This window comes from Vombatus ursinus, unplaced genomic scaffold, assembly GCF_900497805.2.
Source record: "Vombatus ursinus unplaced genomic scaffold, bare-nosed wombat genome assembly UNPS02014786.1, whole genome shotgun sequence".
NCBI lineage: Eukaryota > Metazoa > Chordata > Mammalia > Diprotodontia > Vombatidae > Vombatus > Vombatus ursinus.
In genome coordinates, this window is record NW_020954564.1 from 42,268,639 (window position 1) to 42,412,817 (window position 144,179).

General features: G+C 37.0%; 2 protein-coding genes across 8 annotated transcripts; one reads left to right on the plus strand and one right to left on the minus strand.

The window, feature by feature from the left end:
- The first annotated feature begins 9,173 nt into the window (after nt 1-9,173).
- On the plus strand, nt 9,174-103,385 carry LOC114046953 (centriolin-like). 7 transcript variants are annotated; one of them, XM_027867601.1, is made up of 43 exons: nt 9,174-9,273; nt 16,190-16,437; nt 19,653-19,777; nt 20,853-20,983; nt 22,226-22,367; nt 22,682-22,868; nt 23,751-23,944; nt 28,685-28,804; nt 29,328-29,553; nt 34,106-34,215; nt 35,613-35,807; nt 40,588-40,741; nt 42,905-43,125; nt 44,910-45,086; nt 45,700-45,834; nt 48,886-49,031; nt 49,753-49,960; nt 50,773-50,952; nt 51,770-51,949; nt 54,039-54,155; nt 54,982-55,126; nt 56,180-56,328; nt 57,524-57,704; nt 59,682-59,995; nt 65,605-65,804; nt 68,471-68,663; nt 72,579-72,709; nt 72,963-73,103; nt 73,311-73,434; nt 74,448-74,612; nt 76,155-76,314; nt 76,649-76,764; nt 76,851-77,068; nt 78,254-78,411; nt 81,550-81,623; nt 82,628-82,816; nt 83,501-83,726; nt 85,511-85,716; nt 87,345-87,485; nt 88,161-88,436; nt 89,060-89,122; nt 90,520-90,729; nt 91,741-92,178. In XM_027867601.1, the coding sequence occupies exons 2-43, from the start codon at nt 16,221-16,223 to the stop codon at nt 91,759-91,761; spliced, it is 6,966 nt and encodes a 2,321-aa protein (XP_027723402.1). In that variant the 5' UTR covers nt 9,174-9,273; nt 16,190-16,220; the 3' UTR covers nt 91,762-92,178. The 7 variants fall into 7 exon arrangements, with proteins under 7 accessions (XP_027723402.1, XP_027723401.1, XP_027723397.1 ...); XM_027867596.1 differs by lacking the exon at nt 91,741-92,178 and adding an exon at nt 103,044-103,385 and having other exon boundaries at nt 9,226-9,320; XM_027867595.1 differs by having other exon boundaries at nt 9,226-9,320.
- On the minus strand, nt 94,078-120,853 carry LOC114046954 (ras-related protein Rab-14). Its single transcript, XM_027867603.1, has 8 exons — nt 120,566-120,853; nt 108,561-108,619; nt 107,186-107,239; nt 105,095-105,272; nt 99,608-99,674; nt 97,997-98,084; nt 97,600-97,630; nt 94,078-96,420 (listed from the first exon to the last, which is right to left on the minus strand). Exons 2-8 carry the CDS (start codon nt 108,610-108,612, stop codon nt 96,243-96,245), a joined length of 648 nt encoding a protein of 215 aa, XP_027723404.1. The 5' UTR covers nt 108,613-108,619; nt 120,566-120,853; the 3' UTR covers nt 94,078-96,242.
- Between the last annotated feature and the right edge of the window lie 23,326 nt (nt 120,854-144,179).

Below are 144,179 nucleotides of genomic sequence, written 5' to 3' on the forward strand. Positions count from 1 at the left end.
AGAGTAACTTTTGAATCAGAGAATGTGGATTCAGATTCCACCTCAGATACTTACTACTTGGGGGACTGATGACCTTTGGAAAGTCACTTAATCTCTGTGGGCCTCAGTGTCCTTATCTATAAAATAAGGAGGGATTGGGCTAGATGACCTCTGAGATTCCTCCCAGTCCAGAACCACAATCTGATGACCTTCTCACCCCTTGCGATTCTTGCCTATGTCCTTCTATAAATCCTGCAAAAAGGATCCACCCAATACACTGAACATCTTCCCCTAAGTTTATTAATATTTCAAGGACAATGCAATACTTGAACTATCTATCTGTTACCCTTTGTTCTCAATTAGTGACAGGCCCATACCCTATTCTGGTCATACATGTCCTTGATGATGTCATTTCTTAGGACTTCTATATGGTATCTAAATGATCTTTCATTCATCCAAGTGATAAAGAACAAATAGAGGTCATTACTTTCTGAATCTAGAATTGTTAAAGCAACATAAAGGAACTTGTTATTTAACTCTTCTTTGATAGGCTCATTTGTTGATCGGTTTTTAAACTGCTAAATGTAACTTGTATGCTACTGTTTACCATTTGTTTTAAAATTAGAGCCAAAAGGTAGAAAGTTTAAAACATGTAAGGATTTATAAAGCAAAACAAAATCAGTTTTAAGCATCTACAAACTACTCACCAATCTTACCCAGAATTAGTAATATCACAGTGATGCAGCCTGGAAATGTAAGCACCGAGCTCTGAAGGGATTTAGTCCCATTTCTTTGGGGGAGAATATTTTAAGTCTTGATTAATATTTTGTTTTTTCCCCATTCTTGATTGACCCAGGCTAACATGTAGAGTTGGCTTGGAAAGAACTCTAACTGGAACTATGTAACTCTTTCAGCGTCCTGTGGCTTTGGACTGAAAGCATGAAGCTCTAATTCCAGTTCTCATTCACCTGGTGGCAGAATACCAAATGCATGGGCATGTGACCCTCTGAAGGTCCAGTCTTGCACATCCAAGAAGCCTCAAAATTGGGACAAAAGTCACCAGAAGTTGTCTACCTTAGAAAAGTGATGTGGAGAAAGGAATATATAATCAAGCCAAAAGCTTTATTTTTCCTAAATGATATTCATGTGACAGTACCTTTATGTATGCAACTATGTAAATAGTTGCCTCAATTCTTCATTTTGCTTACACCAAATTATGGAGCATTAAAAATTGAAAACAAATCTAGATGAGGAAATCACATCCAGAGAAAAGAAGTGTCTGTTAGTACAAAATATAACAAGTGGAACTGATGACATAAGAAAATGAATGTTACTCATTTTGGAGAGCAACTTGGAACTATGCCCAAAGGGCTATAAAAATGTGCATACTCTTTGACCTAGCAATAGCACTTCTAGGGCTGTATCCCATAGAGATTGTAAAAATGGGAAAAGGACCCATATGTACAAAAATATTTGTAGCAGCTCTTTTTGTGGTGGCAAAGAATTAGAAATTGAAGGAATGCCCATCAATTGGGGAATTGCTGAACAAGTTGTGGTATATGAATGTAATGGAATACTATTGTGCTATAAGAAATGATGAGCAGGCAGACTTCAGAAAAACCTGGAAAGACTTATAAGGACTGATGCTGAGTGAAGTGAGCAGAACCAGGAGAACATTGTACACAGTAACAGTCATGTTGTGTGATGACTAACATTGATAGACTTAGCCCTTCTCAGCAATGCAAGGATCTAAGACATCTCCAAAGTTCTCATGATGGAAAATGCTATCCACATCCAAAGAAAGAACTATGGCATTTGAATGTAGATGGAAGCATACTATTTGCTATTTTTCTTTCTTCTGTTGAGTTTTGTTTCCTCTTTCTGGTAGTTCCTCTTATTGGTTCTAATTCTTCCTCACAACATCACTAATGCAAAAATAAGTTTAATAGGAATGTATATGTATAGCCTATATCAGATTGCGTGAAGTTTGAGGAGGAGGAGGGAAGGGAGGGGGAGAATAATTTTAAAACTCAAAAGGAAGTGATTAATTGATAAATCAAAATAAATTAATTTTAAAAAGAAAAGAAAATGAAGGTTATTGAGAGACAGCATGATTTACTACAGACTCCTGGACTTGAGGGAGAAGTGTCCTGGTACTGGGATACAAAGCAAATTAGTGGTTGAAGATGAATAGGTGTCCAGTCAGGTTTGCTGACTCCTAGGACAGAATTATTTCCTCTACTCCATGTTGCTAATTGTCTCTAGTCAAGACCTCTATCACTTATGTTCTGTTTAAGTGTATTCCCATGTCATACATGTAGCACTTCATCTCCTTTACTCCCTTAATCATATACTCGTCTTTCCAAGGTCCTGTATCTTTGTTAATCCAACTATATGTGCATTTTTTTGCCTATACTTGTGATTTGTATAGGGAACTCCAGGCATAGTCATTTTTCTGCAATTTTTGGAGTCCCAAAGAGTTGCCTGGAGCATTCAGGTTAAGTTACTTGACCACAGTCTTCTTCACGACCTCTGACAGCTAGTATATGTCAGTCAGAACTTGAACCTAGGGCTTTCACACTCCAAGGCCATGTCTCTATATACTATACCATATGTAAATGCACATAAGCCACAGCCATGCTCACATAATAATAACAAAAACAATAAAAATAACTCACTAGATATATGTGCATATATCTAGTGAGTTATTATTATTATCTATATCATCTGATATATACAAATACCAGTCATCCCACAATAACCCTTTGAAGTACGAAGTGCAAGTATTATTATCCCCAGTTTATAGACGAGGAAACTGAAACAGTATCCAAGAGGTTCAATGGTTTTCTGAGGACCACACAGCTAGTAAGTGTCTGAGGTGGGACTCAAACCCAGGCCTCCCAACACTGTAAGCAGTCTTGCTCTCAAAACAGTGAAAAGCAGTTGAGGGAAAATTCAAGCAAGTGTTATATAATAGGAATTCACGGTTTCATGTACAGTTCTCTCCTGTTCTACAATGTATGTGGAAATACTTATTTTATTTGGTGTTTTCTAAGATTAGAATTTGTTGGGCTGCTAGGTGGTGCAGTGGATAGAGCTCTGGCCTTGGAGTCAAGAGGACCTGAGTTTAAATCTGGTCTCAGACACATGATACTAGCTGTGTGACCCTGGGCAAGTTACTTAATCATGATTGCCTCACTAAAAAGCAAAAAAAAAAAAAAAAAAAAAAAAAGATTAGAATTTGTTTTTAATTGAGCTTGCAGGTTACATGAATTAACATCTACTCTAATCTGATCTAATATGCATTTATTAAGCACCTAGTATGTGCTTTGGGGACACAAAGGTCTTAGGCCTTGGGGATACAAAGACAAAATGAAAAACAGCCCCTGCCTTTCAAAGCTTACAAGCTAATGGGGTATAGAACACAAAAATACATAGGTACATACATGTTAATTTAGAGAGGAAGGAGAGAACACTGATAACTAAGGGGATCAATAAAATTTTCTACAGGGAACTTGAAGGAAGCTACAGACTTTAAGAGACAGAACTGAGGAGAGAGTAAAGGGCAGAGTCTATGCAAAGGCATGAAGACAGGAGATGGAGTTCTGAGTTTGGGAAACAGCAAATAGGCCAGATTTGCTGGAATGTATGATTTGTAAAATGAAGTTAAATGCAATAAATCTGGAAAGGTAGTCTGGAGCCAGTGATAGACTTTAAATGGAAAGGTAAGGAGTTTGTTTACCCTAGAGTAAATAGAAGTCATCAAGGTTTCTTGAATAGGTAAATGATAGGACCAGACTTGTGTTTTGGTATTTGCACAGACTTCGATGATTCAGGAAGAATAAGACTGATGACTTTGTGTAACTCTGCCACACTTAAATCCAATTCATTCTCAAGTCAAGACATCATCCATGAGGTCATTGGTCTTCCAAAGAAGGACAAAGGAGAAGGAATGTCTGCTCACCTCTCTGAACCTGTTTCCTCAGGGTAAAAATGGAGATATAGAGATTTGTACTATTTCTCTCACAGGATTGTTGTAATGATCAAAGTAGACAATGAATATGTATAACCATAAAGCATTATATAAATTAGAATTATTCCTATGATTCCTATGATTAGCCAGGATGCTAAGGAAACAAAAAATGCATTACACATACATACACACACATATTGGACAAGACAAGTCAGAAGTATGCGGAGACTTTTACAGCATTTTTAGTCCTGGAAATTTGAAAAACTGTGAAATACAAATCATGCACATGTTATATTTTGTTTACCTATATTATAATTTATGTAAATATATATTACATTTTAGAAGAGGCAGCATAGCGTTGTGGAAGGAGAGCCAGCCTCAAAGTCTAGAAGGCCTAGATTCAAGTTCTGCCTCTGACACAGATACTGTTTCTAGGCAAGTCACCTAACTTCTTAGTGCCCCAGCAACTTTCTAAAATCTAAAGGCACAAAGCAGTTGCTAATCTGCATTGGTAGAGGGAATTAATTTACCAGAAGAACCCTACACCAGTGAAATTGCAGATCCTCAATACATATAAATATATATTTGTATGTATATATATGCATATATTATATGTATCACATGTGTGTTACATATACTATGTACTATAAACATATATGCATATAAATACATATATAAACACAAGAGTAATTACTACCTTACAGACTAACCATACTTTTATCAAACTTCCCTGACAGGTCTTCAATTCTAAACATTTGAGGCATCTTTTAAAATAATCTCTTAGACTTATTCTAATTGACACTGATCAATTTTTTTTTTAATGTCAGCTTCATAGGGCGTAAGATGGTTTTTATACATACATTGATCCCACACTTGTCAGTGTTTCAGGATGACTAATTTTCTGCAGCAGCAGTGGGATGTACAAGAATCACATGACACAAGGGCTAGAAAAGAATTTTGAGATCATCTAGTACCACATCCTCATTTTTCAGATGAGGAACTAGAAACCCAGAGCGGTGACAAAGCTAAAACATGCAGCTAGTAAGTGGCTGATACTCTACTCCAAGTCTTCTGACACCAGGTTTGAGGCTCTTAAATTTTTTTACTCTTTCTAATAACAATAATAGCCACCATTTGTATAAGTGCTTTAATGTTTGCAAATAATGTTGCAAGTCCTTTTTGATGTTCACAACCACCCTCCAAGAATGTGTTACATGTATTGGCATATGCTTATTAATGTTACTATAGTTTACTATAGTATTACTATACTATAATATGCTTTCACATTCATGATCTCATCTGAGAGAGAATGGCCCTGGAAAATAGATAAGGAAGCTATTATTATGCCCAGACTACAGATGAGGAAACAGAGATTTAGAGAAGGAAAATGATGACATGGTTAATGGTCACATGGTGGTGTTTCAGCATCAAATGCAGTTTTTCTGAAGCTAAGTCAAAATCTCTTTCAACTTTACCATGACCACAGGAGCAAATGGCTTTATTAGCAAACATCTTTTAAAAACTTAGTGTTAGATGGAATCTTAAAACTAGGAAAAGATTTTTTTTAAATAGTATAATTATTTTCTTCTCAGATTTCGATTTCTGGATCCCTTGTATTAGAAAAGAAAGAAAATTCTAGCTACTGTTGTTCACAAGAACAAACCCTAAAATCTGAAATGGTTTTAGAAAGAAATTTATTAGGTAATTTGGTAGAACAGTGGGCTAGAAAGGAGGTATGGCTCCCTTTTGTCTAGGGTCTGGAAGGTTTATATTATATAAGATTTAGACAAGGAAACCTGCACACTGTCCTGGAGACTTCTTGTCATGTTGACAGGGAACCATTTAACTCACGTCATTCATCCATTTCTGAATCTGCCTAATTGTATTATCATTTAATCCAATTTTCCATCTCCTTCAATCAGAACAGTATGAAATATTTTCTCAAAAGCTTTGTTCAAATCTAGGTAAACTATATCCATATAGCATTTCCTTTATTTGCTAGTTTAGTAATTCTGTCAAAAAAAGGAAATGTGGTTAGTCTGGTTTAACCTGTTCTTGACGAAATTATGCTGGCTTTTTGGAATCACTAGTTCCCTTTCTAGATGTTTACCAATTATCTTTTTATTGATCCATTTTGGAATTTTACCAGGAATCAAAGTCAAGCTCCTGACCTATTGCTTGTGATTTTTTTCCCTTTAAAAATCCTTTACCAGTCTTGTGGTCTCTTTCCTATTTGCCAAACTCTTTCAAACATCACTGACAGTGGCTCAGTAATCACATCTGCTAGTTCTGTCAGTACTCAAAGATATTGTTTATCTGGGCCAGATGACTTGAATTCATCAAGGGCAACAGGTGTTTTCTTACTATCTTCTATCTCATCTTGGGTTATCGACTCCTTACTCATTTTTGTTGCCATTTCCAGTGTAAAGGTCATCTTTCTTGATAGAGAAAATGGAAGCTAAATAAAAACTGATCAATTCAAAATAATTTAAAATTTTTTTTTAAAAAACTGATCAGTTCTGTCTTCTCTGAAGGAAGAATCCCCTCTTTGATGCTTTTTACCTCCCAAAAGAGCTTTAAAAACAAGAAAACTGCAACAAAACCCTATCACCCTTTTTTGTCATCTCCTATATGCTTTTGCACAGTCTCTTTCCCATGCCTGTAATGTACTTTTTCCTCACATCTACCTCATAGACTTCACCACCTTCAAGGTTCTGATCAATTTCCATCTCCTACAGGAAGTCTATCCTGATACTCTATTAGTGCCCTCTGGAAATTACTTTGTATTTATCTCTGTTCATGCTGTTTTATCCCAACAGGATGTAAGCTCCTTGAAGGAAAGGAGTATTTTTGGCCTTTAAATCCCTTGCACCTAGAAAAATGACTGGCACAAAGTAGACACTTAATAAATGTATGTTGAATGAATTATGTGGGACAGAGACCACTACTCAAATTCCAAACAAAGACTTAGATACCTTGAAAGCAGAAAGGAGTTTATTACTTTCTCATGAGAAAGGGCACCGCCCCTCATTGACCTAATGGGCTTGCCAGGGAGGACAAGTACCTACAGAAAGCAAGGCTCATTTATACCCTAACTTGATTTCCTCCTCCCTAATCCCCTTCCCCTTATCCCACTGACTGGGCTTCAGGGGGCACAATCTATTCATGGAAATCTTCCCCAGCAACAGAGAACAAAGGCGGGTTACACAAGTTTGCCCGGAGACAAGAAAAGGCAGGAAGTCTATGTCCTTGAAAACAGGGTGGGGGGGGTTGACAAGGTCAGAAGGGAGTGTGTTTCAACAATACAATTAGAAGGCCACCTACAACAGGTGCCTCCAATTTCTCTCCTCCCACTCTCTTACTATCTGGCTTCTCACCTTATCTCTCTCCAAATGACCAGTGATCTCCTAATTGCTGCCCTTTGTGAGAACTATTAACAAGAACTATTAACCCTTTGAGGAGGCTTCACTTCTAAGAGATCATCTCTCACAGAATGAATTAAAAAAAGGGACAGATGTGAAAAATGTTAAGGAAGTGAATTTGATAAAACTGGGAAACTGGATATTGGTGGGGAGAGGGACAGCAAAGAGTCAAAGATAATTCTTAAATTGTGAACCTTGAATCATCTTTGTTTCTTCACTTTTCCTAACTCCCATTTTCCAATCAGGTACCAAATTTTATTAAGGCATGTTAGAAGAACGGATGGATTTAAGGGAAAAGATGAGTTTCATTCTGATTGTATTGAGTTTGAGAGCCCTATCACATATCCTGATAAAAACTGTCCAGCAGGCAGTTAATAATATAAGACTAGATATCAGGGTAGTTTTGGGTAGGATACATAGACATGGGAGTCATTAGCATAGAGATGATCGTTGAACCTATGGGAGCTAAGATCACCAAAAGCATGTGGAAAAGAGAACAGAGATCTGAGTGTACTCATGCATAGGGCACAGAATAGCATGTACATCTTCCTACAGACTGAAAAGGATCAGTCTGACAGGTAGGAAGACCACAACATAGCACTGTCATGAAAAACCAGGAAGAATAGTTTTACTTCTGCTCATCTTTCTAGAATATCAAATAGAATCTATAAGGCAGCAGAAGAAAAGAACATAGAGTGGCACATATGAGGCACTCCAGAGAGATGTGGAAAGACTTGCATGAACTAATGTTCAGTGAAAAAAGCAGAACCAATAGAAGGAGGTGTACAAGGACAACAATGTGGAAGATCACTAAAAGGAAGTTACAGTCTAAGTTATTTTAAAACACCAGTGAAGGTCCTAGAGAAGAGATAAGGAAACATATACTTCCTTCCTCACTTCGGAGAACAGAGGGAAACTACTAGGACAGAATACTGTATACACTGTCCACACAACCTCTGTATTGGATTTGTTGTTATTCAGTAGCGTCCCACTCTCCGTGACACCATTTGGGGCTTTCTTGGCAAAGGTGCTGAAGTGGTTTGCTATTTCCTTCTCCAAGCTCATTTTACAGATGAGGAAACCCAAGCAAATAGGGTTAAGTGACTAGTCCAGGGTCACACAGTTAGTAAGTGTCTGAGTTCAAATCTGACCTCGGGTCTTCCTGATTCCAGACCCGGTTCTCTATCCAGGGCACCACTAGCTGTTATTAGATGTTTTTGCTTAATTGTTTTTTTCTCACAAGGGAGGATGCAGTGTGGGAAGGAAGGGGGTGAGAAACAGCTGCGATTTATGACAAGATGCATCCATAAGTTGTTTGTTTTCATTTTTGATGAAAAGAAAATACCAGGGGGAACCAAGAAGTCTTTTTGTAAGGGCAGGTGCTTGACTGAGTCGGACGAAGTGGGTTGGAACGCGACCCGCGGAGTCGCCTCGGGAGTCGGGAGTCCCCGCGATCGCGCGCCCCTCCCCCCCGGGTGGGGGCGCCTGTCCGCGCAGCCAGCGCCAGTGCTGGGTCACAGAGGCCGGGCGCTCCTTCCCGCCGCGTGGCGCCACGGCCCCGCGCCTGAGGTTTGATCTCGGCAGCCCCGGAGCCAGGGCAACCCGAGGATTTCACCTGAGGCCAAGCGCGAAAGCTCCTGCCACTGCTCAAAGTCGAGCTTCCCGCTCGCGCTCCCCAAGGCGGCGCCAAAGCGGCCGGAAGCCACCGTCCCGCCCCGCCTCTGTCCAATAGGCTCGCACCAGAGCGGCGGTTGGTCGGGGGCGTGGCTCCGTCTGGCCCCGCCCCTTATCCCCATGACTGGTCCCGCCTAGTCCTGCCTGCTCGGTAACCAACACAACAAAACAAAATGGCGTCTCCGGCTCCCGATGCCTGAGGGCTCGGGAGACGAAACTCCGCAGGTAGGGATTCCCCTCGGTTTGTCCTGCCCTGGCCGGGCCCCGTCGTGGTGAGTGCGGCGGGTCTGCGCTTGGGATGGGGAGCCGGGGAGCCGAGACGTGACGAGGAAGGTGGGGGGAGGTTCAGGTGGCCGCGTCTGGGCCAATCAGCGCGTGCGCCGGGCCGGGCGGGGTGTCCAGGTGCGGGAAGTTGGGTCCGGGACTAGCGGGGATGGAGGGGAGGGCGTGGAGAGGAGTCAGTGTCGGGGCGTCTGGGGGAGCCGAGGTAGCGGGACGCAGAGGACGGGATGAAGAAGGAGGAGCGCCAGGTTGGGGCGCAAAGGCAGGGGGACAGGTGGGCGAGCAATACCTGAGGAGGTGAAGACGGGAAAAGTGAAATAAATTAAAATGGTTGGAAGGAGGAAGTCGAGCCGAGCTTGGCCATTCTTATGGAATAGGAGAGATTGTAAGGGATGGGAAGTCTGGCAGAGTGGACCGCCTCCCGGACTAGGAGCTGATTGCTAGATCGAGCCCTGCGTGGGCTGTTTGTAGGACCTTTGGAAAGTCTTTTAAAGTCTCTGAGCCTCGGTTTCCTCCGAAGTACCTTGGTAATGCTGTCAGTTTTGCCTGCTACCCTGGGTTCTTGAGAGGATCCTACAAGATGAAAGGGATTTACAGAAATGCCTTTCATATGTAAATGACCATTGTCGGATGGGTGGTGGAGTCCAGATAAAGGGATGTTGTGGGAACGGGGCTGCGGTTGGTTCGGCAAACTAGAGTCAAAGGACCTGGATTCAGATTCCACCCTTACTATTACCTATGGGACATTGTCAACCAGGTAACTTAATCTCGTTAGGCCTCATTTTTTTCCCATGTAAAATGAAAGGAGGCCCTTAAGATTCTTTTGAGCTCTAAATCTGTGATCCTATATAGGAAGCTTGAGTTTGGACTATAGAGTGAAGAGAACATCTGGCCATCAGATAAGAATAAGGGGGGGGAGGAGTCTAGGTATAGGAATAGCCACAGGTAAGAGATAAGAGCAAGTATCTGATCTATATGCGTGACCCTAGTTAAGCTTGGAGAGTTTTAACTAGAGAGGATTAACTCTTTAATTTAACTCTTCAAGTGGGAAGTCCCCTGAGTATGGGGAGGAGTGAGGATTAAATTTAGTGCTTTGGGCATCTGATGAAAAAAGGGATGGGGGAATTTAAGAATTATTTCATTTCCCCAGTACATTTTTGTGATTCAGAAGGGAAAACTCAATTGTGTCTGAGTGATTCATCATCTGGCTTTATCATATAATGCCATCCCTCCAATTTTTGCCCTTTGCTCTCTGGACCAAATTATGACAACGGCCTTTAAAGAGTGTACTAGCTTGTGTTATTTTGCCTCTTTTCTTGCATAGACATTTTCTTTTCTTCTTATTAATTTATTTTGATTTATCAACAATCACTTCCATATGCTTTTAAGATTTTTCTCCCCCTTCCTCCCCACCACCCTTCCCAAGATGGCACACAATATGATATAGGCTATACATGTACATTCCTATTAAACATACTTTCACATTAGTGGTGTTGTAAGTAAGAATTAGAACCAATAGGAGGAACCAACAGAAAGAGGAAACAAAACTCAACAGAAGAGGAAAAAAATAGCAAATGGTATGCTTCGATCTGCATTCAAATTCCATAGTTCTTTCTTTGGATGTGGACAGCATTTTCCGTCATGAGGCCTTAGATCCTTGAATTGCTGAGAAGGGTTAAGTCTATCAATAGTAGTCATCTAACAAAGTGGCTGTTATTGTGTACAATGTTCTCATGGTTCTTCTCACTTCACTCAGCATCAGACCATACAAGTCTTTCCAGGTTTTTCTGAAGTCAGCCTGTTCATCATTTCTTATAGCACAATAGTATTCCATTACATTCATATACCACAACCTGCTCAGTCATTCTGCAATTGATGGGCATCCTCTCAATTTCCAGTTCTTTTGCATAGTCATTTTCTAACAACCATTCCAGCTGTCCCAACTTAGGCTGTGTCTTTAAACTGTTACTCTTCCAAGAAAGTTTCCCTGAATATCATTAATTCATGAAACCACCAGCAAAATTCTTCATTCTAGTTTTCTGGGCTTTATAGTCAGAAGACTTGGGGAAAACAGGGTTTCAAGGCAGCTTGTAACCCAGGGAGAAGTCATGAAAATTATAAAATTAGAGAATGAGGTTGGATATCGCTAATCTAGGAGTTTAGGGCAGTAGCTCATAGGGAACCTTTTCTTTTTTTTTTTTTTTTAAATAGCAGTCCGGGTTAAGTGACTTGCTCAGGGTCGCACAGCTAGTAAGTATCTAAGGCCTGACTTGTACTCAGGTCCTTCTGATTTCAGGGCCAGTGCTCTATCCACTGGGCCACCTAGCTGCCCTTTAGGAAATCTTTAAGGGTATTTGGACATGAAGATCTTAAGGAATGTGGTGGTGATATGGAGAAATGGTCAATATAGGGGAATAGCATGGTATAGTAGAAATAATGTCTGAATTTAGTTACCAAACCTGAGATCTTGTCTGAGCTCTACTACTGAACTTGGGCAAGTCACTATGGGCTTCAGTTTCCGCATCTATAAAGTGAGAGCATTGGACTAGGTGATTTTTATGGTATCTTTCAGCTTTGCCACACCTTCTAAGATCCCTTTTGGCTCCAACATTCTTAGCCACCAGTTCTACCTTATAGTGATAACATTTCAAGTTCTAAGATCTCTTAGAGCTCTGTTTGATTCTCTATTCTAACATTTCACTGTTCCAGAGTCCATTCTAGTTCTGATAGCGTATGATTCTGTGTGAGATGCAAATAGAATTGCATTGTAATTAAAAAGCAAAATAGGTTTTTGTTTGCATTTTTTTAAAACTGAGGAAAGTTAAAATATACATACATAATATGGAAACCAGCTTTATTCTCTTGGTTCTGAGGCACAGTCCCTTGTCTGTTTCTATTCATAATAAGTATGTTCTTTAGGTTGCTGTGGCTGTTTGGTTTTTTGCCACTTTGCTTTGGTTAGGACTACAGTTGGCTTAAGAGACTGATAAGATCTATGTGTGTACCTTCTAAAGATTAGCCAGGGTCTTAGAAGAAATCAGTTCAACGTAGCAGAGTAAGCATCCCATTTTCATAACTGAGGCCCCCTTTATTTCCATGGCAAAATTAACTTTTTCTGTAATGTGGTTGATGCATACTGTGAAATGGATTAACATTATGCCGAATCTGTTGGGGGGGAGAACAATAAAGACATGTTTGCTGTGGTGTCAAGCAACATATAATTTGGAGAGGAAGGCTTTTTTGAGAGGTTCTGGTGGGTTGTTTTAACAAGAGGAAATGAAAGCAAAAAGTGTAAAGGCATACAGGTCACCAGTACTTGCTTTTAGAAGGCCAGTTCTAGAATAGCAGGTGTCAGGCATGACTGAAGTTTTAAGACTGATTTTTCATGTGCCTCACGTTGGTCAGGAAATCATTTCCAACAGATAATTTAAAAAACGTTTCCAGCAATTTTAACATCAATGGAATAACTACTGTAAATAGCTTACCAAGATGAATACATTGAGGAATGATATTAGTTTAAAAAATTCGTTTCATTACTTCATGTTTTGTTCTCACATCATTTATACACATGCACCCTGAATATCTTTTATATTATGTTTGCAAATATATGTAATGATAATACCTCCCAGTAACAGCTTAAAGAATGCTTACATATCTATTTTCTCTTAGTCTTCACAACATCTTTGTGAGGTTGGCAAGATAGGAGTTATCAATGCTCATTTTATAAACTAGAAAACGTAGGATTTGAGAAGTTAAGGTACTTATCCAAGGTCACACAGTTAGTGCATTGTGGTGCATGGGCCAGGTCACATATGGCCCAGGTCTCCTAGAACCTACCCTTGTTAAAAGCCGTGCTGTCTTTCTTTCTATGTATTGTATCTTCATGTTTAATTTTTTAAAATTCTGATTTAACAAACCCTCAAAAAAAGAACATTCCTTAACCAAAGTAGAGCAGAAAAAAAGAGTATATGTGAAACTACGTAGAGCTGTTGTGTACAACCTTTTAAAAAATTTCAACATGTTACTTCAAAGCCATCCTCTTTTGTCTGTTTTCCTGTTTGCTCTCTTCTGTGAATTTAAAAAATGTTCCAGTGACCCTTTTTTATTTTTTATCTTCTTTTAAGTAATACTATCACTGTCCTTCTCCCACTCAAGTTCTACCTGCTCCCCAATTAAAAAAAAAAAAGAAAAGAAAAACTCAATCCTTTAAAGTCAATAAGCATAGTCTGTCAAAGCACATGATACTTTCTAACTTCCATTTAGATAGACCCAGGTTTGTTTGGAAGTCTTGTGCTGGTTTCACTGTAGTTCTTTAAATGGCAACTAGATGATATCTTTTCAGAGATGTAGATGGGATTTATGTTATGGATACCTCTGAGATAACTTTCACCTCAAATTCAATGACTTATGATTTTATAAGTGTCTATGCTTACCTAAAGTGAATGGATTAAAAATGCTTTCAGCTTGCAGTGCTAATAATTTTTAATAGTGGCAGTAGATTTTGCACATTAAAAATCAAATCTGGAGCAGCAAGCATAGTGTAAATTGACACTGCAACCTTGCCCAAGATTGGTGGAGCTAATTTTATTTTTGGCTGAAAATTTGTGTAATACATCCTCAAAATTTTGTACTCGGTTTGGGCAGAATTGTCCAACCTCATTTACTGCATGTTTATAAGAATTATTGAGTATTATAAAAATCTCCTCAGAACAGTCTTATACATTGTAGTTAAGAAGACATTGGTTGAGGATACAGTATTGAAGAAGCATGTCTTATCTGAAATGAACCCTTTTACCACATTTGCTGGGTAAAGCACTTGTTTGAGGCAAGACAAACCTAGAGAGTACTATTTTCTTTATACTTGTCCAAGTGATTTAGAAAAAGTGTAAATGACTTTTTCAAAAAGGCCAAGCCTGCGAAAAAGTAGTATTGTTGTTTTTCAGTTGTTTCAGTCATGTCTGACTAGAACCAAAACAGGTTAGAAATGGCAGATGTGATCACTGTCATTGATCCCTGAGAGATTTATTGTGAGTAATATATTAGTGGTACAGAACCAAAAAAAAAAAAAAAGGCCAGTGTTCCAGGCTTTGAAAAGAAAAGAATGGATAAAGTCTGCAAAGTACAGACCAGTGAATTTTACTTTGATTCCTGGAAAATTTTTATGAAAGGAATGCTAATAAACATCTTGAAATAAAAACTGTTATCACAAAGAGCCAATTTGGCTATAACAGAGAATACTAGACTCACAACATTTCCTTTTTTTTTTTGATAGAGTAAACCCCATTTTGCCTACACAAAGTTCTATTTTAATGCCTTAGTGTGGTAATAGAGGTGATCTAAGGTTCTTAAAGACTATGGCAGCAGAGCACACATTCTACCATTCCAAAAATACAATAAGTGGTGTCTAATTTTAAGGACTAGCTATGCATAGTGAAATGTTATCTGATCGTTCATGCTGGGGAGGGTTCCTGTGAAGGCAACCACAAAGGTAAAGGGCTTTGAGTTCATGTCATAAAAAGATTAATGAAAGGAACTGGGAATGTCGAACTTGAAAAAGAAAAGACATGTAGGTGGTGGTGGGGGGGTGTCATAATAGCTATGTTCAAGTCTTTTAAGAGCCCCATCATTTATAAGAAGGATTTAATTTTACTTGCTTGGCCCTAGAAGGCAAAATTAGGAATAGTCATCACAAATTTCAGAAAGGCAAATATAGGCTTGACATTTGGAAAATCTTCTTAACCTTTGAGTTGTTCAAAAGTAGTATGAGTTGCCTGAGAAGAGAGTGGATGCCCTTGTACTAGAAATCTTAAATGAAAGGTTAGATACCACTTGTCAGGTATAAATTGGGTAAGATGGCCCCTGACATTCTTTACTTGTTTTATGATTTTATCTTCTAACATTTTGTGACCAAGGCAAGTTATTTTTAACTTGCTGGACCTTGATTTCTTCATCTTTTAATGGAGGTTGAAGTAGGTGATTTCCAAGGTACTTTCTAACACTAAAATTGTATGATTCCATATTTTTATCATCCACCTTCGAGCTGTGTGACTCAGGCCAAGTTGTTTAATTTCTCTGACACTCATTTCTATCGTTTATAAAATGATATTGGACTAGATAATATCTAGGATCTCTTCCAGGTTCAACAGTCATGTTCTTTGGTCCCTTCTAGCTTTAACTTTTCATAGTTCTAAATATTTTACCTTTGTATAAAATCTGCATTTCTGCAAAATATTGATATGAGCATGTGTACACAGTTAAAGGCATAGTAGATTTGATATCCCCCTAAAGTTTTTAAACCTTAAGTGTGCCAGAAAGTATAGTTTGTAAAAGGTAGTATATTCGAGAATACAGACATGTCCATTCCTTATATATGTTGAAAAGGTCAAACTTCATTTTTGAACGGTACATCTAATAAATACAGACAATTCTTGTTTTACCGAAGTGAACCATTCCTGCAGACCTTAGAGCATTTTTTACATAATGCAGAAATGTAAGGAAGGGATGAAGAGGGTTGAGTGCCAGTGGGGTGAGAGGATTGGCACCTGGAACAAACAGGTGGTGTAGACAGAGTGGGGCAAAGAACTCCTTTCTCAGCACCCAGAGGTCTCAGGTTTTTTGGTTTTTTTTTCATGGGGGTGTGGGAGGCTGCTGGACACCTAGCTGAAGGGCAAGAGTGGAAAGAGGAAGAGAGCACAGTAAATGGTAAAGTTAACATAAGTGTTTTTTTTTTTTGGAAATGCAGCTATCTTTAAATTCAAATTTATGAAATATGAATTTATGTAAAGCAAGAACTGTCTGTAAATGAATTTTTTTGGTCTGCACATTTATACTGCATTAAGTACCTTGAAATTTCTTTCAGCTTTGGCTCAACTATTGACCATATTCTCGCAATGAAGAAAGGTTCCCATCAAGAATCACCACCAAGAACAAAAATGACACCATCTCGCTCACTTAGTCCAGCATCTCAGTTGTCCAGTACAAGATCTAGGTCACTTTCACCTTATACCAGACTTGAGACTCCTACTTTTCATAGTAGAGGACAGTGGTTTGAGCAAAATGACATTGTGGGAGAAAGTAATTTGACTCTTGACTACCAAGATGATAAAGGTACTCTTCATTAACATGCAGTCAGATTGATATTTTAAGTAATGATGACATTAAACTATTTCTGTGTATCTTCCTTTTTCCAAATTTCATAGCACTCTGCACCTGTGTTATGCATTTACCATGTTTCTCTCACAAAACTTTGTTTGTAGTAAGTCCTTAAGAAATGTTTGTTCAATTATATGTGTTATGGTCTAATAGAGAAATTTGTCTACACACAAACTAGTGTTGTGGTAGAAATACCACTGAATTGGGAGACCCATCTGCATGTGCTATATTTATATAAGCTATTCCCAATGTATGGAATGTGCCCTTTATTCATTTGCACTTCTCAGAATCCTTATCTTCCTTTAAAGCTCTGCTTTCATTTCTTTCTCTTACTCCATGTAGTTTCTCTTACTCTCTTACTCCATGAAGCATTTCCTGATATCCCTAGGTTAATGTTTTATCAGTCCTCAATTTTCCTTGTACTGTACTTATCCCTCAACAGCAAGTCAGCTTCTTAAGGGAATGGAAGGTTGCTTTTATTTATATTCCCACCACTTAATATGGTGCTCAGATACATATTAGGTACTTAATAAATGGTGTTGGTGTTGGTTGAAAAGACCTGGGTGCTGGTCCTGGCTCTTTTTGTGACTTCATCTCCACCTCATAGAATCCCTTCTTCCTTCAAGGAGGTTAAGAGGGACTACATTCTTGGCATGGAGGATATCTTGTTTAAAGACGCAGAGACTAGAGATGGAGTGTTATGGATGAAAAGCAGAGAGAAAGTCATTTTGGTCAGGTCACAGAGTCCCGGAAGGGGAGTAATATCCATTGAAGCTAGAAAGAAAAGTTGGAACCAGGTGGGGAAGGGTTTTCAAAGCTAACCAGAGAAGTTTATATATAAGTCTAGAGGCAATAAATAGGAAGCCACAGGAGTTGAGTAGGGGAGTGAGGTGGTCAGATCTGTGTTTAACGGAAATTACTTTGACAGGAAAGTGTAAGATGAATTGGACTGATGAGGAACATGAGGCAGGGAATGCAAATAAAATATTGTTGCTATAATCTAGACAAGAGGTGTTGAGGGCCTGAACTAAGGTGGTAGCTGTGTAAAAAGAGAGCCAGGGTTGGTTGCAAGAGATGTGGAGATAGAAAGGGTGAGATTTGGTACCTAATTGGATATGTGGGGTAAGGGTGAATAAGAAATTAGGATTGTGAATGTAGGAGACTGAAAGGTTGTGGTACCTTCAACACAAATAGGGAAGTTTGGAAGAGGGAGGGTTTGGGGAAAAGATAATGAGCTCAATCTTGGACGTTTTGAGGTTGAGATGTCACCAGGACATCCAGTTTGAAATGTCCTGTTGGACCTGGCAACAAATGATGTGCACCGAGGTTCAAAGGAGAGGCTAGGGCTAGATAGACAGTATAGATCTATGGGGCTAGATCTCTAGGCTCCTTTCCTGCTCTAATGTTCTATATCCTTGCGTCCCTTTTATCTCTATTCTCCTCTAAGTTTAATCTTATTTTTTGACTGTTAGCAATTTAGTTGTGACATTTGACAGGAAGTGGTATCTGGTCAGGGTGAAGCTGCTTCTCAGATAGTGATAGTGGGGGAGTTGCTACGAGGGTATAGCTTCCATTTCTTATGGCAAGAGGTTGTCTGAGCATCTCTTTACTCCAAACCTTCCATCACTGTAGAACAGAGTATGTTTGCCCTTTTCAAAATATAGACTGGTCCACTTTCAGAGTAAACCTGTTGTTGTGCTTAAGAGAGCTTTCTAAAAATGTGATGTATATAGATTCTACCTAGTAATTCTAATGATAATTTAAATGATAAATTTTCTTAAACATATTGTACCAGAAAAGTACATTTAATTTAATAAATTATATTTTAATTTAGTAAGTCCATTTAATTAAGTAAATGTACTTTTCTGGTGCAATATGTTTAAGAGTTATTACTGTTTCTCTATACATTAAATCATCAGTCATTATTCACCGAAGAATTTGATCATAGCCTAAAAAACTGAGGAAATTCCTTAACAAATCTTTTTTTTTCGCACCAGAGCCCCATTGATACTGACAGTACATTAAAATTTTTCTAATGTTATTAAAATTTAAGAATTGATATCCATCCTTCCCCACCTAGAAAAAAATGCATTTTACTTTACATAAAACAAAAATGACATGCTTACATTTGGTAATGTGGAACTAAGAATTTTGGAGCCAAAGAATGGAATTGACCCATTGCTAAATTTTTGCTCCACAGGACAAGTCAAGAAGTAATGTGCACTGTTGTGCTTGACTTTGTGAAATATAACAAGACTTTAACTGTGTTGCAGAACTATACTAAAGTGATACAAGATGGTGAATGTCAGTTGATGAAAGTAGACCTTTTTTCCCCATGAAATGTAAAATGTGCCATGTAAAATGGAATGAGAAAGTAGGTCTTTTTTCATGAGATGTAAAATATTTTGTGAGATGTAATATTCCCCACCAATCAGAATAGGAATTTAGGCTTTTGCCCCTACTGAAAAGGAGGAAAATACATATCTGCTGCGTATTTCTTCATTGATTAATGCAAGAAACATGTATTAGGCATCAGTCATTTTTAAGGCTCTGTGCTAGAAACTGGAACCTCTTTTCTGTGTGTGTGTGTGTGTGTGTGTGTGCGTGCATTTTCTGTTAGTATTTACCCATATAAAAAATGTGAACTTTTTTTTTAAAGAACAGCATTTGCTGGATCATATAAGATAATTATATGTATAGAGTTTTGTATACCGTAAGCACCGTAAAAATGTAAGCTATCAGCTATTCTCATAGCTTTTGTAAGCATTAAGGATATATCTGTCTCTTCCTTCCCCAGTTTCCCATTTCCTTCCCCCAATCCTGACTGGAATATGTAATTGAAGTATTTTTTTATTGTTATGTTGTTAAATAGAGTGTATTTGAACAAAATTCAGGCGTTGTAGCTGAAACAAATGTTTAGAGAAAGAAATGGTAATTTTGCACTTAGTGTTTTCTGCTTAATATGTCTAGGTACTCTTAAAATGTTTATAAAAGTGTTTCTATGATTTATGATAGAAATTCATCTACATGTCTCTGAAATGTTTCATTTAGCAGTGTATCACCACTTTTCTGGTTGTCTAAGTTTAATTTCATTACCTGAGAATATTAGGTTTTCTGATGTTCCGTCATCTCCTTATCTGCTGCAAATGATTTGTTTACTTTCATTTCAGATGATCCTCCTGGAGTAAGATACATTACAGAGGCCCTTATTAAAAAGCTTAGCAAACAAGAAAATTTGGCATTAGTAAAATCTTTGAATCTTTCCCTTTCAAAGTATGGTGGCAAGAAATTTAAGGTATGTTACCAGCAATTGCTACTTTTAGATATTCAGTCATTATGTTTGAAATATAGTTTTGTGTTTTGTTTTTTGTTTTTTTTTGGAGTGGGAGGTAAAAGCTTATCTTCTCAAATAGATTGCATCATAGTTGAGGAAATATAATAGTAGCTTATAGTTATATAATACCTTACAGTTTACAAAGTGGTTTCCTCCAAAAACTCCTTTGAGGTAAGCAGTTCAAGTTTTAGTATCTCTGTCTTATATGAGACTGAGAAAAATAAAATGACTTGCTCAAGATCACACAGTAAGTGGGGGATTCAGCACTCAAACTGAGGGGTTCTAACTCCTATTCCATTGCTCTTTTAACTCTGTCTAGCTGCCATTTCACAGTTCTACAGAAATTCAGAAAGCTCTTTATTGTTGATTGTGGGAGTTCTATGGGAGAAGTCAGTATATGGCTTCTAATGTGAGAGAGCTCCTTGGTTGCTTCTGCACATCTGGTCGATTGGGATTTTACTTTTCATTAACTGATTGTCCTAAGCATTACTGGCACTCCCTAGATTGAGTAAAATTTGAATAAATTACAGAAGGAAATTTGAAAAATTATACAGTGGTACACTGAAAAAAATTTCATAGTGATCTTATGAAAATTGTGAAACTTAAAATGCAAATTCTTTGAATATTTTTTGACTGCCTCCTGCATGCAAAGCACTGTGGAGAAGCACAAATATTGTATCTTGGGATCTCTTATAAGTTAATAGATCATTAGGTTGGAAGGCATCTTAGTGATCTAGCCTCATTTTTCACATGAAGAAAGTCAAACTCTAGAGAGGTTGTTAAATTGACTCTCCAAAGTCAAATACCCTGCTAATAGTAGAGGCTAGTATTAGAAATCAGGAATCCAGTGCTTTTTCTAAAATATCACTTATTTTTTCCCTGATTACAGATTGCAGACCATAAGATTTTTTTGCAATTTTTCATTGTATTTTTATTTAGAATATACATATCTTTTTTGCCAAAAAATTTTTAAAATGATTTTTGTGTTATATCAGAACATTTGTTTACATATAGTAATTAATTTGTTCTCATCTAGTACATAGAAAACCTGGAAAAGTGTAATAAACTTGAAGTACTGAATCTCAGCTACAATCTGATTGGGAAGATTGAGAAATTAGATAAGCATGTAAAATTACGTGAACTGAATTTATCATATAACAACATCAGGTAAGCAAATTTTAGAAAATCATTTCAACCAATAATTATTAGCACCTATTAATACAAGTCGGTTTGTTTTAGTACAGTGATACTATATCTATACTAGAGCTATTCAGGTTATCTAAAAGGTTCCATTGATATTAAGGAAAAAGAAATTTGTACCCAGGTCAATAATGGAATCTGTCCCTAAACAGATCATAGAATTTCAAAGTTGGAATAGAATTTAATTAGAGGTCACCCTGAGAAGTGATCATCTGACCTCTGTTTGAATACTTACAGTGATGGAGTACTTAATGTCTCATAAGGCAGTTAATTTTATTGCTAGACAGCTCTAATTCTTAAAGAGTTTTTCTTTATTATTGACTGAACATGACTCTCTCAGACTTCCAGCTATTAGGATTATAGATTTAGAGATGGAAGGGATCTTAGAGACCACCTAGTCCATCTCCTTCCCCCATTTTACAAGATGAGATATTGATGCCTGGAGAAGTAGAGTGACTTGCCCTATGTCACATAGTGCTAAGTAGAAGAGTCAGCAATTGAACTCAGTCTTGTGACTTCAAATCCAACACTCTTTCCACTTCACCATCCTCTAAATGAGATGTTTGTAAAGTGCTTAGCACAGTGCCTAAGCACATTTCAGTGCTCAAAAAATACTTATTCTCTCCCTTTTTCTCCCCTCCCCTCTAATATCAAAATAAATCTTCCCAGTTCTTCAGTCATTCCTTCTTTGAGGTGGTTTTTTTCTTTTCTCAACTTGATTGTCCTCCTTTGGAACTTGCATGTATCTTGTTATTTATATGTTGTCTGCCCTTTTGGAGTGTGAGCTAGATTGATTATCAGTGTCCCTCTTAAATATGAAAAATAGAATGATGATTTAACTAGGTAAGCAGAATGTGACAAGTGTCAGTAGCTTGGTTTCAGTTAATGTGTTGCATATTCTTTGTTTCTCAGTTCATATTATCTGAAATGACAAGAGAACTGGGTTCAGGTCCTAGTACCACCAAGTAGGTGTAGTACTCTGAACAAGTCATTTAATCTCTCTGAGCCTCAATTTTCTCATCTGTAAAATGAGGGAGTTCAATTAGATTATCTCTGAGGTCTCTTTTAATTCCAGTACTCCATGATTCTATGATTCTATTTAAAGTCATCCAAATGGAGGGGCAGGAATTTTGCTCGTATAAGAAGGTCATATAATTGCTTAATAATATTCCTTATTCTTATCAAGTCTAATTTAACCTTAATTTCCAGGAAAATTGAAGGCCTAGAACATATGCAGAATCTTCAAAAACTGAATCTTGCAGGAAATGAAATTGATCATATTCCATTATGGTTTGGGAAGAAGTTAAGATCCCTGAGGGTCCTCAATCTGAAAGGCAACAAAATATCTTCAGTAAGTAACTTGAACTGATTTGAATTAGTACCAGTCATTGTTTTTGTATTTGTGTGAAATGCGGCCCAAACTAGGAAATTGAGAAGAATGTTGACCTGAGAATCAGGAGGCTATGGTTTGAGTATTGGCCTTGTGACTAATTCATTTTGTGATCTTGCAAAGTTACTTAATTTCTCTTAGCTTTGGTTTCCTGGAGATAAAGAGTTTGATAAGTCCCTACTGTGGGAAGAGGTATTTCCTTTTATTTTTTGCTTCTTTGTTGCATTTTATCTAAGTTTTTCATAGAGCTCTAATAATTCTGTGTCTTTTTTCAGCTCCAGGAAGTAAGCAAGTTGAAGTCGCTCAATGATTTAACTTCTCTGGTTCTGGAAGGCAATCCAGTAGTAGAGCTTCCTCATTACTACCTATATACCATTTTCCACCTCAGATCCCTGGAAAGTTTGGAGGATCAGCCAGTGACAAGTCGGGACAGGCAGGAGTCTTTTGATAGATTTGATTTAGGTAAGGTGACAGAATTTCTAAGTCAAAGTCTAAGCTTCTGAAAAAATAATTCAGAAAGCATTTTTCAAAAAACAAATTTTATTTTTAGTTTCCTAATAATAAATAACTTGCATAGAAAATGTAGCATGTTTGGAGCCTACTGTGGTGTGTTAAAAGAAAAATGGCACTAGATTTGAAATTAAAAGATCTGAATTCAATGCCTGACTCTGCTATTTACTCAACTGTGTGTATGACCTTGGACAAATAAATCACTCTACCCTTCTGAATCTGTTTTCTCTTTAGTAGCCTATCATGTAACTAAAATCCTTTTGCTACTCACTTCACAGTGATTTTGTTAGGGTCAAATAAGATAATGAATATGAGTAAAGTGCTTTGTAACTGTAAAGCTCTAAAAATACATGAGATTTTGTTTATTACTGTTGTGCTGTGAAGCTAGTCTTTCAAAACACTAACTGGGATAAATTTTTTAACAGAATTATTACCACATTTTTAAAAATCCTTTTTCATATGTCTTTAAGACATAGGTGGTGGTGGTGGTGGTGGTGGTGGTGGTGGTGGTGGTGGTGTTGGTGGTGGTAATAATAGTAGTAGCAGTAACAGTAGCAGCAGCTCCTCATACTTCAGAAAGGCTTTAAAGTTTCCCCAGTGCTTCCTTCTGTTAGGACAGATAGCATGGTTACTCTGCCTATTTTACATCAGGGTAAACATGGCCTCTGAGAAGGGAGGAGATCTGCTCAAGTCATCTTGCTAATAAGTGGCAAAGTCACATTACACAGAACCCTGATCTTTATACTTTAAGTCCAGGGCTTTTCCCACTGCCTCATGCTTCCCCTCAAGAAGATCAGGGAGAAATGGGAATGACAGTTTTATTTTTATTAACAGAGGAGATAGAACGACTAGAAAGAGACTTGGAAAATAAGACAAAAGAAGCAGAAGAGCTAAAGAAGAAACAGGCCCACTTCTTGGAAGAAATAAAAAATCAGAATGAAATAAACCAATCTTTGAAAGAGGAAGCTGCCCGGCAGAAGCACAGCTACAAGGAGCTTCAGAGTGACCTCAGCACCAAGAGTGAATTGGTACGTGGCTTCTGACCCTTTTTCGTCATGTCCAGTGTGCTCTCTCTTTCTGGGTCTTGGGCCTCTGTAATAGGACTTGGGCTGTAGCCCTTTAGCCATTTTTCAGGTGTATCTTAATATTAGGCTCCTCATGTTGTGTGGTATTCTGCTCAGTAAGAATGTTTGGCTTTTGTATCATTTGTCACAAAGTCATGGACCATAGATCTTTACTACCTACCATAGATGAAGCTGTAGTAAAAAATACCACATTCATTCACGGACTAGACATTGATGAAGTGTCTACTCGCACTGTACTAAGTGAGCCACAGATGGGGAACACAGAAACAGTGAAGACAGACATCCTGCTATCGTGAGCTTATAGTCTAACTGTAGGGTTGTAGTACATAAGAAAACATACAATACCCATTCAGTGGCCATAAGATAGAACAGATTATGTAAGAGAATAAAACACGGACAGAATGCTGTGAGACTGGAGGCAGCAAAGATCACTTCTAACTTGAGGAACAGGGCAGACTTCTTGTAGGTGTTGGCATTTAAGCTAGGTCTTAGAGGATGGGGTAAGCTTCACATACTATTAACTGTTCTGCTTTACCAATTCAAGCTTGGCAGGTAGCACTTATGTTTAATTTCTTGCTCTGTTAACACCTGGACCTTCCTGTAGTTACTAGGGCAAGCTAGGTGGTACAGTGGATAGAGCACTGGGCCTGGAGTCAGGAATATTAGAGTTCAAGTCTGACTTCAGACACTTACTGGGTGTGTGACTCTCGACAAGTCACTTAACCTTCATTTGAGTTACTTTCCTCATCTGTAAAATGGGGATAATAATAGCCCCACCACCCAGGATGGTTGTGAGGATCAAATGAGATAATAATTGTAAATTGCTCAGCACAGTGCCTGGCCCATAGTAAGTACTATATAAATGTTAACTATCATCATCATCGTGATTATTATTCTTCCTTCGCATTAAGCCTACATCTGAATAGGGAAGTCATTTGAAATACAAACACTTAACCATATCCTTTTGGTCTCTTCTGCCTTTACTGCACTTATCCACTTGAGAAACAAGCTTTTTATTAGGGATTTGGACTAAGCTACAGAGAAGAGTTGACTTTGGGGAAGTGAGCAGAGCACAATGGAGAAACCCCCTATCTTCCTAGTTTATTTGTCAGATTGTCACAGTATTTGTCAGGTCCCTTCACATGAATTTTGTTTGGAAATAATTAGTGTTAACAGGATCTAGTGACAAGAGTGTTAAGAGTTAAAATGTTCTTATTGCAGCTTTATACCTCATAGCTTTCTCTGTGACCTTGGACAAGTCACTTGCCTTTCTGGGTCTCAGTTTTCTCATCTGCAAAATGAGGGAGTTATATTCAGTGATCTGTAAGAACCCTTTCAACTCATGAACTTTTATGACATAACTCTGTTTACTTCTTTGTTCCTTTAGCTGGTATTTTGGTTTCTGGCAGATCATTTTCTACTGATTCTGTCTTCCTCATTACAGGTAGTCTCTCTTGGTTGAAATGCTTACCACATGGAATATGTTTGCATGGTAATTGATATTAGATCACTTGCTTACATATTATGTTCCGCTTGCCTGCTTTTTGTGGGATTGTTTATATGTTTTGAAATGAATGTGTGCTTTGAAGTAATATGGCATGGTAGCAAGAGCTCTGTCCTTGTAGCCAGAGTACCTAGATTCAAATTCTCATACTGCTGTTTACTTCCTGTGTGACCCTGGGGAAGTCATTTAACTTCTCTCTATAGTCTCATCTGTAAAATGAGAGGGTTGGACTTAATGATCTCTAAGATTCCCTTCACCCCTCATTCCCATGGTACTGGGTTAGAGAGGGAGATCTGAGGCAGTTAATTTGATCTACTTCAATAAATACAGTCAACTCATGATTATTCTAGGAGCTATTAATTCATTTTACCTCATTTTTAGCCTGTGTAGTTCTCTTTGTCTTTTTATGCCTGTCAATATGGTACAGTGAAAACAGCACACATTTGAGAGTCAAACGAATTGTTATTGTTAGCTTTATGAATTTCGATTGTCACTTCTCTGGAAGAAAAGGGCATAGCTACGCCCTTCATAGTCTTCAAGAGGAGCTTTTCAAATCAGTGTGGTGTCATCTACAAATGTAATAAGCACATCATCTATGCCACAAGTATAAAAATATTAAACGGCACAAGTATAAGCACCAATTACTAGGGCTTGCTACTAGAGATGTTCTTCCAACTTGACATTGAACCATGAATGATTTTGTTTGGGTTTGGCCTTTCAACCATTTCCTAAACCAGCTAATTACTGTTACCTAGTCCACATATTTCCATCTTTTCCACAAAAACACTTTGTCAAATCCAAGTGAATTATATATTCAGCACTACCCTGATCTCCCATCTAGCAGCTCTTTCCAAAAAGAAATGATGGTACTGTAAAACTACCTCTTAATGATGAATGTAATCAATACTTCTTTTTCTAGATGTTCACCAACTCTCTCTTTAAGTTGAGTCAACAAGCTTAAGCACTTCAGTTAATCAGTAAACATTTAATAAGCATATGTTATGTGCCAGGCACTTTGCTAAGTTCTAGGGATACACAAAGTGAAAAGACAATCCCTGCCATTAAGGAGCTCACAGTCTAATGAAGGAGACAACAAATGAATATATAAAAACAATCTATATTTAGGATACATAAGAAATGGTGAACAGAGGGAAGGCACTAGAGTTCAGAGGGGCTGGGAAAGGCTTGTTGTTGAAAGTGGGATTTTAGTTGGGACTTAAAGGAAGGCAGAGAAGCCACTGTGCTTCCAGACACTGTGCTCAGCACTTAGATACAAATAAAGTTTCTGCCCTCAAGGAGATCACATTCTAATGAGTGAAACAACATACAAACGACTACATGTGAGAAATACGTAGGGTAAATTGGAGGTAATCTCAGATTCTGTGTTCTAGAATTTTGTCAGGAATTAAATTCAAACTCACTGGCTTATAGTTTGCAGATCTCATTGTGATAATATTTGCACTTTTCAAATTCTGTGCACCTCTCTCATTCTTCATGACCTTTCAAAGATCACTATTGACAGCTCATTGATGACATATCTGCCAGTTTTTCTAGCACCCTAAGATGTCATTTATTTGGACTTGAAGATTTGAAGTCTTCCAAGACAGCCAGGTGCTTTTTTGCTATCTCCCTACTTATCTCTGCTATTAACTCTGTATTAGCATTTTTTCCCTGTCTTTTCCAGTCTCTCAAGATCATCCTTGGGAAGGAAAACAGAAACAAAAGTTTAACTATTCTGCCTTCCTCCATCATTTGTTATCCTCTTCCCATTCCTCCTTTGACTCTCCTATTTTCTCCCACTTAGCTTTAAAAATCCTCTTTTTCTTGTCCTTATCTTTTCTCACCAGCCTCAGGTTCATTCTGAGCATTAGCTCTCCTGTGATTCCATGACTTTTCTGCTGTTGGGCAACAAATACATCATTGGTTCATCTGGTAAAGGAGAGTGTCACAACTCTCTTCTCAAAGGAGGTATTGGTTTATCTGTGGCTGTGTTATCTAAGATATTTGTATGTCCCTTGGCAAGTTATTTTTCCTCTCTGGGTGCACTTCACAGAAGGTTGGAATTGGAAGGATCAAGTGAGATAGTTAATGTAATGCCTCAATGCTATAGATAATCAAGAGATGACTGTATTCTATATTACCTATGACTACATGTAATTTTGCATAGTACATACCATTTGACTTATTGATTTCCAGTGTTTCCTGTAGTACTATTTTTGGGACTTATGTGTGAATATGCATGTATTATTGTTTTTAAAATACCTTTTAGACATTCCAAGCATGTTTCTTCTCTTTTTGGCATCTGACTTCCTTCAGAAATGAACCCCCAAAACACATAATAGATCTTTGGAATCTATTCAAATAGCTAAAATGTCTCAAAATACAGTGGAAATACTGTACAAAACTGTCATGAATCAATGTGATATTACTTTCTTTTCAGTGAGCTCAGATAAGGAAACATGGTATAATGGGAAGACTATTAGGTTTGAATCAGGAATCCTGAGTTTGAGTGTTGGTTCTACCACTTTGCGTCAATGTTGGGCAATGTGTAGTAGTGCCTCTGTGAACCTCAGTTTCATCATCTGTAAAGCAGGGATGCAGATATGTGTATTCCTACCAAAGTTTATAAAATTGTGAGCTAACATTATTATCTGTATCTTGCTAAGACTAAATTCTAAAAGCTATCATCAACCATAACCCAGTAGAACTAGGATCAGTTCTTTTTTTCTTATCATGTCACTGTCTTTAATGAGAATTAAAGAAGATAAAAATTATTTAATTCTATTACACTTTTTATTATCAGCAAAGAATGAGGATCAGTATATGATTACCTGGTTAGCCACTTTTTAAGAAGTAATTGATAGAATTTTTTTGGTGTTTGGCTAAGTGAAATGTTATGACTGTAGAACTCAGTATAGCATATTAATAAACATTCCAATTTAAGACTGAAGTATATCACCATTCCCAAGATCTTTTATATGTGATCTTTTATGAAATGGTAGATTTTGGTATATTCTTATTTGTTGACAATTTAGTATTAATTATCATGACCTTTTAGTGTTCATATCTGTGTGTGTGTGTGTATATTTACTCCCATTGCTTTTATGAAAAATCACCACACCATTGGAGCTGGTTGCTAATTTACTGATTCTGTATTTTGTTTTATACTGGGATAATAGTTAAAACACAAGACGATGGAACTCACTCGTGCTTGCCAAAAACAGTATGAACTAGAACAAGAATTGGCTTTTTATAAAATTGATGCCAAGTTTGAGCCACTAAATTATTATCCACCAGAGGTAAGTCATTAGCAACTCTTTGTGCTTCTGTGAATCAATCAGATGTGTATTAAACCAAGATACAAACGTTTTTATTCAACATTATTCTGATTTCTCACCTTGAGTAAGGCATTAAACTTCTTTAAGCCTCAGGTCCTTCACCTGTAAAATGATAAATTAACCAGAACTTGATGATCTCTAAAGTCCCTTCCAGCTCTAACATTCTATGTTTTAAGGGCCTGTTCAACTCTGATATTCTATGTTCTAAGGTCCCTTTCAGTTTTAAAATTCTCTTCTGTGTTTTAAAATTTTATTTTCTGAGAACTCTTCCATTTCCAATATTCAGTGCTGTGATATCTTACCAATTTCTACCAGTGTTAATATTTGGTATTTTTATAAATTTTTAAAATTCAATTTATAAATTTCTAAAATTCATGGAATGCTACAATTCTCTTTAACCCAATAATAAAATGATGTTTGACTGATTTGAATTCCTTTATGAAATCACATATTGCATAATAATATGATAAATTTACTTTTGCAGTATGCTGAAATTTATGATGTCCCAGGTGAAAGTCCTTATATTGGTAAATCCAGATATAAAAGAAATATGTATATCACTGAAGGTTATATTGGTGATAATGCCCAGCCAATACAGATTCAAAAAATGGGACTTTATAAAGAAGAACTTGTAAATGAACAAGTCTCAGTGAAACATGCTGAAACACTGGATTTACACCTAAAAGATAAAGAAGACAAAATAAAAGCAGGTAAATCTATGTTTTAACTCCTGCCCTTTAAAAACAAAAAAAGGTAATTTAATCTAATTTTATTTTGTTTCCTAATTCTTTAATCACTTAAACATTGATTCTTTGTTTTCATTTATTCATTCAGCAAACAGGTACAAAAAATTAAGTGATTGCTACATGCAGGAAAATTACTAGGCAGTGGGGGTGACACAAAGATAAATAAAATGCTCTCCCTGTTATCAATGAGTTTATAATCTAATAGAGAAGATGAGATATTCATAAATAATATTCCACATCCTCTCTGGATTTTTGTTTCCATCATTGTGAGCTCTTCCCTTCACCTGCATAGATCACAACCTTTCCCTCTGCCATGTTTTATATTCCAGTATATATTGTTCATATAAATGCATGTGCCATATATGGAGAGTACTATAAAGGATCTGAGGAAGGCAAAATCAACTGTAGCTGGGGAAACCAAAAAAGTCTTCTTGGAAGAGGTGTAATTCAGAATTTCAGTAGTTAGAGATGTGGGAGCATAGTCCAGTCATATGGAATGATGTAAACAAATGCTGTAAGGTGGAAGAGAGTGAGGGATGTGTTTGGAGAATAGTGATAAGTCATGCTTGACAAGAGTGTGGAGGGAGCAAATATTGTGAGATAGCTAGAAAGTTCAGTTGGGGCCTTTGATACCAGGATAAAGAGATTTTATTTTATCTTGTAGCCAGTGAAGGTTTTGAGCAGAGTTGTGGCATAATCAGAGCTGTGCTTTAGGAAAGTTTATCTGGTGGCCTGTGCTGGGCAGATTAAGGAGAAAACAAATGTAGTTGTATTGTGTTGAAAGTATAGTGGATTCAAGATATTAGTTCTTTAAACACACTGTGTAGGCTTCATTACAGAGTACTTTCCTTTTTCACAAAGTTGGTTATGCTACTAGAGATAAATCATCAAAATGGGGGGCATAATTGTTAAACTCTCCTTAGGTTATCTTTATCCTTCAAAATTAGTGTTATAGCAAGGTTCTTCTACATGAGAATTTGAGAACATCAGTCAAAATCAGTCCTCTAAGTATCACCTCTATACTTTGCTCATACCAGTGATGTCAAACTCAAAAGAAACAAGGGCCACTAAATCAAACATAAGGATCCCTGCAGGCTATATATTAACTTAGAAAACCACATATTAACATAATCTGTTTTATTATATTTTTATTTATTTTGCTAAATATTTCCCAATTCATTTTAATATGGTTCTGATCTCACTTGGGAGTGTTGTGGGCTGTGTGTTTGACATGTCTGGCTTAGACCATTCCTTATGCCTAGAGTACTTTCCCTATCATCATGGTCCATTGAAATCCTACCCATTCTTTTAGGCCCTACTCAGATTCTCACTCCTTCAAGAAATTTTCCATAGTCTCTCTCCAAGTAAGTAATGACCATTCCCATCCTAATAAGTAATGACCTGGTAAGTAATGACCATTGCTCTCCTCAACCTCAATATATTACATCTCTCTTAGTTTTCTCTTCTATTATACACTTTTATTTTGTTGATATTTGTGTATAGGTTGTCTCATATCAAATGTTTAGTTCCACAAGAACTAGAACTGTATCTTAGCTATCTTTCTGTATTTTCTAGTGTTTAGTGCACTGATCTGCAGTATATTCCATATAAATTCTTATGGAATTAATTGAATCAAATTGAAGCTATATTTCTAATTCAAGGGAACTAACTTTACATTAATTCATGTAAATGATATTATTCATTGTTTTAACACACATTGTAAAATCATTCATCTGAAAAATGAATGTTTCATTTTAATTTACCAAAAATTAAGTGCCTACTATGTGCCAAGTACTATGCCAGGTGCTGGGGATACAAAAAAAAAAATAACAAAAATTTAAAAAATAAAATAAAACCAATCCCTGCCTTCAAAAAGCATGTGCATAGAAATTTAAATAAAAAACTTACACAAAGCAAGACACTACCAAAAGGGAGAAGAGGTTCAACAAAGAAAAACTTCCTGTAGGAAATAGCACTTGATCTGAACTTGCAGGAATCTAAAGACTCAATTAATCAGAATTTAGGAGCTATTTTTTTTTCCAGCTGTGAGGGTCAGCCTTGCAAAGCCATGGAGTGTGGAAGCGTAATGCTATATTTGAGAAATAGCAAGTGTGGCAGTTTGGCTAGAATATAAGGTCTATAAATGAGAGTAAGGTAAGTCTGGAAAGGTAAGCTCCAACCAGATTATGAAGGGCTTTAAAAGCCAAACAGAGCAGTTTGTATTTTATCTTAGAAGTAAGAAGCCACTGCAGCTTCTTGTGTAGGATAGCACGAATCATAGCAGGTGGATTCATATTTTTCTCACAGACCCCAATTAAGATGTTGATTTGATTTTCTCATTATTTCACCCCTTACCAGGAGCAGGGTGACTCTGAGTCTTTGTCCTGGTCTGGTCAGGGTGACCAAAGGGCCTGATGGTGAGAGGCCTGATATCTCAAGGCCCCTGCTGGTTATGAAAGGGGAAGTTGGTTAATTTACTTTCCCTTTGTTAGCAGAGTGGGGTGGAGTGACTGGAGTTTGCAATGAGAATGAAGAATAGGTTTAGGAAGAGTGATGGAAGGATAGGAGTTAATAGTCAGAAGAATTTCGTCATCCTAGATCATGGAGGTGGAAACTCTTATAGACAATGATGAGATTGAGCCTATAATCATCCCTATGTATAGCTGAAGTAAAGTGAAGGTGCAGGTCATGGCACTTGAGAAGATGGATGAACCTGGGAACTAGGACGTTTTGAAGTATGTTAGCAAGTGTAAGGAAAGGGACTGAGGTGGAGAGGATGAATGTGAGACAGCTACTTAACTCCTTGAAAAAGGAGGGAAAATGACCTTGGGTCCAGCAGATAATTCCCATAAGGGTCTGCATAGTGTGATGTGTCTGGATGTCATGAAGCTTAAGGAAGGAAAGGTTACTCATTGATAGCAGCAAAAGTTTGGAGATCATAGTGAAAAGCAAGGAGTGTTCCTGTTCTTCCTGTTCCAGAGGGGTGTAGTGCATGGAACAAGGTACATCTAGTACTGGAGAAGAGTATCCAGGGATACATTCTATTCTGAGAAGAGCTGTGTTTCTATGATTGGAAGGAATTGGTTTAATATAAAGTGATGCTTTGGCGTAGTGGATAGAGACCTGGCCTCAAAGCCACGAATGCCTGTTTTCAAATCCTACCTTTTGATACATAGTGGCTGTGTGTCACTGGGCAAGTCACTGAGTCGGTGTTATAGGGAATTTTCCAAGAAATTAAGTTGCAGAGAAGATGACAACCTGCATTGGTTAAGGGAATTTCCTCAAGTGAGAGTTCCATTTACCAGTGAGATGACAGATCCAGTCACTACCAGTATGCCTATGCTGATGACATCAAGTTAATTGGTATTTTCAAAAAACCAAATACTGGTTGAGTTCATTTTGTTTTATTGATTTGGGGGAGTTTGCTGATTTTTTTTTGTGATTACTTTTTGTATATTAACATATTCAATTCTTTTCTATGTAAGTTCTTTTTTTCTTTTCCACTCTTGATAATGTGTTCAAAAATAATAATTTTCATTTGAAAACTAAAAAAATACAAAAACACAAAGGGATACTTGTTAACAATAGAGTAGTAGTCCCAGAAGGCACTGTGGAAGGAGAAGACAGAACATGATAGCAATATAGGAGAGGTAAGGTATAGGTGGATAGGAAGGTGGAAACAAGGAATAATAGTAGAGCCAAGTGGTTTTTGTAATCTTATGTAAAAGTCAGCTCTGGAGAGGAGCAAGAAACAGTTTGCCTAGCCGTTGGACGGTAGTGTATCACATACTTCCCAGTAGCAAGGGGAACTAGGCCCCAAATAAGATATGGATTTAATTATTACCCCCTATATTGGGAACAGGTGGCACTGTGTTCAGTGGGACTGATCTAGGCTGGGTGGCCTATTGGTCAGTGGTGAAAAGCTGTTTGTGGAGAGCTGAAGGGATTTATTTTTTTCACCTTATTAGTTGGGATAACTCTGCCCCAGGCCTCAACCTGATGCTGAGAGAGGTCAAGATATGGTATAGTAGAAAAAATCGGGAGAACTGAGTTCGTATCCTGGTTCCAACAGTTACTTAACTATGCAATCCTGAGCAAGTTATTTAGTTGTTCTTGGCTTCAGTTTCCTTTTCTGTAAAATGGAACTGACGACACTGGTACTGCCAGTAGAGGAAGGTCTTTGTAAACCATAAAGTGCTATATAAAGTGAGTTATTATTAGTAGGGTTTAGGTCTGGTTCTGGCAATTAGTTGTGGGACTTGAGGAAACTTTCTCAGAGTCTCTCTTTGTTTCCCTATAAAACAAGGGAATCAGGCTCCATAATTTTCTCTAATGGCCCTTCAAGTTATGTGATCCTGAGTTCCTAGAGGAAGATGAAAAGTTACTTTTGTTTCTAGTATGTTTTGTAGTAAAATCTTTTTAACGAGAGTTTAGTGGGGGGAAAGAGGGAGTTAAGTTGCAAAAAGGCAGTATTTGATAGCACACATGCTCCATTTTTTCTTTGCTTCCTTTGTAGCCCAAGCCCAGTTGAAAAAACTGCATAATGAAATGGCAAAGGCTGAGCAGAACATTTTAAAAGCAACAGAAGAATTTAAACAACTGGAAGAAGCCATAAGATTGAAAAAAGTATGTAAGAGCGAAACAAAAATGCAAAAAAAAAAAAGGCATCAACCTAAAGAGACATTAATATAGATAAATAGAATAGTATTTGTTTTGTATATGGCCTCTTTTTAAAAAAAATCCAACTTCTAGGTTTCCTGAAATATAGTTCTCTGGGTGATGAGTTTTTGTGTATGAATGATGATTAGCTTTAATATCCTAGGAGCAGTGAAATGGGGGGAATGATTTCCTGTGTAATGTCTTCAAAACATCATAGCATAAACAGTATTCTGAGGTTTCACATAAAGGATCCATGATAATGTTTCAAATAGTGTCCAATATGTCGGTAGAACAGAAGGAAGTTTTTTTCACTAGAAGATAAAAAGTCACCCAAAGCAGACAAAGTATTTGTGTATCTTGAAGATGATACCATGCGTGTGATAGCCATCCACGTGTGTTATTTTTGAGCCTCCACTCTAACACCTGGAAATTGGTTTGTCACTAAGTAAATACCCACAGAACAGGAAGAATAGAATTTTCTGACATGAGAAATATGTTTTTATAACAAGTAATATTAAAAACCATTCTTTGTTGTACTCTCTCAGTTTCTTAGCTTGCTTACCCCATCTTGGCTCTGTTGTGAACAATGGAAATTAGATGCATAATATAGAAACCTCAATACTGAAGGGTTTTGAAGCAAACAAAAAGTGTTGTGGTCTTCTCTGTTCTTTTTCATAACATTCTTTTCAATGCTTCAACCATTGTTCAAACCACTTTTTTTTTTCTTTTTTTAAAGCCAAACTCTACTCATTAAAGACTGCTAGACATGGTGACACATGAAGCTCTGAGTTCCAAACTTGGCTCTGACATTCACCAGCTATTTCTTTGTCTATAAAATGAGAGATAATAATACTTGTTTTACTACCTCACAGTCTTGTTGTGAGGGAAGTTCTCTATAAACTTTAAAGCGCTATAGAAAATATGAGTTCCCAGTAGTAGAAGAGTACTTGAGTGGGTTTGTGTTTCAGGTAAAATGTCACCAAGTGTTTTCTATGAATGCATAGATGCTCTTTTGCTTCATGAAGCCTGCTTTAAATGGAGCATCTAGCTTTTCGGTGCTTTAGTGTGGTGAGAAAGAAAGAAAACAGTTGTCTTACTCTGTCTCTATTTGAAGTATTATCACAATCCCAGTGCATTTTGTGCTGTGTAAGCTGAGGTGGAAAGGTTGCACTGAGAGCCACACAAGACTGAATCTGGCCTTATGGCTAAAAACTCTCTACCCCTGCTTTTTGGTGGAATTTCCAACATTCTTGTTACGTTACAAAATTCGCTGCTGTAAATTGTATGTCAGTGTTTTCTCTCCGTGCTTAGTTGAACATATGGGGTTTTTTTTTAATTTGCTTTTGTGCACATTTGTTTTTTAGATTTCTGAAACAGAAAAAGGAGTTCTCCTCAAACAATTAAGTGGTAAGATAAAACTCCTAAATCAGTTACGTCAGGAATCAGTCAATCTAGAAATGCAGATGGAGAAACAGAATACAGAAATAACAAAAAAAGAGATGGAAATAAAGGATGCAGAAAATACTATAGATAATCTAGGTCCCACAGACCCAAGACATGTAAGTAAGTTAATGACTATATTAATAATACTTGATAGCAACCTGAATATAGCTGTTTTACTTTTAGAGTAAAGTCATAAGTTTACTTATAGAGTTTAACTTTTCACTGTTTGTGTGTGTGTGGGTGCTCGGGGTGTAGCAAGGAAAAAATTTAGTGAAAGTCCACAATAGTAACCACTCTGGATCTTGATTTGATTAGCTAGAAAATTAGCTAGAAAAGGGTTGGATCAGATAATTTCTGTGGGCCCTTCTGGCTCTACATTCTGTGTCCTGTGTTCTAACATTCTGCATTCTAGTATTCCTTTCCTGACATTCTGTGTTCTAAGGTCTCTTCTCCTTCAAAGTTCCCTTTCATTTACCCTCATTTTTCTTTCTCTTCCATCCTCTTCTTTATGAGGTAGGATGGTAGAGATGAAGTGGCAGAGAAGGAGGCGGAAGGACCTTATGATTTCTGAGGCTCCTTCATAGCTCTAGTGTTCCAAATTCTAACAATCAATGTTCTGAGGTCTTCTGTAACCATCTTTTAAAAACTAACTCAAATACTAACCTCTCCATGAAGTCTTCCCTGATCTCCCAGTGTGAATCCCAGCCTTCCCCTTCAGACCTCACCTAGCACATTGTACCCTCTATCATGTTTTTCACAAAATAGTGTGATTTATGTGTTTGTATATCTATATAATAAATATATTTAAGCTTATAGATATATCTGTATGTGGGGGAATAGCTATATACTTGAGGGAGAAAGAGAAGTTAGCAATAGTGAGCCCCCTCAAAATAAAAAGAAAAGAGGGCTATTGAAACAATTTTTTAAATGCACAGAAGAGAACAAAAAGAAGGTCAGAAGGAAGCATAGACAAGCAGGAAGGTTTTGAAAGTGTTGTGTGGAATTTATTATATATGTGCATTTTTTTAAAGCAAGCAGTATGAAATAGAAAATCACAACTCCTCATACTGTCCTCTTTTTGTGTTCTGCTATGTATATGGAAATGCTCGTTTATTTTCATGTTTAAGTTCATAATAAAACAGCAAAAAAAAGGAGGGGAGAGTTGTGGTTAGGAAGAATTTTGTCACCCTGGAGCCAACCTGATGAGGAGCATTTTCATACTTAACTAAGCTGGTCTTTAGGTGTCAGGCTTAGTCTGTCCTGGTACCATACTTAAATATAGATATATTTTAGAATATATATATATACATTTAAATATATAGGTTATATATAATATCTAAATGTTGAATTTCCTCCATTATCTACCACAGTATTGTGTACACAATAGTTACTTAATAAATGTGATCCAAATGACTGTACCAAAGATCATCATTTTCAGGGATCTTATAAATGCTAGATTTTTTAAAGAACAAAAAGTCTAAATGTGGTGAATTTGGGCCTATAGTGAGGAATAGCCATTATTAGAATGGTGTACCTAAATTTCAGTGCAACTATAAGCAAGCCTGTGTTAGTGGGAATGGTGCATATAAACCACATTAGCCTTCGTGACCTCTTTGCTTTTGTTCCAACAAATACAGATCAGTTCCAAAGTCTCAAATGTCAAAATTTGTTAAATGATAGCATTCCATGGAAAGGTAGTGGAATGAGCACTATACTTGGAGTACAGAAGACTTAGCTTTATGTCCTAGTTCTCTGTATGAACTCATTGACCAACAATGTCTCTAGAGGACATATGATATATGGTATTAACCCCCTGATAGAGAGGAGATGAATTCAAGATCCCAAAAGGGACATATATTTTTGGACAAGATCACAGTATAGATTTGTTTTGCTTGACTATGCTTGTTTGTCTTGAAGGTGTTTTTTTTCCCTTCTCTCTGTTTTTGACTGGGGAAGGAGGAGGAGAACTTTAGGGAGGAAAAGAGAAGTTAGCAATAGTGGTTGCCACCCCCCAACAAAAAAAGAGGGCTACTGAAACTTAAAAAATACACATAAGAGAACAAAAGGAAGTTCAGAAGGAAGCATAGGCAAGCAGGAAAGTTTTAAAGGTAAAGTGTGGAATTCATTATATATATATGTAAATTTTTTTCTTTAGGTAAACAATATGAAATAGAAATTCAAAATTTCACATACAATCCTCTTTTTGCGCTTTTCTGTATATATGGAAATACTCATTGATTTATTTTCATGTTTAAGTACAGAATAAAACAGCAAAATAAAAAGGGGGGAAAGTTGTGGTTAGGAAAAAAAATTTTGTCATCCTGGATCCAACCTGAACGAAGCTGGTCTTTGGGTGTCAGGCTTAGTCTATCACTGGTACCATACTTAAAGCACTATATAAATATGAATAATTTCTTAATAAGGCATAACGAGATTAATCATTTTAACGTTAGATCACAATCTATCCAGGTTTTTAACGGAATTCAGAACTCTACTTTTTTTGAAAAAAGAAAAAGCTACAATTGGAAAGTAGAATCTATTTTAGCTTATAAAATTTTACGAGAGGCACAAAACTCCCTTGAGCAGATATAAAACACAATTTTTATTCATCTTTGTGTTGAGTATTTCTCCTCATCTAAACAAAAAGAAGCCAGTTCCTCTCAGACTATCTTCTTGGTAAGCTGAGCTCTGTTGCAAACCCAAAGCTTCATTGGCTCTTCCCCCTAGCTTCCTGTGTTGTGATTTAAAGCACAGAGGGTAGAGACCAGCCCACAGAGGCAGTTGGTGATTGGACGAAACGTCACTGGCTGCTCCTTCTCTACTGAGAATGTAGTCTGAAGCTATAGGAAGTTACTGAGCCTCAGGTTTCTTGGAGAAATTCAACTGTCAGAGAGGAAAGTGCAGATGAAATAGAAGAAGGAATTAAGAAGTACCTAGCCTACGTTTCCCAGGTATTACTGTTTATTTTTAAAAGGAGGGATTCTTGGGCTAAAGGAGGGGATTCTTCCCTGTCCCTGTCCCCGAAAAGCAAAGAGAATACTGGGTTGTAAGTTCCTGTTTTTTTTTCAGCAGTCCTTTTGTGACCTCCACAGCAGCAAAAAATTCATTGTCTGGCTAGTACTGTTGTTTAAACTGTTCTCTACTGTTTTAAAAATAGAATTGATTTGTATATTGAATTCTCTTTTTGTGTTGCATTTAAAAAAAAGCATCTAATGGAGGATTAACTACTAAAATGAAAAAAAGAGTGATATATATTGGGGTAGCTTTCAATGTAATTTTGTTTTTTAGTCCGAGTAGGTACCCACAGAGTGCATGCACATACATGTGCACGCACACACACATGCACACACACGTGTATATTAACTTCAGTGTTTTAGTCTACTAGCACACACCCCACTACAGAGAGGTAGGTAAGAACTGTTTATTTCCTTTAAAGATATGCAGTTTTGTTGGTGTGTATATTCCCTCCACTGATCATAACTCCTCTTGTATTTGAGAGCTGCTAATAGACAGAAATATAGTAGTGTGAAAAAGACAAAAAATTTTGGAAAAAAAATTTATTTTGTTATTATTATAATAGTTCTTATTTTAATTAATTTTAAATTTTAAATTAAATTAATTTGAAATTTAAAGCTTTAAATTAAATTAATTTTAAAACAATTGCTTTAATAATTATAATTATTATTTATATTGTTATGTTATTCTAATCTTATTAGGATACTGTTCTTCAGAACCTAAACAGTAGATGAAGCAGGTATACATTTTTCCCCATCGTTCTGGTCTGTCTTCCTGTCTTTATGCCTTACTCATGCCATTATATCCTCCATTCCTTGAAAAGTTCACCCTTATTCTTCTTCTATCTGATAAAAATGAACTTTCCCTCCTTAAATTTATCATAATATTTTTTATGGGACCTCTTCTTTGCTACTGCTCTTCCTTTTATTGCAGTTATTTACATAATTGTCCTTTTTCCTCTTTAGGGTACATAAGGTTCTCGAGAGCAGGGGCCTGTTGTTACATCTATTTTTATGTTCTTAGCACCTAGTACAGTACCTTGCATATAGTAAATCTTATTACATGTTTTTAAATTTAAATGATTTAAAATTGAGAAACGTTTTGTTTCTGTATATTCAAATGGATCCTAAGCTTTGAGCTATAGCTTCATTTGGGCTGTAATATAACCTTACTTGTGTGGTGATTTATTTTTCTGTGCTTCTGATCATATGGGGCAGATATCCACAACCAAGGGAATAGGGTGTGAACTTAAGCACAAACTTTCCCTGGGGATTTTTGTAGCTATATGAACCATTGCGTAAGGGAGTCCCATGTGCTCCCCAATACCCAAAGTGGCAATTTGGTGCAGTGGAAAGAACACTGGACTTACAATCTGGAGACCTTGGCTCCTTTGCTCACTTGCTTCGTTGTGGTCATCTCTGCAATTAATTTCACCTTTCTGGGATCCAGGTCCGTCATCTGTAAAATGGAAATAATAATCTATACACTTCACACATTGCAGGTTCTTATGAAGAAAGTATTTTGTAAACTGAAAAGTACTGTAGAAATGTGACACCTACTTACTATTATAGTTGTGGTCTTATATACCAAAATAAGTTGGTAACCTTTAAGGATTATTTTAGCTAGAATACAGTGTTGAATTTATGAAGCCTTTTAAAGTTAGTGAAATATTGCTTTCTTATACACAATTGCAAGAATAAATCCTAATTTCAAAACAGTAATCATTCCCCTGGTTTTCTTTACCATAATGCCCTCCTTCAAAAATCACAACCAATGTTGCTGTTTCTAATAATACCTCTTATTTATATGAGATTTTATAGTTTTATTCTTAAAATAGAGGACTTTTCAGAACTTTTTTTAAAAAATCTTTGCAATCCATAGATTCATGTGGAGGCTCAGAAGAAAAACAAAGAGCAACAGCTTGACAAAATGAACAAACAGTATCAACAGCTCGAATGTCGATTAGATGAGATCCTTTCCCGGATTGCTAAAGAAACTGATGATATTAAGGATCTGGAGCAACAACTCACTGACGGTGAAGATCTTATTATTAATCATGGTCATTTCCCTGAGTCATTTTCAATATGGATACTGTATTATGTTTTAGAAACTGAATCAGTTTCAGTAAGGATCTCGTGTGCTAGAAGCCGCTTGAAATGGAACTAATCCAATTAGCTTTGTTCTATCATTGTATATATTCTTAGATCCCTTTCCTTCCCTAAAGTCCCTTAAGTGAGATAATATTTGTAAAGCGCTTAGCACAGTGCCTGGCACCTAGTAGGTACCATATAAATACTTATTCCCTTCCCTTTCCTTCTCTTCCTCCCTTCTAGCTCTTAAAAAAAAATCTGTGACCCCATAGTGACTGACTCTAGATTAAAAGAAGCAGTTCCAGTGTACTAGAGATAGCACTGGATTTGAAGTCAGATGGCTTCTAAGTCCCAGCTTTGCTACTAACTTACTGTAGGACATTGGAAAAATAACTCGCCTTCCCTGGGCCTCAGTTTTCTCATCTGTCAAATGAGAATAATAATGCTTACATTAACTGCTTCCAAAGGGGTATTGTCAAGAAATAAATAAAATGAGATTACTTACGTATATTACTTTATAGCCAGAGTGCTGCATTAATGTCAGCTTGTTGTGATAATAGTTATAATTATTAATTGTCATAATAAATGTGTCTCAATTATGTTACACATTTATATAACTTGTTTACATTATATATAATATGTTGTATATAAATAATATATAAATATTATTTATATAATATTTCAGTGGATCAGTGGGTGATCTTATCAATGTTGGTGTATGCTCCAGCACTGCAGATAACTATCTATGCCTTCTCTCCTTGTGCCTCTCTTATCCATATAATTGCATACCTACTTCACAGAGTCTGCTGAATGCCATTCAGACCTTCTTCTAGGTCTCTTAATAGTACATGGGATAGAGCACCCAGGCTGTCCATTAATTAGTCCTTGCTCTTGATAAGTGACCAGTCTACCTTTTTTCTGTCCATACATCTGTTTGATATTTTTTCACCCTTCTTGCTTTATTGGCAATATGAAAATTCACAGAGCTGTAGCCTATTCATACTCCCTCATGTACCTCTCCATTACTGGGTGATGTATAATTTAGATTCATCAGAAATTGTGGTATTTTATGATTCACAACATATAGCATCAATAGAAAAATATTGATATTAAAAAGTTGTTTTTGTTTCACATAGAAGCTTTAAGATCATTAAAAGCATTGTATGGTTTCCTAAATGCATTACAGCCCATTTTCTTCTTGCTTTTCAACTCTGGGCCCACTTCATCATCCAGCTACAGTGTCTGTGCAAAACATATGTCTTAATAAACCAGTTCTATGAGCTATCCATCCAACTATATATAGCATGGTCCAGACAGTAAGCATCCTTCATCCTTTTGGTTTCTCTACGGATGAATTTAGCATAATGTCATCTGTAAACAGGAACGTCTGAAAGACCTCACTATTTATAAGGAATCCCTCCTCCATTTGAATTCTTTTTAGAAATCCTTCATGATCTTCATAGTAAGTGCTTAATAAATGCTTTTTCATTCATTCTGTCTGTGATACTAGCAATATAGCCCTGTTTTATGCTTCATTTGGTGTTAATAATCTTAGGGCTGTTGAACAGTATTGTTGCTTGTTATATCTTCCACTACATCTGTATGATTCATATTCATGGAAGACACTTTGTTGGAAAAGAAGCTTTAATAACGCATTTTGTTGCAGCAGATCAAATGCTTTTTTGTAGTCAACAAATAGCACAGTGGAACCTTGTGTTCTCTGTAGCTTTGGTCATTTGATTGTAAAGTACTTGGCTATGGAATGTTGTTTGTGAAAGCCTGTCTGTTCCTTTCTTATTCTTTCATCCAGTATTCCTTCAGTACATGTGTGTATTAGGAATAAGCATATGGGTTAACAGTAATTGATACTGGCATTTTCAGAGGCCCTTTTTTTCAGTAGCAAGAACATTCATGATTTTTTTTCTCTCCCTGTATGTAATGATAACAGAAATAAAAATAACATGTCATTTGTAATTTGTGTAATCATGTTATTAATAATCAAGAAGGATAATTTATTGTAATATTAAACAATAATGGTGCTATAATTATCATACCTTGAAGGCATTTTTCATGAGCTTCCATATTAATGTCTCTTTCATTTTGTTCAGGTCAGATAGCAGCCAATGAAGCCCTGAAGAAGGATTTAGAAAGCATCATCAGTGGCTTGCAAGATTACCTTGAAAATGTTAAAGGACAGGTAGCAAAGGTTCAAGGTGAATGCCAAACACTGCAGACTGATAAAGAAATTTTGTTGAAAAAAGTGGCTAAACTTGAAGAAGAGAAAGTTGAACTGGAAGTTGCTGCCATGGATGCAGAAAATATGAGAAAAGTATGATTTTCACATTTGCCTCTTTCTCTTTCCTTAAATTTTAAAAGACTTAGCTGTAGTGTCTAGATTGAATAACATAAAAAGTTTTAAAGAGGGAGCAAACTTGTGAATCTATTTTTAAAATAATTTCCTAGGATTTAAAAAAATTTACATTGTGAGACTTTCAAAACTTCAACTCCCTTCCCTAATGAAATGAAGATTCTTTTAAAGGGCTTTCTGAATTGCTAGCCTATGTGGCAAATTATAAAGGTGATTGGGGTTTGCCATCTCTAAAACCCGCCTCTAATTGTGGCTATACGTGGTATAACATTCTGTGTTCTACGGGTCCCTTCCACCTCTAGTATTATACAGTTTTGTATTCAATCTATTTGGTATGTCATCATGTACAATACTCTGTCCCAATTTGGTCCCCATTTCTCCCCAGACTCAAATTAGGACGTGAGATTGATTTGTTTGGAAATTATTTTTGCTTTAATTTATCATTTGCCATCACAAGTCTTGTATTCATAATATTGTGACCAAGTCTCTTGAAAGCCAAGCTTAATAACCCAAAACCAGAATTGCTAGAACAAAAGTCAATGAAAGAATAAATTTAAATGACTATAAACTATATTTTGTGTAACATATTTATGTTGCTGTTGGTATTCACTAAAATTACTCCTTCCGGCCTTTGGTCTGTACATGAACTAATTTGGAATTGATTCAAGCAGTTGTTATTGTTGTTTTAAAGAACAGCTCCTCAGTAACTTACTAGTTGTTTTGCCAATGTCAGCCACATTTTTTCAAATTGGTTTGTGTGTGTTTATACAGCTGTTGTTACAATATTAATGTTGATCGGCCTTGGGATTTTCAGGAGCTGACATTGTGATATAGCAGCCAGAAAATCCATGTAATTAATCTTAGGTTATTTTGATAGAAATCTAGTGTCCAGGAAGAGGGAGATAATAGTTTTATTGTACTCTGCTCTGGTCAGATCATATCTGGAATGTTGAGTCAAATTTTTCTTGCCATATCTTGGAGTATTGACAAAGATGTTTGGAAGACTTGAAACCAGGCCATAAAAAGGTCACTTTAAAGAAATCAGGATGTTTAGTCTAGAAAAAACAAGCCTTAGAGGAGGGACATGAATAGTGTCCTTAAATATCTAAAGAGCTATCATATGGAAGATGGAGTAAACATCTATGTGGCTCCAGAGAGCAATACTAGGACCCATGAGGAGTGAAGGAAAGTGACTATGAGGAAGCAGATTTTGGTTCAGTATATGGTAAAATTTCATTACAATCAGAAGTGTCCAAATTTGGAACATTCTGCTTTGTCACAGAATGACTTCTCTCATCACTAGAGATATTTCAACCAGAAACTGAATGACCACTTGTTGAAGATGTCATAGAAGGAGTACATGTTTCAAATATCATGTGTACCTAGACAACCTCTAAAGCCCTTTTCAGCTCTGAGATTCTAGGTTATACACATTAAAATATGTAACCATGTATATTATTGTGAATCATCTAGGTGATGCAGTGGACAGAGTGATGGGCTTGGAGTCAGAAAGACCTGAGTTCAAATTTTGCCTCAGATACTTACTGTGTGTTTCCAGGCAGGTCACACAACCTCTGTCAGCCTCAGTTTTCCTCATATGAAAAAATGAGAATAATAGTAGCACCTCCCTCCCAAGGTAGTTATGAGGATCAAATGAGAAAACATTTGTAAAGTACTTTGCAAACCATAAAGCTATTATTATAGCTATTATAAGGATAGTATTATTAAAATTTATGTACTTTCAGGAACTTGCTGAAATGGAATTGTTACTTCAAGAGCATCAAGATGCAAACATGTCCCTTCAACAGACCCAAAGAGATTTAAGTGCCAATGAAGCAGAACTTGAGGCTCAGCTCAGAGCCAAGGAAGCTGAATGTAACCAGCACAGAGAGGAAATAGAGAGTCTTGAACGACTCAGAGAGGTGAGGGCCAGAGTAAAGGCAGCATGAATCATGCAGGTCCTGGAGAGCACAGCTGGCCTTTCATTGTATCTGAAGTAATGTTGTGCATAACCAAGAAGGCAGGCGGGACAGCAGAGAGAGAGCACCAGCCTCAGAATCAGAAGGCGTGTACTTGAATTTCACATGGAACACTTTTCTCTGTGGCCGTGGAGAAGCCTCTAAATTTTAATTTCCTAATTGGTAAAATTAGTTTAATTGTACTTCCAGTGCCTCCCTTGTGTGAGGATCTAGTAAGATAACATAAATACAGAACTTGTACATGTGAAGTCCTATATAGATGCAAGCTATTATTATTATTTTAAGGTTCTTTGAGAATTTTTTGCCTTGCCAATGGGAAGTTTCCAGAAGAGCTTTAAGAAATGCTACATAAATGCTTTTAAATTAATTTTATCTTTTTCAATGAACAAAAATCAATTTATTCTTCCTTCCTCTACCAGTGGGAAAAAATATCATTCTGAATTATTACAATAACAGTGAATTTATTTTAGTGCTTTTGCTTATCTTGTTGTATTTTACATTAGTTTGCAAGAACCATCTCTATATCCATTTTAATGTGATTTTTCTCTGGGGACAGTTAGAACACTTAACCCTACAAACCGAACTTGAAAAGGAAAGACAAGCCCTGGAAGATGCTCTCAGCAAGGCCCAATTCTCAGAAAAGAAGGAACAGGAAAACAATGAACTATACTCAAAAGTCAAACAATTGGAGGTAATATCTTTAATCACACTAAGAAATGAGTGAAGGTGAGGGTAAATGTAGCAGAAAAGACTCTCTATTTGTAATCAAGAGACCTAGGTTCTAGTCATTTCTTTGCCACTTAAATTGTATTAGCCATATAATTTTGGGCAACTCTCTTAACGTTCTTAGACCTCAGTTTTCTCATCTGTAAAATGAGATTAATGTTATTTGTATTAGGGACCTCACAGGGATATAGGTCAAATGAGCTAATACATACAAGTTGCTTTATAACAATAACATTAAATAATAAATTTAAGGTATTATTATTATTGGGAATCAATCAGTCAACAAATATCTATTAAGTAATAACTATATAATACGAAGGCAAAGAAAGGAATAGCCTTTGCTCTCATATAGGGTAGGGGAAGAGAAGGCTGGTAACTGGGGTGCTCAAGAAAGGCTTCCTGTATAAGGTAAGCCTTAAACTGAGTTTTGAAAGAATGAGGGATTCTGAGAGGCAGAGGTGAGAAGGGAGTGCATTCTAGGCATGGGAACAGCTTATACAAAGGTACAGTGATGAGAGAGAAAATGTGTACAAGAGTCAGCAAGAAAGTTTGGCTAAACTGTAGAGTGTGTGAAGGGGAATAATGCATAATAAGGCTACAAAGACAGGTTGGAGCCAGATCATGAAGGACTTTAAAGACCAAACAGAAGAGTTTCTTTTTGACCCTAGGGTGCTACACTTTGACAGCTGTCTGAAGGATGGATTGGAAAAGGGAGAGACTTGAGGCAGGGAGACCAATGAGGAGGACTTTGCAATTGTCCAAGCAAGAGGTGATCATAGATCGCAAAGACTGTCTTATATATTAGTTTGAAAGGACCTGATCTGAGATAGTTAAATCAAATATATATTTTACAGATTCCTGGGAAACTTAAATAAGTACCTTTAGAGAAGTAGAAGACTCCCATGGAAAATATTCTGTCTTCATTTCCTCAAATGACAGTCATTTTGAGATACTTTTGTGAACATACTGTATATTGTGGTTGGTATAGTGATATAAAGAGATAAAGATCTTTTCTGTAGTAACTCAGGTATATTCTCTGTTGAACTTTTATCAGTAGAAGGCAATAATAAAGCAAATTGGTGGTTTTAGTACTCTAATAATAATAAATGCAAATCAATGTTAATAGTATTTTGAATTTCTGTAGAGCTTCATAGTTGACAAAGCTCTTTCCTCATAACTCTGTAAATGTAAGCTACATTCAGTGGGTGATCTTCCCCCTCAGACCTCACACAATATTGAGTTCTACACTTCTAAATTATAGTTATCATTTAATATTATTAATATTATAGTTATCTGTATTGATGTCTTATCCCAATCCTAGGCTGTAAACTTCATGAGATAGAGTATATCTTATCTGAACTTTTCATCTCCTCTATAGTCCTGGTACCCTATTTAAATGTTTATTGATTGAATGAATGAGGTTCTGTGATTCTGTAAATAAATGAAATAATATAGAGTTAAATGTAGAGTTTAATTTTAGCTATTTTTAGTTTAACCTTTGGAGCAAATATAACAACCATTCTATTTGCTTTTGATTTTTAATGTGTGATGAAGGTATGTAAGTCCCACTAGTGTAACTTTAAGCCAGCCTCCTTTCAAATCCACCAGTCTTGCTATGAGCCTGTCTTCTGGATCTATGCTATGGGACCACTGGATAGATTAAGTAGACTTAAATGACGACTTTTTGCTTCTTTGGTAACTGAAAACTCTTGGATGGTACCCAAGATGTACACATCTTGTGGGTAAATTCTGCTTTATAAAGTTTAGAGGTTTTGCAAAAAGAATTGAACTTAGTGCCAGACCTGGGTTCTAGTCTCAGCTCCACCACTTGTTAGTAATTGTTCGATCTTAGAGGTAAGTCACTTTTTCTCTCTCAGCCTCATCTAAACAAGAATAATAAAACCTGCATTATTTACCTTACAGAGCTCTTATAAGATACTTTGTATGCTGTTCAGTAGTTTATAAACGAAGTGGGTTTTTTGGTTAGAGAGTGCTATTGGGTTCCACATTTACTCTTATTCAGTTCTTGGAGATGGAGCCAGGGCAAATAAAAAAGCCTGATATTATTGGCTTTCTTACTTACATACTTTGAGGATCTCTCATTTCATTGATGTGAGTATTCATTCTATTAAAGCAGATCAAAACTCCTTCCTACCTTAGACTAGGGGCTCTTTACTTGAGCTATTTTTAAATATATATTAATATTAATAAGCTAAATAAAAATAAATATAAACCCATTTTTAAAAATATTATGACAATTGTATTTCAGGATATAGTTAAAAATTTCCCTTGGTGTCATCCGTATTTTATGCATTTAAAAATATTATTCTGAGAAGGAGACCTTACTCTTATTATTCTGAGAAGAATAGGCTTCACCAGACTGCTGGAGGGAGCAATGATACAAAAAAGGTCAAGAACCCCTGAAATCTTCATAAGTTTCCATGCCCAAAATAAATCATCTGGCTTCTGATGATGAGCCTAACTGTACCTTGCTAGGCCAATCTTTAAGTGATGACGGAGTCCATTCCTGCACTGTTTAAAGCTTTATAGGTAGGACCCACCAGAGCTTCAACTTCCCCAGCAGCATATTTTGAAAATGTATGATGAAACATGGAAGAGAATCTTAGTAGCTTTCCCAGCTTTTTTTTATATTATATTTTTTTACTATACCTTAGAAATACTTTGCATCAAAGTAATGAGTATTTTAGCAGTCTATTTTTATTTGAAAGATGAAAGGAACATTTTGTTTCAGGAAATTATAAATCTATCTTGCCTAGATAACTAGAGTTTGAATGTGCAAATCCAAAGCAACTTCATCATACAGAGATGGATAGTGGTGTAAATTCTTTTAGAAGCTATAATAGTCAGGTTTTAGCTTTCAATTGGTGCATGGACCTAGGTACTATGGAAGAGATTGTTTTCAAATTAAAAATAGGTCAAAGGGAAATTTGTTATGTGATAAGGAAAACAAACTGTCGTTTTCAAAAATGTGAAACCTTTTCCTTTATTTTTCCAGGATGACAATAGTCTCTTAAAACAACAGCTTAAAGATTTTCAAAATGAACTTGATCATATGATTGATGGCTTGCTTCATCCGGAAGAAGTAGCAGCTCGTGTGGAGGAATTGAAGCGAAAGTTAGAAACAGGAGTTGGGGAAATTAGGTAAATTGTATCTCAGTAAGATGTCCGAAATACAGTACGATGGCCAATTATTAAAGCTGGAAATATAGAGATATTAGATTAGGGGTGTAAGGATGATGTTTTTAATAGAACTTTTGATAAGGCCTGGACAAGAAAATTCAATTCTGTCGCTTGTGTGCATTTATTTTAGAAGTCTCATGTCCTTGGTACATAAAATAACTCATATTTCTAGAGGATGATATTTCCTTAACAGAAACAAGGAGATTAGAAAGAGGGATGGTTTTAGGAGGGAAGGCAGTGTTGAATACGTTAAGTTTGAGATACTCATGTGAAAAAAAGTATTTTGTAGACCTTGTAATTCTCAATTACGATTATTATTAACTAGTTATAACGATTATTAAATCCACTCAAATCATAGAATATTAGTACTAGAAAGGACCTTAGAGATAATCTAATCTTGCTCCTCCACTTTGTAAATGAGAAAGCTGAAAACTAATGACAAATGACTTGCCCAAGGTTACCCGGTGAATTAATGACAAAGCGCTCTGTTCTTTCTACTGTGCTACAGTGAAGAGAACCTAACGTCATGTCTTACAAATAATTCAAGCTTAGTAAATATTGATTGTTAAAACAAATGCCTTATCCTGTTGTACCAAACTTCATAATTTTGCATTGGTGTATAGCAGTGTCCAGAAAACTGACATTTTCTGTTTACATTGTACATGTCTTTTTTCTCTACCAGATGCTTCAGTCCTTCAGATGTTCTAGGGAAAAGTCTTGCAGATTTACAGAAGTGGTTCGATGAAATCTTTGCACATGCCCGGCAGGAAAAAGAGGCAGTACTAGATAGAGAGAGAAAACTGCGGGAAGAAATGGCATTTCAAAAGGAGAAACTGGTAGAGGAACAAGAGGAGTACAGGAAGGCCTGTGAAGAAGCGGCAGACACAAGAGTAAGAAAGAAGCTCAAGAACTAAATGACAGTGATCCGGCTGCAGGGGCAGAGGATTGCTTTTCTCTCACCAGCTTACTGTGTTTCCCTTCTGATGGAAGCAATGCTTGGTTACAAAGAATAAAACTAGCTGGGTGTGATTGTAATCCTCTGTGGAATATGGCTTTTGAAAAATGGATATTCAGTAACCTGAGTTCTATTCCTCATTCTGCTCCTTAGTAGCCATCTATCTTCACCTGTCTGGGCCTGAGTTTCCTCCCTTGCAAAATGAAAGAGTTAAATTACATGATGTCTAAGGCCCTTTGTGACTCTAATAGTCTGTCCTACGTTCTAACGTTCTATGTGCTGAGGTATCTTTTGGTGCTGATGTTTTATGTTCAGACAGTATCCCTTGTAAGGTTTCTTTGAGCTGTAGTTTCCTTCTAGTTCTAATGTTCTGTGCTTTACTATGTTCCATGATCCATTCCAATTCAAAAAAAAAAAAGAAAGAAAAAAATTTCCTTTTTTCATGTTGTATTCTCTTTGCTTTGGGATTCAGGGAAGTGTGTTCTTATTGCTCTTGTATTTATGTATCAAGTCTCAAGTATAATGGTACAAGGATATAACTCTTTTCATGATGGTATATTGATGACACAAAGAAATGTAGCCTGGAAAGCTTTCAAAATTAAACCATCATTTGTCTTGCACAGTTCTTTTGCATAATATTTCAGTATTACCATTTGATAGTGCAAATGTAACTTCCCTGAAAGTTTGTTGACGATATTCTTTAATAACTTTCTTGAAGACTGTAGTTGAAACTTGCTTCTTTTGCAGATTCAGTCTGATAAAAGGCAGCTCGAGGCCAAAATTCAACAACTGGAGAATGAAATTCATTATTTGCAAGAAAATCTAAAGAGTATGGAAGAAATTCAAGGCTTCACAGATCTTCAACTTCAGGAAGCTGATGAAGAGAAGGAAAGGATTCTTACACAGCTAGAAGATTTAGAGCATAAGGTGGGGGAGAAGGAAGCAGAGTACCAATCTTTAAAAATATTTTCAGACTTCCAGTTCTTATAATTGAGAGGCAAGGCAGTACGATTAAATGAGGGTTGGAGGGGGAAGATTTGGACCTAAATTCAGAATCTTTTGTTTCTACTACTTTTGTGTTACCCTTAGGAGTGAACATAATACCGATAGCTTCCATTTCTGGTTGTGCCATACATTTTAACAAAGCACGATCTGAGCATCTGTTTGTGCAAGTCACCCAACTTTTATGTTCCCCTGTTTAATTCATCTGAAAGACAGAGATGTTATTACTCATACTATTTCCATTAGAGGATTGTTATAAGAAAAATTGTTGGAAAACATCAAAGTTCTTATAGAAATGTTAACAATTGTCGTTGATAAAAGTCATGATCCCTAAAATATTGATGTTAAAACTGATGATGATCACCACTTTCATTCCAGATCTCTCGTTTATAGGTGTAGCATAATTTTCAGTGTAGGAAAAAAAAAAACAGTTTAACCATTTAGGATCATAAGACTTTAGAGGTCACCTTAGCCCTTCATTGTAGAGTTGAAGAAATTGGAGTCCAGAGATCTGAATGTCATGTCACATACAGGTAGTATGTAGCAGAACATATGAGAATCCCAGCCCAACCCCTCTGACTTTAGATTTGGTGGTCTTTTCCTGTATCTTGCACAACCTTTTTTTGTGATAGGATGTTTTTCTTTCCTTCTCTTAAATCTTTTTCTGTGTAGTAGTTCATCGCTTTCGGTTTTATGTTTTTATGTTTTGTTTTGTTTTGTTTTGTTTTTGTTTTTTCCCTAGAAAAAGCTTGAAGAGGCCAGGTCCCAGAAGCAGTTCCTTGGTTTGGATAGAGAGCTGAAAGAGCTAAAGAAGGCTGTGGCTGCTTCTGATAAGCAAGCAACTGCGGACCTCTGCATTGCTAAGGACCAGCTGAAGTCTCTCCATGGGACCATCCTCAGGATTAACCAAGATCATGCCGAGGTGATTCTGTGTGTAGATAAGTATCACTGAGGTCATTTCTAAAGATGCTGACATCATTTGGCATGTAGGAACTTCTCTCCCTTACCTATTTCTCTAGAATTTTCTTAAACTATGTCAGCAGATTCCTAGATGTAAGTAGGGGCTCTTTTTTGCTTTCCAACATTCTGGAGACAGCAAAAAAGCATAGCCTAATAGGTAAAGGCAACAATTCAATACTTTTCGTATAAAAATAGTATGAACGCCTACCACATATGTCTGCCACCTTATGATAGACACTGGTAGAGGACACTGAAGTATAAAATACAGTCCTCACTCTCACTTCTGTTCAACTCAGTGAACATTAAACACCTGCTGTGTTTAGGTTAGGTGCTCAATAAGACACAATCCCTACGCTCAGTCCAGTTCAGCAAACAATTAAGCATTTGTTGTTTATTCTATCTCCACAACATCTCTTCTCTCCGTCCCATGCTCTACGGTCACACAGCTACTTCTTAGTTCAGGTTGTCATCTGCCTCTCTCTCCTCCTCTGTTACAGTAGCCTTCTCATTGGTCTCGCTCCTTCTGACTTCTCCCCTCTCTAATCCACTCTTCATATACAGCTATCAAATTAGTATTTCTGAAACAGTGACCATTTCATTTTTCTACTCAGAAAGTTTTAGTGGTTCCCTATTGCCTCTAAGATAAAATACAGAATTCTCAGCCTGATATTTAAAGCTCTCCACAATCCTACCTAATATGTTTCTCTGATTTTATTTCATATTCTTCTCCTTCATGTACTTCCTGTTCCAGCCAAACTGATATACTAGCTTTTCCATGCACAACATTCCAGCTTTCTCAGAGATCTTATTTTCCAGACCCCCCCCCCCCCACTCAGGGGCCACATTGTACTCAAGACTTTTCCTGAGCTACCTGTCCCCAGCAGTTGTGATTATAGTCATTTGTGTATTAGTGTATAAGAGGGGTACAAAGTACTGTGTAAGTTCTGAGAAAGGAAATCTCATTTTTGGTTAGTAGGCTATCAAAGAAGGATTCCTGGAGGAAAAGACATTCGAGTGGAAAGGATGGTAGACTTGGAAGACAGGGAATTCTGACTCTTTCACTTACTGTCTGGGTGACCATAGGCAAATCACTTAACCTCTGTGAGCCTCAATTTTCTCATCTGTAAAACACATGTAATGGTTTCGCTACCCACCTCGCTGGATTGTTTTAAGTAAAGTACTTTGTAAAAAAGTACTATATTAATGCTAATGATTGTTATTATTGATGTTTTTTTTTATTATTATTTTTGAAGAATGGGTAGGATTTCAACAAGTAGAGATGGAGGAGGAGGGAATTACATGAACAAAAGCAAGAAGGGAAGAGCAGGGTAGGACATATCTAGGGAATGTTGAGTAGTACAGTTTTAGTGGAGCCTCGACTATATGGAGAGGAGAAATGTGAGATAAACTCTTGCAGAGTTTACAAACTACCATCATTGGAGAGCAAAGACTAATGTTTCAAGTCAAAAAAAATATTAAGCTGTGTAAGGCAAAGTCCTAGATGCAGAGCATACAAAGATGAAAAGTGACACCCCTGCTTCTAAAGGGAGAGGTAGGCCAGTGTGGTGTAGACAAATGATTCAAATGTGAAGTGACAAAGTAGAGGTCACTTTCTGCTGGAGGAGCCAGGTAGTGGCACCTGAGCGAGACCTTACAGGAAGGCTGCTATATGCCAGCGGCGCATGGTGGAACATGTACATGAATGGGATGAGATTGTTTCCAAGGCCCCTTCTAGCTCTTATCATTCTTTGAAGGGCTCCTTTATTATGTGCTAGATGATCTATTATAGACCATACACACTATTAGCAGCTCACCAAGGGGAGAGAGAGCTCAGAAGCACAAAACTACCCCACGGAGACTTCATGAAAGAGGCAAGACCTGAGTGAGGGCGTCCAAGACGAGTGAGATCTGAAGATGTGGAGAAGCCTTCTGGTATTGGAAACCATTCAAAAGCAGGCTCATGGGAGGGTGAGCGTATGAAGACCAGTAGGAATTAAAAAGGGAAAGAAGAGTTTGTGCTTACTGTTTCTGAACCTTCCATATCACTTTAGAGGCTCCAGGAAGCTGAGCACTTCAGCCGGCAGGCAGCCCAGGCAGCCCAGGACCTCACCCGAGCCGAGGCAGAGATTGAGCTGCTGCAGAACCTTCTGAGGCAGAAAGAAAAGCAAGTAAGTGCCTCTCACTAGTTCGTTCATTTATTCAGCCCCTGCTCTGTGCAGTGTTTATTAAGTGTCTACAACACACAAGGCACTATCCAGGCACTGGGGCTAGAGGGAGATTAACTAAACATGATTCCTGCCCTCAACGACTCCATCGAGAAGAGGATATAGGACATAAACGTCAATATGTGTCAAATAGAATATAATAATATTATAAGAGAGGGGCAAAGTTTTATTTGCTGTTTTAAGGAAGGAATGATCCTACTATTGGGGTGGGGTAGGAAGGAGGACTCAGGGAAAGCTTCCTGGAGGGAGTAGCTTTTGAGCTGGGCCTTGAAGAATGGATAAGAAAGTTCATTGAATAAAGATGGGGGTGAGAAAAAGCTTTCCAGGTTAGGAAAAAAATATGAACAAAGATATCAAAATGGGAAAGTGTATGCATCCTGCAACCTCTTCTTGGCAGAGTTTTTAATTAACATGCCCTCTGAAATCATGAAACTAAGTTATTATGATAGACAACTCAAGGGATTTTGTTGTGCAACTTTATATAAAGCTGTATGATATGTGGGCACAAACAGCAGTCTACTCTAAAAAGACAGCTCACATTCCTGTAGAGTTTTATGGTTAACAAAGGCCTCTTACTTTGGGGTCAAGATAAGCTAGGCTCAGGAAATGCAACCAGGTAGTGAGGAACCTAGGAGTCATAGACTGGTCCGGCATCCTCTCTACTGGATCCTGCTAGAAAGTGAAGATTTCTGCAATAAGGATCAGTTGGTAAAAGTAATTGCTTTGGAGAGAAATTTAATTGGAACTTTGTTTATTTTTGTCTCAACAGTTTCAAATTGAAATGGAGAAAGCAGATACAGGTGCCTTTGGATCAAATTCCCAAATGCTAGAAATTGATAAATTGAATGATATAATGAAAAGACAAAGAGCAGAAATTGAAAGGCTGTGGAGTTTACTTGATCAGACCGGCGCTGGTAAAATATTTTAGTTTGATTCCTCCCCTCATTTACATACAAGTGATTTATTTCTGTTACTCCTTTTCATTTAGATCTTCTTTTTCTAAAATTAAATTGTTTGACTATTTTTACCTTCTTCTGAAAATTCTTTCAATGGTTATTAAACATAAATTTGGTTAATATTGTCCTTAGGTGTAGAGCTTTTGCCAAAGTCCTTTTCTGATGCCTCCTACTAACATGAAGGTGACCCTGAGTTTCTTAAAGGCTTTACTATCAGGATATAAGCCCTGACAGGTCCTATCAAGCTGGAAAGGTTTCTAATATGGACCTGGTGATGGATTATGTGTCTATCATCTAAGTGCTGCCCTGGTGAAAAACAAAGAGGCTTATCACCAGGGGCTAGCCACCAAAGAAAAGATTAATATATTCAGCTATAGCAACACACACTCAACTAAGACATGGAGACATTGTGATCTCTTGGCGGAAAGGGGATACTTAGGCTGATTACATCACAGATCCTTAAAGTATAGCTATAAAAATTGTTTTATTGTTGTTTACTTATTTTCGGTTGTGTCTGACTCTTCATGACCCCTTTTGGAGTTTTCTTGGCAAATATACTGGAGTGGCTTGCCATTTCCTTCTTCAGCTCATTTTACAAATGAAGAAACTGAGGCAAAGAGGGTTAAGAGACTTAACCAGGGTCACACAGCTAGTAAGTGTCTGAGGCTGTATTTGAACTCAGGTTTTCCTGACTCCAGGCCTGACACTGTACTGTGCCAACTAGCTGCACCCAGCTATGAAGATATTGAATAGTAATTTAATACTGAGAAAGTTCAATAAAATAATAACACATTGGTCCTGACATAAAGTACTGATATAAGTATTTGTACCCCAAAACTGACTTCTATAAGATCTAAATGTCACCAGTTATAAAAAAGCCCAATCTAAAATCAGCTTTAAAATATTGCTAAGTTTCATTGCATCTCATAGATTAGTACTTTGCAGATATCTTAAAGAAATGAGCATCATGGTTTTACCCCCACTTCTGAGAGTGTCACAATTCCTTTACAGACAGCAAAGGAGAAATAGAAAGTCTGTTGGATGAAATCACAGAGCTCCGACGTACCCTTTCTCATCAAAATGATTACATTAGCAGCATAGCAGATCCTTTCAGGAGACGAGGATATTGGTACTTTATGCCATCATCATCATCATCAAAAGTATGAAATCTCTTGGGCAGTGGGGCACAATGAGGGGGTGAATCATGACTGTTATATGGGGAAATATGACAGAGTGTATGTCCTCTTCCTAAATATAGTGGTAAATCAGAGGATAACCCTCAGATAGAAGACCAGAAGTTTCTATGCAAAAATATAAATATAGGGTCTTAATATTTTAAAGTCAATGAAAAATAAATGGAAACTTCCCAAAGAAGTTTATTTTTATTAAGACTGAAAATAAAGTTTATTAACATTTTAACAAAGGGCTTTTCTCACAACCCTTTAAAGTAGTATAGTTGTTGTGTTCCTCCCCTTTCATTGATGTAGATTTCATAACTGTGTTTCACTGGGACCCAAAGAAATAAAGTGACTTATCCATAATCACAAAGCTAAAGGGACTTGGACCCAAGTATTTTGATTTCATGTCTAGTTTGTATTTATTTTGGGGTTTGGGTTTTTTTTTTCCTACTGTACCATGCAGATTCAAGAAATATGTAATGCTTGGGGGGGGGGGGATTTTTTTTGAAATATTATTACCTAATTCATTTTCACAGGATATTCCAACTAAAACTTAACCACTGAATTTTTTGATATATTGCGGTCAATCTCAGTCTATGTTTATCAGTAATGATATAATATTAGCTGCAGACTAGCTGTGTGATTTTGGGTAAAACTTCTCTTAAATGAGCCTTATTTCCTCCTTCCATAAAATAGGAGATTGGACCTCTTCAGTTTAGTGTATAAGCTCCTTGAGGGCAAGAACTGTTTTTCATTTTGCCTTTTTTTCCCCAGTGCCTTGGGATTCCCAAATACTTTTTGTATTGAATGGAATTATGTGATCTCTGAAATCTCTTCAAGTTGAAACACTGTTGTGTTCCATATTCTAAGATCCCTCTCACATCTCTGACACTCAATTTTTAAGGTCTCTTCAAGCTGTAATATTCTATAATTTAGGTCATTCAAGTTAGGAAGTACTAAGATTAACCACAGTATTCCTGAAGGTACTGTACTTTATACTTAATTCCTATTAGTCAAATACCAGTACTGTATATTAGTTTCTAATTCTTTCCCTTTGGTGACCATTGGAATTGTATTTTTATGATTCAAGAGCAGCACTTTCTAGACAAGTTTCTAGAAATTAGTGAAAAGAAATGAGTGTCTGGTTTACATAATGTTATGCTATTAACTGTTTTAGGTTTCTAGTCCCAGGTCTCAGAGTACAAAAGACTCTGGTATTGGCTTAAAATACTCATCCTTCACCCCACTTCTAAAGGAATGTGGCCATGGCAAGCAAATTGAAAGAAAAGTTGTTGCATCAGGATGTTGGATTTATTCTCCAGTCAGAAATGGACTGCATAAAATTTATTCAAACAAAGGTCAGTTGAATCACATAAATTCAATTTCTAACCATTGAGAAAAAGAATTTACATCCCTTTAACAAAAATGTGTAAGCAAAGTAACAGCTAGGGTAAATTAAAAAAAAAAAGAAGGAAAGTACCTCCTCTGTGCCAGGCACTGTGCTAAAGTGCTTTACAAATATTATCTCATTTGATCTCCACAACAGCCCTGTGAGGTAGGTGATGTTATTATCCCCATTTTACCGTTGAGGAAACTAAAAAGTGTGTCATTAGGATAGTTTATTTCAGAACCACAAAAGGTGTCTGAAAGATAGTGGAATGTATTGTAAAGACCCTGGACTAGGAATCAGTTTGAGGCTGCATGACCACATCAGGGATATTTTAGAGGAACTTCCACTTGCAGTGTGGGTTGAACAAGATGACTTCTGGGGAACCTTCAAATTCTGAGATTCTGGGATAATGGATTCAAGGCCTGGCACTAATATTTCCTAACTATATGACTTGGCAAGTTATTCATCCATTTTGACTTTCAGTTTCCTTATTTGTGAAGTGGGGATAATAATGTTCACATTACCTCCCTCACAGGGTTCTTGTAAGAGGAGGTACTTAGTAAGTATAGAAGTGCTGTAGAAACTTGAATATTATTGCTAATTTCTTACTGTGTTAAAACTGTGAGTGCTTCATGTGCAGATGTATGAAGGAAGGTATATGGTGACTCATATGTTATAATGGAAGGATGCCAGGAAAAAAGAACGTTCCCCTGATTAGTTGCCATTCCATTTCATGTGATCTTTTCCATCTCTGAATATCTGTTTAATAGGATGTTTGCTTCTGTGTTCAGTGTGAGTGCTGAATTTGTAGTCAGGAAGACCTGGGTTCAAATCCCAATTCAGTCGCTGTTACCCTGGGAAGTCATTAAACTTCTGTCAAGGCTCAGCTTCCTCATGTTTAAATGAAGAGAATAGTAGTAGCTAATATTTAAATAGTGCTTTAAAATTAGCAAAGGGCTTTATAAATATTCTCTCATTGAATCCTTACAACAGCCCTATGAGGCAAGCACTATTATTTTTTACAGAGAAGAAAAGTAAGGTTGAAAGGGGGTAAGTGACCCATGGTCACTTAGCTAATAAGTATCTGAGACAGGGTTTCAGCCCTCAGATCTTCCCAACTCCACACCCACCACTCTGTGCACTGACTATACCACATTGACTTTATTGCCTACAGAATTGTTTTGAAGATCGGCTGAGTTAATGTATGTAAAATGCGTACTACATTAACCTGAAAACACTCTATAAATGCCTGTTCTTATTGTAATCATATTAATCTTGGTGCTGAAGAGGTATACTTAATTGCCTTAATAGATATGTAGCCTCCAGAAAAGGGAATATGATAGTCCTACTTTCCTACTTGTTCAGTCCATGTATGAAGCACTGCGTTCACTTTTATGTTCAGCACCTTAGAAGCATCATTGACAAGTGGAAGCTTATTCAAAGACGTGTAATCAGTATTCTTACAGATGCAGAAATCATCTCATGAGTGTTCAAGGAACTCTGATTGTTTACTCTGAAGAATAGAAAACTTAGAGGGGACATTATTGTGGTCTTCAGTTATTGGAAGGGTGGGCAATCATGAGAGAAAGGGATTAGATTTATTAGATATGGCCCTAGAGAACATTAGAACTACTACCAATGGATGGAAGTTACAAGGAGTCAAATTTTAGTGCAGTATGAGAAAGAATTCCCAAACAATGCACCAATGATGATTAACTGCAGTACCTAGTGGTGTACCGTGGTGAGTTTCCTTTAGGCCTTCAGTTAGAGGCTATGTCACCGCCCATCAGAGATGTTGGAAAAGGGATTTATACCTCAAATTAGGATTGTATTAAATTGACTTTTAAAGGCCCTTCCATCTTCACGATTCTATGACTTAATTTTTTAAACTAGAGAACACAAATGCAATGATGTTGGTTATCTCATTCTATTTCTTTCTGTAAAGGTGAAGGAAATAGAGGAGATAGCAAGGAAGAAAGTGAACTGGATGGTGAAGTGGACCCTTCATTTGTACCTCCTCCTGGGTCTGTTATTTATACTGTATTTCCAGATGGCACACCTGTCCCTCAGGGAATTGTGCTGTATGCTCCTCCTCCTCCTGTACCAACCAATGGCAGGCCATTTGAACCTGGAACAGTTATTTATGGCCCCCCTCCTGCTGGAACGCAAATCGTTTATGGCCCTCCTCCTCCTCACTTTTCTATCCCTCTGATTCCCATGGGAGTCCTTCACTGCAATGTACCTGAACATCATAATTTGGTAAGTCAAAAGGATCGATACAGTACCCACCAGCTTTTCTTAAACTGTGTTCTTTAAAACCTTGGAATTCTACAAAGCAAACCAAGGGCTCCCAGGAAGAAAAAGGGAAAAAAAAACATTATTGAGGCCTGGCACACACAACAAATCCATCACCTTTGCAACACATGTTGCTTTAGTAAAGTATACATGTTCAACTGATGTAGAAAACAAGCAAAGATTGATCTAGAAATAATTATTCATGCACTCAATAATACATGATGCACAATTGGTTGTCAGTCAATTCTGGTAGAGAAAATGTAAGGTAATCAGTTTCCATTTGTATTTTAGATTTTATATAAATATTTTATTAAATTTAATATGCACTTAATTTTAAACAAAAGAACCAGACAATTACATACATTAATAACATTTTAAAATTCCTACATATATGTCCATAACAACTTATCACTCTCCCTTATCCTTCTTCCTTCTCTTTGTTCATTCTTCTCTGTATTTCTGTACATATTTTAAAAAAAGTAATCATAGTAGTGTGTAACCTTCTGATTTTGCTTTCTTTACTAAGCATTACTTCATTAAGTCTTTTCATTTCTTTATATTCCTTATATTTATAGTTTTGATGGTACTGTAGGATTCTATTATGGATATACAGTAGTTTATTCAGTTCTTCCCCTACTGTTGGATGGATATTTGTTTTCAGTTCTTTGCAATTTTAAATAATAGTTACATATATTTAGCAGAAATCTTTATTTTTTTTAAACTGATGACATTTTTAGAATGTATTTCCAATAATGAGATCATTGGTTTAGATTGGTATTTAAAATTCTTGCTATGCTAAGAGATTGACCTCCAAAAAGATTCTGCCAATATGCAACTCCGTCAGCAATGTATAAGTGTGCCTATTTCTCCACAACCATTGAATTTTGTCTACTTTTAGTTACTTTTGCCAATTTGATGGATGTTGAGTGGCACCTCAAAATTGTTTTAATTTGCATTATTCTGATAGGTGAAGGAGAATATTTTTCCAAATGATTATTTGAAATATCTGTATTTCCTCCCTTATAAGTCATCTCGTCATCTCTTGTGGAAATCTCCTGCCCTCCAGAATTGCCACCTATTAAGGTGAAAACTTCCTTTCCTTCTACCTGCTCTCTCATTTTTGCCCTTATTCAGTTAAACCTAACTCTTCCCCAGTCACTGTTCTCTCTCATCTTCTTCTGCTGCACCACTTGGTCACATATAAACTTTTTTCTCACATTCTCCATGGAAAACATGTCATCTTTGGTCACCCTTTTCAGGAAATTTTGTTCTTTTTTTGTGCCTCCAACATAGCAGACCCAAAAGAAAAATCAGCATATTCTTTGCTCCCCATTGCCACTTTTAGACTCTTCCTCTGCCACATCTTTCTTCCTTTAAAGTTCACTCCACCCATTTGTAGCATTCTGTTTAGATCCTCGTTCCTGTTATCTGCTGGCTTCCAACTCATTCTTCTACCTTTTTCTGACATAAAACCTTCTGAACTGACACGTATAAGTAAGGGGACATCACCCTAGTCACCCAGACCCTTGATGAAGTCATCCTTGATCTTTTCCTCTCCTTCACCTCCTACCTTTTCATACCTCAACAAATCTCTCATGCATCTCTCACCCCCAACCCTATCAGCTGAAAAACTTGCCTTACTAAACTCTCAAGTTTCACCATTCACCAACAGCTTCCTCTTCTCCCCTCTTCCTCATCTCACATCACAAAGATATATGTTTTCCTCTACTTTCTCCTCCACACCTATCTCACATATAGAGTTGGCCTTTCTCCTTGCCAAGGCAAACCCCTCTCCATGCACAAGTGATCCCATTCCATCCTATCTTTCTAGCAGATTGCCCCCTCTATCATCCCCACTCTCTCATTTTTCAATCTTTCCCCTTCTAATGCTTCCTTACTGCCTACAAACATGCCCATGTCTCCCCCAATACTCAAAAAACCCTATAATTTCTTACGTTTACTATTTTAAAAATGTATCTCTTCTGTACAATTGAGAGAAAAATATTATTTCCTTTCCTTTTCATTCTTATTATAGTTTATTTTCTTATGCTTAATTCTATGATCCATTTGGAATTTACTGTAGTATATCATATGAAATATCAAATAAATCTATTTTTGCCCTATTGTTAGCCAGTTTTCCTGTTTATTAAATAGTTAATGCCTTCTCCAGTTTTTTGTTGGCTACAGGTTTATCAAACATTAATTTTTGTGTGAATTTTTTTTTCCCTCCAGTACAAGAGAGGTCTAGAAAATGAGGTTTTCGTTTGTCTGCTCTTCCTTTTTATTTTTTAATAAATTAACTTTTGACATTCTAGTTTCTTTCCTTTTTTCTCTAAATTTCATTATGATTTTACCCAGTTTCATAAAGAAAACCATTAGAATTTTTATTGGTATTGCATTAAGTCTGTAAATTAATTTAGGGACTAATTTTATTTTTACTATATTGAATCAATCTATACATGAACATTGAATTTTCCTTTAGTTACTTAAATCTTTTATTCATATCATAATTTTTTTTATTTGGGTCATATATGTCTAGGTGAGTTAAATCCAAAATATATAATAAATATTTTCAAACCAGTGCCCATTATGGTCAATTGAGTAAAACTGGGCAACTTGAAGAAACAAAAAAGCAAAAATATTAATAATGAAGACCAATGATTTAGTTTCTCTTCTTCATTCCTAAATACAGAAGAAATGTGATATTTAATGATAATTTTCTCCAATTTGTATTTACTTCGAGTGATCTTAATGTGTAGAATGATTGTATGACACGTTTTTAAAAGGCAGATCCATGGTTAGGCCAAAATTACAATATATTTTACATAATAGGTGCTGACGAAATAATTGAATTTTACTAAAATATTGAAACAAAACTCGAATTTTTTTATCAGAAATTATGATGAAGAAGGTAAAAGGAAAAAATGAAAACTGTCATGAAACATCTTAGAGTGAGGACTCTTAAATACAACATTGTCCTCAATACTTAGTGACAGGAAAAAAAATTACATCCTTAAAACAAATTGTAATATTAGAAGAGTCACAATAAAATTGATCTGAAGCTATCTCTTTTTAAGCAGCACAGTTACTTCAGCAGCCTTGTTATCTGGTGCTATTGGTTGTAGGCATTTTTAAAAATTAATTTGAAAAGAATCACAGTACAGTAGAAGACAAATATTGCACTAATAATCAAAAGACATGAATTGGAATCCTAGCTCTGCCACTTTAATACATAATTTGTTTGACCGTAGGCAAGTCATTTCTCTCTGCACCTCAGTTTTCCCCCTCTGTAATAAAAAGAGGGGCTTGAACTAAATAATTTCTAAGGTCCCTTCTAAATAGTGGATACTTTCAAGGGTTATTTATATTGACATTTTATTCAAAGTAAAGGGTTCAGCCATAGTATAAAGTTTCAGGATTTCTTGCCCTATCCTTACTAAGGCCAAAGAGATAAAAGACATATGCTCAAAATTTTTCTGGTTTCCTATAATTAAATTTAGGCCTTATAGGAATCAGAGGATTTAGAGCAGAAAGGGAATTTAGAGACCATTTTATCTAATTCTCCCCTTTTACTAAAGTCCAAGGAGGTTAAATGATTTACCCAAGGTATGATCTAGTAAAGCTGGGATTCAGAACGCAGATACTCGAATTCCAAACCCAATGCTGTTTCTGCTACATGTTACCCAACTTTTGAATGGACTGTGTTCTGAAAGCTTGCTTAGAAGTCATTTGTTTGAAACTCAGAAAGTGTTTCCCTGGAAACAGTTATATGCAGTAGTCAGGTGCTCAGACTAGCCCATCCTTGTCAATTTGACCCATAATTTCACTTTGGTAATTCTAGCCACCACTTATATCATTGTTTCTATGAAAACATGGGTTCCAAGTTCTACCTTAGAACTTGGGATGCCGGAAACATCTTCCCTTTCTGCTTCATTGCTGTGCCACCATCTGAAAAAGACCCCACCCCCATCATCACAGTATAATCCCTGCCGACACGTAGCAACAAAGGAATATGGTGTCATTTTTTAACCTTGTGATAGAGAGTGAGTCTGAGATCCTTGCCTGAGATACTTTGGGAAGGAGGTCTTTGGCTAAGGAGCTATGAGGAGAAAGGGAAAATTCACCTACCAGGCCAAAGTGAGACAGGAGTCCCCCATTAGGGCACAACAAAGAGGGAATCCCCCACGACATTGCAACAGACAGAGAATCCCCTTCCCCTGTGGCTACCATTCCAAGGTAAAGGAAGTTACAAATGTGATAATATCTTAGTATTTGTTTATATATTTTAAAAGAGTGGTAACGGTGAGAAAGTACAAAACTATGTCCTCATTAATATTATTCTGTAATTTTTCAATGTCCTATATCTTTTTTCCTTTTGATAAGCATGAGAATGACTACAAATCTAAATTTAGTAATCATTAACAAAAAACTTTGTATCCATATCCCTTTTTGATCATTTTCTTCTACATACTTCCCTGAATTTTGTTGTTTTTAAATACTGTTTGTATGTCCTGACTTTTCTTATTGTGCTCTGCATCACTTTGTATAACTTCTTGTTTTTCTTTGTATTCCTCAAATTTGTCATTTTTGTGGTGGAGCAATAATTCTATTGTATTCATATGCCATGGTTTATTAAACTGTTTCCCAATTATTAGACATAACACATTTGTTTCCACTTTTTTTTTTATTGTAAAGAACTTTAAATATTTTGTACGGGTGTGCCCCATATGTTTCTTTTCCTTTATTTATTTATTTTTTTTTGGCAAGGCAATTGGGATTAAGTGACTTGCCCAGGGTCACACAGCGAGAAAGTGTCAAGTGTCTGGTGTGAGACTTAGGTCCTCCTAACTCTAAGGCCAGTGCTCTGTCCACTGTGCCACCTAGCTGCCCCATCCCATATGTTTCTAACACAATTCCATATAGAATCCTATAATTCTCCTTGTGCCATATATATCTCTAATGCCTTTTGACGGTGATTTTTTTCCTTTCTTGATCTCAGCCTATGATTTATTTCATCACTCCCTCTATAAACTGCGCTGCAATTTACAATCATAGAGAGGAGCCTGAAGCACTGAGAGGTTAAATGACTTGTCCAGGGTCACATAACCAGGAAGAGTCCAGGCAGTACTTAGCACCCAGGTGTTCCTCATTCTAAGGCTGGCCCTCTAACCATTACATCACACTGCCTTTTTTGACATTGACATTTTGATTAAAAAGTAAAAAATTCAGATAATCTACCATCTCTCATCTATACCAGAAGAAACAACCAGATGGTTTGAGTGATTTCTTTTTTTATCAATTTCATTGAATTAACTGGTTTGCTTGCATTATCCTCAGGACAACAAATTGGTCGCCCCCAAATGTAGGTAAGCAGTATCACTAAAATGAGATCTCTTGAAAGGAAGAAAAAACAGGCTCGTGTTGACAAAGAACACTGATTAGAGGCTGAACATAGGTTTTCTGCTGTGTAGACATGTTCAAAACAAAACACTGGATTATGGGCATGAAAAGGAGGAAAAACGCTTTTTTTTTTTTTTTTCATTTGTTTAATTGTTGCATTTTTCTTCGTTTAGGAGAATGAGATTTCTCGGCTGGAAGATATTGTACACCATGTCAAAATTAAGAGACGGGAAGACAAGGCAGCAAGGCAGCAGGCTAAGAGAGAAATGGAAGAGCTTCATCAGAATATTGAAGAACTTTTGCATGAGAGGAAAGACTTAGAAGAAGAAATGGCAGAAATACATAGGAACCTCCAGAAGCACTGCAAACGAAAGTAAGAGCATGTATTTAGAGAGGCAGCATGAGTTGGGAGAGCACTGATCTTCCCAGATGACCTGGGTCCAAGTCCTGGCTCTGCCACATAGAAACTGTAATAGTAAGCGCATCCTTCCCTTTTTTGAGGCTTAGATTCCCTGCTCTACTTGCTTCCCAGAATGGTTATGAGGTTCAAAGGAGATAATGTGTATCAGATGCATGCTTCAAGGGTCCATGATTTCATCATTGTGGGTACTTCCTTTACTGACTTAAATCACAGTCCCCCTGTACCTCAACAGATGACTTTTCATGAATTGCTGTGACTAAAAAAATTCATTGCCTGGTAACCAACCTTCTGGAATTAATGCTCTTCCCAATTAGCCACATTAGTCTTCAGATAATCATTGCTGGACTCATTCTCAAAGCTTTTTCTGCTTTTTATGCCTGGTAGAATCTCCTGCCAGAATTTCTACTCCATTGGGTAGCCTCCATACCACAATATAGCATCATAAAGGATATTTGTTGAGTTTAGCAGGAGTTTATATAAAGTGCTACATACCTTTCAGTTATTAGTACTATGATGAGTAGAAATTGTTTTAGCTAATTAATGGGAAATGCATTTTTGTAATGTCATTTTAAATTCAGATCATTATACGTTTAACTTGTTAAAACTGTGTGTATTCTGTTGCCAATAATCTCCTATTCAAATAGAAATCTCATTTGGTAGTTATCTAGAAGTCATGAGGTCATAGGAAACAATGATTTATTGCTGTGGGAGGGACCTTTAAGATCATCTAGTCTAATTCCCCAATTTTATGCATGATGAAACTGAGGCCCAGAGAAGAGAAGAGATGTGTGTGCTTAAGTTTCAGTGAATATCTAGTAAATAGTAGAGCAGGAATTTGAACTTGGCTGTGGTTCAAAATGCAACGTTGTTGTTGTTGTTGTTTTTTCCCCAATTCCCATGTCCCATCAGTTCTATGAGAGATCCATTTTTTGTCTACAAAACACCCCTGGTTTCCAAGATAAGAACTAATTCAGATGTAACTCAGTTTGCCTCTGTGTCCAACATTCATAATAAGTTCATAAGAAGTTTTATTAATAACTTTTGTTTTAATATCAGTCATTCCTGGATGTATCCCTTCCATCCCCAGAACTTTGACAAAGCCTTCCCTTATAACAAAAAATTAGAAGTTGAGCAAAACCAACTGATACATTGACTGCATGTGACAGTAGGCAGCTTACCATAGTCATAGTTCCCCACCTCTCCAGTGAAATTGGAGGCTTATTGATTTGAAGACCAAAACTGAAATTATAATCATTCAACATTGTTTCCTTTTAAATTGTCCTTGTGATTATATGTAGCATTTTCCTAATTCCATTTACTTCCACTCTGTATCAGTTTGTATTCCTGTTCTCTGAATTCTTCATATTCATCCTTTCTTACAGTGCAGTAATGCTCCACTATATTCATGTGTCACAGTTCATTGAGTCCTTCCCTAGTTGATGGATACCCATTTTGTTTCCAGTTCTTTGCTAAAAGAACACAAAAAATATTGCCATGAAGATTTTATGAGATCTTTCGGTCTGTGACCTTAGGATATATGCTTACCAGTGGAATCTCTCTGGATCAAAAGATAATGAGCAGTTAATGACCTCTCTCATATAATTCCATATGGTTTTCCAGAATGTTTGTACCAATTCACAGCTTGACCAAGAGTGTATTAGTATGTCTGTCTTCCCACATTCTCTTCAACATTTACTATTTAAATTTTTTTATCATCTTTGTCAATTTATGAGATAGAGACAGAACCTCAGGGTTTTTTAATTCGCAATGTTTTTTATTCATGAATTGGAGCAGTTTTTTAAATTCTTCTTTTGAGAGCTGTTCATATCCTTTGACTGTCTTTAAAGAATGGATCTTGGTCTTTGTGTTATTCCCATTATGTCTGGGATATTAGACCTTTATCAGAAATATTTTAGGCATTTTTTTATTTGATAATTCTATCTCAAGTGCATTCATTCTGTTTGTACAAAAGCTTTTCAAATTCATGTAATCCAAATTATCTGTTTTATCTTGTGTGATCATCTCTATTTTCTTTTTGATTAAGAATTCTTCCCCTGCCTACAGTTGTAAAAGAGAGTTTCTTTCTCTTTACCTCATTTTTTTTCCCCGATATCACTTTCTCCATTTAGGTCACATGTCCTAACTTATTGTGGCATATAGTGTAAGATACTGGTTTGGTTTTACCAAACTGTTTCCATTTCCCCAGCAGTTCTTATTGAATAGGGAGTCCTTCCCTAAGTAATTTTTGTGCATAGGTTTATTGAACACTGAGCTATTAGGTTTAGTTGTTTCTAATTCCTGCTTTTCTCATCTGTTCTAATGTCTAATTTTTTTTGCCAGTACTATTTACTTTTGATGGTTACTGATTTATACTTTAATTAATGTCTAGAAGTATTAATTCCCCCTTCATTCCTACTTCTTAAAAATTTTCCTTGAGATGCTAGACCTTCCTAATAAATTTTGCTTTATTTTGTCTGCCTTTTAAAGTAATGATTGTTATAATACTGTCTGTACCTTAATTTAACTTTTATTGTCTTTTATAGCATATTAACGAAGCTCAACCATGAACAGTGACTATCCTTCCAATTATTTGTCTTCATTTATTTTTTTCTTTTGAGGGATTTCATTGAAGGACGTAGTGACAGTCTTGTTACTGAAGTAGGAATACGTGCATCTTCCAAACACCACAACCAAATTGTAGATGAAATTGGGTGCATTGAATCAACTCTTTTGAAACGTCGGGCAGAGCTCAGAGAAGCAGATCGACTCCTAGCTGAGGCTGAAACTGAACTTTCCAACACAAAAGAGAAAGTATGTCTTTGCCTTACTTCTTGTGCAGGATAGCTTAAGCCAGAAAGCTCGTAGCCATTGACTCTAGGGATTTTGAGGATCCCAAAGGTTGATTTGTTTGCATTATTTCTTTTACTATCCTTTAGCTAGGCTACATATGACTAGTAATGGAACTGAAGGCATTTTGGTCCTTCACCTCCTGAATGTTTATGTTCACTATCATTATTATCATTATCATTTTTATGTAAGGCATATATTGTAAGCAATTTGTCAGATGTTGTAAAAAAACTTAACTTTCTAAAGATTTTAAAAATCGCTTAGAAGTCTGACTCTCCATAGTAGAATTATGGACTATGAGCTAAAAGGGAGCTTTGAGACTGTCTAGTCCAAACCCTTCATTTTCACAGACGAAGAAACTGAGATTTAAAGAAGGAAAGGGACTTGTCCTAGGTCACACTCTTGGTGAAGTTATCACCATGTTTCTGCTGTTGAAATTAGCAAAGGCCTACAAGGAAAAATTGGGACAAAGAATTTGTACACTCCTATCAGGGTCTGAAAATGGAAAGCCTGATGTGAATACCTATGTATCCATCAGAAGCTTTGAGCCATCAGTAAAACATACCTGACCTGACTTATCCCAAAATAAATCCTTTTTTGTCATCCGGATTTTCTGGCATTAAAAAATATGTGCTTTTATTAAAAAACAAACTTCTACTTAAGTCTTCCTCAGTATCTCATTAAGGGTATACTAGCATAGTATAAGTTCTAACAAATCTTGCCCAAGCTGGAAAGGCTCTAAGGACCAGAAATGGTACAATGTGCCTATCACACAAAGGGCTAGCCTGAGGATTTAAAAAGACTCATTACAAGAGGGTTGGCCACTGGCTAATGAACTTTTGGCCACAGTAACTTAGGAAATCATCAAATAAAGTATTAAGATGTTGTGATGTTTATTAGTGGGAAAAGTACCCATGATAATGAAATCATGGATTTTAAAAACTATTTTAAGAAGTCACATTAAAAAAAGTCCCTTGCTGCTCCCTCTTCTTGTTGTGCATAGGTTCCTGCCCACTTTGCTTATACTTTATTCTGCCTCTCCTGTGAAAGAATTAAAATATGATCGTTGCTTTTGCTAAATCAGCTTCCTGTTTACCTCCCCACATAGCCAATGAGCAGCAGGGTATAATTGAAAGAACTCCACATATAGAGTCAAAGGGTTTGAGTTCAAATGCTCTATTGACTACTCACTAAGCAAGACACTTCCCTTCTCTGGGGCTCAGTGTAAAATGAGGGTTTGGACTAGGGGATCTTTAAGGGCCTTTCCAGTTGTAACTCCTTCTGAGTTTTAATCTAATTCAGAGTCAATGTATCAATCAGCATTTCTTAAATATAAAGCACTTAGTCTGTGCTTAGCACTGTGCTAAATGTTAGGGATAGATACAAAGAAAGGCAGAAACATAATCTCTACTCCCAAGGAACTTAAGAGGGAGATGATATGAAATTAACTATGTGCATACAAGATATATATAGTATAAATAGAAGGTAATCTTAGATGAAAGGGACTTGAGATGAGTTTTGAAGGAAGTCAAGGAAGCTAAGAGTTAAAGGTGATGAGAAAAAACATTCTAGGCACAGGGAAAGCCAGTTCAAATGCATAGAGGTGGGAGGTGGGGTACTGTGTATGAAAAACATAAGAGGTTGACTTCAATTGGCAAAAGCCAGTTTTACTTGAGCCCTATTCAGTGAAAAGCTTAGCTTTTCTTGTATGTGCTTACAGGACTGTTGAGCTCATTTGTGATACTGCTGCTAATAACCTAAAGTTTAAAAGTTACAAAGGAAGGTAATTATAGTTAACATTGTTAAAGATTCTCACTTCATTGGCTGTAAACATCTTTCATATGTTGGCCCTCTATACCAGACAAGAACCCAATGATGAAACCACTTTTTCATCTATTTATGCATAGGAATAGACAACTGTGGTTTAGTAGAAAACCACTGGATTTAAAGTCAAAAGAATCCTATTTGACATTAATTAGTTGTGGCTTTGAGCAAATCACTTAACATCTCTAGACCTCAATTTCCTCATCCTATACATCACGGAGAATAATAGCCATGATCTCTACCTCCCAGAATCATTGCAAGGATCAAGTGAGATAAACTTTTACTACTATAAGAAGTATTTTTATTAAATGTCTTTTAAAATAAATGTCCTTTAAATAATTTCATAAAATTATGGATCTAAAACTAGAACAAACCTTAGAGGTCATCTAGTCCATCCCTTTCATTTAACAGATGAAGAAACTGAGACTCCTGGAGCTTCAGTGATTTGCCCATGGTGACACCAGTTCTGTTAAGTGTGGCATTTGAGCCCGGGTCCTTCTGTCTTTCACTGAGAAGTATTTAAATTTTCCTTAAAGCAACAAATTTTGGAGGGAGGCAGTGTGGTGATGTGGAAAGCATGCTGGACCTGGAATCGGAGAGCCTGGGTTTAAATCCCAGTTCTGCCACTAGTTACTACCTCTGTGATCTTGATCAAGTCATTTAACTCCTCGAGGCCTCTGTCAAATGAGGAGGTTGAATGAGGTAACCTAAAGTCCTGTTCGGCTCTGATTCTATTGAGTCTAACTAAGTCTCAACTTTCCTACTTACTAATCGTGGGCAAATCATTCACATTCCTGAGCCTCCATTTTTTTCCTCTGTAAAATGGGAGTAGGGACACTAGTACCCTCTCCTCTCAAGATTGATTGTTGTAAGGTTCAAATAAGATAATGTAAAGAAAGCATTTTCTAGCCATAAAAACTGTTTTAGAAACATAAATCATAAAGTGCCTACTATATGCTTGTGCTAGGAACTGAAAGAAATACAAAGATGAACAAGACTCTACCCTTTGCCAGTTATTAGAAGAGAGTCAAAGGGCAGCTAGGTGGCAAAGTGGATAGAATGCCAGGCCTAGAATCAGGAAGACTCGTCTTCCTGAGTTAAAAATCTGGCCTTAGATACTTAGTAGCTGTATGACCCTGGGCAAGTCACTTAAACCTATTTGCCTCAGCTTCCTCATCTGTAAAATGAGCTGGAGAAGGAAATGACAAACTAGTCCAGTATCTTTGCCAAGACAACCCCAAATGGGGTCACAAAGAATCAGAACTGAACAAAAAGAAGTCCAACACTCGAGCACACAAACACACACACACACACACACACACCATCTATTAAGCAAAGAAGAAAGGATCTTGTTTACCTTGTTTAACAATAGCTCATATTTATATAATACTCTATAGTTTGCAGAACACTTTGCTCAGAATCCTGTGAAAAAAGTTACCTTGATTTACTTTGAAAGATCCATTAGTTAATTGTCGTGCCAGTCTTCTTTTGTAACGTGGGTTTTCCTCACTGGGAGAACCACTGAAATCATATGTCAAGTATGACATAAAAGGCACCTTCTGCCATGATGCAGCTCAGAACTGCTCTTCATCTTAGTGTCCTCTTTCACAAATGACTCTGGCTAATACAATTCTTCACTGAGTGGGTGACCCCCTGCCGATGAGCCAGCCTGAACCCATACCTTAAAGCTTTTGCAGCTTGGTAGTAGGACATGCCAAGATGTGCATTCTATCAGCCTTGCCTGTGAATACCCTGGCTGATCACCTTACCATAAGGAGGCATTGCAGGAGAAGGGCTTTATTATAAAGTGGGTAGAGTGCTCGAATCATCGTTTTCACCATTTTACAGGTGAAGTGGCTTGCACATAGTCACACAGCTACCAAATGACAGAGCGAGACTCACAATCTCTTGCTTTCCTTGCTATTTCTACTCTTTAAGTGTGCCCCTGGTTATTAACGTAGCATCCATGGTTCAGCAAAACTACACTCAGAGGAAGTTGGGTAATCATTTCTGTGCCACTTAACTGGCTTGTTTTAATGACAGTTTCTTTTCTAGACCAAAGATACTATTCAGAGGTACAGTGAGGTCAAGAAGCACTTGTCACGGGCAGAGCTGGATGCACAAGAGTTAGAGCACAGAGCCCAGGAGACAGCTGTCAAGCTAGTAAAAGCAGATCAGCAGCTAAGGTACTTTTGAATCAGTACAGCAAATACTTATGGGGTTAAATAAATGAAAGCGATTTGGTTCCAGGCAATATCATACTGTAGGATAGATCAAATAATACTATGGTATACTTTCAAAAAAAAAGACAAAATTCAACTGAACAAATATTTGTTAACACTTGAATATATTTTAAGTACTTATTATTTGCTAGGCCCTGAAGGGATATAAAAACAATGAAGTCCTGCCTCCAAATTAATAGATATTAATGTATTCTAGATCCCTTCAGGTTGATAGAAGGGACTTCAGGCAGAACATGCCCGAACAGCAAGAAATCTTGAAAGAAATCAACCAAGTCATGGTTACAAGAGACCCTGACTTCTGCTCTTTAAGTCATAAAATAGAAAAATTGATTGAAGGGTGAGTAAATCAGTATTACAAACATTAAGTATCTTCCATACTCACATGGAGGATGGGGAAGTGATCTATTTTACCCATAGCTTTTAGTAACTAGGGCAAAATGGAAGATAAAGCTAGAGAGTTAGGATGGTGAATCACTCTTAGCTATTTCAGGATATTGGGCACACTTTCTGAAGGACCAACTTAAATGGTTATTGAATTTTATAGACTTCAGAGGCTGCAGACAGGCCCAGAAGCTGCTGAAGATGGTAACGAAGGTCATCTTCAAGTCGTCAATGGGCCTGAACATCTTCACACTAAAAAAGCTAAGCTAGAAAAGGTGAAGAATCAGGTATGTGTTGATTTTAAACTATACTTTGGAAATATCATCTTCACTGTTCTGAAACCTATCTCATAGGACTTGAAGGCAGTCAAGCTCCAAGTCATGCACCTTTCTGAGTCACAATTTTCTTCATCCATAAAATGGGAAAAATAATCCTTGAGCCTTTACCTCATAGGTCTGTTAGGAAAGGATTTTGTGAATAGAACTATAGAAACATCAGCTATAATGTCTGCTATTAGAAACCTCTGCTACATGTCTGACATGTATCTACACTTAGCCAATGTAACAGCATTTGTGTTGCACAAAATGTTAGCAGCTGAAACACCATTAAGATGGATGTATTTGTTTTTCATTTTTAATGTATGACAGACCTCAGGATACTCATCTTTTGGACAGGCCATCTCTAAAGGGAGTGCAGGTCAGATCACAATATAGGCCAGCTTACATTTTAATACAGATAAGTTAGGTTACAACAGACATAGAGAGTGACCAAAGCGATATATGTAAGGGGGAAAGAGCAGGGTCTACTCAGTGTAGTCAAAAATGTTAGAGGTGGAAGAGACTTTTGACTAGAGATTGTTCCAAATGGAAAAGTAAGGATCATTTAATTCAACCTCCTTATTTTATAATGAATAAACAGCCCAAATATGATGTTATCTTACCTGAGACTGCAAAGATCATTAATGTGTCATTGAGCCTTAAAATCCAGATATCCTGACTCCCAATTCAGCATTCTTTCCACTCTGCCAGACTGACTGCCACCAATTTTCTTGGTGACTTTGGAGGATTTAATGTTATTTGTATGTTTCTGAGCTATGGGTTTCTTCCGTCTAACCAAGCTACCTAAGTCATTACCTGGCTGTAAGGTACCTGATTCTTGTAGCAACAATATAGTTGGTAGTTGAGGTAGTCAGAGTGACTACCTCAGTTTTATGTACATGACTGATGGCTCTGCCAATAGAGGTTGAATTTGCTAACCCTTATTGGATTTTAAATGCCTTTACTCCTTTCCTGCCTTGTAGATAGCAGCCCAGCAACAGGAGATGTTGGTCTTGGACATGCATTTAACTCATAAGAAGGAAGAGCTACATTTGTTACAAGCAAGTGTAATAAAGGCAAAAGCTGACCTCCAAGAAGCCCTTGACTTAGGGGAAACAGAAGTGACAGAGAAACGGAATCAACTTAGGGTAGGTCTTTAGACACATCTTTTTACAGTTTTCTTCTAAGAAGCACAGTATCATGTACTGAATTTACTTTAGGTATTTTCATTTGTTTCTTTTAAAACTGTGTACTATAGAATCCTAGAGTTTTAACTCATGCAAAGTGTTTTCAGCCAGAATATTCTATCACCTTTCTTCTCTGGGCCTCTACTTCCTCATCTGTAAAATCCATCTTTAATATTTTGTGCTATGTTCTGACATTTTGTATTCAAACATTCTAAGTTCTCCTGTAGTTGTAACATCCTATTTCTAACATTGTGTTTTCTAGGGTCCCTTTCAGCTTGTTCAAGACATGGACATGATGAATAGATTATCCATATCATTCTTATCAGTTACACATCTCTGCCCTTTCCTTGATTTCCAGAATAATAAATTGATACAGTATTTACTACAGACCCCCAGTCCTCCTATGGGAACTGAGCTCTTCCTCTCATACATCTCAAAAGTCCTTTGTTTGGGGCTGTCCTTTGCATTTACAGTATTCCAGTTCTACTTGAATATCTGTTATCCATCCCCTTCCCCACTCCCCAACCCCGTACATACTAGACAGTGAACTGTATGAAAATAGGAACTGTGCTTTATTCATTCTTTTTTTTTTCTTTTTAAAGTACAATTTATTGGTGTCTTTTTTTTTACATCATCAGAAATAAAGTAAAGGAAAATATGCTTTAATATGCACTCAGTGTCCATCACTTCTCTCTCTTGAGCTGGACAGCATTTTTTTATCATGAGTCCTTTGGAATTATTGATCATTGCATTGATGAGAGAAGCTAAGCTTTTCACTGTTTAGTAGTATTACAATATTGCTGTTACTGTGTACAGAGTTCTCCTGGTTCTGCTTACTTCGCTCTGTATCAGTTCATATAAATCTTCCCAAATTTTTCTGAATCCATCCCCCTAGTTATTTCTTTTAGCACAATAGTATTCCATCACAATCATCTACCAGAACTTGTTCAGTCATTCCTCAATTGATGGGTATCTGCTCAGTTTCCAATTCTTTGTCCCCACAAAAGGAGCTGCTATAAATATTTTTGTACAAATAAGTCCTTTTTCTCTTTCTTTGATCTCTTTGGGGTACTGACATAGTAGAGGTACTGCTGGGTCAAAGGGTATACAGAATTTAACAGCTTTCTGGGCATAGTTCCCAGTTTTATAATTTCTTCTGTTTCTTGTTTGGTTAAGAATTCACCTCCTACCCCCAACTGTGAGGGATATATAATCTATTTCTAAGTTTTTTATAGTATGTTCTTTAATATTAAGGTTGTGTATCCACTTCCTTATTCATCTCTGTACCCACAAGTACCTATATGATATGGTCTTGTCCATAGAAAATCATCAAAGTATCAAGGAAGAAAGAATAATCTTTGTCTTTGAGGAGTTTACAGGTTGAAAAAATGATAAAATTTTAGTGTCCATTCACGAGTAGGCCTTACCTTAAAGGAACTTCTCATCATAAATAATCTTCTTTTTCTCCTCTCCCCACCTACCATTGCTGCAATGTTTTTGCAGGAAATAAAGTCTATTCTGGAAGAACTGAGTTTTCAGAAAGGAGAATTGAATGTCCAAATAAGTGAAAAGAAAACACAACTCTCACTCACTAAACAGGAAGTTAAAAAAGAAGAGGAAGTCCTTCAAGAACTTCTAGAACAAATATCTAGACATAAAACAGGTACATTTAAATAGCTGTAATCATGGGCAGTGTGGTAGAAAACACACAGAACAGGGAATCTGAAGAAGTAGGTGTGATTGTTAATATCTCCATTTGTTTGTTGTGCAACCTTGGGTCTTGGCATTTTATCTCATTGGGCTTATCTACAAAAATTCAATTCTAACATTTTGTGATCAGCGTCCTAAATATCTGCATTCTAATATTTCATATTCCAAGATCTATTCTAGTACTAAGATCTCTTCTAGCTGAACATTCTCTAATTCTGTAGCCTGTGGTCCATGTGGTCTAACATTCTCTAATCTATGTTGTTCTTTACCCTGTTTCTGAATATTAGAGATGAAAAATTTTATGGACAAGTTGCAACGTGAAAACAATGAGCTGCAGATCCTAAAAGTGCAACGTAACCAAAAAGTGACTGAGCTAGAGAAGACACAAATTGAATTGCTAGAGGTAAAAAATCTGGTTGACCCGGCCTCTGAAAACTGCATCCCTTTGGTTCCTTTGAGCTGTCTAATGTTGCACATCCTCTCCACTAGGAAAAAGTGGAATTGGAGAAACTGCAACGCGCAGCCCAGTGCCAGAAGGAAGAAGTTGAGTGGCAAAGACAGCTTCTGGAAAAGGAGAAACAAGAAATCAGCCAGCTGACATTGGAAATATCCACATTGCAGACCAATGTGGAAGCTTTGAATGAGGAAAAAGAAGATCTTGAAGAGAACTGTGAAAGTTTGGAGAAAAAGTTGGAGCAAGCCAAAAGGTGAGAGAAGGAATGAGGAAATCATGAAGAGCATTTCTGGAGAGCTAGGGAACACCCCCAAGTATGGTCATTTTTCTAGTAGACCTCTCTTCATACTGCTGTATATACACCCTCTGGAAAATTTTGTGTTGGTATGGCTTTACAAGGTTTTGGTTTAGTGAATCTTCCTGAGGTTTGGTTTAGTGAACCTTTCAGTCTGGTAAAATGGCAATAGTAATAGTCACAATAACAACAACAACAACAATAATAGTATTAACAGTAGAAGTAATAGCTAGCCTTTATATATAGTGCTTTAAGATTTAGAAAGTCCTTTACAAATCTTATTTCATGTTATCCTCACAACTTTGGGAAGGTAGATACTCTTGCTATATCCCCATTTTACAGGTGTTGCAATTGAAAGTCTGTCAACTGAAGTTGACAGAAATTGAGTAATTTTGACCAAGGTCACACAGATAATAATTTGAACTTAGCTCATCCTGACTCCAGATCCAGCACTCTCTCCATTACATCCATTGGTCTTAGAGTCAAAGACTTCTGTTCAATTCTTGACTCTGTTTCCTTAGCTACTGAAGCAAGTCACTGCCCTAGTCTGAATTTTAGTTTCCTCATGTGTTAAAAGGGACAATATTACTTATGCTACCTTCCTCATAAGCTTGTTCCTTCCTCTAATATATTAAAAGTAAAAAGCACTAAAATAGCCCAAAAATGCTATATAAATGTGAACTTCTATTGTTGTTGTTGCTCTCCAGCCTAAAGAAAGTGTACAGTAGAATCACTCTTGAAGTAAATATTCATAGGCTATTAGAGCTAGACCTTAGAATATAACACCTAGAATGTTAACTCAGGAAGGTACAGAATGTTCGAATGTAGAGTATCAGGACTGGAAGGAAAGAAGACTTTTGATATCATGTAATCCAACCCTCTTCATTTCATAGGTAAGGAAGCCAAGCCCTACAGAGGGAAGGGGACTTGCTTGAGATCACACAGCAAATCTGTGGCAGAGCTAGACCTAGACCTGCCTGTTGTTAATATGATGCTCTTCCCACTCTACAGATGCTGCTGTAAGGATGGAGAATCCTCTTTAGCCTTCATAATTGCACATTGATAAAGTGTAATATATGCAAAATGCTTTTTTTGCCTGTTTGATGTTGTGTCTATTTTTGAGTTTCTCTCCATTCTTGGTAGAGTGTTAGCAGCTACAGAAGATAGCAGCAGAATAGCAATGTCTAACTTAGAAAAGGTGGAGCTGGATGTCAGAAAACTGCAGCAGGAAGTAGACCAGCTAAACAGAGACAAGCTCTCCTTGCACAAAGATATTGCCAACATGCAAGAGCACCTACAAGGTAGGCAAAAAATGACTAGGGGATATCTTCAGAGTGTTTGAGGCTTACATTTTCTAAGAGTCCTAAAAAGGAAGGGGTAATCACCAAGAGCACTGGCATAGCTTCATCAAGAATGTCATGCCAGATTAATTTCATTTCCTTTTCTGACAGAGTGAATAGACTAAAAGATCAGAGACATGTTGTAGGTATACTTAGAATTTAATTTAATGTATTTTATTTTCCCCCAATTACATGTTAAAACAAATTTTTAACATTTTTTAAAGTTTTAAAGTTTTGAGTTCCAAATTCTATCCCTCCCTTCCTCTTCTGCTCCCTCCCTGAGACAATAAACAATCAGATATAGGTTGTACATCTGCAGTCACGTAAAACATTTTCATATTAGTCATTTTGTGCAAGAAGACTCGAATAAAAGAAAAAGAATAAAAGAAAGTGAAAAATATCTTGCTTTAGTCTGTATTCAAACAATATCAGTTCTTTCTCTGGGTGCAGATAATTTATTTTGATATCTAGCACAGAACCTTGTACATAATGGATACTTAACGCTTGTTGTATTGATTTGAAATTGTCTTCAAAAAATATATCTCTTCAAATGACAGAGAGTGGAATTTTTTGGTGTTAAAATATGCAAATTAAAAAAAAATATGGAAAGTTTCATTCATCACCAGAAGGTTGGCCACTAGTTTATAAATTTTTTGGCCATACTTAATGATGAGATAGATACAAATACAAAATAGCCTATAGTCTAAGTGGTTCTCTTTCCCATTCTGTAGTGATAGTGCTTGAGTAGTAGAAAAGGGTATAGACTACACTACGATTTCAAGAACTTACTACCAGATAGCTAGTGTGAGCAATTTCATTTCTCCAAGTCACAAGTCCTCATCTATAAGATGTTATCTTACCTCTGTAATACTGGAATCTACCTCAAAGGGTTGGTATAAAGAACACACTTTCTAAACCTGAAAATGCTATATAAATGTTATTATTTATTAAGAAAATTAAACAGTTATACCATCTACAAATGTTAATTTAATTACTGATACTCTTTAACATGAAGTTTTTTTTTACTCAACTACCTCTATAGTAACATTGTGTCATAAATGAGACCAGTATTAGAAAATGTCCTTTTTGTATACTGACTCTGGTCAGGGGTGATATTCTGTCACTAAAAAGGCATTTGATACTGGATGGGATGTATGAAAATAGGTATACCAATGTACTCACTGTTGGTGGAGCTGTGAACTACTTCAACCATTCTGGAAAGCAACTTGGAACTATGCCCAAAAAGCTGTTAAATTCTGTATACCCTTTGACCCAGCAATACCAGTACTATGTCAGTACCCTAGAGAGATCAAAGGAAGAGAAAAAGGACTTACTTGTACAAAAATATTTATAGCAGCTCCTTTTGTGGGGACAAAGAATTGGAAACTGAGCAGATACCCATCAATTGAGGAATGACTGAACAAGTTCTGGTAGATGATTGTGATGGAATACTATTGTGCTAAAAGAAATAACTAGGGGGATGGATTCAGAAAAATTTGGGAAGATTTATATGAACTGATACAGAGCGAAGTAAGCAGAACCAGGAGAACTCTGTACACAGTAACAGCAATATTGTAATACTACTAAACAGTGAAAAGCTTAGCTTCTCTCATCAATGCAATGATCAATAATTCCAAAGGACTCATGATAAAAAATGCTGTCCAGCTCAAGAGAGAGGTGATGGACACTGAGTGCAGATTGAAGCATATTTTCCTTTACTTTCTTTATTTCTCTTGGTTTTTTTCCACAGTATGGTTAATGTGGAAATTTATTTTACATGACTTCATATGTATAGTAGATACTGTATTTCTTGCCTTCTCAATGGGATGGAGGAAGGATGAGAGGAAGGAAGAGAATTTGGAACTAAAAATAAATTTAAAAAAAAGTTTTTAATTAAAAAGAAAATGAAGAGAATGGTTTCAGAAAAAACTCAGGAGATTTGTATGAACTGAAGCAAACTGAAGTGAGCAAAATGAGAACAATTTATACAATGACAACAATATTATAAAGATAATCAATTTTGAAAGACTCTGATCAACACAATGATCAACTGCACCTCTAATAAATTAATGATAAAACGTGAAACCTAATGGACTCAGAGTGCAAACTGAAGCATATGTTCTTCTTTATCTTGTCTAATGCAGGAATTTGTTTTGCATGACTATACATATTTGTAATGGGTTTTGTTTTTCTTGCCTTCTCAGACAGGTGGGAGAAGGGATAGAGGAAAGGAGATAATTTGGAACTGAAGATAAGATAAAATTGAATTTTAAAAAATAATAAAATAGCTACATAGCTCAAATAACTGACAATAATTGATGGATTACTAAATAAACCAGATTCCATGGGACCACAGTTAGAACAGCTAAAACTCAACTGGGAATAAACCAATGGTCTGGACATTTGGACAAGGATGGAAGTGAAGGACAAACTATTATTCACTCTAGTGTTTAAGGGATCTGAGTTTCAGTCATGACAAGGACTGGTTTGGTTTGGTTTGGTTTTTTTAATTCTGAACTTCATACCACATAAGAGGAGTACTTCCATACTTAAAGCAGAACCAAAAAAGAGGATTGCATGTACAGCTGCAAATCTATACCATGTTTAATTTGCCTCTTCTTCCAAATTTAACGACAAATAGAACATATTTTTAAAGCTGTCCTGCTTGTCTGCTTCTTTGACTTCCTCCTTTTTGTTCTATACATTTTTAAATGCTTCACTGACCTCCTTTTCTTCATTTACTTGTTTTTCCATTTTGCTGATCCTTTCCTTGGCCCTTCTTATCCTAAAACCTCTCCCCAAAAGGAAGAGAGAAAAACAAAACCCTCATATCAAATATGAATAGCCAAACAAAACAAACCCCCATACTAAGCATGCCCCAAAATGAGTCTCTTATTTTAGCACAGTGCCTCCAGCACTTTGCACAACGCCTGGCACATAGTAAGTACTTAATAAATGTTTGATTGTTTGTATCTAAGAAGGACACATTCTAATAGTACTATTAGACTGGGTGTTTTTATTGGAACAGTGACAGTCAGCTATCCTGAAAGCCTCAATAAGCATTTCCTGTTTCACAAAGAGAAAAATTCTTTGTTCCAGAAAAAAGAGAAGAATTAGACACCCTAAAAGATGAACTCATTGGTGTTCAAGATGTGTTGAAGTTGACAGAACAGGTAATTATTAGAGTATAATTGCGAGTGTGGTTGTAGGATCTTAATTTTGAAATCGAACAGTTAATTGAAACACAAACCCAAGAGATGAGCAGCCTTGGCTCCTTTTTTTTTTAATTCTATCAAATCTAAACCACTGAGTTAAATAAGTTAATCATTTTTATTTTGCCACTACTCACCCTTCATATAATGCATAGAGAATAGACAGTAATAATAATTTAACATTCATATTTTGTACTTTATAAAGTACTTTTCATACACATTTTCTTATATGAGTTCCACAATAGACAATTAGTCTAGAAGGTAGGCAGAGTAAGGGATTATTATTATCATTTTACAGCTGTGGAAACTGAGGACAGAGAAAGGAAGTGCTTTGCCTAATTTAATTTGTGGCAGAGCCAGAACTCACAAACCCAAGGCTCTGGGTAAGGCTTAGAATATGTGATGGGGAGTAGCATGAGACAAGACTAGAGAGTTAAGTTGATTGTCCCCTACTAGACTGTAAGCTCCTTTGGGCAGGGACAACATTTGGCAGTTTTGTATCTGACATAGTGCCTAACACAGGGCTATAGATATAGCAGACTCTTAACAAATGTACAGTTGAATTAAAATGTATGCCTTGATAATGTTTAGTGTGGTGATTAAAGGTTTCTAAGCTTTATAGTTTTAATATTTCTAAAGCACTTTTCTATTTACAGAGCACTTTCCCTACAGTCCTGTGAAAGAATGGAGTACAAATAGTACTTCCAGTTTTACATATGGGGAAACTGAGGTACAGCAGCTTAGTAATTTGCTTAAGGTCACACAACTAGTAAGTGTTGGAGGTGAAATTTGAACCTATAATCTCCTGGCTTCAAGTCCACTGCTCTCTCCATTACACCACAGTGTTTGTCTTTTGAAAAATCATTTTGTTTAGTCAAAATTTAATAGGTGACTTCATAGTGAAGGTATTCTGCTTTTGACCATTGTGTACATGATTAGTTCTGAAACTTTCTCTTCACACACAGGATCTGGAATTGACTTCACAACATCAGACTGTGTTGCTGAGTGAGAGAGACAGCCTGAAAGATGACATCAGTGAACAGAAGAGGAAGCTTCAAGAATGCCAGGAACAAGGAGAAAAGAAGCAGTTACAACTACAAGTACTTCAGAGTGAGATTGAAGAGAGGAAACTGAGACTTGCACAAGAAGAAGTGGTAAATGAGGGTTGATGGAGTATAACTGTCTATTACACGAGTACCCAAAGAATCTGTGCTTTGCTCAGTGTAGGGAACTTCCTTGGCCTTTACCAAAGCAGATCACAACCTAGCTAGATAAGTCCTAGGAATTCCTGGAGGCACGTGGAGGTTAAATGACTTGTGGAGGACCATGTAGCTATTATTCTTGATTCAGCATTCTGTCCACTATGCCACACTGTCTCTTAAATGTACTTCACAAAAATGTAAAAAAAAACTACCCGGGCAAAGGATACTAATAACTAACTTTACTCCATTCCCTACTCCCTGTTCCTAAGAGAACACGAGCTAAAAACAGGTTTTGATATCATGAAATCTTAGAGTCACTGCATATCAGGAGGTCTGTAATGGAGTACTCTAGGAATCTATCCTGGAGTGATAGCTGACTAACATTTTGAGCGACAAACTCCAGATACAGAAAGCTCTCAACAGGCTAGTGTTAATGGGCTAAATTGATTAAATTGAAGCTTAATGGAGACAAACAAAGTTCTATTCTTGGTTTCAAAAAACTTCAAAAATAATGGGTGGGTGGGTAGCATATGGCTGCTTGGGTTGAACTAGATGGCATCTGTGGTATCTGCTAACTCTTAAGTTCCATGAACTCTTTGTTACACCAGCCTCATTAATTTAACGTTGTCTTTTTAGCGTCTTCATCAAATCCAGGAAGAAATAGAAGGTGAAGAAGAAAAATTAGAAGCCTGTAAAGCAAAACTGAAAGATCAGAAGCAGTTGCTGGATTGGGAGTTGGAGAGTCAAAAAAACAAATTGGAACAAGTGATCTCAAAGGTGACACTGACAGAGGAGCGAGTCAAGACCCTGGAAGAAGAAGAAAAATGGAGTGCAGCCTTGGAGAAGACATTAAACCAAACCAGTTAAGTGTTACCACATGACTCATACAAGCCTACATAACGACCAACAGGAGTTGGTTTTTGAACAAGTATGAGTTTTGAACATATAAAAGGAGATAAAGACCCCATTCTAAGATTAATTTAGTGCTATGTTAATAGATCATAAAACAGTTCCTTTTAAGAAAAAGAACCACTTAAGGGAGAAGAGTAATCTGAGGGCTTTCCATTAATTTCATTTTCACAAATTTTTATTTGAGATCTTAGAAAATATTTAGTCCAACCTGCTCATTTAAAAATGAGGAAATTGAGGCCCTGAGGGGTTCAGTTACTTGCCCAGGGTCAGACAAAACAGTATATGGTCGAACTAAGGTTTAAACTAAGGTCCTCTGACCCCAGTACAGCACTTTTCCACTTTTGCAACTTTTTATTAATTTAGTAAGAGGAAAAAACCACACATCTACAAAATTCTTACTTTGATGTTTCATTGTGTTATGGCCTTGACCCTCGTTTCTTGAAGGCTTTGCCAGTGGAGCTCAAGCTATTGACAGTTTCTGCAAGGTTGAAAAGGCTTTTCAGATATAGACCATATACGCCTGTCATGCAAGGACCATCTTGGCTGGGGGGGGTTGAGGAGAGAAGGAATGTCTTTTTTCTATCTTTCTCAGCTACTTTATTAAAATATGGTTTTATTTCACTAAGAACTGACCTAGACTTGGTGAGTAGTCTTGGATTTTCAGTAAATTCTTACAGATTCTAAGGAAGATCTTTTAGAAGGCTGTTTTTGTCATATAAATCCAAACAGGATCATCATCATGTCAAGTTTCTTCTGCTACAATAAACTCCCTTAGGTCTTTGAGATTGAAATACCCTATACTGTCTGAAATGTCTTCTAGGGGTTTCTAGGATGACCCTTTATAGATTAGACATTTTAGATGTAAGATGATGGGAAGGTAAACCTGGGCAGGTTGTACCCTGCAAAGAATGTGCACATCTTCAAAAAGCAGTTAGTTGGGGCAGCCAGGTGGTACAGTGGATAGAGCACTGGCCCTGGAGTCAGGAGTGCCTGGGTTCAAATCCAGCCTCAGACACTTACTAGCTATGTGACCCTAGACAAGTCACTTAACTCAGATTGCCTCCCCTCCCAACTCCCTCACACCAAAAAAAAAAAGCAATTAGTTGGCATAAGAGCATAAGCAGTAAGGACCTTGGCACACTTCATACCAATAAAATGTTAGAGCTAAAAAGGACCTTAGAACCATAAAATAATAATAATAATAACTAACATTTATATAGTACTTACTCTGTGTAAGGTACTGTGCTCGAGGCTTTACAATTATCTCATTTGAGCCTCACAATCACCCTGTTATGTAGTATTATTATCCCCATTCTACAGATAAGAAGAAACTGAGGCAGACAGAGGTTAAGTGACTTGCCCAGGGTCACATAGCTAACAAGTGCCTGAGGTTAAACAGGTCTTCCAGACTCTGTGCTCAGCACTTTATCCACTGCAACACCTGCCAAGCACTATTACGAATATATAATGTGAGAGCTGGAAAGGACTTAAGAAATCATTTCATCTAACCCTCTCATTGTATAGAAGGAGGAGCCTGAGATCCATAGAGAGACAGTGGCTTACCCAAGGTCACGTATCTAGTTGGTGGCAGAACCAAATTAACTATATACAAGCACTAATGTAAGGGCTTCATATTGCAGGGATTTGAGGAAACTTGAGTTATGTAATCCTTCCCACTGGTACCAGATTCCCATGGCTGGCACTAGGCTAAACCTGCTTAAAAATTTATTCCAGGACTTCAGCTCTCAGAACGTGAAGAACAATTAATAAAAAAAACAAGTGAACTCATGGCTCTGCAGCAAGAAATGGACCTCTCCAAAGCTGATATAACCCACCTTCAGAACCGTTTCCGGTTTGAAAAAGAGAAAGCTGAAAAACAAATTACAGGCCTGAAAGAAGCAATCAGGACCCAGCGGGCCCAACTGGAAAAAGCCCTTCTCGTATGTACATCATTGCCTTAGTTTTCTGGCCTTGGATCCTAGAGCTGCATAAATCAGGCTGAGGGTGTCTTTTTGTAATTCTCTCTCCTCTTCCTTTTAGGGAGAAGACCATATTGAACTAGTTGAATGCTAGCCTGTAGTCACTGGGACCCATCAAAGTCTAGCCACAGATGAGTTTCATGTATTCTCAGGGTTATTATAAGGAACTGTAGTTGAGAATTATGTCTTAGGATCATAAGATTTGGTGCTAGAAAGGGACCTTAGAGATTTTCTAGTCCAGTCCTTAGCTTGGGAGTCAGAAAACCTGGGTTAAAATCATGCCTGTCACTTAGTTCCTGTGTGACTTTGGGTAAGTCATTTAACCTGTCTGGGCCTCAGATGCCTCATTTGTAAACAATGAGGGATTAGACTAAATGATCTCTAAAGTCTCTTAGAACAGAGATATCAAAGTGGAACAAGCAGCCTGCAAAACTCTGGGTACATTCAGAACCAGATTAAAATATAATTGGGAATGTTCAACAAAATAAAGATATAATATGACATAATGTCACTTGGTGGTTTTCTAAATATGAAGCCCACAATTATCTCTTTCTATTTGAACTTGATTTGAAATCCAGTGTACTTGACACTGCACTGCCTTTCCCTTGAATCCCTCTTCAAGACTGAGTTCAAGTGCTACCTCTTCTTCTATGAAGCCTCATCTGATCCTATCCTCCTCCCTTTATTGTGCCAGACTTCTCCTTTGCTTTATTCACATTCTGCCTTATATGAACTTAATTGTCTATAAGTTATGTCCCACCGCCATTCCCACCATTATCTTATTCTTTGAAGGTAGAACCTGTGTCATTTAAATTTTATTATTGCCTACAGATTTAATAACTTCCCAAAAGTTAATACAGGTATTAAGAGACAGAGGCAAAATATTAACCCAGGTCCTCAAATTCCAAAGCTAATAAAGTATACAACACTGTACCTAGCACATTGTCTGGCATGTAGTTGGTGCTTAATAAATGTTTTTTAAATTGAATTGAAATCCCCTGTAGTGCACCACAATAAGACAATGAATCAATTAAAAAATAATAAATTTAACCCTGCAGCTTAAAAATAGAGGAGTGTTGATTTTATTTTCAATCCTAAAATAATAATCTTCTGTTTACATAGCACCACTTATTATCCAGAGAGGACAGTATGGTATACTGGGATGAACTTTGGAATTGGAATCAGAAAAGGACCTGAATTTAACTTGTTTAAAGGCATTAACTTCTTTTTTTTAATTTTTAAAGATATTTTTTGCTATAATAATTATTTTTATCTAACATTCTTATGAGTCATGCAAAAGGGTCAAAATTATCCCTACTCTAGATTGTAAAGCTGAAGCCTGAGTAAGGGAAAATGTGGGGTCTGGAATTACATTTGGTTTCAGAGGTAGAACTCTGTGCTGTCAAAAACTGTGTCCACTAATGCTTTTTTTTTTCTTCCTTGCTACCATGGTTGAAATTTAGTTTTGTCTTTTTATAGAATGAAAACAACACTTGTACTACCTACACAGAGCTGATAAGAAGAAAGTTCAGAGTAAACCCTAAAGTGCTATAGAAATGTTTGTTACTGTCACTTACCTCTTCTTACAGGATCAAAAACATGAGAACAGTTGTATGCAGAAGGAAATGGCAGCAATTGAGCAAGTTGCACATGAAAACCATGAGCGAGCCAAGCGCCTAATGAAGGAGCTCAGTCAGATGCAATATGATTATCTGGAGCTCAAGAAGCAGGTGGGAGCTCCCCTGTCTGTCTGGCCCATTCTGTTTCCTCTAAAAATTCTTCCTCAGTGATCTCAGCCTTTGTATTATAGTTAACCATGTGCTTGTGTCCCCTACTAGATCGTAAATTCATTGTAGGCAGGGAAAGAGCCAGAAGAACCAGGTTGGTATCCCACTGGACATAACTAAATCTTTTCATCTCTGTGAGTCTCACTTTTCTCATCTGTAAAATGAGATGACAATAGTTACCTACCTCAGAGGGAATGCAAAATGTACTGTGTAAACCTCAAAGCACTACAAAAAATCTAAGTTATTGTTAGCATTATCACAATTCATCTTCATTCCTCTTAGCACCTAGCACATTACTATGCATTTAATGTTTAATTGGATACATTACTCATAATAGCTTCTATAAGATTTTCAAAGTGTTTTCCTTATAGTAGCCCTATGAGGTAGGTAGTATTTTCATCCTCATTTTACAGATGAAGAAACAAACTCAGAAATGGAGTGACTTGCCTAAGGTCATGAAAACTAGTAAATGGCAAATTTGGTACACAAAACAAGTCCACTGTTCTTCTACTCTGCCACACATGGCTTAAGGTAAACCAGCTCTGAAGACCTTACTGAATCGAATTTAGGCATATCTTTCTTATTTAAAATTATCCAACTCTTTTGATTACTGTTTAGCTAAAAAATCAAAAGGATTTGGATCGACAACAAAAGGAAATTAATGCGGCAATGAAGCAGCTAAAATTAGAAGTGAAAAGTGAACTCAGAACCGGCCTTAAGAATTTCAACCAGTCTCTTCCAGAGTCGCTGGAAGATCTAGAAGCCATTTTTGAAAAAACAGAAACCCTAGAGAATGAATTGGAAAGTTTGAAAGAGAACTTTCCATTTTCCACCAACGAGGAGGGACAATATTCTTTTGAAGAGAAACTAAACTTATCCAAAGTTCACATCATGGTAAGCATTTATGACTCTTGCTCCATATGCTTCATCACTTCTTTCCAGTTACTTTATCATTAAGGTAATCTTTAAAACTCCCCTCCATATTCCCCAGAACATGTCCTACCCTTTCCCACCTATGTGCATTTCTAAACTTGTGCTCTTCCTTGGACCTACAAAGTTCCTTCCTTCCTTCCCTCTTAACTATTGAAATCTTACCATCTTTTAAAGCCCAACTCTTATACTACCTGCAAGAAAACTCCCTTCATCCCATCCATAATGGTCTCTGACCTCATGTTGCACACTTCATTTTAACTTTCATTAGACTGCAAGCTCCACCTAAGGCACAATCCTGCTTTATTATCCTAACTGTATAGCTGCCAGGGACCTAGCATAGTGCTCAGCTCACTTTTTTTTTTTTTTGGAGACATGAGACCTTTGATTTCATCAGTATAGAGAGCTCCAAGTTGGGAAACAATGAAGATGAGCAATTACTCTGCAATTTGTATGTCACAGAAAAGACTTCAAAAGATAATTTTAGAAATAATAGATCTGGGGCCCCCAGGGAGGAGTGAGCAATTTGTCAGTGGTCATATAGAAGATTCTTGTTCATTTATGGCTACTTTTTTCCCTTGACAAAGGAGGAGCACTGGCGTGGAGAAGCCATGAGAGAGAAACTGCGTCACCATGAAGACAAACTCAAGGTTGTATTTTGAGTAAATACTATATGAGCCACTAAGATTAAGGTAGAGAAGTATTAGGATCATTTAAAAGTGGAAGGTGCCTTAGAGTCCATCCATTCCCATTTTAGAGATGGGGAAGCCAAGGTCCAAGTAAGGGCTTAGACTGAGGTCATAGCAGTGGTAAGGAGAGTCAAAGGGCAGCTAGGTGTCACAGTGGATAGAACACCAGGCCTGGTGTCACAAAGACCCATCTTCCTGAGTTCAAATCTGGCCTCAGAAACTTACTAGCTGGGTGACCCTAGGCAAATCACTTAACCCTGTTTGCCTCAGTTTCTTCATCTGTAAAATGAGCTGGAGAAGGAATTGGCAAACAATTCCAGTGTCTTTTCCAAGAAAACCCAAAATGTGATATGAAGAGTCGGATGTAACTGAAAAACAACTCAACAAAAAAGGAGAGCCAAGCCAAGATTTTAATCCAAGCCCTCTGGCTCCAGAGCTAGCACAATTTCCACTACATCCTGCTATAGTAGAACATTTTAAGTTGAGGTACTAAATGTATCCAGCATTGATTCTGGAATGTTGAGGTACCACATAACATTGGAAACAGCATTGGATTTAGTCATCGGATCATCTGATTATAAGATGACCTTGGAAATCATCAGTTTATAGATGAGAACACTGAAGCCCAAAAGATGAAGTGACTCGACCAGTTAGTTACACAGTAAGTGGCAGAATGGGGTTTCTCATTTAGCTTTAAGACAATAGAATTCAAAGAGACCCGAGACATCATCTAGTGACTAGATTGTAGTCCAATTGCTTCATTTTACACAAAAGGAAACACATCTTCAGAGTCCAAATCCAGTGCATTTTCAACCTCAGGGAAGAGGTTTGGATTCAGAGCTTGGATCTACCCTATACTTGGCTCTGTCATCTCCTTTCTCTGAGTCTTATAAGTCTCCTCCTCTGTAAAATGGTGCTGAAATACTTGCCCTGTCTAACTTACAGGGTTGTTGAGGAGAGAGTTTTTTGTCAACTATAAAGTGCTATAGAAACAAATTGCTGTTTTAGGATCAAAATTATGGGATTCAGAGAGAGCCTTAGATCATTTAGTCCAAATCATTCATTTAACAGATGACTCTCTTCCAGCATCCACTGATTTTAAATTAGTGCATCTTTGCTATTGAGCATTAGAAGGTAATGTTTAGGGGCAACTGAGTGGCACAATGGGTAGAGCTCTGGCCTTGGAGTCAGAAGGACCCGAGTTCAAATATGGCCTCAGACCCTTGACACTTACTACCTGTGTGACCCTGGGCAAGTCACTTAACCCCAATTGCCTCACCCCCCCCCCAAAAAGGTAATGTTTGTAATGCATTTGACTACTCATATAGATATTTAAGTTGCAACAAAACAATTTTTAGGCCCAGCTTCGCTGTTCTATGTTCAAGCAAGCAGAGGCCTTAATGAAAGGCAAACAACAAACAGAAGGCACTTTACACAGTTTGAAGAGACAAGTTGATGCTTTAGATGAACTGGTTACCAGCACTTCTGCAGATTCTATGTTTCTGGCACCCAGCTTGTCACAACTAGAAGTTTCCCTACTTAAAGACTCTCATCTCACAAGGAACCAGGTAAGAAGCAGCACTTCTTTGAAACCACTGGCTCCAACTTTTCATGATTCTCAGGTAATGGATGTGGAAATATTTCAAAAGGTCTCTGAGATAAATTATAAACAAGAGATGTTCCTATTATATTCGCCACTTTGCTCCAAATGGTAGTTTGTGCCCATGTAAATTTCAGAAGGTATATGTTCCATTTAAAACCAGTGTCTTTTGGAAATGAACTTATTTGTTCTTTCACTTTGTACAAAGACCTAGAGACTATGTCTTGCGAGATTGAAGGAATTAGGGCTGCTTGGGGTGAAGAAAACTGAAAGAGGAACATTATAGCTATGTTCAAGATTTGAAAGGGTGTCAGAGGAAAGAATTATAATCCCTTTCCTTAGTCCCAGAAGGCAGAAGTAACAGCAGTTAGGGGTGGGGAATTGCAGAGAGGCTTGTTGAAACAAGCTCTCACTATTAAGGAGGAAAAACAAAAAACTTCCTTTAAAGTTCTCCAAAAGGAAGGGGAATAAGCATTTATTTAGCTTTTATGTACCAGGCAATCACTCTTCCAAGTATTATCTCATTTGATAAGGAATTGGGGTACCTCAGGAGGTTGTTGGTTCCAATTTACTGGAGGTCTTCAAGTGGAAGTCTTCTGGCCACTTGGGGATTTTATACAAGGGAATACCTGCTTCGGGCAGGATTCGTAGTAGATGTCCTTGTAGTTTCTAAATCCGAAATTCTGTGGGTCATCAAGATTAGTAGGATGCCACAAATTCCATTGCTACAAATTCTTGGTAGTAGTTTGAAACACAAACTTTGTTGCGTTCCACGATGATTCTAACTTTTGCAACAGCTTAAGTACCTTTGAAACAATGGGAAGATTCCTGTAACTTTGTTTCTCCACATTCAAGTACCCTATAAACAAGAGCTATTATAAAGAAAAAAAAAAAAACCCTGGCCAAACGTTTAAATTTTACTTAAACCAAATTTTTTTCATTGTTCAATTCATCTTTCTGCTATTCTATGTGCCTGCAGGGAAGGGCCTTGTCACAATGACTTACCCACAAGAGACTACTTGGAACACTTTTTGCCTTCCATACCTGAGAACATGTCTACTACCTCACTAAGTGTTAAGTCAGAGGCCCTCTTATCTGACCTTGCTAAAATCCAACTCAGATCCAGGACCTTCTTCCTAAGGACAGCGTGTTTTATGCTATGAATGCAAAGATTTTTGTAAGTCATTTGTATATATGGAAATACGAATGCATAAAATTCAAACAGGGTGTGAACCTAATACCACAAGTTTTTTTTATAAAAACACTTCTTTGAAATACACATTGAAGGGTGTAAACTGAAAGGTCTGTACTGATGTAGCAGAACACCTTGCTGAATTTAAATTCCTCTACATTTGTTAATCTTATCAAGTTTGTGTTTTGTGTGAAATATATTTTCATATAAAAAAGATTAAACAAATTTGTCATAAGTGCCATTTTTGTATGAGAAGACCAAGCCATTTCTGATTTCCAATGAATGACCCTTAGGTTTAAACCTCAAAAGACCTTTAGGGATTCTCCAAATCCAACTCTCATTTTAGAGGGGGAAACTGGCTCACTGAGATAAGAAGTAAAGCGATTCACCCAAGATCACTCAGGTGGTGAGTGGTATTGTTATTTCCACTGAACCCATGCTGCTTCAATATATTTTTCTATCTTAGTTTCTTAAAATATAGCCTAAATAGTAAGCACCTGCTTTTACCATACTAAAGAGCACAAAGGCACTTAATGACTTTTTTGCAAATGCATATATTTTAAATGCCAGCACATGTCCCCATTTCTTGACCTTAGATATTTTATGATATATATGCATTAATGAAGACTAAAATATAATTTTCAAAGGTATGTGAGACCCATGAGGAAATCCAATTCTATGCATCGTACTTATGTTAATCCCCTTAGCTTCATTCTATCATATAAAGTAGCTCAATACTTACTTGTATTTTTCTGACACATCATTTAGGAATCCAATACAAGCTACTTCATTGACTAGAAAATCCATGCCACTGACATAACTAGGTATTTCTTCTGAATTACTGGTTGCCTCCCAGACTCTTTAAATATCTCTATACTGGTACGGAAAAAAGGTATTTTGATTTCAGCTCGAGATTTGACCCAATGAGCTAGCCCCAACCCCTTGTTTTACACATAAAACATACTGACTTGTCCAAATGAACACATCGTCTTTTAGGCCAATACTTTGAATCCTTCCTGATTCCAAGTCCAGTGCTCTACTACTCAATAATTGGTTGAATCATGACATCAAACCAAATTTGAAATGGGACACAATTGAAATTTATAGTCTCCTGTTGGGAACTGATAGATTTTAGATATAGTACCGACATACTTAAATCCACACTGCTGCTACTTAAACAAAATATCACAGTACACTGCAATTTAGAGCTTATTTCAAAGAGAAACTATTCATAAAATCATAATATTTAAAACACATTTTCAAAAGACCTTAGGATCATAGAGTTAAAATTGAAAGAACCTCTGAAAGTAATCTAATCCTCATTTTATAAATGAGGAGGCTGAGGCCTCCTCAGCTAACTCAGAGCTGTTAAGCGACTTGCTCAAGATCACTCAAGTAGCAGGGAACAGAACCCAGGTTCTACCCACATTTGGTAGGATTATAGTTCCATGGAAACTTGATTACCTCAAACTAATAACTGAATATCGTCTCCACGGGTGAACAAAAAAAAAAAATCAAGTTTACTGCATTAAACATGTAATTTATTGTACAATGAAAGTACTTGAACATTGTACTGGAATGTAATCTAATAGAATAAATAGGCAATGAGCACCAGATACAAATTGGGAGCTTCCTTACAGGTGTTATACCAAACAACTTAAAACCAGTGAAGCAGTTTACTGAAGTGTGACCCGTGTCACGATTTGCAATTTTTTCTTCTTTCCAACCAAACTCTAAATTTAGTTCCTAGAAATTAAGGCAAACAAAACAATTTCACTTACTCCCACTTCTGAGCACCCACCTTTATTAAGAGGGTCTATACATGCAATTAAGAACAGAATTTGGCCCCAAATGCTTTTTTTTTTTTAAAGACTATCAGCACTGCATGTAAAGTTACACGGAAGAACATTCTCATTGCTGTTTTCTCTGCAAATAACAAAATCCAAACCCCAGAGCTATAAGGCTTGGGAGTAATCTGGTTAAGAGTTAACAAATAATGCCATTTCATTATGTTGTGAGTAAGGAGTCTGGCAATACCTGGCAACCAACAATTTCTGTCAAGCAAAACCTTGATTGTAGACTGTCTAAACCTTGTAGATCGCAAAATAAAGCAACTAATTATAATTTAATCTAGATACAGGTACTTTATTTACAAATATTTAGATTAATAGCATTTTGTTACATCAAATGAAGAGTACAGCAGTCTGAACAAATCCTTCTGTCACAGAAACAATTAAGACCCACTGCAACTAACTTTGGGAGTCAGGGTATCGCACCTGAACAAGCTGTAATCTTTAGATCGTGATTTCTACCTTATATCCCAGAGGGGGCGTGTGTGTGTGTGTGTGTGTGTGTGTGTGTGTATGTGTGTGTGCAACACACACATACACACACATATATATTTATATATACCAGTAGGTCATGGTCCCTGGGTGAACCCCTTATGTGCAACTGTTTCGGCAAAATGGAGCAACTGTAAATTCGACTGTATTCACCAATCTACAACAGGAATCTTATGCTGTTTTGTTTTGTTTTTAAAAAAAGACAAAAATAAACAAAAAAACGGACAGTGCATAAAATTATCCAAATCCTATCATCTGCACATTCCAGTTTTGGCTTTTAACAATGACTATACAATATTCTAGTACCACCGTGTTTTTACAATTCTGACAAATAGAGAATTCACCTTACTTGTCTGCAACAGGAATTTAAAATGTGTACTTGAAACACTGCAGTTTTACTAAATGCATTATTTCTAACAGGCCAAAGTTTACCCAGCAGTCTTAAAAAAAAAAATAACTGCATCCCAGCTTTCTTTACATAAAACAAATTTTAAATTAGTCCACAGAAGGGAAACACTTGATTGGCCAAACTAGCTAGTGTAAAGTTTATCCTGTCAGTATATGCACTGAAACACTATTAGAAATACTTTCCCTTTTACAAAACTACTTATGCCAACATGGCATAAAATGGCCCTCAAAGCTTTAAATAAGAGGGATCATATGACTGAAATGATTTCACCGTAGTGTTAAAAATGCACAGTTTAAAATTTCCAAAGAGCAGACCTGCCAGTCTGGCTGTCCAGTTCAGAAACTGACCACTCCAAAAAGATAAAGGTATAAAAGCTTAAAATGTGCAATAATAAACCCAGCCTTTTTTTTTTCCCTATACAGTAAGGCAGGAAATGCAGCCCAATAATGCAAAAATGTTTACAAAAGAGAAAAGCAGGTTAGCACATTGTTGATTGCACAGGAACAGGGTTAAGAGAACAACAGATATACCATAGTGCAGAGATGGAACAAAGGCAGCAATCGTTAAATTCTGATAGTGTTAATCCTTTTGAATTGGGAGCTCTTCCCAGTACAATGTCCCCCTGCCAGCAAATGAATGCTCCAAAAACTGCCAGGGATAAGGAATTTAAGCCAATATCACTTAATGAAATGCAGTTGTGTCTGTTTCCTTGTGTTAAATGGAAAAATAGGAGGAACATGGTCACATATAAGTGATACTGTACAAACTGGTATTTTATTATATACTGTTCTAATGCCAGTAATCAATTTATTTTCTTCATTAAAATCATATACACAGAATGTATTTGTTAGTTCAGTTCCTTCAAATTTTATACATATTTACGTTCCATTAACAAAGATAAAGATAAAATGGGTTGGGAGGAAGAGCTAAAGCTATTGAGCACAAGAAAAAGATAAATGGATATTTTCCCTGTGCTAGGCTAAGACAGAAGTAAACGTACATACCCCTGCAAGAAAAAAAAAAATAGAACACCCACCCAACAGGGAAATTTCTCCAACAAAAAAATGCAGTTACAGAACCCCTTTCCTTCTGTCAGAAGTCATTTCACAGCAAATAAATTTATCTGTTATAATGGACATACTTGGAACAGTTAGAACTGGGGATAAAGGCTTAAGAGACCATTAAATTAAAACCGTCCAAGATAAACAAAGCCCTGCAAAAAAGTTTAAAAATCATGAGTCCAGCATCAGTGCTCAGTTTAAATCATGTATTGGTGACATATCTATCACAAGGACAATCAAGGGGGGGAAAAAAAACTTCTAGCTTTACCATGCAGGAGAGGTTTATTACTCTACTTGCCTTTGAGGACCTGATTACATCTAAAGTTGTTTAGCAGTTTAGTATTGTGTTAACCTGTTTTCTCAGCAGAGTTTTTAAATCAAACCCAGTAAGATGTACAGAAGACAAGGAGGCAGTAAAAAGTACTGCTTCCAACAGACAGAGGTGAAGTCAGAAATGGGACTATGGCATCAAGGTCACTAGCAGCCACAGCCTTCTCTCTGAGGTTGGGGTTCACTGGTTAGTCGTCCACCCTGCGGAGCTGAAGGTTTGTGTTGTACCCCGGACTCTGCAGCATTCAGATCCAGGCTTCCATCTTGGATATTCTGATAGATTTTCTTGGCAGCCTCCAGGAATGCATCCTCTACATTCTCTCCCCTAAGAAGCAATTAACAAGATCAATGGAGAGCTATATTCTTTACCCACTCTTCACCCCACAAAATCCTCCCATACCTTTTTGCCCTTTCCATAATCTCCCCCTCTGAGGACTCATCTACCACAATGCCACTACTTCAACCAGGGCTTTCTTAGCACATAACTTGGTGTAAGGGATACACAAAAAGTGTCTTAAAGCAAAAAGCATAGATAGGTTCCCTAGGTCTTAGAGCTAGAAAGAACAGTAAAGATCAACCTCATTTAAGCTCAAGAAACTTGAGGCACAGGGAGCAAGGACAAGAAACAGGTATTTACAGAAACAATACTGGAACAGAACTTAAATGCTGGCTGTACAAAACTCAAGAATTAAAGAGACGCTATATTAGTTAACATGTTCCTTCCCATTCAACAACTTTAGCTTTGACCATTTCCATGAAAGGTCACACAATAAGAAACTCAACTATATAAGCATGTAGAATCAACTTCAAGATACTGTCTTCCAGATCTTCACCCATTATCAGTAAGACAGACACAGTGTTGTTTTTGCAGACATGGATTTATGCTAATCCTCACCCAATCACCCTTGTGACCATTGGCACATGTTGGGAAGATTCTTGGCTAGGCTTAAAGGCACAGGCTGTGGCCAGGACCTTAAACAAAATTTTACTGATGTATATGGTGATCAAAACTAACAGCAATGCCTTCATCTTTCCTTCTAAAAGAGGTAATAAGTCCAAGTGATGGGAGCCTAATGTTCATTAACTAAGCATGAAAGAACAATTAGAAAATGCACTGTGCTATGAATTTTAAGAACTAAGCATTGAAGTCATCTTTTATTCCTTCAATCAGAAATATTATATGAAAGTGTTAACTGAGCTTAGGTTTCTGGTATCAATGCAAACATACTATGTTATGAAATTTACACCCTTGTGAATGCAAATAGTTTTATTCATTAACTTAATTACCAGAAGGCTGTGATCAAGGCACAACTTTTTATGCAAAAAAAAAAAAAAAAATTTAGCTTGTTTATTTTGATATTAATGAAAATATACTTGTTCTTCCTGCTACAAAGACATTTATTTCAAGCAATACTTTTCACAAAAATTTTGTCCATTTTTTAAGACATAAGTAAACATCTTGAAATAAACATATCTGAAACACTGCAAGCTATAAATTACTTACGTTTTTGCACTTGCTTCCAGGAACAATAAGCCTAAAAAATTTAAAAAAAAACCCAACTATTAGGTCATTTTAAAATCCTAAAAATAGCTCACAAAGATATTACTCAATTTTCATCTAAAGTCATCCAATAACTTAGGTATTTCCTTACATAACAACTAAAAGAATATAAAAGTATGGGACAGTAATATCTGTATTGTACATCAGACTAATGATCTGTTCTATTTTTGTAAGTACCTATGTCCAGTTTATTTGTATTTACTTCACTCCTGATTTCCTGCAGTTTGATAAACTATGTTAAACAATTTTCAGTACTCAAATCTTGTCTGTCTTTGGACATTTCTCTCAGTTATGAATGAGCTGTGCCATCTTAAAAAGTAAACTCTTAAAGGGAACCCACCATTTTCCTCTGCAAATTGTTTGGCTTCTTCATATGTAACATCTCTCTGTGCTTCCAAATCTGCTTTGTTTCCTATGAGAATTATTACCTGATTAGAGACAAAAACAAACATACCTTAACACACAAGCAACCAATACAGTCAACCATGCAAATTATATAATCTTTAAAGGCTGATGGACAATAGGACTTTCTTTTAGACCTAAGTCCATTTTTTGGTCAGATTCTGAGTCTAAGACTTGCAAAGGAAAACTACAGACAAAGGTGTACAATGACATCACATTTCGTAACCCTGTATTATACAATCCCAACCTATCTCCCTAAAATCCCTTGTACTACCTTATGCCACCATGAATCCTTCATAATCCCCTAAATGGCAGCCATTCTTCCTTACTTAAGGCCTCTCTTTCTGACCTGTCCCTACAAATGAAAAGACTGAGAAGCAAATATCATCGAGAAAATGTTAATGAACTGAGGATAATCTCTGGAGATATGAATACCATTTTCTTTATCTGCAATAAAGATGGGAAATTGGCTTTGGGATAAATGATCCTTTGGAGAAGCTGACAATCAAAGCCCAGGGAGCAGAAATCCACCAACCCCCTAGTACCAATAATAGAGAACAAGGTTTCAAGTCTGCTGTGGGGTCATGGAGGGGGAGGAGAAAGAGGAGGAAAAGAAAAGATGGTCCTGACCATTAAGAGCTAGAAAAAACCTGGAATCTTAAGAGATCACCATCTAGTCCAATCCCTTCATATTATGGATGAGTAAAGTGAGACCCTGAAAGGTTAAATGACTTGCCTAAGGTCACACAGTAAAGAGCACAATCAGGATTCAAATTCAGGTCTTCTGATTCCAAGTTCAGTGCATTTTCTATATACCATCTATACCATATTTGAGGGAAATTGAGAAGAAAAACACAAAGTTGCCAGGGACAGATGTATCAGTAGGAGACTCCTGCCACCCCCATATGCCACCCAGTTTCCCAGATTGCCAACATCCACTATTGTACCTTCTATCTTTGGGCCCAGATTTGAGAAGAGGAATCAAGCATAACTAATCCTGAATACAAGGGACTGTGAGGCTCTGTGTACATATGTGTAATACACACATACATACACACACACGCACACACACAGAGCACAATACAAGCTACAAAGTGTGTGAGAAGTTCTGTAGGCCAGTGGACAAATTTCAAGGACCAAAATCCAAATCAGTATTCCATACAAGGTATTTTAAAACCCAAGATTCTCCCATAAAATATGGCTTAAGTATAAAAAAAAAATTAACAGGGTGATCCCATTTTAAAATTCAAGAATTTGTTTGAACAGGTTTAACAGTTTCAAACTGAAGCTCTATGTGCTGTTATAATGGCCCAGTCTATTCATACCTTTCATTTTTACAAAGAATACAATCAATGGAAAGAACATGTAAAAGCTGAGAAGCAAAGGATGAAATACATTTTTCCATAATGAAGTAGTGACAAATTACATGACAGTTTTTATTCCTGTTATCAGAAAACAAATTCAGTCACACCAATGAAAAGCTTTGTTTTTGTAGGTTCCTTTAGCTTAGAGCTAAAAACATATTATGACAAAATGCCATTCAACTTACAGTATTTGGATTGGTGAGATTCCTTGCATCTGTCAACCAGCTGCTTAAATGGTTATACGTGCTTCTTCTGCAAAAATTGAAGTTGAAAATTTTAACAGCTAATATACAGGTTCCATATAAATAAAGAGGACAATCTACAGTTATTTAATCAGTTATTCATTTTTGTTGAACTATCTAAAACCATGGAATTACAAAAAACCTAACACTACTACTTTAATCAAGCATCTCTCTGAGAAATAGTAAATACTTTCATCCAAAGATATACAACATACAAATTTTTCAGTCTTGTAACAGAACATAATGTATTTTTTTTTTTTTTTTTTGGCAAGGCAACTGGGGTTAAGTGACTTGCCCAGGGTCACACAGCTAGTAAGTGTCAAGTGTCTGGTCTGAGACCGGATTTGAACTCAAGTCCTCCTGACTCCAGGGCCAGTGTTCTATCCGTTGCTCCACCTACCTGCCCCCACAATGTAGTATTTTTAAAATACCCAACAAAATTTTTATTTTCTTTTTTTTAAATACAGAATTTTTATTAATTTGATTTATCAACAATCACTTCCATATGCTTTTGAGTTTAAAATTTTTCTCCCCCTTCCTCCCTACCACCCTCCCCAAGACGGTGCACAATCTGATATAGGCTATACATATACATTCCTATTAAACATACAAAATTGTTATTTTCAAGGAGTGATTTTGTTACAATTCAATACATTTCCTTAGCTGTATCAATGAGCAAGCAATTAACCTAAAAACATATGACAGAACAGGATTGTGACTAGAGTAAGTCAAACCTAAAAAGCGCTTGCTAAATTCCCCTTGGGAGATTTTCAATCACAAAATAGAGATATTCAAATTAAATGTAAAAATACCTAGCCAATATCAGATGAAGGGGAAACAACAAAAGTTGTCCTTAAATTGAGTTGTTAGAAATCTAAGACAACTACATTATTTTATACTGATGTCTGAATACGTTGACTAAATTTCTACTGTTTTGTGTTCAGAATTTTTTGTTTTAAATTTTGATATTTTTTCCAATTACATGTAAAAAATTTTTAATATTCATTTTTGAAATTTTTGAGTTCCAAATTCTCTCCCTTCCCTCTTCGCCCCTCTCCTTGATAAGGGAAGCAATTTGATATAGATTACTCATGTGCAGTCATGCAAAACACTTCCATATTAGCCACACTGTGAAAGAAAACATAGGGAACCCCACCCCAAAAAAAGAAAAAGTTTAAAAAGTATGCTTCAGCATGCATTCAGACTTCATCAGTTCTTTCTCTGGAAGTGAATAGCATTTTTAATCATAAGTCCTTCTGAACTGTCTTGATCAGAATAGCTAAGCCATTCACAGTTGATTGCTGTTACTATATACAATGTTCTCCTGGTTCTGCTCACTTCGTTGTGCATCAGTTCATGTGTCTCCCCAGGCTTTTCTGAAACCATACTGTTCGTTATTTCTCATATAGCACAATAGTATTTCATCACAACCATCAGCCATTCTCCAAATGATAAGCTTCCCTTTGATTTCCAATTCTTTGCCACCACAAAAAGAATTGCTATAAATACTTTTGTACAAATAGGTACTTTTCCCTTTCCTTTAATATCTTTGGGATACAGACCTAGTAGTGGTATTCAAAGGGTACACAAGTTTTATAGCCCTATGGGCATATTTCCAAATTGCTATCCAGAATGGCTGGATCAATTCACATTAAATTCAGAATTTAGGATAAAAGATTTTTTGGTGTTAGCAAACCAACCCATTATCATTTAGAACAGAAATACATGTTAAGTCTTTTTGCTGGAAGGGCCTTTTTTTAAATCAATGAAAATGGATCCATACATTATACAATTGGCTGACCAAAAAAGTGACATATTTGGTGTTAATCTCAACAGCTTTTTGGGTAAGGATTGACAAGCATTGGACTAGGATTCAAGAAACGTAAGAGTCTATTCTTAGTTCTTCCATCAACTTACCTGTATGACCTTAGGCAAATACCTCTACCTCTGTATCTCAGTTTCCTCATCTATAAAACTTTGACAGAGGTAAACTAGATAAATTTAGATAATATCTAAAAGCCCCTTCCAGCTCTACCATTCCATGAGTCTACTATTATTCTAAATGTTGAGAAATTTAGCTTGTCAGCACTGGGAAAATTTCTCATGAATTCTGAACTCAAATATCAAATATTCTTTTTATTTAAGTAAACTACCTGGAGTATATCTAATCACTGTCCTGTGTTTCTCCTTCTTCTCTAAGCATAGATGTTCTATAGCATTCTCCATCTGTAAAGGGCCTTTTTTCTTTTGGTTGGTTTGTGACACAGAGCCAATCAGAATGTCAATAAACATTTATTAAACACCTACTATGTGACAGGCAATGTGCTAGGTGCTGGAAATACAAAGAAAAGTAAAACAGTCCCTGTTCTTGAAGAACTCTCAATCTAACGGGGAAGACAACACAAACAGATACAAATAACTTGTAAATCACAAGATACCAATAAAAAAAAACACCCCAAAACACCTTTATGTTATTGAGATATTTTTCCAAAGTTTAAAAGAAATTTCATGTACCCATAGAATTTTAGAATCAGAAGGGACTCCAGATCTAATCTAATCCTCTAATTTTATTGATAAGAAAACTGAGGCCCAGAGGTAAAAATTACTTGCTTGAGATCACATGGCTAATTAATGGCAAAACCAAGACTAGACCCTTGGGGCTCTTGACATGCCCAACCCAAACCTCTTTCCACCAAAGCATCTATAGCTTTTAACCCTTTAATATTTTTATATTTTAACTCTATAAATATATCTTACTCTATAATATCTAATACTTAAAAACAAAATATACAGTTTATATTTTGAGTTCTTGCGATCAAAAATTGTTCCAAAAAACTTATCCTTTTATGATGATGTAAATGGGACTTAATGCTCTGACCATACTCTTCCCAGGGGAGCTCTCATTCCAGGAAAACTAATTGCTATATCAAAAATCAGTCAAAATATCACACATGTTCTTAGAGTTTAGGATTTTCTAGTATATAACTGCTAAATTCTTTGTCAAACCAAAAGAATAAAGCCATGGCTAGATTGTTGAATGTTTACTGCACAGCTTTACTTTATATAAGCTGTATTTCTGAAAAGTTGTTTATAAGTCTAATTTTGTAACCACTTATTTAAAAATTTTCTTGAGTTTTTTAGGTGGTTATTTCTAGAAAACAAGAAATTCCCTCTGAAATCCATCTTCCTCTACACAGTCCACAAACTGATATTCCTGTGGGCCTATGTCACTTCTCCTGCTCAAGAAGTTTCAGTGGCTCCCTACTGCCACTAGGATAAAATATGAAATTCTATGTTTGCCACTTAAAGCTCTTCACTGTCTAACTTATCTTTCTAGACTGATTTCACATTATTTCCCTTCAAAAATTCTCTGTTTCAGCCAAACTTGCTGTAGCATATCCATGGCATTCAATCTCCCATTTTTGTGACTTTACACTACTCCTCGTTTGGAATGCTCTCCTTATGTATGGAATTCCAGGCTTCCTTCAAGACACAGTTCAGATGCTACTTCCTACAAAAAAACCTTTCCTGATCCCCTCAGTTGGCAATGTCCTTCTTACTTCCACCACCATCACATCCCCCAGAAGAATATAAACTTCTTGATAAAAAAAAAGATATTCCATTTTTGTCTTTGTATTTTCACCTGAGCCACAGCAAGGACTGAATAAATGTTTGCTGAATTGAAACCAAATTGCAGTAATGTAAACAACTCCCCAATTTATCCTGTTTTGCAAGTCTGAACTTTCTTAGTGATGCTCAATTGTAAAAGTGTAAGTTTTCTCCAACAAAGTCTTTCCTCAATATTAGGAGCTTTTATTGGAAGAGCTATTTGTAATTATATGCTTACCCAAATATAAGATATATTGCTAAGGGAAGAAAAAAAATATGAAGTCAAACAAAATAACTAAATGCAAAAAGATGACCTGAACAACCAATTTTAGAATTCAGTTTTTCAATTCAACTTAATTTTAGGTAGCTTCCAAAAATACACTCTGCTAATATTTTTTTAAATGACAATCAATCTTCAAGAACCTTACAACCTTTAGCCTGATCCTTTGCATCAATCTGAGAGACAATACAACCTGTTCCAAGGATGTAAATACGAAGGAGAACAGATGAGTTATTCAGTTCAAAAAATTCAATTCTGACAAAAATCTCAGTGCCTATGCAAAATAGTGTACAATGTGAAATACAACAGTGAACTAGGCATGGTACCTACCCCTAAGAAATTTACAAGATGATATGGGTAATTAATACAGAATAAGAAAAACATGATAGAAATGATGGAAGAAAAGATGATTTTCTTTGGAGGGAAGGGAAAGAAAAAGGCATGAGAGTAGCTATCAGGACAGGTTTCATGAAAGAGAGGAAGTATTTTAATTGAGTGCTGAAGGAGGTATAATATTTAAAGATGAAAAGATGAGGTTAGAAGAACCTTCTAGGCAGAGCAACCTTGTAAACACAAGAAATCAGGAAAATATCCCCTTCAAGAAACAGCAAATGGCCCCAAATCAATTGTGGTATATGAGCACATGAAAGGGAGTATTGGGAGATAAGATCGAGATGAGACTGTGGTAGGCCCTAAGTTTTGGACTTCATTCTGTAATGAACAGAGGATAAACGCATTCAGATTTTCATCATTTCCTGAACATATAGATGCATTATGGATATCAAATTATATCATTTGTAGCTTCATTAGTTTATGAACTACTTGTGAATTCTCAGATAAGAGAAAAATCATGGTTAAATAAGTAATAAAATGCCTTCCAAAGGCAAATATAAGAGCTTTTTTTATTATCTGTACCACTACAACCTTACATTTCTAAAAATGTATTCTTTCAGTTCTAATTTTGACATTGGATGAATGGAAATAAAGATTTTTAAAGCTGAGAAGCAATGAGGTAATTCTTCAATGTTTCCTTGTCTGATGTTAAGAGAAAATTCACGCAAAAAGTATTTTTGAAATATCCCAAATAATATTTTACTTGTTAAATACACTCAGATTTCTGTGTTTCCAAATCATAAGAGCATAGATTTAAAGCTGTTGTGGCCTTAAAGGGAGGTCCAACACTCTCACATCTTATATATCTTTGTCTCCAATCTATTTTCTTGTGGGGAAGAAGAGGGTGGCACTCTGTATGGCCCCAAGAACAGGTTGCATTTTTTTTCCTCCCGGATCTGAATTCTATAAAGCAAGAATGTGGCTTATAAATCAGTGTTACTTTTCAGCCCTTAATTTTTCTTTCAAAGAGATTTCAGTTTTAGGGATATGGCATGTATTTAAAGCAACACAGTAATATATGTTCAAGTTTTGCATTATTTAAATTAAAGGGAACAACCAAGAAACCCAAATATCTCATAAGCAGTAGCAAACCAAAAATACAAAAATACCCAAAGTAATTTTACTAAAAAGATGAGATGACTTCTTACCTAGTAATATCATAGACCATAAGTGCTCCTGCTGCTCCTCTGTAGTAGCTTCGTGTAACAGCCCTAAATCGCTCCTGTCCTGCTGTGTCCCAAATCTGCAGTTTGATTTTTTGGCCACTAACTTCAATTATTCTTGTACCAAATTCAACACCAATTGTGTGAGGACAATCAGCCATAACTGTCACCAAAGGAGGAAAAAATATATATGAACTTCTGGTATTTCTACTGAAAATCACGTCACAGAATCATAGGATGTTAGAGCTAGAAGAGACTTTAGAGACAAACGAGTTCAACCCCCTCATGTTACAGATGAGGAAATAGAGGCCCCGAGAGGTAAAAATCTTTGTCTTAAATGAAAAATAATTACAAGATTCCCAACAGTAGGAATAACACCTTTTTTTATACCATTTTACATTTTAAAAAGCAGTATAAATATCATTTCCTCTATTTTACAAATGAGGAAACTAAGTGATTTGTCATTGGTCACACTGCTGTTACGTTTTTAAAGTGACTTGCCTCTAAGTCTTCTGACTCCAAATCCATTAAAATTAATTTTTATGACACTTTAAAGTTTATAAAATACCTTATATACATTATCTCATCTAAGCCTCACAACAACCATGAAGTAGGGAAGAAGTATCATTTTACAGAAAAAGAAACTGAAGTTCAGAGAGTTTATGACTTTACCATGATCAGACAAAGCTTATAATTGTCAGACAAGATTTAAACCCAGTTCTTCCTGATGCCAAATTCAGCATTCCCTACATCATGTCACATTACCTCTGCAATTCTGATACCTTCAAACTAAACCTAGGAGGGGGGAAATCCATCAAACACCTGAATGAGTGATCTATTTGCTAGTTCAATACCTTAGTAAATTCTACTATGGCTGTACAGACCAAGAGGTCCAAAGTCCAGAAAGAAGTCAGACTTGGGCCAGGCTATTAAGCAAAAAAAAGAATTTTAATTAAAAAATCAAGTACTTCACAGAACCAAGTTATGAGGTTGCACTATTTAAATTCATTACTATCAGATGCATTACCTACTATGTGTGGGAAGGCTTAATAAAAGCTCTGCAGCACAAAGATTTTTCAAAAACTATCTCCAATAATAAATTGCAAATAAAGTAATAATCTAGTACCACCTCCCCTTGAAAAGAAAGCTGTGGAATTGGGATTCCAAGAATCACTGGTCAATTCTTTATTCTAGAAAGTTATCAGTGTCTCAGAAAAAAACTACCTATTTAATTTAATTAATGTGCATTGAGAACTTATAGCTAATTAGGGTATAGATTTACTAGTCCTTTCTTCCACAAGCAGGATGTTAAATTGCTAAACCAATATTCTTGAATATACACAAAAACAGCACTGGGCACTACCTAAAATATTACAACTCCATTTCTAATTATGGTTGGATAAATAGAAATACCAAAAAACCATCTCCAATATTTAGAAATACATTTTCATAAAAATAATTTGTCTCCCTCCCTTAATTAAGAAAAACTAAACAGCCAAGCTTTGAACTTTTAATTTAATCATAGCAGACATAAGTTAATCTAGAAAAGATTGAATTTTCTCAAATTAATGTTTCAATCAAGTCTACTGATATTTAATTAGTAATTAATACATGCAGCATTTTTCTAAGAACTCTGGAGATGGAAGGAACCTCATAGGTCATCTACTCCAATCTCTCATCCAATGAAATAAACAACAATTACAATCTCTACTTTGTAGATATCCAAAGCTTCCAGAATATCAATTCAGAACAATGAATCATGAAAACTAGGTGTTAAATGTTAATTTTTTTTTAAAAGCTTTAGTCAGATTTCCAAACTTAGAGAATCAGACAGAAAATAACTCAGCAGACACAAAAATCTAACACCATGAAAATGTTAATGAATGTTCAGTTCTTTCCGCTTACTCTTCTGTCCTATATAAAACTAGAAAAGCAACACCACTCAAAAAAATAAGCAATGAGAGGCAGAGTTAAAAGTGAGTTGCAATTGTGTATGGTATAGCAGAAAAGACATCTTATTTACAAAAGGTAAAAATAACACTAAAATAAGGTTCCACCCTAAAAATTTACACTTACATTTTTTTTCTGTAAATTGATGAAGCAAGCAGGACTTTCCTACTCCCATGTCCCCTGTCAAAAAAGACAGTGTGTCAGTACTTCCAGATGGTAAAGTTCTTACAACTACACTCCTATTATTCATTATCAATGACAGACTGGGCTTTAATGATTCACACTATTATTTAATATGGCAGTGACATTTAGAAGAATGATATTCTTCAATTTGACAAAGTACACCAAGTAGTGCTACTGCAGGTCATATTCTTTGATGATGACAGGACTATTCCAATTTTTAATTGCATGGAATATGGTATCAAACTGCTTTAAAATGACTCACCAACTGCAGCTTAGACATGGATTTTGCCCTAGATTTTGTTTTAAAGGTCTTTGTTTTAATGTTTTTTTAAACCTATTTCAACTTCAGAATATTCTGTAATCTTTTTTGATCTTTGCCAGAAGCAAAAAGATGATAAATGTGACAAAAGTAGTAGGTATACAACAAGAAAAACTACAATTCATGCACTTTATGTACCTTGTTTCATTTACTCCCCCTTCTCACATATATCCTATCTAAAGTGGATTGTCATCAGAAAATATTCCATATTAGCAAAGAAGCATAACTAAACAGATGACATTTGTGACTGCAGCAATTTATTTCCTGAATAAGATACAATAGTATTGTATTTTAACACACATTTTACAGTAACAGTACACCCACCTCAAGACACTAATACAAAATCATAAAATTGTAGATTTTAGAGCTGATAGGAGCTTTAAGAGATGAAAGACCATCTAATCCAAATCCCTCATCTTACAGATGAGAAAACTGAAACCCTCAGTTATAGAATTAATATTACTATGAAAGCAGGCAGGCAGCAGGAGAATCATTCTTATTTTCTAGTTTAAGTTAACATTATCTTTTACGCAAACTACATTATTCTATACTAATTTGGGGGATCTAGTGAAAGATCACTTCTAAGTTAATTTTAGAATCATTTCCTAGCAATGCTGAACCAATCACATCATCATCATCATTATTATACTTTCTGGCTAAGAATTAGAGCTTTCAGATAATTCCATCATTTAACAAAATAGGCTTAATAAAGCCATACATGCAGTATTGTATTAAAAAAGCAGGACAAAGTACAAAGACACAGAGTTAACATAAAAATAAACCTTGTAAAAGAAAGTTAGCTTTGTAAAAAAACATATATATGTATATGTATGTATATACATATATACACACATATGTATATAAATATATACACACATATGTATATAAATATAATTTTCAAGCTCCTTTTGAGGTATACTCTTGGCAAATTTCAATGTGCAAACTTTCCAGTATATTAAAATTCTTGCTCTCAAAATAAAATGCTTATGTGTAACTTACCAATAATAATGTACTTAAAGATGTAGGAGTAGTTGTAAGGTGCAGTTGCCATTGTGGCACTAAAAATAAAAAAGATTGTGTTACTTCAGCAGCATACAAGTTAATCTGCCTAAATTTGAAATATTCTCTAAAAATACATAAAACACTGAATGTATCACAAAACATTTGAACTTATGTGATTACAGTAACATTGATTTCTAGGGGATTTCCTGAATAATCAAGAACCAAAAATGCAAAACCACCTGAGGCCAAATGGTTTTATCAGGAAGTTTCACTTAAAAAAAAAAATTGATGTATACCCTGAGATATCCTATCATTTCATTTACCAAGAACAGCAATTTAACATTTTGTGCATCACACACAAAAATATCATAGGAAACCACACTTGTTTCAAAAACAACTTTGGAAACAAGAAATTTTCAGTTAACTTTTTGGAAACACTTTCCCCATACAGAAAGCCTTCATCGAAAGGATACTTGTGCAGAACAATGTGCTGATTTTTAAAAACACTGTAAAATGAAATCTAGCATCTTTTTCAGGGAATGAAAAATAATATTATTAAAACAGCATCAATTCCTTACATTATTTCTGTGGTTATAAAATCTAAAACTGTCCTAATCTAAATGAGGATCTAAATCTAAATCCTAAAATCTAAAACATCACTCTTGATGGGTTCCGGGACACTCTTGATCCTATTTTCAAGACTTCAAGAAAAGTAGATGGCACAAGCCAGTAAGTCATTCATGTTAGTATCTGACCACCCTTACTGTCAGGAAATTCTTTATTAGGTCAAACCTAAGTCATTGATATTGTGGCTCAAGCATGTTTCTGCCTTTTATTCTCTTTGGACATGCAGAACTACCTTTCATATTCTAAGTAGATTTCTCTTTCTTTAAATAAATTTTTAAAATAGCTTCCAAAGAAAATGATCAAGCATTTAAGACCAGGTTTTGTTTTTGTTTCTTTGTTGAGTGTTTCTAACCAGATAAGTACTACAAAAAGTTAAATATTTATTGAACAGTTTGTAGAAGGCACTGTCTTAGGCCCCATTTTAGGAGGAAATGGCACTGAAAATAGAATTTTTTAAACTGATTTTGTGATTGCTCATAATAAACTTGTCATCTAATTTCAGTTGTGCCTTCCTTAATCTACAGCAATTGTTTTAAGTCTTCCAAGACATCTAACTTTCACAATGTCCATTGACCATTCCAAGCCTCCTGCCTCACATCTCCCTTAACCAACCTCCGTACTCATTTATTGAAAAAATAAAGATCTTCCATCAGAAGCTTCCTCTTCTATTCCATCCCACACCTCAAAACCCTTCTTCATCATCTTCCATTCTTTCTTCCTGTACTCTAATCAGTTCAACTATACACTAGCCCAGGGACATTTATTAAGCACCTACTGTGGCCAAGGAATTGGGACAGGCACTACAAAGGAAAGTCAACATTATTACAGATTTTGTGGGTAGTGTCTAAATCAGGGGTAGGGAACCTGTGGCCTTCTAGGTCCTTGGGTGTGGCCTTCTCAGTCCAAGTTTTACAGAACAAATCCTTTTATTAAGCAGATTTGTTCTATGAAATTTGGATTTGGTCAAAGGGATGCACTTGGGGACCTAGAGAGCCACATGTGGCCTTGCCCCTGCGCTAGCCTCTACTCTCAAATCCATTGTTCCCTTGTCCTATCAATGCTCAATGCCTGACCAAATCTCAACTCTAGATTACTCCTACCATCTCCCTTCCTCCTCCTCTCACTTCCTGCAGAATGGGGCTGGAAGTCACATGATCATGTTGAGAGGTTCCACTACAAATTTGTTATCTAACCTCAACTGGGCCTCATCAAAGCAAGACAATCTTTTTATTCCTTCCTAATGGATACTCTCAACAGCTGATCCAAATTTTTGCTTTGCTCTTCAAGACTTCTCTAGCTAAAGCCCTCATCTTACACTTTATCAAGAAAAATCAAGGCCATCATTGAGGTCCTTCTCCCCCTCATGTCACAATACTCTGGGAGTACCCCTCACATTTTTCTCTATTAGTACAATCTCTGATGAAGAGGTGGCCCTGTTTCTTACCAAAGCCAACCCTTCTCCAAGTACCATTGATGCTATTGTTACACCTCTTCCATATGCTCCAGTACATCAAACATACTATAATTGCCCTCTCTTTCAAACTCTCCCTACTAATTCCTTCCTATGCCTACAAATATGCCCAAGTTTTCTCTCATCCTTAAAAAATCCTCACAAGATTCCAACACTTCTGCTAGCTGTCATCCTATATCTATCCTTTTCCCAGTCAAACTCCGTGGAAAAGCCATTTACACTGGAGGCTTCCACTCTTCTTCATTGTTGTTGAGTCATTTCAGTCATATCTAACTCTTCATGACCCCAATTAGGGTTTTCTTGGCAAAGATATGGAGTGGTTTGCAATTTTCTTCTCCAGCTCATTTTTACAGATGAGGAAATTGAGGTAAACAGGGTTAAGTGACTTGCCCAAGGTCACACAGCTACTAAGTGTCTAAAGCTGGATTTGAACTCACAAAAGAGTCTTCCTGACTCCAGGCCCTGCTCTCTATGCACTTCACCATCTAGCTGCCCACCTTTTCCTCTTACTCTCTTGTAACCCCCTGCAATCTAACTCCCCAGCTCGTCAGTTAACAATGACCTCTTAATTGCCAAATTGGATTGTATCTTTCCAACTCTCCTTCCTCTTGGCTTCTCTTCAGCACTGAACACTAATGACTGCCCTACCCTCCTGAATGACACTCTTCTCTCCCAGTTCTGCCGTCCATCTCACCACTACTTCCCAAACTCTTCCAAACCCACCAATCGACGCTGTGCTAGTTGATCGAGGGTGTGCCCCAGGGCTCTCTCCTGAGTCCTCTTCTCTCTCCTTTGGCAAAACTATCCACTCCCGTGGGTTTAACACACACACACACACACACACACACACACACGTGTGTATATATGTATATTCAGGCCCAGTCTCTCCTGTGAGCTTCCATCCTGCATTACCAATCACCTATTAATAATTTCAAATTGGCTAGCCTGAAGACATCTCAGACCCAGTATGTCCAAATCAGAACTCATTATCTTTGCCCCTAAACCTGTCTCTTTCGTGCTTAACTCCTCACTCTCACACCACATATCTATCTAATCAGTTTTCAAATTTTGCTGTTTCTACCACCACAGCACACCTCATTTCAGCCCCCTTCCCTTTACTCACATAACAAGCCACCCACCTTAGTTCAGGTGCTCATCATCTCTCCCTGTAGATTACTGCAATAGCCTCCTAAGTGGTTTCCCTGCTTGCTACAAGTCTCTTTCCACTCCAATTCATCCTCCACATAGTTACCAAAATAATTTTCCTCAACCATAGGTCTGACTCCTGTACTTAATCAATTCCAGTGCCTTCCTATTGCCTCTAGAATAAAATACAAATTTCTATTTGGCTTTCAAAGTCCTTCCCAACTTAAACCCCAACTTATCTTTCTAGACTCACTGTATTAGCATTCCTCTTCCCTCACATTCTGTGATCCATCCAGACTGGCCTTCTCTCCCTCCCCTCACACTCAACACTATTTACACAATATCTGTTCCTTTGCCGTGGCCATCCCCCATGACTAGAATGTTACCACCTTACAGAACAACTTTTTTTCCTACAGGATGAAGCTCAAGCACTGCTTCTACGTGAACTCTTTCCCATCACAAGTGCCCTCTCCCCAAGCTTTTATCAAACTAATTTGTATTTATTCTCCTTATATTTATTCTGTACTTTTTGTTTACTTGTCTTCCCCATTAAAACATAAGACCTTGAGAGAATGGACTTTTGTTCTTTGTATCTGTACTCCTGGCACACAGTAGGTGCTAAATAAATGTTGAATTATAACTAGGAGGCCTTTCATTAATTCTGAATATAAAGGTAATAGAGCTGAATGGCAAAGGACCTCTTTGTGGAATTAATGAAGCTTCTAAAAGCTAACTTGGACCTTACATTAACTTGTATGACCAGGGATTATTCATTCTCAACTTCTCACAAAAATGAGGATAATGGTATCTGAACATGTTATTCTAATTTTTTTTGGTCAATACCTATGATTTCATCAGTCTAGGAAGCTCTAGGTGAGGGAACTCCCTCTATCAATGCAGATGAGCAATTGTTCTACAACTTAAAGAATTGTCTTAAAGAATTAAAGTCTTAAAGAATTGTCTCAGGCATTAAGAGGTTAAATGACATGTACAGGGCCACATGTGAAAAACAGAACTTGAACCTAGGTCACTCCTGACAGGCATTTATTCCACACTGCTCTCAAACGATAAAATCAAAATATTAATACCATACAATCTTTTCTCTTACAGGTTTAAAAAAAAGGTAAGACACCACACTTCAGGTATCCCTCAGTATAGGTACTTTCTCCACCTATTGCACATCACTCTATGACATCTTTCAGCATGGTCCAACAAATTCATTACCCAGGGACCAAACTTAGTCCATGCTAGGCTGATGCTCTGATTCCAGGGCATACTCACAAGCCTTTTGGGCTTGCTAAAGTTTCCTGTTTCAGCCTCTCATAAGCACTTACTTGGATAATTGCAATGGTCTCCTTGTCTCAAACCTCCCACTACTCCAAACCATCCTTTGTGAAAGAGTTGCCAAAGTGACTTTCCTGAAGTATGCACCTGTCGAGGTCACCACTTTCCCTCACCTCCAAACTCCAGTTGATCTCTATTACTACTAGAATCAAATATGGAATCCTCTCTTCAATAAAATTCTTCACAACCTGGCCCCTTCCAACCTTTCCAGTCTTCTTATAAATCACCTTCTGGGACACAATGCTCCACCCCCATGCCTGAAATGTTTTCCCTCTTGGAATCATTAGTTTTTTCCCAGATGCTAGTGCCCTCCATTCCCCATTTATCTTGTAATGATTATATTAGAAGCTCCATGAAGGCAAGAACCGTTTCTTTTTATCTTTGCATTCCCACTACTTAGCACAGTGCCTGGCACATTATAAATGCTTGTTAACTGATTAGTAGAACCTGCCAAAGCATTTAAAGTCAGCTCTGCTATAGCTTATTTTGAAAACGTGAATGCAGAAAACTGCACCCAGCTGAGAGGGCTCATCCATACCCTCATACTCTGCCCTTAGCCCAACCTCCACTGTCTACCTTGATCACAAAAGTTACAAGTAATGAACAGGAGTTCTTCAACCCTGCACTTATTCTGCTATACCATAATTTATTTGGTTCTACTTTAGAAAATGCTAGAGAAAAAAAAAAAACCCACAGCAAGTGACTTCAGTGAGCATTTAAAGTTTGTAAAGTGATTTACATATATCATTTTAAATGCTAAGGATCTTAGATAATACTAACAATAATATATTTTACTTATGTAACACTTTAAGGTTTGTAAAATACTTTACATATATTGTCTTCTTTGATCCTCACAACCACACTCTGAGGTAGATACTCCAGGGTAATACTCATTTTACAGATGAAAAAACTGAACAATGTGCAAGATTAAGTAACTTGTCCATGATCACAAAGCTATTGTTTATGAGAGGTGGGGTCTCTCCAGATTTTTAAGTCTAGTTTTATTATACACAATGTTGTCTCTCCCAAACGGAAGATTACTAAATATATTGAATTATCTCTGTGGCAGAGTTTAATGCAGGATGACCTACTATATATTACTAAGTGATTTTTTAAAAATCAAATTAAAAGGTTTAATTTCTTAAATTATTATTAGACATTGAGAGGACACTGTGGATTGTGCCAAGCTTTGAAGTCAGTGAGGTTTGAGTTCAAATCCTGCCCCAGTCGCTTACGAGCTGTTCGATCTGATTCAGGTCACCTTACTTTCTTTTGGCCTCAGTTTCTTCATCAGTAAAATGCAGATAACAGCAACTATCTCACTGGGTAGTATTAAAAATCAAAGGAGAACAAATAAAGCATTTTGCAAAACTTAAAGCAGCACTGAATTAGTTAGCTATTACCTTTATTGTTATTTTTAATTGGTACTCCTATACAACTCTTTTCTCCTTTCACTTGAAGGCTTTTCTTCCATTTTACTGGTTTAAAGACCCACAAGGGTAGTCACTTAAAATGTTTTATGTCATCTTTCCTTTAGTAACTATCATTGGCTAGCAAATGCTCTTTTAATACATTGCCACCAACTTTCATTCATTCTTCCTGCTAAAGTTTCAATCATGCACCTGGATTCACTTTTACTAAATTAGGGTTATGTTTACTATACTAATTTTAATCCATATGAGGTCATTTAATCCATAAAAAGTCATTTAAAGTCAATTAGAACTACATAGCCCAATTCTAATTTTAGTAATTTACCACTTTCTAATTTTCTCCCAGAGAAAACTTAGTTCTCTCTTCCCTTTGTTCTTCAAATTAGGTGAAACAGAAATATGGTCTAATTATTTAGGTCTCCAACAATCTGATTGTTTAAAAATACTATCAAAATACTAATATAGACTGTTTTGAAAGTCAAGAAAAGTCACACTTTCAACTTCTTTGCACCTCTAACTCATCCCCCAATCTTCTGGGTTCCTTGGGAAGCCTATGTATACCAAAATCCAAAAGTAGATACAGTTAAAGGAAAACTGCATTCTGTCTTAGTTATTGAAGACAAATTTTATTTATATTCATCAAATTCTGTTTATTTTTATTTTGTTTTGCACTGAGGCTTTCCATTCAAACTGCAGGTTAGTTTAGTTTAATTGTAATGATTTTTCCAGACTTTATGTCAGTTAAATATATATACTAGTCAATCTATATTTATCACCCCATTTAAGAAATATTATCTGTGCTTAATCTTTTTTTAAGGAAGGACTTTTTTCACCTTCTTATTATCTAATAGCAATACAGGTACTGAGGAGAACAGTACATTTTACCTAGCTTTGAACTTTGTCTAGCTGTAAACAAAAGTTTCTGAGTGTTTTCTTTTTCTAAGTAAGTAGTTACAAGTTGTTTGCCCATTATATATTCCCAAGGAGTTTCTGATAAAGAATATAAAATGAGGAGGCTGAACTAGATTAGAGATTCTTAACCTTTGTTGTACATCATGGACCCCTCTTCGGCAGTCTGCTAATGCCCATGGACTCTTTCTCAGAATGTTTCCTACATTCATAACTGAAGGAAATGCTTAAAAATCATTTAGTGAGTAGTGAAAATAAAGATATAATTTTTTTCCCATCCAAGTTCATGCACCCTTTGAAATCCATCCATAGAACCTTGGTCAAGAGCCCTTGGACTAGATAATCTCTAAGGTCCCTTCTAACTCTGATTCCAATGAATCAACATGACTATAGTAAAATAGTAAAATTAGTCTTAAGAGAATATAAATAGTAAAATTAATCTTAAGAGAACATTCAGAAAAAGCACATCACCAAACAAGCTAGATTATAAACAAATAAAAATATATTTTGCATTTTGAAAGCACAGACTACTGCAGAGTTGGACATTTATTTTATTTCTATGCACCAGCTCCAAAATTTAGGAGCCAGGTGAATTATCCAGCCTTCAAGGAAAGAAACAAGGGGGAGGAGCAGCATGAACAAGAGCACAAAGACACTGGATGAATATTAGTTCCAACTAGTCCTATGTCTATAGGACTTAGAAGGATTTCAAAGAAACAGCAAGAAAGGCTCAAAGAGACAACTAAGCATACATAGTACATCCCAACCCATATACAGAGCTATTGGAAGATCAGCCAATCAGAAGACTCTTTCCTAATCTCTATTCCACCTGTTTTTAGTGTTGGCTGAGAAGCCTAGGAACCCAAGAAGGTCCCAGGTAGGATGCCACTACTAGCCCACACCATAATAGCCAAACAGGATTACCCAAAAATTGGGGACGAGGAAGGCAGAAGTGCTTTTCTGGAATTCTAATAACAATGCAGTTAACATCGTATTCTCAAAGAAATTACTGGTAGTACTGACCAGGGCACCCTTGCAATCACAGAAGACTACTAGTAGTCCCTACCAACTTAAAACTTTTTACTACTACAACCCCATGTAAAACTACCACTGTATTTTGTTTTAAAAAAAATTTTTTAATACAAAAGTTGTATTAAAAAATGTTACAAGTATCTGAAAGCTATTCTTGATTAAGACACCACCAAGGCTGAAGTAGGTGGTGTTTTGTTTTTTAAACATGTCATTTCAAGGTGGGGGGAATTCCTACTTTAGATCAAGAGTGCTTAGTTTTAGAAAATTGGTTTAGTTTCTCTATACTCAAGATGAATTATCTGTAAACTTTATAAGAAGTGCCATATTCTGAAGATAACTACAATGCCTGAAATCATATTTAATGATGAATATAAAGAAGCATGGAAAGACATACAAACTAATGAAAAATGAAGTAAGCAGAGCAATATGTCCAATGACCACAACAATGTAAATGAAAAGAACATCATCTAAAATGAGATGGCTCTCTGAGAGAGTGATACATTGGGAAGTGTGGTGAGGCAATAACCAAAGTTATCAATAAAATATATTTTCAAAATTATACTTGATATATTTGTATCTTTCATCTTTTCATTCCACTCACTGACTAATTTTGTAAATATATCTTTTAAAATTCTTCACTGCCTTTAGCTTTTTGGTATCATCATTTGTTTTCAAAAAACATAAAAGCAATCTGTATGAGTGAAAAGCCATATTAGCAAGAACATTAATATGGAAATACTCAACACTTAATGGTTGTGCAAGAAACAAAATAAGACATGGTTTCAGTTTACTGGATCTAAAGATCTTCCTCTTTCGAATCAGACACATACACACTTTAGAAGTACCGAAATTTGTAAGTAGAAACAATCCAATTGAAAAGAAGAGCTTCAAATCCAGACCATATAACACACTATTAATATAAAGTTAAAAATGGAATTCCAAATATTTTAAGACACATTCTGGATATAATTCTAATGAGCTGATATGGTACTTTCTACACTTATCAAAATCATGCCAAGACTTGTGGCATCAAAGGCTAATTAAGCAATAGTCTGAACAGAATTTATTGATTTAAAAAATAATTGTTCCTACTGTCTGGTTATGCTTGTTTAACTTATAGAGTTCATTTAAATTAAATAAAATTTGTGTAATTATACAAAAGTAAAATGAACATAAGTAAAATATTTTTCCCCAATAAAATATTCTATCAAAATATCACCTAAACCAAGATGGGATTTTGTTCCTGATACTCAAGAATTGGGCTTTATTGTATGTAAAGGCCCACTAAAGTAGAATGCCATTTGATCTATCAGGTAGACAGGAATAATTGAGCAGCCAATCTGAGTAGTCAAACTTCCTTCCCTCATGAAGGTCATTCAATAGCAAAGCCATATTTGTAAAAAGTAGTAAGAAGAAAAAAATACATGTTTTGAAGTTAATAAAGACATCCTTCTTACCAAGACAAAATTCAAAAGAACCAGTAACACTAATAGTACAATAAATTTAAATGCTTGATATTAGAAATGTTCTAATTATGACTTAAGTTCACCTAACTTCCAAATTATACCCAGCATTTAATTTCTAAAAAATCAGAAACTTTTAAAAGTGTAAATTAAGTATCAAGGCCTTACTGACTCAAATTTAGCATAGTCTGATAGTTTGGCCTTAGAACAAATCAGTTTTATCTATCATTTGCAATGTCTCACTAGGGTTGTATTTCAATAAAAAAGAAAAAACAGTGGCACAAATATTCAAAGTAGTCTAATATGATTTCTTGTTTACAACCTAAATGAATTAAGCATTAAGAATAAAAACTAGCTTAGCTTAAAATACAAACTGTTTCAAAGAATGGAAATTAGTATTTAAAGATATGTGTGCATGTCATTTTGAATTACCTACACACTGACTCAGCTTTTGGACCTTTCAGAATGGATCCCAAATTTCATAATTCTAAATATTCATAAAAGTACGTCTTTAAATTCAGCCCTATCCCCTCCCCATTTAGCCAGTTTAAAAAAAAGAAAGAAAACTCTGAAACTCTTAAAATGTATGTAATATATGTAAATATAAACCAAACTAGTGAATAATGCTTACTGCACATCCATATACATATATATTTGGAAGCACAAGTAATAATGAATGTACATTCAACATTTCCTTTATTTTATAAAAATTTCTTGGCAAAACTGAGGTTAACTCAGAATTATACTCCTCTTTAAGCAGAATTACATGCTATATTAATATTCTTATCGCTCCTCATGAGTCTTAATATTCCCAAAAAGTAGCACAAGAAAAGCACTGGATCTTGGGCAACTAAAGTAGAATCTTATTTTACAGTACTTTAATTCTGTGAAGGCCAATCACAACAGCATACCAATTTTGATTTCGTTAATTCACAAACTTCAATTCTCCTAGAGAAAAATTAGCTCCCTTCCCCCATTCTTCAAATCAGCTGAAACAGAAAATAGCAGTCAATACTTTTCCAACAATCTAACAGTTTATATTACCATTCTGAATACTATGTAAACTGTTAGTTATAAGAACTATTACCATCTCTATTTTACAAATGAAGAAACTGTTTTAAAAAGGTTAAGTGTCTTGCCATGGTCAAAGAGCTAGTTAAATAGGAGAGGCAGGACATGAACCCAATTCTTCTTGTCTTCAAAGTTCAGCAACTCTATCCACTGCACCATGCTGAATATTCCATAGTCCCTGTGGACTGATAAAAAACTAAGACATGGGCTCATGGGTGATCCTGGACCTCAACAAATTTTCAACATGCAAACACGACCAACATCAACAAAAAATTAGCATACATATTGGTGCTAAAATTATGTGGTGTACCAATTGTAGTGCTATATGAGTTCAGATAAGAAGTAGTTGGAAGGAAGCTCAATAAAACTGTTGAGCTGCCCTAGAAAAATCGTGTTTGGAGAGGCAGGGGGTAGATTTGGCTATAGTAAGGGTCAAGTCATGTCCCCAGAAACTTGATATGAACATGGCTATTAGCTGTGGCTTATAAAGCGGACTCCCACACACACCAGCATTTTAAGGGGTTCCAGAGTAATCATATTTCCAAATACCATGTGTAGTATAATACAACCCTTTCACTGAATCCCTGAAACAGGTTTTTTTTTAATTACCAGATGCCATCTTGAGTAGAATGAATCTATACTCAGCTCTACTGCAATTCGTGGGAGAATACACCAAAAATACAGTATCCCATACACACACATGCACGTCTCGAAGCTAGAGAAGTAGCATTCTACCAAAGTCGACAAGGACTGACACAGAAACCAAGTTGCCTGGGGAAAGGCAATTGGGAGTCCTTTGAAAAGCAATCTTTTGTGTTCAGAGCAAGATTGTAGCTAGCGGTCTGGGGAGAAAATGCAACGTTTGTGACCCAGGGGCAGAAAAGTGAACTAGAGCACTCGTGAGGCCATAAATACAGATTCTCGTCTCAAGGCAGAGAGAAAAGGCACACAACCAGGAAATGTGATTTCTCCGGTTTCTTAAAATTCACCAGGAGATGCCATTTCTTCTCTCTGGATGGGTGTGTGGTGGAAGAGGTGGGGAAGGTTATAAAGAGAACACACCCTTCCCATTCCCAGCATCTCCAGGTCCACGGAGGGTAAAAACAATGATGGGGCCTGGGGGGGGGGCGGAGAATAAGGGGGGGAGTAGGGGGGAAGGGGAAATAAGGATTAGAAAGCACCTTCCGCCTTCTCCTCCGTGTCCCCCCCCCAGCTACATTCCCGCACCAAGACAGGCCAGGGGAAGGGGGTAGGAGGACGGCGGGGAGCCAGCTGCAGCCCCCCTCCCCGTCTCCTTTCCCCTCCCCTGCTGTCAGGAGCCGCCCCTCCCCCTGGACCCCCTCCGGAGCGCTGCCCGCCCCCGCGGACCCGGAGACCGGCCCGGGCGCAGGCCCGAGGAGACTGTGCTACGAGGGAGGGCCTCCCTGCCTCCCTCCCCACCCCACACGCGCGCTCCTGCTGGAAGGGGGCTGGGGGCGCCCCGGAGGGGGCCGGCCCGGGGTCAAGTACCTGGGGGGTGGCTGGTGGCTGGGCAGCTTTCCGAACGGGGCGTGAAGAGTCAAGAGGGGAAGATGAGGCCCTTGGGCACCAAGGAGGAGAAACGACAGTCACGGGACTAGGCCCCGGGAGGCCAAGGGGGCGAGCTCGGGCGGGCTGAGGATGCCGGGGGAAGAAGAGGAGGCGCGGGGCAGCGGCGACTCCGGCGGCAGCTCCTGCAGCTTTCCTCAGGAAAGGATCCTCCTCGGAGTCGTCCAAGATGGCGGCGCACCCTACACAGGGTTTCCTGTCACCCTCGCAATGGGCCGGACCACAAAAGAAGGGGGGGATGCGCGCGCAGCCTGCCGGGCCGCAAGTAAGGGGGCAACAGAGGCGGAACCATGACGACAGCACCCTCGCCACGCCTCCCGCCTTCTTCCCCTCCCTTCGCCACGCCCTTCTCCACCGAGTGTTGGAGTGCGAGCCGGCCTGGCGTTCCTTCGCGTGCACGCGCCCGGCGGACTCGTGCAACTCCATTACTTTCTCCAGCGCTGGGGGCCACGCGCACACGCGCACTCTCGCCACCCAGGAAGTTTCTTGCGCATGAGCAACTACACTACTACTACCACTACTAAGGGCGGTTCTGGCCGTAGCTCTCTGGCGGGTCTTGGGGCGTTTTGCGCTGCCCGACACTTAAAATTAAAACAGCTTCATGTCGGAATGGTTCCGATATTGCCAATGCGAGATGGAAGAAAACTGTGAAGAAATCGTCCCTCACCGTAGAAAAATTGGAAACCTGAAAAACCTTTAGCCCAAGGATCTGTGTTCAAATGAAACTTGGCGCTGGCATTTGCTCCCAGTGTGACCTCAGCAAGCCCTCTAACCTCTCGGTTTCCTTAAAATGCGAGGGCGATGGATTACACGAGTTCACTTAATCCCTTGCATCTCTTAAATCTGCGATCCTATGACAAACTCAAAGCTGGTCCCCAAACCACCAGGTGCTGTGGGGATGAGAAGAGAGCGCTGCGCTTCGAGCAAGCTTCCTTCGGGCTTCTCGGAGCCCGCATCCCGCCTCGCACATTCCTCCAAGCCAAACCGCAGAGCCATCACAACACCTGGTCTGGTTTGCACGGCTTCTCTCCAGGTGCCTGCTCCCCCGAAGCTTACAAGGAAGAGAGCCCCACATTACAACAGTGTCACGTAATGTACCGTATCACATGAATGGATGTAACGCTTCATAGACCCTAGTGCCTCGACGAGACAAGTCCCTCCAGGCTGGTAGGGCTGCCCGGCAGAATTGCCCCATTTTCCGGTAACTTTGTCTTTGATTTTGGTTGTGTTAAGATGTGCCTTGCTTTATCTACATTATTGCAATTGCTGGTATACCCCCAGTCACCCACTTCTCTAGGATGGGTCATAGGCTCAAAGAATTTAGAGGAAGGAACACTAACAATCATCAACCCAAATTCTCATTTTTCACATAAAATAACATTTGTAAAATATGTATTACATAAATAGATTTTAAGGTTTGCAAAATGTGTGTGTGTGTGTGTGTGTGTATATATATATATATATATATATATATATCTTCTCCTTTGATGCTCACAACAACTCTGTGAGGAAGGGGTTATTATTTTACAGATGAGGCAACTGGGTCAGGAAGAAGTGATTTGGCCAGTCACAGATGATTCTTAATGACTGCAGCAGATAGTTGAACCTTGATCTTTCTAATTCCAAGCTAAGTGGTTTTTGTTTTGTTTTGTTTTGATTCCACTCTGCCACACATCCTACTACTGTTGATACCTACAACAAATCTTACAGGTGTGTGATATATTTCAACCCTGAGGCTGAAACCAAGCAAGATTTCAACAAGTTCAGCAGACTATCTTTTCCTTAACCTTGTTTCCAAAAGATGTTTGCCACCATCATTGAGGATGTCCAGTAAAGAAGAGTCCAAATTGAACCAAAGAATGAATGTGTGCCTATTAGCACTACATGAAGTGATGGGGATGCAAATACAAAAATATATACATATATATTATATATATATTATATATATATATGTGAGACAGTCTTTACCTTCAAGGAAAGTAAATGCTTAATAAATGCTTTAGGATTGGTTTGTTGATAATAAGAGAAAGCAACATATATAGGATAATAGAGGCCAGGAATTGATCAGGAAAGTCACAGGGTTATCAATTAGAGTCATAGGACAATTGATTGACATTTCCTTTCTTGGAATAGTATTGTTGATTTGATTGCTGTTCCAGAATTAGAGATGTGATGGGTTTTGGTTGGGATAGATATGGGGAAGTTCACAGATCAGAAACATGGGGCCCCAAAGCAGGAAGGATTCCTTAAGATAGATGATGAGGTCTTCTAGATACTCCTGTTTGCAGATGTCACATACCTGTTTGCATCAAGCTCTCAGAGCCTCCTAATGAGATCTATCTATAATCACTCAAAAACCAGTCACTCAAAGGGTGTAAACACTTTCATTTAGTTACCTTGAAGTCCTGTTGTGAGAAAAGCAGTTTTGGAAAATCACTTTGATAATTCAATTCAACAGGTTTTTATTAAGAGCCTTCTATAGGCAGGAGTATTGGCACATGCCTATAAACCTTGCTGCTGTAAGAAGCTGAAGCTAGTGGATCACTCCAGCTTAGGAATTCTGCACAATGCCTAGTACCAACAAGGTGAGCCCCCAGGAATGGAGGGCCACCAAGCTGCCTAAGGAGGAACAAATTGGCCCAGGTGGGAAAAATTAAGTAGGTCAAGGCTTTCCTTTGATTCAGTAGGCCTGTGAGTAGTGTGGCACTTCAAGCCTGGGCAAGATAGGGAGACCCAGTCCAGTCTCAAAAAAAAAAAAAAAGCCTATGGTGATACAGGCATTGTGCTAGCTTAGGTTCACGAAACAAAACAGTAGTTTATTTTATCCAGCACATTCTAGTTTGCAGTACCACACAGAAACAGCCATTGTCCCCCTTTTACAACTGAGAAAACTGAGTCTCAGTGAAGTTAAATGATTTGCTCAGGGTCCTGTAGCAAGTAATAGTGGAACCTAGATTTAAATCAAACCTTTAACCTCTAATTCTCTTTTCTAATCAATATGTATGATCATTGACTACATGAGTCAGAACTGCCTCCCCTAGCTCATGATAGCTAGGACAGGGGAGCTACTCTTTATTGAGGGAAAGGCCAAAGACTGAAATCCTTTGAGACTTGTTCCTGAGAGGAGATATTATGTCACAGGAAGAGTCAGAAACTGGAGAGGAGAAGAAGTTCTGACTGGGAAAAAAAATAGTTATGATGGCTCCCAACACAAGGTGGAGAAAAACAGGAATGATCTTATGCCCACTCATTTTCCTATGTAAGTTACTTGGCTGTTCAGGCTTAATTAAATATTTTGCTATTTGATTTGTGTCCTTTCCCCAATGATCCATAAATAAAGGTATTTATTCAAATGGGGGCACAAAGATTATTAGCTTAATCCAAAGCATCCCTACTGAAACCAAGGTGACTGGGGTCCCACAGATCTTATGCCACAGTGCTTCCCTTTGTTTAATTAAGCCAACAAATCCAACCTGCTAATTTTATATTTGAGAAAACTGAGATTTAGGGAGTTTACACATAGCTAATTCAGAAGAAGAATCTGAAATCACGTCTTTCTGATTCCAAGTCCTACACTCTACCCACTATGCAACATTGCTTCATTAATCTAAGGCCTTCTATATGTCTCTATCAGTTTGAGGTGTAATGTTTTTTTTGGGTAATTTTATTTAATGTTTGCCTTTGTATTCCCAGTGCCTAAAATGGTGCCTAACAAATAGAAGTCACTTAATAAATGTGTATTGATTAGTTGATTGGTGCTCTTTACCTTAATTTGTTAGTGAAATTATGCATTTAAGCATAGCTGCTTCTGGGTTTGTCACAAGTATTTCTGTACCTGGATGATATAGTAAGGGGAATATATATATGCCCTAGGTGGTGGGGTATAGTAGTGGCAGTGATAGTAATTCTCTCCAGGGGCCTATGATATGTTCATTCAATGAATGTTTATTGAACACTGATAATGAGTGCTATGGGTGCTAAGGGAGATGGGAAGAAGAGCAAGACAAGAACCTTGCCCTTGACCATGGGAAAAGCCAGGGAGACTTGATTGAGAAGCCAGGAAGGGACAGAGTGAGGGTCAAGCATACACATTGGGCGTGGATTAATGATAGATGTAAAATTCCAAATATAAGTCAGGAAACCTGAGTTCTAAACCTGGCCACACTACTTAGTAGCCATGGGATGCTGAGAAAAAGTCTGTTTCCTTACCTGTAAAGTTAGGGTTTTGGACTAAGTGATCTCCCTAGTTCTAATATTCTTTGTGTTAAGTTTCCTTTCTACCACTGAAATTCAATGAGTCTTGAGTCTCTACACTATTACCAGTGAAGTTAACATTGACCAGAACACTGTCCAAAGCCTAGGAAAGAAAAAAGGAAAATGTGATAGTGTAGAAACTCTTGAGTTAAGTCAGCTAGCCATAGAAGCTGGAGCCCCTTCCCATCTATCTTATAAAACAAAACTGAGAACCAATATTAATCAAGATTATCAATGGGAACTACAACAAAACTGCTTTCTTTGTAATAGCAAAACATAAAAATAAAAATAACAAATGGAAGCAACTTATGGTTAGTTATATTAACCGCTGGAGAATGGTAGACTAAATAATGGTATATTAACATACTTGAATTTATAGTTCCATGAAAATGATCAGATGAAGAACACAAGGAAAGGTGGAAGAAGAGAAAATATGAAGGTAATACAAACAGGTTTGTAGAACTAGAAATGTGTACATATTGAGTAAAACTATATAAAAATGAAAAATAGGACAGAGGCGAAAGACGTAGAATTTGGAAGAAAGCAAATGCATTTTAGGGTTGTTTGTTAATTTGTTTGGTTCTACTTTGTTAAACGCTAAAGGCTTTCTGTAAGATTTTAATCCTTATTTTGTATGTTTGTTCCGGATTATCAGCACAGCTTATAACCTATGTCATTTAATCTTTCTCAGTGCCCCAGGCAACCCTGAAAACGTGTGGATCTGCTTTGGTTGAGGGCCTTTCTTTACAGGAGTACCCATAAACAAATGATATCACAGATCTAGAGCAAAAAAAAAAAGTTTACTTAAGTTATTGCTTACTAAATTTTAAAAATGAATATTTTTAAAAGCAGGAGTATATATACACATATATACATACACACACACATGCATATATATACATATGTATATATATATACACACATAAATACATGCCTATATACATATACACACATTTATACGTATATATGTAAGAATGATACAGAAAATAGGTTATTATGAGAAAAAGTGGCTCAGATGCTGATTAGTAACTGATTCTAACTTTGCTTTGAAGCATAAAACTGTAGTAACACACCTTTTAGTGTAGTCACAGAATAATTAAAGAGGATACTTAAGACTTAAAAAAACCAAAAACTTTACAATGTCAGTCACTCCAGACAAGAATTTAATGGCCACTTATGATGGAAAATGCTATCCACATCCAAAGAAAGAACTATGGAGTTTGAATGCAGATTGAAGCATACTATTTGCTATTTTTTTCTTCTGTTGTGTTTTGTTTCCTCTTTCTGGTGGTTTCTCCTATTGGTTCTAATTCTTCCTTACAACATCGCTATTGTGAAAATGTTTAATAGGAATATATATGTATAGCCTATATCAGATTGTGTGCCGTCTTGGGGAGAGAGGTAGGGAAGGAAGGGGAGAAAAATTTAAAACTCAAAAGCTCGTGGAAGCAATTGTTGATAAATCAAAATAAATTAATAAAGTTTAAAAAAAGAATTTAATGGCCGCCAAATTTTTATTTTAAAGAGGGGAAGAATAAAGTGATAACAATGAAAAAATAATCATCAATGAGGGAGACAGTTCTTTGCAGAGGAAGAAACTGGCGACTCATACAGCAACTGCTGGGACAGAATCAGCTTCTCCTGAGTTCAACCATTTCTCAAAGGGGAGAATTCAACCCTCAGACTAATGAAGATTAACAACAATAATAATAACAATAACAATAATAGCATTTATATAGCACTTTAAAGTTTGTAGAGTTATCTCATTTAGATCATAAAAAAGTGAAAAGGACCCACGTGTACAAAAATATTTGTAGCAGCTCTTTTTGTGGTGACAGAATTGGAAACTGAAGAGATGCCCCTCAATTGGGGAATGGCTGAACAAGCTATGGTATCTGAATGTAATGGAATACTATTGTGCTATAAGAAATTATGAGCAGGCAGAGTTCAGAAAAACCTGGAAAGACTTAGTTAACTGATGCTGAGTGAAGGGAACAGAACCAGAAAAACATTGTACACAGTAACAGCAACATTGTGTGATGACCAACTATAATAGACTTAAGCTCTTCTCAGCAATATAATGATCCAAGACAATTCCAAAAGACTTGTGATGGAAAATACTATCCATATCCAGAGAAAGAACTATGGAGTCTGGATGCAGATTGAAGCATACTATTTTCACTTTTTTTTTAAACAATATGATATAGGCTATACATGTGTGATCATATTAAACATATTTCCACATTAGTCATGTTGTGAAAGAAGAATCAGAACAAAAGGAGAAAACCACGAGAAAGAAAAAAACAAAAAAAGTGAATCCATTACGAGTCTTTTGGAATTGTCTTGGATCATATGTTTAACATGGGTACACATATAACCTGTATCAGATTGTTTGATATCTTGGGGAGGGGGGTGGAGAGAGGAGGAAGAGAGGGAGAAAAAATTTGAAACTCAAAATCTTATAAAAATGAATGTTGACAACTATCTTTACATGTAATTGGGGAAAAAAATTTTAAATACTATTAAGTAAAAAAGCACAAAGGACAAAAGAAAAGTACAACTTTTCTTTAGGGGGAAGTGTTTGCATTTTTTTTCCTTCTCTCCACCTGAATTATTCAAATTGGTGATTTTACATTAATTCATTTCTTTCAGTAACTTCCCACCTGTGAATTTTGAGCTAATTCCTCTTTAATAGGCAAGTAACAACAATAATAATGATGATTGTTGTTTTTCCTTCGTTCTTGAATAGCTAACATTTATATAGCACCTACTATATGTCAAGCACTGTGCTAAACTTATAACAACCCTAGGAAGTAGGTGCTGTTATTATTCTGATTTTACAGATGAGGAAACTGGAGGCAAACAGCAATTAAGTGACTTGCCCAAGTTCACATAGCTAGTAAGTGTCTGAAGTTGGATTTAAATTCAGATCTTCCTGACTCTGTGCCAAGAAAACCCCAAATGAGTTCACCAAGAGCCAAGACATGACTGAAATAAATGAACAACTTCCTGACTCCAGGCTTGGTGCTCTCTATCCACTTCACCACCTAACTGCTAAAATGATGGGAAATGCCAAGTTCCCTTCAGCTTCCTGACAGTCTTATCATACATGTCACATCAGTTCTTGATGGGGAGGAAGAGCAGAGTGTCCTCATCCTTTTATGCCAATACTCTGTGACTGGAGCTCATCATGTCTCAGAGGAAGAGGCAGGGGAACTGGCACTCAGAGATCAAATGCCTGACTTGCCCTTGCCTGCTTTTCTGTCTGCATGGTGAGGAACCAGAATGGCTGCACATTCCAGCTTTTCTCCCCCAGAAAGCCCACTTTAAAAGATGTGGCCAATTGGTGAACGCTGGAATCATGTCTGTTTGAGTGTCTGATCTCCAGAGAGCACTTACAAGACAGGGATAAAATTCATAGTAACCATAACTGACATTGGTACAACCTATAAAGTTTGCAAATTACATGTATTGCTTTATTTTGGTGATTCTTTTTTTTTTTCTTTTTGGTGAGGCACTTGGGATTAAGTGACTTGCCCAGGGTCACACAGCTAGTAAGTGTTAAGTGTCTGAAGCTGGATTTGGACTCAGGTCCTCCTGACTCCAAGGCCAGAGGTCTATCCACTGTGCCACCTAGCTGCTTCTGCCTTAGTTTATTTTGAGCTTCATAACAACCCTGTAAGGTAGGAAGAGAGATATTATCTCCATTTTAGAGATGAATACACTTAGAAATGTTAAGTGACTTTCCCATGCTTACACAGATAGTTAATCCTGTCACAGACAAGTTTGAATCCAAGCCTTCTTGACTCCAGGTGCAGCAGTCTATTTAGTGCTGCCACTCACTATGCCATGCTTCATTTCCATAGCATTTTAAGTGTAAGACCCACAGTCCAGGGCAAGGTTGCCCTCTTCTCACCAAGGAGCCCTAGCTCTAGACTCATGAAGACCATTTTCATAATCTGAGGAAAGATGGCCACTAAAGAAGGTATCAGGCTTATAACGCTGAACCAGAGTAAAACTCTGGGGAAATAATCTCTCAAACAATGTTTGGAGTGCCTCATGCTAAGGTCTCTGATCCCAAAAGGGATTAAAAGAGTCCCTTCAGGAAAGGTACTGAATATATAAAGTAGCAGATATCAGGAATAAGACAGCTATTTATTTACTCCACAGCAAAAGTGCTTAAAAGACAAAAGACTTATTAGGATGCATTAACATATACTTAAAACATTAAACTGTAACCAATAACAAAGAATCACAAATATTCATAGACAGATGCAAAAAAAATGTGAGGTACTCCAGGAAACTTCTATATTCTCCTGGGTGGTAAAGAAATCTACCACAAGGGTGGGGAACCTTTAGCCTTGAGGGCACGTATGGCCCTCTAGGTCCTCAAGTGTGACCCTTTGACAATCCAAACTTCACAGAACAAATCCCCTTCATAAAAGAATTTGTTCTGTAAAGCTTGAACTCGGTCAGAAGGCTGCACCCAAGGACCTAGAAAGCCACATGTGGCCTTGAGGCTGCAGGTTCCCCATCCCTGGTCTAGGAGATTTGGGGGACTTGAATAAATTTCACTTTCACCTCAGTATTTACTATTAAAGAAACTCATTCAAAGTCTGTATCTTCTGGCCAACCAGCAGTGCAAGGCACATCCTCCAGATAGTGGTCATCTTGCACTGCAGGAAGATGCAGTGAGGTACTGGTAAATGTTTAACAACAGTTCTTCAGAAGAAAAAAAATCTATGATGAAATATTTTAATAATATTTAGAAATATATTAAATAATATCTTATTAACATTTTCTCCATCACCTAAGTATAAGCAAAACTCTAAATCAAGTCCTGATGTGTAGTATTTGCTGATTTCTAAGGCATGAATGCTCATGTTGAAAATTTAACTATTGGCTCTCTCAAGCTTGTATGATCCGGCTCCAGTGTACCCCTGGGTGTAGTTGCTAAAAGCTCCTTTTTCTGGGTAGCCAGCACCCAATTCCTGAATTCCTGAGCTCATCAGGCTGGAAACATTCAATTCAGCATAGCTGTTCAGTTACTATGGTCAGGAAGAGACACAAAGCAGAAGAGGCAACCAGAGACAAGACTGATTCTCAGGCAAATAAATGTTGTATTCACTGCCATGTACCACTTTAGAGAAGATGGAAATAAATCCCCTTCTCTCTCCCACTAGAAGTCTAAGGGAAATCTTACAGAATCACAAAATTCTTAAAAAAGGGATGAGAGTAGGAAAGAGACAGAGAGAGAGAGAGAGAGAAGTGTTTGTGAAATGTTAATCATTCACCACATGAGGAAACATGACTGGAAATAAGAAGGGTGTGGGCTGTAGAGATCCTCATGGTTTGAGAGGTCCCAGGGTAGGATTTCCCCCTACAATTGTTAAACTCAGAATGTGAAGATCAGGGTGGGATCTAGTGGTGAGTATTCCTACCCATAGGTATCTAGATGCAGTGATTCCAGTTTAGAAGCAGCAAGAGATAACTGGTCAAATTTGATCATGTCACTTATCAGTAGCAACAGTTTCTGAGTTTCTGTATTCTCCACAAGGGAAAGAAAGTGGGAGCAGTGGTACAGATGGTATGAACTGGAGAACAGCAAAAGGTCGCTACTCGTCATAAATCTGGCAATATTCAGTCTTCATCCATTTGGTTTTATCTGTGTGGATGGCTAGTCCTAGTCTCTTCTGTATGACCTTGAATCACATTGAAGAGGCATTTTAGTGGTCTGGGACTTGATGCAATCTGCACAATGTCATTTGTAAACAATACCACATGGAGAATTTTGTTGTCAACAACTTATTTTTAGTAAAATGTCAGTAACATGTAGTCTGATGCTGAGGTCACAAATTGCTCTTTTACAGACATTGTTCCAACATGACATCTTAAGAAAAACTAAATAAACTCCAGGGCTCAGACACTTTGGAGAAGACAGTGGTATGAAAAAAACCTATCATTTTGAAGTGTACATATGTTTATTGATATATGTTAGATCTCAAAACCTAGGGGGAAGAACACAATCTGATAAATTAGAGAACCTGGATTCTAGTCCCAACTCTTGCTGCTCATTAGCTGCATGATCATGTTTTAGTCATTTTACTACTCTGGCTCTCAGTTATCACATTAATAAAATAATAGGGCTAGACTAGATGATTTCTGAGGCCCATTTTGGTTTTAATTTCCTATCTTTCATGTTCTGTAATTCTTTGTTTTGATTTATTTTCTGGCTCTCACATTCTGCATTCTAAAGTCCTGATGTTATGTTCTAAGGTTTCGTCCAGCTCCAGTCTGTAGTTCGATAATTCTGATTATTGAAAATTCAGCATGATACCCTTGGAACAAGCAATACCACTACTAGGTCTGTATCCCAAAGAATTCAAAGAAATGTGAAAAGGACTCATATATACAAAAATATAGCAGCTCTTTTTGTGGTAGCAAAGAATTAGAAATTGAGGGGATGCCCATCAATTGGGGAATGGTTGAACAAGTTGTGGTATATGATTGTGATGGAATACTGTTGTGCGATAAGAAATAATGAGGGGGATGGTTTCAGAAAAATCTGAGAAGACATGAACTGATATAAAATGAAGTGAGCAGAACCAAGAGAATATGTAAATAGTAACAGCAATATTATAACAATGATCAGCTGTGGAAGACTTAGCTACTCTAATCAATACAACAATCCAAGACAATTCCAAAGGACTCACAATGAAAAATGCTGTTCACCTCCAGAGAACTGATGAACTCTGAGTACAGTTTGAAGCATTCTTTTTTCACTTTATTTTTCTTGCTTTTTTTTTTTGCAACATGGCTAATACACAAATGTATTTTGCATGACTTTACATGTATAATTGATATCATATTGCTTGCATTCTCAATAGGTGGGAGAGGAGTGTGAGGGAGGGAGAGAATATGGAGCTTAAAATTTTAAAAAAATAATGTTAAAGTGTAATTATTTTTAAAAAGAAAATTCAGCTTGTAACAACTGTTTTTTATGCCACTTCCAACACTTAAGGATCCCTCTTTTGGTCAGTCATTCTCAAGGTTTCATAAATGATTTCAAGAACAGAGTTTAGGTATCAGTCAAATAGAGTCTTCAATTCAGACTATCCCAAAACCAATTTTCACAGACTTGTCTTTTGTATGTCAGTTGGAGACTGCCTCTATTTCACTGTGTATACCTGACTTGTGCATCTATTTTTAGGACAAATTTCCTTCAGCCAGTCACCTCATTTCCTTTTGTTCGTTTTTGGCCTGCATTCAAGGGTCCTGCTGTACAGTAGACAGAGCACTGAATTTGGAGTCCCAGGACCTAGATTCAAATATTGACTTGGCTTACTGCCTATATGACTATGGACAAGTCACATGTGCTCTCTGGACCTCAGTTTTCCTATCTATAAAATAATAGGTTTGGACTAGAATCAGAGGTGTCAACTGGGTCTGGCCTGAAAAACTCCTTAGTAAGGCCTGAAACAGATAATAAAAATACAATACAATGTAGATAATGTTAATTTGTGATTTTCTAAGGCACTATGTGGCTGGCAGGGATGTATTTCTATTTATTTGACACGACTGGACTAGATAATTTCTAAGGTGCATTCTACCTTTATATCTTATGATTTCTAGAAATATATTAGAAAACACAGTCCCAGGCTAGATTCTGCCTTGGACTTGGTACTAAATGTTAGAGGAAAAAATATTAGTCAAGTATTGTATATCCTCGTCCACAAGGGGGAGTTTCTCAAAAACTGAGTAAAATATACAGCTCCAAGCTCTGTGTCATGTTCATGGGTTGTATATTTAGAGCTAGAGAGGATCTTGAAGGGTACACTGTATTTCAATCTCCTAACTTTTACAAATTAAGAAACTGAGGCACAGAGAACTTAAATAACTTTACCAGAGTCACATAGCTGGTCTAAGGAGTGTTACCAGTAAAGATCCCAAACGTTCTTTGTAACTAGGCTTACCTCTTTTATAATACAGGTCAATCCACTGATCTTGTTTTAGTAATTACCCATTGGTTACAGAGCCCTATGGTTGGGTTTTTTTTTTTATTCAGTAAAGCCTGCCCTCCATCTTCTCTTCCTGCAACTCCTAGCAATTTTCAGACAGCTAGGTGACATAGTGGACCCTCCCAAACAACATATATGGAATCAAGCCTGTTGTGTTCTGCCGGCTAGCATTATAGAATTGTACCAAGAATGTCGCATGCTGATTCCATTGAGCCTTCCACTTGAGGCTCAGTATTCCCAGCATGTGTAGCCGGGTATGATTAAGTCACTCTCACTGTGTATCTCCTTGAGCATGGCATCATGGAATTCTGGACAAATTCTACTGGCCTCAAATGGCAACAGATTTATTCAAGAAATGTAAGACTTTTGCCAGGTATGTTCAAAGGAAAGTGTACCAATATGAGCTGCTTATCTAGAGAGCATAAGTAGTAGCAAATCCCACACAAGAGACCATCCAACCTCGACCCCAAATGTCCAATGCTACAGCTTCCTGCCAATCATAAGGACTTTTGTTTTTAAGCTGTCCAGATTTCAATATAGCATTCATGTGTTCTCAGATGAGACTAACTGCTAGCAAAGCTTCCTCCACTTTGTTATCTAAATGAAGACCTTCAAGAAAAACAAGTCTTTTTTGGAGACCGTTAGTTACATTATCTCCTGAATGCTTTCCTTGTGGAAATTCCTACTATGCAATACTAAATTCTCCCCCCAGATAACATCTCACATTTTTGTCGCACTTACCTCGCAATAACCCTGTGAAGTAGGTAATGCAAATCTTATCCCTCCTTTACAGATAAATAAATTGAGGCTCAGAGAGCTAAATAACTTGCTCAAGATCATATAACTTTTAAATGTTAGAGGCAGGACTTGAATCGAGGTCTCTTAATTGCAAAAATTTGTGCTTTTCTTACCTAGCCATGATACTTCTTCAATCTGCTTGTTCCTTTTGCCCTAAAAAAAGGTAGGATGCTCTTCTTTTCTACCCACTGTCAGATTCCATTGGAAGTCTTCTGTAAATAATAACAACAATGATAATTGACATTTACATAGTTTTTTTCATATATCAATTGATTCACTCAATAATACTGTATGGTTATCATTCTCATTTTGCAGATAAGGAACTCGACTCAGTGCAATTAAGTGACTGACCAATAACTGATGTTTCTATCCTCTTCAAAGTATGATAATAACATCTAAAAGTAAGTGATACTAGATATGTATGCTATAGGGTTATAGCTTTTTTTTTTTTTTTACATACTTGGTAAACATCAGAGTTAGGGCTTGAACCAGATCTTCCTGATACTAATCCCAGTACTTTATCTACAATGCCATACTGTTTCCCATTAACAACATGAATGGTTTGCATTCACATAGAACTTTATAGTTTATAAAATGCTTTCCTCACAATAATTCTGTGAGGTGAACAGTACAAATATTATTATCCTTATTTTACAAATGAGGAAACTAGAGCAAAAAGAACCTAAGTGACTTGGGTATAGATTAGAATTAGTGAGTCATGACTCAGCTAGCCTAGTGGGTAATTCCACCAGTAGTCTCATAATCTTAAATTACCAAGGATAACAAAAGACATCTGGAAGAAAAAAGAGACTCTCTGATGCTCGCTCGCTCTCTCTCTCTCTCCCTCCCCCCCCCATATTCATATATATGATACATTTATAATTTAGTCCTTTTAACCCATGAATTTGACTAATAATAATAATTTTCATTTCCATGGTACGTTACTGTTTGCAAAGTGCTTTATGTATATTATCTCATTTAATTCTCATAAAGAGCCTATGAGAAAGGTATTTCAAGTACTATTATCTGCATTACAAATGAAGAACCTGAGGCTTTGAGAGGTTAAGGGACTGACTAACCCAGAATCATAGGGATAGCCATATTGCAGATGAGAAGGTGCTGGAGTCAAGATGGTAACTGAGACTTTTTTGATTCTAGGTCTGACAGCACTCTATCCACTGTTCCAGGGAAGGCTGAGATCTGGCTACTAGTACATTGTAGAATGGATAGAGTGTGGAACATGAATTTACCATGGATAGGTTACATGATAAGTTTTAAGTTTAGTTTCTTCCCTTGAAATATGGAGATAATGCAAGAAGTACTTGCCCAAAGTGTTATTGTGGGCCATATACTTAGGAAAAGCCCTTTACAAAATTTTACCTTCTACCTTTATAGCAATGTCTGTTGTTATTATTCATGGGATTTTTTAGCTCCTGTAAAGTATTCCCATGCTGCCTTTCCCCACCAGCTCCTCACCCCAAAGCCTATAGCCACAATTACTTCCACAGTATTCAGATCTTAGACTGTTTAGCTCCTGATGTTAGAGCCTAGGTGGAAAAGTACTTATTCTTAGTCATTTGGAAATTGGCATAAGGATAACTAGGCTTCCTTGGGAAGTAGTGAGTTCCCTGTTATGAAGCTATTTAATCAAAACTGGATTACAACTGGATGGAGCTCCCAAAGATAACATAAAGGGGATTATTATACTTAATGGAGATTGGACTGAATGTCATGGAAAAAAGCATTAGCTATAGGCTTTAATCTGACTGCCACCTAAGAGCTGTGTAAATATGGGCGTTTCCCAATTTATCTGGGCTTCAGTCAAGTCAACCAACATTTGTTAAGCTCCTACTATGTGCCAGGTACTATTTCCTTATCTGTAAAAGAAGGATCTTGACTAAATTATATCTGCAGTCCTTTCCAGCTTGAGATCCTATGAACTCTAAGGTCCCTTCCATACTGAGATTCTGTCATCCTAAAAGTGTTTGTTTTGTTTTGCTTTTTTGGTGAGACAATTGGGGCTAAGTGACTTGCCCAGGGTCACACAGCTAGCAAGTGTCAAGTCCCTGGTCTGAAACTGGATTTGAACTCAGGTTCTCCTGACTCCAGGGCCAGTGCTGTATCCACTGTGCCACCTAGCTACCCCGCTAAAAGTGTTTTTAGAGGATAGTGGGTAAATAGACATTGACCAGAATTCCTGGTTCCTAAGTACTACCCATTTCAATAAGGAAGTTAGATTATTTAGTGACCTATTGTACTTTATCTGTACATGAGAAATACTCTTGGTCAGAGAAGTATGTGGTATAAAGGGCAGAATGAAGGGACTGTTTCATTTTTGCATTTGTATCTCCAGCACCTAAAGTACCTGACACACAATAGGCCTTTAATAAATGCTTGTTAACTGATTATATTATTAAAAGTATTTTACTCATATTGTCTAATTTAATTCTACAACTATGGAGGGTTAGATAGAGCAGATATTACTGGAGGCAAAGACAGGCAAGTGACCTGCACAGCTGGGATGATAACTCATGTTTTCTAACTCCTTGCCCCTACAAAGAGAGCTTATTGAAGTTGTAAACTAAGGAGCAGAAATCAGAGCTGGGGGAAGAAACTCACTATATCCATGAAAAATGACCTTCGTAAGTATAGGAAAAGAACACCAGATTTGTCAACAGAAAAATCAGTTGGAGTCCCTATTCTATCATTTACAAAATGCTTACCTTTGGACAAACTATCAAACCACCATTCTTTGGAAGTTATCTCCTCATCTATAAAATTAAGAGGTTGGATATGCTGATCTAGAGTTTCCATACCATGTTTGGAACCCCTCCCAGCTATCATATTCTTTTCCTTGTCCTAAAGTCTTTTTCCTGATCTGGCATTGTATGTTCTAAAATCTCTTCCATTTCAAATACTCTATATTTTCTGTTTTAACATCATATGGTCTAAGGTTCCTTCTAGATTTATGATACTAGAAAGCATTTGATAAAGATTGTTGTTCATTCATTCTGACTTTTCAAGACCCCATTTGGGGTTTTCTTGGAGAAGATACTGGAGTGGTTTGTCATTTCCTTCTCCAGCTCATCTTCCAGATGAGGAAACTGAGGCAAACAGGGTAAGTAGCTTGCCCAGGATCACACAATTAGTAAGTATCTGAAGACAGATTTGAACTCAGGAAGAGGAGTCTTCCTGACTCAGGCCCAGCATTCTATCCACTGTGCCTCCTAGCTGCCCCAAGGTAAAGATAGAGGATTCATTTAGTGCTTACTATCTGCCAGACACTGTGCTAAATGCGCAGATAAAAGCAAACATGACAGTCCCTGTATTCAAACAGCTTCCATTCTAAAAAAGGAAGGCAATATAAATGGACACTGAAAATAAAGGGGGCATGGTAGGGAGACTAAAGGAAGTGGAAGTGATATGGCGGCCAATGCTTTCCAACATGATAGGCAAAAGACTCAAGTATCAGAAACAGGCAGAGCCAGTGGTGGAGTCCAAGTTTCCGGTGAGATGGGGATAGTCAGGGAGAAGGACCATATCCAGGAAACTATTGGAAGTGACAGTGGCATTAAAATGCCTGAGGCAAATTTGATGTTTTTTCCCCCTCCAACCACCAGTGCTAAAACACTATGATATTACCATTGAGCAATTGATGTATTGATATTTTAAAAATCCAAATCTGATGCCATTTAATTTACTAATGAGTTTGTGTACATTTAGATGTTGGGAAATCTCATAATTCATGCAAAGATAATTTCCTCTATTCTAATACATAGTACAAGGGAAAACTGTTGTGCACTGTACTGCACCACCTAGCTGCAACAAGGGAAAAACTAGGACACTTTAAAGGAAGTTTAGTCTTCTAGGACTCAGAAATAACTGATGATAGTCTCATTTATTATTGGTCATGGCTATATTTCAAATAACAGCAAATTCAGCTTAAATGTATATAGTTGTTTCAATGTTGTTTCCCCCATTAGACTGTGAGGTCTTTGTGAGCAGGGGCTCCCTTACCTTTCTGTGTATCCCCAGCACTTAATGGAAGTGCCTTGCACATAGTAGGTACTTGTTAAATGCTAGTTAACTGGCTGATTGAATGCTAGTTAACTTACCTTAATGAAGTAGAAGAAATTTTGTCCAATACCAAAGGCCTTATGTGAAAAAGCATGACTCTGGTCCGGTGCAAAGAGGACTGGCTTGTTAATCAGAAGGCCTGGCTTCTGGTCTCAGCTCTGCCATTAACTCCCTAGATGTCTTTTGGCAAATAATGTTTTGTTCAGTTGTTTTCAATTTTGTCCCACTCATTGTAATGCCATTTGGGGTGGTCTTGGCAAAGATACTGGAATGACTTGCCTAGGGTCACAGAGCTAGTAAGTTTCTGAAACCACATTTGAACTCACAAAAATGAGTCTTACTGCCTCCACCCTGGCTCTCTCTCTACTGTGCCACCTAGCTGCCCATGGCAAATAATGGGACCTCCTTTATTCTTAGTTGTAATGGAAAATGAATGGCATAAGTGTTAGCAAAACTGGGTGTGAATCCCAGCTCTGGTATTTGCTCCCTGTGTGATCTTACACAGTTTAATCTCTCTGAGCTACAGTTCCCTAATTTATAAAATGGGGATAATAATACTTGTACTGCCTATTTCATACCGTGGTTTCAAGGATTAGATAAGTTAATGGATATGGGTAAGCCCCTTTCCTTGACCATTGATATAATTCCTTTTCTCTCCCTGGAATTTATCTCATGGATCATTCGCTCCATGTCTTCCATTTTTAGTCTTTTTTTATCTACTGTCTTCTTCTGAACTGTCTCAGAACATTCTTAGATCTTCTCTCAGTTGAAGAACCCTGCCCTCTCCCCCAAGTTATGATATTTTGTCTCTACTCTCTATCTTTGGAAAATGCCAGAAAAGACTTGTCACTTTTTCTAACTCTACTTCTTCAATACCCACCTGCCCCTCAACCCCTTCCAACCCCTTTCAGTCTCTCCAAAGCTAACAGAAACTCTTTATTGCCAAATCTAGTAGGCTTTTTTAGACCTCATCTTCCTTGACCTCATACCTTTTGATTCTGTCAACAACCCCTCTTCCTGGATATTCTCTTCTCCTTTGGCTTCTGAGAAAAATTTACTCTTTCCTGGTTCTCCTCCTACCCATCTCTTTTGCTGGTTCATCATTAATTCTCCATCCCTTAAGTATGAGTGTACCCCATAGCTTCCCTTCACACATGCAATGTTTCAGCCAAACCCAACTTCCTTGTTTTCTGAACTTCATATACACCCTCCACTTTCATTCCTTTCACTATACCAGGAAAAGACTCTATCTACCATTCATTTCTGCTTTTAAGAATCTTCCTTTTGGGGGCAGCTAGTGGTACAGGGCATAGAGCTCCAACCTTGGAGTCAGGAGGAGCTGAGTTCAAATCTAGCCTCAGACACTTGACACTTTACTAACTGGGTGACCCTGGGCAAGTCACTTAACCCCAATTGCCTCACCAAAAAGCAAGAACAAACAAACAAACCAGAAAAAGAATCTTACTTTGGTTAAGACATTTTCTTTTCTTTCTTTTTTTTTTTTTTTTGAGGCAATTAGGGTTAAATGACTTGCCCAGGGTCACACAGCTAGTAAGTGTCTGAGGTCAGATTTTAGCTCAGGTCCTCCTGACTTCAGGGCTGGTTCTCTGTCCACTGGGCCACCTAGCTGCCCCTTCTTTTTTATTTTGAACCTAAACATCAGCAAACATGAATATTTCAATACATAAAGAAGAATGGAAAAAAGAGATTGGATATGAAGTTTTGAACTTGTATTGCATGTAGTTTTTTTTAAAGTTCACATTAAAATTAATATGATAGTAAGAAAATTGCCCTGTTTATCTGTGTCCTCTTCTATTTTTAAATGTTCACTGACCTGATTTTCTTTTTTCTTTCTTTTCTTTCTTTCATGCCTTCCTTCTTTCTTTCTTTCTTTTTTCTTTCCTTTTTTTCTTTCTTCCTTTTGTTCATCATGACCACTCCCTCTAACACTTCCTTCTACAATTCCCTCCCCTTACCAGTAACAAATAGGGAGGAAATAGAGACTAGACTGATTTCATTGGGATGAGAAATTCCCTGATGAGGAAGCTCCCTCTGCTAATGTAGGTCAGTACCTTCTCTACAATTTTTAGTCTTAGAGAGTTGTCAATAGCACTGAGAGATTAAATGACTTGCCCAGGATCACACAGCCAACATGTGGCAGAGGCAGGATTTGAACTGGGGTCTATCCATTATATTATGCTGCTGCCTCTAACAAGTAAGTATAGTCAAGCAAAACAGATTCACACATCGGCCATGGCCGAATATATGTGTGTAGAATAAATATAGAATGTAAATGTATCATATATGTACATGTAATATACCTGTGATTATGTCATCTTGTATGTGTATGTATATATATATATGTGTGTATATATCTATAAGTATCTATAGCTAGATATATACATATATGTATAAAATTCTGTATCTCTGCTCTTTCACCTCTTTGCCAAGATGGCTGGTCCTTGCGCTGATCAGGTTCTATATTCTTTCAAAGTTTTCCTTTATATTAGTGTTATCCTTGTATAAGTTGTTCTCCTAGTCCTTCTCATTGACTGTATCAGTTCATGCAAGTCTTCCTAGGTTTCTCTGAATCCATACCTTTCTTCATTTCTTACAGTATAAAAATATCCCATTATATTCATACATAATTTGTTTAAAAATATCAATTTATGGGTATGTTCTTTGCTATAACAAAAAGTATTGCTATGAATGACTGTACATGGGGGTCTTATTTTCTTTGTTTCAGGTGCCACTTCCTCCATCAAGTCCCCTCCCTTTACCTGTATTTGCTTATCTGTTTATCGTTTGTATCCCAGAGAAGACTATAAACTCCTTGAGTGCAGGAATTGCTTCATTCTTATATTTACGTCCCCTACATTTAGCATAGAACCTTTTACAGAAAAAGCACCTAATAAACTTTGATGATTTGAATACACATAAAACTCACCTCTGACCTAGGCTATTGGAATAGCTTCCTAGTTGGTCTCTTTACATACATCTAATCATTTCCCTTTCCAACCCACTCTCTACATGGCTGCTGAAGTAACATTCCTAAAGCAAAAATATGAACATGTCACCCCTCTGCTCAACTTCAATATTTATGAAGTGCTTGCATATTGCCTGGCACATAGTAGGTGCTATATAAATGTTTATTCCCTTCTCTTCCCTTCCCCTCCCCTGATCAAGATGTTCCAGTGTCTCCCTTTTGCTTTTAGGATAAAATATAAATTCCTATGATTGACATCTAAAGCTCTCCATATTCTACCTCCAGTCTGCTTTGCCAGGCTTACTACATTTACTCCCTGTCACGTAGTCCATATTCCAGCCAAATCTGCCTCCTGACTGTCTCTTGTACACAACATTCCACTTCCAGTCTTTCTCTCATTGTACAAGTTGTCCTCTTACCTGAAAAGCACTTCCTGCTCACCTCTGCCTCTTAGAATCCCTAGCTTCCCTCAAAATGGCTCGATGCTGTTTCTGACGTGAGGCCATTCTTAGTCTCCCTAGCTGCTGGTGCCCTCTAACATTACTATGTATTCATTTTCTTGTACTTGGTGTTTACTCATTATAGTTACAATGTAGCTCATATAGGAAAGTCAATTGTTAAAATTTCAGTGTGAGTGTTTACACTTTGGAAATCAGCAAATGATACAAATCAGAGCTTTATTTATTATTTGTTGATTATCTAGACTTAAGAAAGTGATGGGGAAATGTTAATAATGCAAATTAAATTTTAAAACATATGTCATCAACACTTTTTTCTTGAGAGCCAGTTGTTAAACACTTACTGGCATGCCGCTGCTTGCATTTCTATATTTGATATATAGCAGAATGCAAGTAAGCTCTTTAATAGAGGGAAGTGTTTCAATTTTGTCTTTGTTTTCCCAGGATTTATCACAGTGCCTGAAACATAGTATACACAATAAATGCTTATTGATTTACTTGTAAACCACTAAGCATTAAAGAAAAAACAACTACTATCAATAAGTGTTTGTTGAAGTGAGTATAATGTTTTTACTAGGGGTTGGAGGGAGACTTACAGTGTGTATGTGTGTGCATGTGTGTGTGTGTAAAAGACAGGACTGTGAGCAAATAAAAGAGCTGGTTTACAGTAAAATAAAGAGAGAAGAAGAAAGGGGCAAGAAATAGGGAAGTAGAGAGGGAAAGAGAGGAAAATGGGGAGAGAAAAAGGGAAATGGAATGAAGGAGATGGAGAAAAGGAGGCTTATTATTAAACCACAAATCAAAAGGTCAATTAAATGTCTAGGTGCAGATTTCATATTTCTCCTGAAGATTCAGCTAGAATATTAAAACAATTAATGGTATTTTAGGGTATTAATTTCTTTGGATTCAGACCAAGTGAAATTATAAGGTATTAGTTCATATCTGATGAGTTCTAGCCAAGGGCTCGTAGAACTTATAGGTATTTCCATTGCTCTGATTGCATATTATGAGTTGTTTGGAATTTCCTAAGGTAAACCTAAGACAGTAATAAGCAGGGAGACATTTTTTTTTTCCTAACACCTTAATAAAAGGAGTAATGTTTACATTTTAAAAAGCAAATATATGTGCATACATACATATGTATGTATGTATGTGTGTATATATGATGACTTTCAAAACTTCATAGAATTTTACAGCTAGAGATCTTGTGGTATATGCAATAGTTATGATAAATGTAAGGTATGTGTTGCCTGTGTAGGTAAGATATATGTCAACATGGGTTATCTAAATCCAATTCAAAGGGAGTCTTTGACAGATATCACTGAAATTTACCCACTCATCTCCAAGTGTGCCTTTCTGTTCTCCCCAGAGAAGGGATACCAGATTAGAATTTATATCTATCTTCTTTATATCCCAAATATTGCTAATCAAAGGGAAATTATTTCATTCTTATGTTCAAGCCACTTTCCTGACTGGTATCCCTTACAGGAAATGGAGCATCTCAAATTTATATACAAAGGCTTGAATGCCTTCCCACCAAATGTTAGTTACACACAAAAAAAATCTCAAGTAGTGACTAGCAAAAAAAAATTATCCAACCAGATAGAAAACAGAAATAGTTATGCAGATTCAGAATATGCCAGACAAAACATAGATCGGTGCGTTCTCCCACTGAGAGTAGGAGATCTCAGCTCAACTAGGAGAGCTGATCTCTCCTAGATCTCAGCTAGGAGAATCTCTGATCTCACCCAAGGGGAAATTCCTCAAAGTCTCTAGGAGGCAAGCTAGGAATCAGAGGAATGTTGAGGTGCTGGCTCTTCTACCTATCTATTGCTATTCAAAGTCATTTCTGTCTCCAAAGGTCTCTTCCTCTAGAGAGCATAAAACTGCATTTGTTCTCTCTTGAAGCTGTAAGAAAGTTAGGTCTGTTCTTTCCCAGGCGCTACCCTTCACACAAGCACATAGCATGAAGTAGTCATTCTTTCTATTAAGGAGGAGAATCATATATGTGTACAAGGCTTGAACCCAGGTTACAATGACAACAATGATAATATTAAAAACTTAGCAATTCTGTAGCATTTTAATATTTACAAAGTGTTTTTGTGAAAACAACTCTACAAAAGAGGTATTGTAAGTTTTAATTAAAGGAACTGAGGCTTATAGATATGATGTGACTTACCCAGTGTCGCATAGCTAGTAGGTGTTGGAGCCTGGATATGAATCCTGATCCTCTAATTCTAAGTCCAGCACTTTGTCAGGAGACTGTGGAAGATGCCGAGATGAATGAGACCCAGCTCTTCTGCTTAAGGATGACAGGAGCAAAAGTTAGAGCTGGAAGGGACTTTGGAGGTGATTCCACCTCACTTGATAGAAGAAAAAATTAAGGTCCAGAGAGGGGAAGTGATTTAGTCAGGTCACACAGCTCATTTATGGCAAAAATGAATGCATATCTCCACAACTACTAATTCAGTGCTTTACTTGTTCTCTTCCCCTCCCCACCTTTGTCCCCTCCCCCACCTCACCCCCATTATGAGCCATCCTGTGGGGCCGAAGGTACTTTGGAAAACACTTCTCTGACTTGTTGCTCCTCTGCCCCTCAAAAACTCTGATAACTTTGTTATCTGATACTCTTCCTCCACACTGTGAAGGTGTAATCACCAACTTCTATTATGAGCTCAGAGTATGAGAAGATTTACTTAAAACTTATGGGAAATCAGTAGAATTCTTATCAGAGCCCATAAAAAATAAAACAATATTCAACTATGAACAGGATTCTTCCCAGAAGCCTGTTTGGTCTTAGTGACATATTACTTTTCTGAGTAAGGTTTGTGTGTGGCGGGGGGAGGAATTCTGGAGGTGCTTCTCCACACTGGTGATCCTTTCCACAGTTCCTTACTATGTTGCTTTCTCTTATTGTTCTTGTATCCAGATGCTCTCAGCAGATA

Bases quoted from the DNA above. Each gene is read 5' to 3' on its own strand.
- LOC114046953 (XM_027867595.1), top strand. From the start codon at position 9,241: ATGCCTGAGGGCTCGGGAGACGAAACTCCGCAGGTAGGGATTCCCCTC. The intron at 22,368-22,681 runs GTAAGTAACTTG...GTCTTTTTTCAG, and splicing joins AAGGCAACAAAATATCTTCA to CTCCAGGAAGTAAGCAAGTT. The intron at 34,216-35,612 runs GTATGTAAGAGC...TTTGTTTTTTAG, and splicing joins AAGCCATAAGATTGAAAAAA to ATTTCTGAAACAGAAAAAGG.
- LOC114046954 (XM_027867603.1), bottom strand. From the start codon at position 108,612: ATGGCAACTGCACCTTACAACTACTCCTACATCTTTAAGTACATTATT. The intron at 107,240-108,560 runs GTAAGTTACACA...CTTTTTTGACAG, and splicing joins CTTTAAGTACATTATTATTG to GGGACATGGGAGTAGGAAAG. The intron at 98,085-99,607 runs GTAAGTTGAATG...GTCTCTAATCAG, and splicing joins ATCTCACCAATCCAAATACT to GTAATAATTCTCATAGGAAA.